This window comes from Oryx dammah, unplaced genomic scaffold (genome assembly GCF_014754425.2).
Source record: "Oryx dammah isolate SB20612 unplaced genomic scaffold, SCBI_Odam_1.1 HiC_scaffold_18, whole genome shotgun sequence".
Taxonomy (NCBI): Eukaryota; Metazoa; Chordata; class Mammalia; order Artiodactyla; family Bovidae; genus Oryx; species Oryx dammah.
The window spans coordinates 29,579,637-29,723,815 of record NW_024070202.1 but is presented as its reverse complement, the minus strand read 5'-3'; the positions used below and the strand labels follow the sequence as shown (position 1 = coordinate 29,723,815).

The window sequence follows — 144,179 nt, the reverse complement described above, 5'->3', positions numbered from 1 at the left end:
GGCTTCTTTAGTCTTGAGAAATTTGAATGGCAATAAGGTTGAATTAATTGGTATTTTATATTAGCAGGGAGTTTTTACTAACAGAAAGGTTATGGCACTAAACCACTAAAGAAAACTGAGATAAAACAGAAGACAAAGCAACAAAAACAAGATTAAAAAACCAATGACAAACACAATTCCATTATTTTGATTTTCCTTCCAAAAATTATGGATGGCTAGCACATTTCTATCTGGCTTATAAACAAAGGAAATATATTTTGACATATCATAGCACACACTTTTTTCCATTTCTGTATCCTCTGGTTAGAATGTCATTGTGATTTATGCTTTCATTCTTCCTTGTTATTCTTTACATTTTATTTGATTACCTAAAGCTATGCCTTCCATTATGGTGAAAGTAAATGTTCCAGAGAAGGAAACTAATCATCAGATGATGTGAAAGCAAAATGGAAAGAAGAAATGACATAGGTGGCCTCTTCAGCAAAGTAATGACTAAAATGTTCACATATTTAATCTCAAAAACAATTGGTTTAACATAAAACATTTTTCAAAAAATTAAAGGTAACTGTTTTAAGCACATTAGTGAAAATGTTTATTATATCTTGAATACATGTGTCTTCATCATAGTATAAACATCCACGGAATGTTTTCTTAGTAATTTGAGGGAATATTTATGAATCTAATTTTCTGTTAGCTGTTCCTGAGGAGAAGCCACTGTACTAAATGTGCTAATGTGATTTTGGTTTTAGAACTCAATTCTACTTTTACAGATCTCCTCTTTCCTTTTAGTTTTCTCTCCAATATTTACAATATTCCCCACTTTGTAGAGGCTATACTGTGACATGTAACAGGTCTAACATATGCACCTGGTACACTAAGGGATTCAATAAATTTTAATTTCTGAGAAGCAGTTTACAATTGGATTTGGAGTAAAATGATGTTGAGGGTTGATGTTGATGGTTCTTGTATGGATAAAATACATAAATTTCATGCATAGATCTTTTTTGGTACCTCTTTTCACCCTTTTATTGCTCACTTTTTCAGTTAGAAAATAGGTGAAAGATAGGGAGTATATTTCCATAGGGAAGTATAACAAAGTTTTCAGAGTAGGTTTTCCTGAATTGAGTAAGCTTCTATGACAGTGTTAGATTGTGCCCTTGCCAAGACTCTCACTACCACAGTGATCCTCAATTAATGCAAAAAGTGTGTAGTTCAAATGAAGGAACTTGGGATAAATTAGATATTAAGTGTACATGTTCAGTTCAGTCCATGTGGTTTGACGAAAAAGAACAAACTTATTGCCAATTAAGGAAAGACTTAGAATTGAGAGTCCAGGAATTAGATTTATGTAACTTTATGTTTTGGGTTACTTCTAATTGCAATTCCACTCGGCTTAATCATTTGTGGTAGAAGTTAAGCATCTTTCAGAAAATGAGAAATAGCCAAAATGTCCAACAGTAAGACAATGAGTAGAAAATTTATGATATATACCTACATTGGAATATTATTAAAAATAATTAGTTTTAGACTAACATTTAGTGATGTCATAGAAAGTGGAAAAAGTGAGATAAAAATGGTGTGTGAACTTGGATATCAATTTAAGAAAATAAACATATATATGCACAGAAGAGCAAAAAGCAAAACAAAATAGTGAATAAACCTTGATGATGGCATTAATGGAAATTTAATAGTTTATATTCATTTTCATTTCCCAAACTTTTAAAAATACAGATTGTATATTTATTATATCTATCTCATTTATCTATCCAATGTATATGTGTCAGTTCAGTTCAGTTGCTCAGTCGTGTCCGACTCTTTGTGACCCCAGGAACTGCAGCATGCCAGGCTTCCCTGTCCATCACCAACTCTCAGAGCTTGTTCAATTCATAACCATTGAGTCAGTGATGCCATCCAGCCATCTCATCCTCTGTCGTCCCCTTCTCCTCCTGCCCCCAATCCCTCCCAGCATCAGAGTCTTTTCCAATGAGTCAACTCTTCACATGAGGTGGCCAAAGTATTGGAGTTTCAGCTTTAGCATCAGTCCTTCCAAAGAACACCCAGGACTGATCTCCTTTAGAATGGACTGGTTGGATCGCCTTGCTGTCCAAGGGACTCTCAAGAGTCTTCTCCAACACCACAGTTCAAAAACATCAATTCTTTGATGCACAGCTTTCTTCACAGTCCAACTCTCGCATCCATACATGACCACTGGAAAAACCATAGCCTTGACTAGATGGACGTTTGTTGGCAAAGTAATGTCTCTGCTTTTCAATATGCTATCTAGGTTGGTCATAACTTTCCTTCCAGGGAGTAAGCATCTTTTGATTTCATGGCTGCAATCACCATCTGTAGTGATTTTGGAGCCCCCCAAAATAAAGTCTGACACTGTTTCCACTGTTTCCCCATCTATTTCCCAGGAAGTGATGGGACCAGATGCCATGATCTTCGTTTTCTGAATGTTGAGCTTTAAGCCAACTTTTTCACTCTCCTCTTTCACTTTCATCAAGAGGCTTTTTAGTTCCTCTTCACTTTCTGCCATCAGGGTGGTGTCATCTGCATATCTGAGGTTATTGATGTTTCTCCCAGCAATCCTGATTCCAGCTTGTGCTTCTTCCAGTACAGTGTTTCTCATGATGTACTCTGCATGTAAGTTAAATAAGCAGGGTGACAATATACAGCCTTGATGGACTCCTTTTCCTATTTGGAACCAGTCTATTGTTCCATGTCCAGTTCTAACTGTTGCTTCCTGACCTGCTTATAGGTTTCTCAAGAGGCAGGTCAGATGGTCTGATATTCCCATCTCTTGAATAACTTTCCACAGTTTATTGTGATCCACACAATCAAAGGCTTTGGCATAGTCAATAAAGCAGAAGTAGATGTTTTTCTGGAACTCTCTTCCTTTTTCCATGATTCAGTGGATGTTGGCAATGTGATCTCTGGTTCCTCTGCCTTTTCTAAAACCAACTTGAACATCTGGAAGTTCACGATTGACGTATTGCTGAAGCCTGGCTTGGAGAATTTTGAGCATTACTTTACTAGCGTGTGAGATGAGTGCAATTGTGCGGTAGTTTGAGCATTCTTTGGCATTGTCTTTCTTTGGGATTGGAATGAAAACTGACCTTTTCCAGTCTTGTGGCCACTGCTAAATTTTCCAAATTTGCTGGCATATTGAGTGCAGCACTTTCACAGCATCGTCTTTCAGGATTTCAAATAGCTCCACTGGAATTCCATCACCTCCACTAGCTTTGTTCGTAGTGATGCTTTTTAAGGCCCACTTGACTTCACATTCCAGGATGTCTGGCTCTAGGTGAGTGATCACACCATCGTGATTATCTGGGTGGTGACGATCTTTTTTGTACAGTTCTTCTGTATATTCTTGCCACCTCTTCTTAATATCTTCTTCTTCTGTTAGGTCCATGCCATTTCTGTCCTTTATCGAGCCTATCTTTGCATGAAATGTTCCCTTGGTATCTTTAATTTTCTTGAAGAGATCTCTAGTCTTTCCCATTCTGTTGTTTTCTTCTATTTCTTCGCATTGATCGCTGAGGAAGGCTTTCTTATCTCTCCTTGCTATTCTTTGGAACTCTGCATTCAGATGCTTATATCTTTCCTTTTCTCCTTTGCTTTTCACTTCTCTTCTTTTCACAGCTATTTGTAAGGCCTCCCCAGATAGCCATTTTGCTTTTTTTGCATTTCTTTTCCATGGGGATGGTCTTGATCCCTGTCTCCTGTACAATGTCATGAACTTCTGTCCATAGTTCATCAGGCACACTGTCTATCAGTGTATCTAATTATATTGCACAATAGATACATACATATATATGTACATGCATATATATATGTACATACATATATATGTACATATATACATTATTGAGGGGCTACTTTAAAGAAATAGACAGCTAACATCCTTATACTACTACTAGTATTCCTGAGCCACCAGGGAAGCCCCTACTACTAATACTACTAACACTTACACAGAGTTATTACTCATCATAACACGTTGCATGTGTTGACTCATTTAACTCTTCCATGAACCTGTTGGACACAGTCCTCCATGGGACTCTTGCAATGTTACACATCTTGCTAGGAATGCCAAGAATGCAAGGCCCTGAGAGCTTTTTACCTGAGTCACTTTTCAGGATTGTTTGTAATGCTTGAGAGATGAGGTAATATACAGCTTTGAGACAAAGAGTAGCCTTGCTTATAGGCTGCTGTGAAGCAGAGTCTCCCCAGGCCCAGAATTCCTCTTCTGTAGCACAGTTCTGTGTGTGTGCAGACATCCATCTGGGCAAACCTACAGTGCTACTGGAAATTTTGTTTTGGGAAACTGACACAGCAAGGTTGACACTCTGGCCTCTGCTTTTGCTGTGAGTAAAGTCCTGTCTCAGATCCAGGAGTCTTGTGTTTTCTGTCAGTATGTGAAACTAGTAAGTTAATTTGTTAGCTTGCAGATGTGGTAAAAATCTAAGACTTTTCATAGTTCTTGAAAAAATTCCGTTATCTGCATTATATAGATGAAGAAAGAGAGACCCAGGTTAAGTATCTGGCTTAAGTTTAAGTTTTTGCCATCACTTCATGGCAAATAGGTGGGGAAATAATGGAAACAGTGACAGACTTTATTTTCTTGGGCTCCAAAATCACTGCAGATGGTTTCTGCAGCTATGAAATTAAAAGATGCTTACTCCTTGAAAGAAAAGCTGTGACCAACCTAGACAGCATATTAAAAAGCAGAGACATTACTTTGCCAATAAAGGTCTGTCTAGTCAAAGCTATGATTTTTCCAGTAGTCATGTATTGATGTGAGAATTGGACCATAAAGAAAGCTGAGCACTGAAGAATTGATGCTTTTGAACTGTGGTGTTGGAGAAGACTCTTGAGAGTTCCTTGGACTGCAAGGAGATCCAACTAGTCCATTCTAAAGGAAATCAGTCCTGAATATTCTTTGGAAGGACTGATGCTGAAGCTGAAGCTCCAATACTTTGGCCACCTGATGGGTAGAACTGACTTATTGGAAAAGACCCTGATGCTGGGAAAGAATGAAGGCAGGAGGAGAAGGGGAAAACAGAGGATAAGATGGTTCGATGGCATCACTGACTCAATGGTTATGAATTGAACAAGCTCTGAGAGTTGGTGATGGACAGGGAAGCCTGGCATGCTGCAGTCCATGGGATCACAAAGAGTCACACATAACCGAGTGACTGAAGTAAGTTTATATAGCTAGTAAGTGGTAAAGTCAATGTGAACCTATAGGCCCCAATATCCAGGCTTTTAATTACTACCTTATGCTATCATTTATAGCAGCTGAAACTAGGTACTTTGATCGTATGTTTACCAACTGCCTATATAGTTGACACTCCTATAAAATAGGGCTGAGTGGTTTGTGCAAAGTGGAAGTTGCTCAATCGTGTCTGACTGTTTGCGACCCCATGGACTATACACTACATGGAATTCTCCAGGCCAGAATACTGGAGTGGGTAACTGTTCCATTCTCAAGGGGATCTTCCCCACCCAGGAATTGAACCCAGATTTCCTGAATTTCAGGTGGATTCTTTACCAGCTGAGCTACCAGGGAAGCCCAAGAATATTGGAGTCAGTAGCCTACCTCTTCTCCAGCAGATCTTCCCAACCCAAGAATCGAACTGGGATCTCTTGCATTGCAGGAGATTCTTTAACTGCTAAGCTACCAGGGAACCCCCTAAGAGTTGCCTTATGATGGTGCTTTCTTCATCTGCAGACATATGAATGTGGCAGATTATCAGTATAAAAGTCTGTAAAAGCAAGTCATAGGTCCCTCTATACCTATAAGATAAATTAAATGTAAAAACAAGGAGGCAAGATAAAAGCAGGTGCTTTCTATCATCTTAATATCTTATATTGTTTTATCATATGCTTGCTATAAATGTATCTGTTAGTGACTAGAAGAAGCCCTCTTCAAAGAGAAAGGAAGTTTTGTTTGAACATTGTCACTGTCAGTATCTCAGCTATCAAAAATGGAGGTGGGTCTCCTTATTACTTTGATGCAATCCCGAGGTTCATTTTTCAGAGTTTGACTCAGAAGGAATCTCTGGTTGCGCTTGGATCCAGGGCTGCTGCTGTATATAATTCTTGAGGGCATCATTCACATGCACACAACATTAATGGTCCTTTTTAGAGTTGTATGATGCCATTGTTGTTTAGTCGCTAAGTCATGTCTGACTCTTTTGTAACCCCATGGACTGTAGCCCACAGGGCTTCTCTGTCCATGGGATTTCCCAGGCAAGAATACTGAAGCAGGTTGCCATTTCCTTCTCCAGGGATCTTCCTGACCCAAGGATTGAACCCACATCTCCTTCATTGGCAGGTGAAATCTTTACCATTGAGCCACCAGGGAAGCCCCTTTGTGTGATATAGATAGTATTTAAGCTTTGATACAATTCACAAAGAGGGACATCACTGTAGTGGGCTTAGAACAAAAGCAGTGAAAGTAAAATCTCATGTTTATTAATATCATCTTGACTTTGAAATAAAAGGATTTTTTTAGAGAGTACTTCTGAGTGAGCTGTTTTAGACTTCTTTCTTCCTGTCTGATTATCAGATTAAATTTTTTCATATAATACAAGCTGTTCATAGTAAAGTATTAGAGGCAGATTCACTGGGTCTAAGCAGGGGACTGAGATACTACATTTTTTAACAAGTTCTCAGGTGATGTAGCCACCACTGGTCCAAGGAACCCACATTGAACAGAACCCACACTGAAAACCCACATTTCACAAAGCTTTTTGCTGGTAAGAAACTAATGCTGGGCAACTAATGTTTTAAAATGTTCTCAAGTTCCACCCTTAGAGATTCTAATTAGGTTGTTCTTGGGGGTGACCTAAGTCTTTTTTAATAGGCAAGACTGGTGATGAGTTATCATCAGGAAAGTTTGAATATGCTCTTCTAGATTCAGTTCAGTTCAGTTCAGTCGCTCAGTCGTGTCCGACTCTGCGACCCCATGAATTGCAGCATGCCAGGCCTCCCTGTCCATCATCAACTCCCGGAGTTCACTCAAACTCATGTCCATCGAGTCAGTGATGCCATCCGGCCATCTCATTCTCTGTCGTCCCCTTCTCCTCCTGCCCCCAATCCCTCCCAGCATGAGAGTCTTTTCCAATGAGTCAACTCTTCGCATGAGGTGGCCAAAGTATTGGAGTTTCAGCTTTAGCATCAGTCCTTCCAATGAACGCCCAGGACTGATCTCCTTTAGAATGGACTGGTTGGATCTCCTGGCAGTCCAAGGGACTCTCAAGAGTCTTCTCCAACACCACAGTTCAAAAGCATCAATTCTTCAGTGCTCAGCTTTCTTCACAGTCCAACTCTCACATCCATACATGACCATAGCCTTGACTAGATGGACCTTTGTTGGCAAAGTAATGTCTCTGCTTTTGAATATGCTATCTAGGTTGGTCATAACTTTCCTTCCAAGGAGTAAGTGTCTTTTAATTTCACGGCTGAAATCACCATCTGTAGTGATTTTCGAGCCCCCCAAAATAAAGTCTGACATTGTTTCCACTGTTTCCCCATCTATTTGCCAGGAAGTGATGGGACCAGATGCGATGATCTTAGTTTTCTGAATGTTGAGCTTTAAGCCAACTCTTTCACTTTCCTCTTCACTTTCATCAAGAGGCTCTTTAATTCTCTTCACTTTCTGCCATAAGGGTGGTGTCATCTGCATATCTGAAGTTAATTAATATTTCTTCTGGCAATCTTGATTCCAGCTTGTGCTTCTTCCAGCCCAGCATTTCTCATGATGTACTTTGCATGTAAGTTAAATAAGCAGGGTGATAATATACAGCCTTGACGTACTCCTTTTTGATTAGTGGTTGCCAAATCTATCTGAGCTTTACTGTCAAAATAGGGCTTAAAAAAAAACAAAAAAACAGATGTCTATAACCAGGAATAAGGTTCAGGGCTCAGGTATCTGTTAGGGACTTAAGAAATTGTTACCTCTGTGAAGGCAGGAACAAAAGTTGTTTTGTTCATCATAATGAAGGACTTAGCACTGTGTCTAACAAAGTGAATACTCATAAAAATATTTTTCAGTTGCCTTATTATAGGCTCCCCATAATCTAGACTTACATTATTCAGAGCTCTTATGATTTCAAGTGACAAAAACTCTTCTTAAACCAGCCTTTGCCAAACAAGGGATTTTGGAGTCTATAAAACAGAATAGTTCAAGGTTGTTCCCCTGGCATAGATGGATTCAGCTGTTTAAATATTCTTTTCGGCTATCAAGTTTTCCTCCTCCACTTTCTTCATTCCTTCTTTTCTCTCTTTCCCCATCTCCCTCTCTTTCCTTCTGCCTTTTTTTCTCCTCCCTCCCCTCCCCTCTTTATTCTTCCTTCCTCCCTTCTTCTTCTCTCTCTCTCCTTTTCCTTTCTTCCTTCCTTCTTTTCTCTTCCTTCTACCTACTCAATTTCCTTTTCCATTTCCACTCTTATTTATTCTGATTTTTCAATAGGATTCTCTGTGGGAAAAGATGTCTAGGTTCATCTACAGGTTGACATGATGTTTAAATTTTAAATGTCTAGGGAAGACAGAGTCTCTTTCCTGATAGCAGAAATGCAATATTAGTTGCTTGGTCATGTCTGACTCTTTGTGACCCTGTGGACTCCTCTGTCTATGGAATTCTCCAGGCAAGAATACTGGAGTGGATAACCATTCCCTACTCCAGGGCATCTTCCTGACCCAGGGGTCGAACCTGTGTCTCCTGTATTGCAGGCAGACTCTTTACTGCCTGAGCCACCAGGGAAGTCCCTCTTTCTTGATAGTTCCTACAGAATCCTAGAGAGGAATGTAAATGCTCCATTTCTGTATATTTATATATACATTTGAGGGAGGGGATACCCTTATTATTGAAATCTGAGGTTAAGTCTACCCAAACCATATGGATTGAGGAAGATTAAATGAAAGAGGGGGGCAAGTCATGCACAGGTGAGAGGTGGTATTGTGCAGACAAATAAATGTCCACCGTAGGCTCAAATCTTCATTTCCAGTTGCATCATTCAGCTTAGTAGTAAATGGAATATGACCCACCCTAAACTAGTTGCTGGTCTGTGACTATTCTGTATCTTCCCAATTCTATCCTTTCCCCAAGGTGTTCTCTTGGTTTAAGATTCCCTAGAATTGTCCCCCCTTCCACCAGCTTATTGTAATTACTCATGTTATTGTTTAATTCAAAACAATTAAACAATTGTTTCTTTCTGAAGACCTTTCTCTCTGAAGACTTCTTTCTTTGAAGTTGTGGTAAAAAAAAAAATCAGCCACATGCAGTGTATCATCTTAATCAAAATCAGCCACCTGCAGTGTATCATCTCAATCATATCTACATGTTCAGTTCAGGAATGATAAATTTATTTGCGTTGTTGTGAAGCACCAATCTCCAGAACTTTTATGTCTTGTAAATAGAAAATTCTGTATCTGTTAAACAACTCTCCATTTCACTCTGCTCCCAGCCCCTGGCAACCAGCAGTCTACTTTCTGTTTTTAAGATTTGACTATTCTAGATATCTCATAACAGTATTTGGGTTTTTGTGACCAGCTTGGTTTTCCTAGCCTAATGTCTTCAAGGTTCATTCATGTTGCAGCATGTGATAGAATTTCCTTCCTTTTTAAAATCACCTCAGATGGTGACTGCGGCCATGGAATTAGAAGATGCTTGCTCCTTGGAAGAAAAGCTGTGACAAACCTAGACAGCAAATTAAAAAGCAGAGGCATCACTTTGCCAACAAAGGTCCATATAGTCGAAGCTATGTTTTTTCCAATAGTCATGTATGGATTTGAGGCTTGGACTATAAGGAAGGCTGAGTGCCAAACAATTGATGCTTTCAAATTGTGTTGCTGCAGAAGACTCTTGAGATTCTTTTGGGCAGCAAGAAATCAAACCAGTCAATCCTAAAGGAAATCAACCCTGAATAATCATTGAAAGAACTGATGCTGAAGCTCCAATACTTTGGCCACTTGATGCTAAGAGCCTATGAAGAAGACCCTGATGCTGGAAAGGATTGAAGGTAAGAGGAGAAGGGGACAACAGAGGACAAGATGGCTGGATGGCATCGTCAACTCAATGGACATGAGTTTGAGCAAACTCCGTGAGATAGGGAAGGACAGGGAGACCTGGCATGCTAGAGTCCATAGGGTCGCAAGGAGTCAGACATGACTTAACAATTGAACAACAACAAATATTCCACTACATGTATTTGAAAGAAAGTGAAAGTGTTAGTCTCTCAGTCATGTCCGACTCTTTGTGATCCCATAGACTGTAGGCTTCTCTGTCCCTGGGATTTTCCAGACAAGAATACTGAAGTGGGTTGCCATTTCCTTCTCCAGGGGACCTTCCCAACTAAGGGATTGAACCCTGGTCTCCTGCATTGCAGGCAGATTCTTTACCATCTGAACCACCAGGGAAGCCCCAATATGTGTTTATCACATTTTGTTTATCCATTCAACTGTTGATGGTACTTGGGTTTCTTTCACCCCTTGGCTATTGTGAATAGTGCTGCTGTAACATGGGTGTACATGAAGCCTTCTTTAATTCCTTCTTCTTCTCTCTCCTCCAGAGAATGAATTTCTCCCATTTTTATAAGGATTCTGGTTCTTTTCATGCCATGTACCACATCCTGCCAATAGTACTCTGTCCTCTATGGTACAAAAATAATGTTTAAGGTGAGGCATGAACTCTGTATTGCTTTCTATTGATTTGAAATCTCTATTGCTCTTGATATATTCATTCACACTCATTATTATGTATGGTTAACTAGTTGTAAGATTCCACAAAAGAACAGTGCTCCAACTAGGTAAAAGTCAGTTTCATTATTTTCCATTTTGTTGTAAATTTAGACACCAGTTTTTTTGAAAAATAGAAATGAGAAATTGAAAACTGTGAGGTGAATGTTTAAGCCAGATGGTCATCTAAGGAAGAGAAATGTTTAGGACCATCTGCCAAAATTACTTCTCCATGTTGCATGTTTGAAGTAGAACATCTGATGTGTGAGATGTGTGTGTGTGTGTGTGAGTGTGTGTAGAAATTGTTTTACAAATTTCATGTTTCTGCCCAGATTAATTGTTATAACTAAAGAATAATCATTGTTTATGTATATCATTTATAGTTAACAAAGTAATTTTCAGAGATATATTACCAGAGAATTGCAAACCCCATGTGGGAGAAGACATAGTCATCTTCATGGAAGTTAATGTTTTTTGTTTTTTTAAATAATTTTAGTCCTAACAAGTCTTATTTGAAAGTTTTGGCAACTATCTGAAATTGCATGTAAGGGTAAGCCCTTAAGAGTAAGAGTCGTCTCTCCAATCTTGCTTGCTTTCAAAAGCTGATTTAAATTTTAAGATTTTCAAGGACTGCCCAGGCGGTTCTGTGGCTAAGTCTCTGCTTCCAATGCAGATGGCCCAGCTTCAATCCCTGCTCAGGGAACTAAATCCCACACGCCACAACTAAACATCTTGCATGTGGCAGCTAAGACCGGGTACAGCCAAACAAATTTAGACAATTTCCCATAAATATATATATATATATATTTTTTTTTTAAGGAGAGAAGCAAAATAATACTATTTGAATTAGGTTAGATACTTTTAGTTTGTAAAACTTGAATAAATGCAAGCATGAAACTTTATGTTATAAGCATATAGTGTTTATCTTAATTTGTAACAGAATTATTAAGTTAAAAGGAAAAGGATTAGTGATATGTAATGCCATATCTGCTTCAGTAGGTAGGAACTAAATCATGCAATATGAAATACAGGCATTATATAACCTAAAAGACATTCAGTACTGCAGAAGGCCTTTGCTTAGTGTTGCTTCATATATTTCAACAATAGATAATTTTTTCCTGCCTTTTACTCTTAATATCTGTGAGGGGTATTTGTATATTTCTTATGAAAAGACTCTGTATGAAAGTGGACAAGTTCTATAAGGTTCAAAATATCTCCTGAAGTCCGGTCCGATGTGGAGCCCCTTATTGAATATCAAAAGGCATCTCTTTTCTCTTAAGACTTTCATATACCATGTGATAATCAGAATTAAGAAGCAGGTTTATGGCAAATTTCCATCACTCTTGGAAGAATTCAGTTGTGACAAATTGAGGACAGTGCTTGAATCACACAATTGCTTATTTCCCAGGTGGCACTAGTGGTAAAGAACCTGCCTGCTAATGCAGGAGACAAAAGACACATGGATTCAACCCTTGGGTTGGGAAGATCCCCTGGAGAAGGGCATGGCAACCAGTATTCTTGCCTGGAGAATCCCATGAACAGAGGAGCCTGGAGGTTACAGTCCATAGGGTTGCAAAGAGTCAGACACAACTGAAGCAACTTAGCATGCACATAAGCTCGTATCAAAACTGTAATTCAAATTCAGATAGCCTGTGTCTGTAGCCAACAGAGAATGAGAATACAGCATAAAGCTTCAATCATGTCCTTGTCTGAAAAGAGTGACTATCTGGGGCCCATCAGATATCTGCTTAAAAAAAATATTTATAGACAATCATTCTTGGCATAAGCAGCTCATCTTGAAGGTAAGCTCTAAGAGGGCAGGGGCTGTTATGAATTACTCAGTGCTCCATCCCCAGAAAATAGCACAATATCTTTTTACAAAGTATCTGAACAAAAAGAAATATTGAGTAAATGAATACGTTCAAGTGTTGTGAATTATTACGTCACTCCTTGGAGATCTCACTCCCAGGACAATCATGATTTAGTCCTCTCAGTCTTAGTTCCTAAGTTACTCCTCAGTCTGTCCAGAGCTTTGCATATTGACCCTACCATGTCCAAAACCCTCTCCCTTTGTTCTCCTTGTCTCCACTCTGGTCCGTGCTATGGTAGGTAGACCCTCAAATGTCCACGTCCTAATCTCTGGAAACTATGACTGTGTTAGGTTATAAGGCAAAGAGGTATTAAGGCTGCAAATGGAATTAACTCTCTACAGCCCCATGGACTATAGCCCACCAGCCTCCTCTGTCTGTGAAATTCTCCAGGCAAGAATACTGGAGTAGGTAGCCATTCCCCTGTTGAGGGCATCATACCAACTCAGGGATCGAACCCAGGTTTCCTGCATTTCAGGCAGATTCTTTACCATCTGAGCCACCAAAGAAGCCCTAAATTTTCTAATTAGCTAATACTGAGATTGGGGAGATTATCCTGGGTAGTCTGAGTGAGCCCAGTGTGATCAAAAAGGTACTTATGTGTCGAAGAGGGATGCACATTAGTCTTTGGCAGAGCAGTGTGCTATGAGACTCTACTAGCCATTGCTAGCTTTGAAGATGGAAGAGAGCCGTAAGCCAAGGATTGTGGGTAGTCTCTAGAAGCTTGCAAAGGCAAGAAAACAGATTCTGTCCTAGAGCCCCCGGAGAGGAATGAACCCCTTTGGCAACTTGATTTTAGCACAGTGACACTCATTACAAACTTCAGAACAACAAAATTTAAAGTAATAAATTTGTATGCTTTAAGCACCAAATTTGTGCTAATTTATTATAGCAACCATAGAGAACTAATAATCTTCCAAATGAGTCTTACAAGCAGTTTCTCCTCACTCAGCACCTTCTTATGAGCACTACCTCCACACTCCAACACTTGAATGGTTTTCCTATTCCTCTCAAGATGAAGACCACATTCCATAATGTAACTTATAAGGTTCTGCCTGGGTTGCTTTTCCCTACTGCTGTCGTTTTATCTTCTTTCAAGTTTGCCCTCAGCATCTGCCTGTGCTTGTAGGCAAACCAGCCTTCTTGGTGCTCTGTGGTCCGTTCTAATGCTGAGTCTGTTGCCCTTTTCTGCTACAATTGGCTAGCTCCTACTCTGCCTTCACCTTTCAGAAAAATAACAGCTTCCTTGGTGAAGCATCTCTGACCTTCACAACCAGGTCAGTTTTCACTGTTAGAAGCTTTGATAACACTGGAGAGTGAGCATCTCTTGTGTATAATTTTAAGATGTGATTTCACATTTGTGCTCACTCCAGTACTCTTGCCTGGAAAATCCCATGGTGGGAGGAGCCTGAAAGGCTATAGTCCACGGGGTCGCTAAGAGTCAGAGAAGACTGAGCTACTTCACTTTCACTTTTCCCTTTCCTGCATTGGAGAAGGAAATGGCAACCCACTCCAGTGTTCTTGCCTGGAGAATCCCAGGGACGGGGGAGCCTGGTGGGCTGCCATCTCTGGGGTCGCACAGAGTTGGACACGACTGAAGCGACTTAGCAGCAGCAGCAGCAGCATTATGTGATTCTTTGATTAAAGTCTGCAATTTTGGATCTTTCTCCCATTTCATAATTTTTCTTGTGTCTAGCAAAGTGCTTTGTACACAGTAGGAACTCAGTAAATATTTCTTGAATAGAGGGACAAATGAATGAATGATGAAGCTAGATCACCAGCTGGTCCCAGGATTGTGATTCACCATTACAGAATCTCATGGAGAGGCATATTAGTGTCATTCCCTTATCAAGAAAACTGTGGAAAACAATCCCATGAAATCTGTTAACCATGTTTCCTGTAGGGCGATTGGTGAGAATTTTTTCTATCATATTACTCTGTTTTATGTATACCAAGTAATGAAAATAATTTATTTTTCATCCTGTTTTGGAATAACTTTGCTTTCCCAGAGAGAGTAATCTGTTTTCTTTCTTTTGTAAGTAAACAGTACGGTGCAACCAAAACCATGACCTTCAGGATTGAAGCGCACATAACAAATCTCCTGGGAGAATTGACAGCTGATGACTTGCAGCTAAGGCCCTTCCCATCTACCCTCATTGCACTCTGTTGAAGCAAGCCACCTGGCCTAACTTTACTCCACTTCCCAGAAACAGCTTGCATCAGTGACAGCCCAGTCTGAGGGGGTGGAGTGAGAGGTATAAAGCCTGTGTTATCCAATTGGAACTCTGAAGAGCCACCCCAGCTTCAGTGCTCCCCATAGGAGAGTCTATGTTTGTTGGCTTCACAGTCCAACTTCTCTCTTGGTCCACTGGCCTTCCCTCACTCCCCCGTAGGTGCTAATCCCAAGAGTGCCCACCTCTGTCATTAAACTTCCTAAATACAAATCTTAGCCTGGAAGTCTCCTTCCTAGAGAACCTGACTTGTGACCTTCTCTTACTCTGAGGTGAGCACTGAGTGATTATATTATTCTTTTATTTTACCTCGAAACTCAGAAGCCAACTAAGGGAACTAAGGTTGCTTATTGGTCTGGATTGTCTATTTGCATGCTTGTCTGTGTAGATTTTCTCTTTTCATTCATACTGTATAAGTATTCTTGTTGGGTGTACTCCGGCTTTAAAGTGTTCCAACTCCTTTGATGAACAAGGCAGGACTTCATGAGCAAATAAACCAAATAAATAGGAATAGTGTCTGTTGGGGAGGTGAAATAAACATGAAGAACAAAGATTTAGGTTTACCAAGGGCATGTTGAAATTTCTTACTCTAAAGGGAGGTAAGTATGCCCCAAAATTGATCATCTTGTTTGTTTTCCCTCCAGTATTCTGCCATTGAAAGTGAAAGTGAAATTTGCTCAGTTGTGTCTGACTCTTTGTGACCCCATGGACTACAGAGTCCATGAAATTTTCTAGGCCAGAATACTGGAGTGGGTATGCTTTTCCTTCTTCAGGGGATCTTCCCAACCCAGGGATTGAACCCCGGTCTCCCACATTGCAGGTGGATTCTTTACCAGCTGAGCAACAAGGGAAGCCCAAGAATACTGAAGTGGGTAGCTTATCCCTTCTCCAACAGTCTTCCTGACCCAGGAATTGAACCGGGGTCTCCTGCATTGCAGGCGGATTCTTTACCAACTGAGCTACAGTTATGACTATTTGAAGTAAAAGTTAGCTGGGCAGAAAAAGAAGGTGTGAGTGCACTTGTCTTTTCCTGAAAATTTACCTCTTGTCTAAGAAGCAAGCTGGGAAGAAAGAAAAGCTAGCTGTGAATGAGAAGACACATGGTCCATGCTTTAGTCAATCTTCCACATTCTCTTCCTCTTAGACAGTTATCCTTAAATAACTACTTCAAGCGATTCATCTCCTAAGAAATGAAGCAATATGCAATGTTAAATAGTTTCTATAAAGTTGGTATGACTCTGCTTCTCAGTTCCTCATTTTTCAAACCCTTGGTGTAAGTGAAGTTACTAGACACAAAAATGGAGTGAGAATTAAATGACAAACATTTCCTGACACAGTTGTTAAATTCATTTACATGAATCACATAGGTTCATCATTTTTAGATTCTTAGAAAACAAAACTTTTGACACTGGGTTTTGGCTTGGGTAAGTGAACTGTGTGGTCCTGCTAACATTCGTGATAGACTGCTCCTTGTGTCCATATCAAAGACATTTACATTCTCTGATCCTATTCTACATGGAAGGTTTTTTGGTCATTTACTTTTTTGAAATTTCATCTTAAAAAATAAAATCAGAAAAATGAACTTCCTTGATAATGGTAGGGGAAATGCCAGGATTTCTCTGTTTATTCTTGCAGTTAGAATCTTCCTTGAGAACACTATTTGATAAGGGAACCTTTTACATAGCCTAAAGAACTTCGAATCTCATGCATTTCCCATCAATGGCAAATTACTTCTTGTAGCCAGGAGTTCATATATGATATTTCATGTGGACCTCAGATGCTATTGTAACTTGAATACTTTCCTAAGTAATATCTGAGTGTCCTAGAAGAGAAAAGAGATGGAGTAATTCTAGAGGTTCATTATACTATTGCTATTTGTTTATTACTGTATATTATTGATACAAATTAAGATCCATTTATTAAAATAATAGTATAGTTAAACATTTCTTTTAGCTGTCAAGCAGAAGAATTTCTCCTTTGAAATAGAGCTGATCTAATAAATTAGCAAAAAATGCTAAATCATAGGAAAAAATTTTCTTTTAAATCAGTTTATTTGATAATCATCATAAGAAATCATGATTAGAAGCTTCTTTTAGAAGTACAGGTTTTCTCGGTGTGTATGCCCAGCAGTGGGATTGCTGGGTCATAAGGCAGTTCTATTTGTAGTTTTTAAAGGAATCTCCACACTGTTCTCCATAGTGGCTGTACTAGTTTGCATTCTCACCAACAGTGTAAGAGGGTTCCCTTTTCTCCACACCCTCTCCAGCATTTATTGCTTGTGGACTTTTGGATTGCAGCCATTCTGACTGGTGTGAAATGGTACCTCATTGTGGTCTTGATTTGCATTTCTCTGATAATGAGTGATGTTGAGCATCTTTTCATGTGTTTGTTAGCCATCTGTATGTCTTCTTTGGAGAAATGTCTGTTTAGTTCTTTGGCCCCTTTTTTGATTGGGTCATTTATTTTTCTGGAATTGAGCTGCATAGGTTGCTTGTATATTTTTGAGATTAGTTGTTGAAAGAGACACGTGTACCCCAGTGTTCATCACAGCACTGTTTATAATAGCCAGGACATGGAAGCAACCTAGATGTCCATCAGCAGATGAATGGATAAGAAAGCTGTGGTACATATACATAATGGAGTATTACTCAGTCATTAAAAAGAATACATTTGAATCAGTTCTAATGGGGTGGATGAAACTGGAGCCAATTATACAGAGTGAAGTAAGCCAGAAAGAAAAACACCAATACAGTATACTAACACATATATATGGAATTTAGAAAGATGGTAATGATAACCCTATATGCGAGACAGCAAAAGAGACACAGATGTAAAGAACAGACTTTTGGACTCTGTGGGAGAGGGAGAGGGTGGGATGATTTGGGAGAATGGCATTGAAACATGTATACTATCATGTAAGAAACAAATTGCTAGTCTAGGTTCGATACAGGATACAGGATGCTTGGGGCTGGTGCACTGGGATGACCCAGAGAGATGATATGGGGAGGGAGGTGGGAGGGGGCTTCAGGGTTGGGAACTCATGTACACCTGTGGTGGATTCATGTCAATGTATGGCAAAACCAATACAGTATTGTAAAGTAAAAAAAATAAAATTTAAATTAAAAAAATCAGAAAAAAAAAGAAGTAAAGGTTTTCTAAAAAATTAAGATTAAAAAGCTATCTTTAGGGGATTGAGATAGTTACTTAGTTAAGATGCTGTGTAGAAACATGGCTTAGATAAATTAATCTTGATGTAAGAATATCACCCCACCACCTAGGAAGAAAATAGACAAAGGTAACAGTACCATTTGTGACCTTCTTAACCCAATTATACTTTAAAAAAACCCCACTATCTTCAGTCTTACAGTTGGCTATTAAATCACTAATAGAAGAAAGAAAGCAAAGAAGAAAAGACATTAAGAATTTAGAATATAAGTAGAATGTGACATGATTTTAATTTAAAAAGGACTGCAATGGATTCTGATACCAACCAGGCCTAACTTCACAGATTAGGAGCATGCTGCTGCTGCTGCTAAGTCGCTTCAGTCGTGTCCGACTCTGTACGACCTCATAGACGGCAGCCCACCAGGCTCCCCGTCCCTGGGATCTCCAAGCAAGAACACTGGAGTGGGTTGCCATTTCCTTCTCCAATGCATGAAAGTGAAAAGTGAAAGTGAAGTCGCTCAGTCGTGTCTGACCCTTAGCGACCCCAAGGACAGCAGCCTACCAAGCTCTTCTGTCCATGGGATTTTCCAGGCAAGAGTACTGGAGTGGCGTGGGTCTCATGAAGTGAAGTGAAGTGAAGTCGCTTAGTCATGCCCAACTCTTTGTGACCCCATGGACAGTAGCCTGCACCAAGCTCCTCCATCCATGGGATAGTCCTCTTTAAAAACTACCCTAATCTCAGACATAGACTACAAAGGAATTCTAGACCACCTTCACTTCTGATCTGCTAGATATCAATTTAGGGATTCTCACTTCCTCTCTCCTCCCAGCATTTGATAATTTGCTAGAATGACTTATAGAACACAGGGAAAGTGCTATACTTATTATTATAGTTTTATTACAGCAAAGGATACATATCACATCCAACCAAAGGGAGACATCTTAAGGGTAAGGTCTGGGAGGTTTTCAAACACAATACTTCAGTTGTCCTTTCCCTGAGGAGTCAGGACATGTTACTTTAACAGCACAGTAGCGTATGACAATGTATGTATTGCCACCTAGCAAAGTTCACCCTAGTTTTGTCTAGTATTTTCATTTCAGTTTCAGTATATAGGAATGATTGACTGAACCACTGTTCACATGACTAAACTCAGTCTTTAGTCCCTCTCTTTTCTTCAGTGGCCGAGATGGTGTCACCTGGCTAAAAACCCTAACCCTCTAATCATATTGTTTGTCTTTCTGGCATGGCCAACCCAAGTCATCTTGTTGGCATAAACTATCAAAGGGTCTACCAAGAGTCACCTAGTTAGTGTAAACTTGAGTGTGGTTTTAAAGGCCCACCATGAATAGCAAAAATACCCCTATAACTGAAAAAATCCAAAGCTTTAGAGGATACCTCCTAGTAACCAGGGATGAAGGACAGACAATTCATTATTAAATGAAAGGAAACCAAAATATTATAGAATAGTAGCCTTATAAAGAAAAGGTTTTAAAATGTGATACTACACTTGAGTTTTTATTTTTTTTTAAATGATTTTTTATTATTTAATTTTTCATTGGAGTATAATTGCTTTACAATGCTGTGTTAGTTTCTACTGTAAAACAACATGACTTGAGTTTTTAGATTAATTGTGTAATCACAATTGTGAAAGTTATTCTGGAGCACTTAATGAGTTCAACCACAAGGTGAAGGTATTGCTAGGCATTTATTGCACTGACTGGTAGGGAAAAAAAATTAAATAGCTCTGTTATTTTTGAGAGTTTCCAGTATCCAAAGTCCATTTTCATTATACAAAGAGTGACTTGCATTACTAAAATAGCACAACATACTGAAAGTGTTAGATGCCTTTATGTGATTAGAGAATATGGCAAATTTTTTTCAGTAAAATATATTTAAAAGAGATTTTGATTTGAAATTGGCTTCATTGTGTAAGTTAATTTGAGTTTTTTGAAAGAAAGTCAGAATTCAAACTCTGACTTATTTTGTGTTCATCAACATTTTTCATAAGAACTCTGATCCATTGAAAGTTAAAAATGAATATATTTAAATTATGATTTAATGATATTTTTTCACTGAGTTTTATATTTAAATATTTGTAATTAAATATTTAAGACAATATTTCATATGCTGTGTCTAATAAACTATTCTTTAATATATGGGATTTTAAGGGCTTGACTTTGCTGAATAAAAACATACAGACAGTGTTAACTTGGTTCCAATTAAGAAATATGTGCTTCTACCTTTACATTTTAGGACTTTCTATTTTCTGTTTAGTGATTTCCAAAACATTAGACTGTTAATCTTATTTCATTTACCAAAAAGACAATAATTAAAGCTAGTCCTGAATAATTTTGGAAAATCTTAGTTTACTTGGTCTAAAAACAAGTTTTCCATGTCAGTCATTTCACACACAAAGGCTTTACATTTTCTAAAGGTGATAACTTTCTCAGACTTTTTTTAGCTTTCAGAATGGTACTTCCATCTGGAGAATCCCCAGAGTAATTTTTCCTCAGAGATATTCAGGAAGATGTCTTACAGAAAGGCATACTGATTAAAGGAAAATAAAATGCAAAAATGAGAATTATATCTAATTTTTTCATTGAAAAAAATCACTTGAATTACTGGTTATATAAGAATTTCTTCCATTTTTTTTCTTTCTTCCCTCCCTCCTTTCCTTCCATCGTTATTTTCAATCAAATAGTGCTTAGTAAGAGAAGTTTTGAATTTGCAAATAGAGACTTTCTTCCTTCTAGTCATTTACAGTTAGTTAAAATGCTGCTAAAATTCTACCTAAAGGTATCTCTTTGTAAGTTAAATTTCCGTACTTTTTGAAAAAAATACTCAATAGTTAGTATTCTTGAGTAAAAATAATGAAGCTGTTTTTTAATCTCTTTATTTTTTATGCCTAGCATACTTCCAGAAGCCTAGCAAAATGCTTTATAATCTAGCTGTGTAATAATCAAATCCAGAATTTTATACTCTTCATATCCCAAGCATGCAGCCCAAGGCAGTTCAGAGAATGTGTGGGTATTGAGCCAAGCTCCTTGTGAAAGCAATTCTTGCTCTGTTCTTTCTTGTCATCAAATGGAGTGAAAACAGTAGCTAGATGGAGACCTGGACAGGGGCCAGATTGAAAAGTGGGCCGGCCACTGGAGATCAGAGCCTTGCCTCATTATCATTGTAGAAGACAGAACAGATTTGTTTGGTATTTCCCCAGCCAACATTAATTAGGTTTGTTCATATCTACCTCCATGGGCTTAAAACAGCCCCAGCCTTTTTTTTTTTTTAATACTGGTATATTTTCTTCTTTTTCCTTTAATACATTATCTCAATTAAATATCCTCCTATAAAGGATCTGACTAGTAAATTAACACTAATAAACTGATACTGATTTTAATAAGACCCAAATAAGTTCTTACTATCCCAGAAGGATATTACTCCTTAGAGACACTGCTTTGATTCAAAGAAATAAACAATGATAGAATTTTTTGTAGGTGGAAGATGATAATTTTTACATATGATTTGGTTATAACCTAGTGAAGCACAAGAAAATAATAAAAAAATGCTTAGAATTAAAAAGATAGATTGGGTAAAATAAGAGGAAGTTTTAAAAATCAATGACTTTCTTATATGCAGCTTTATACCTAACTAAAAGATATAATAAAGAGAGGGTATGGGATATTCTTTACTGAATAGCAAAAAAGAAAGCCATATAGCATATCCAGAAATAATCCTCCAAAACATTTGTGTGTCCTGTGAATAAAGCTACAACAATATGTTGAGAGGCATAAAAAAAGAGCTGAATTTGCAGATTTGCACAGGAAGACTGATTTTGTCCCTTAAGAGGTTAATTCTTACTAAATTCATTTTTTAAAAAAAAAATCCTAATATATAATCCCTAACAGGATTTCTGTCTTTGATGGGTGTGGGACTTGAGGCAAAAAATCTGATTTTCATTTGGAAGAATGAAATTAACTAACAACATTCTGAAGAAAAATATAAAAAGGAAGGATTTGTCCTAAAATACCTAACAGTTGTAGTTAAAATATCAAAGTAGTACAAGAGTTGATTGACAGAGTGATAGAATAAGTAATCACCCTAGAATAGATATATTGGGTAAAGTAGATGGATAGATCATACAGAAAAGTAGTCATATTTCTGTCACTGCATTCACAAGGGACTAATTCCTAAAGGTTTCTCATAATTCAGTAACTCATTTAAGATGAACGCTGACTAATGGCATTTTTATTTAGCAGTGGAGCAGAAAGAAGCCCGAAGTCCCTATCCCAATTCCCCAAGCTTCCTATTGTAGTGCACCCTACATTCTCTCTGCAGTCATCTGGCTGCTGGAGCCACGTCTGCCTCCAGAGGCATCTGGACTTACTGAAGTGATACCACTGCCAGTAGATTTTAACTCCAGACTGGTGAGACCTGCTGCATAAAATGTCCAGGTCCCTCATCCTTAGGGTAGACATTTCCAAGGAGTGAGGTCTACCGTGACTTAGGCCGAAACTTTGCCCATAGCAATAGAGTTTTATAAGGCACTCTTCCTTGGTCATTTTCCATTTTTCTTTTAATTCCCCATTTGCCTACCAGTGATTTGTCAGGTTACCTCTCAAATAAACCACCTCCATTTGAATTTTGAGGAGAGAGGGTGGTGTCTTCTAGGGGAGCCCAAACTAACCAGTTGCTGTTTACAGGGCTTCACAGACCAGAGTTGCACAGGCCAGGGTCATCATTTACTAGAATACACAGCGCTGTGCTATAGGCACCCTGCAACATGGGGACATAGATGGTCTATCATTTTTTCCTACTTTTCTTTTTGCAATTAACCATATTCTTCTGAGATTTTAAAGTGTAGGTATTGAATTTTTTGCTCAAATGATGCTTTGCTAATGTTTTCATAGTAGAATATGTTTTCATAGTCCTGTAATTCAAATTTATAAAGAAAAATTTACCTTCAGTTTGTGTGATTACAGTGAATTCACATATTAGTAAAAGAAAGAATTATGTGATAAATGGTACTGGGAAAATTCGTTAATTATTTGGAGGTGAAGATCAAGTTATCCCTAACCTCATATTAAAAACATAAATACCAATTGATCAATGAATTAAATGTGGTTTATAAACACTCTAAAGCAACTAGAAAATATTGCAGAATATCTTATCTTGGGGTGGAAAGTGACTTTCTAATCATAAAAACAATGAAAGAAATGACAAAACATTGTTAGACCTTACTACATAAAATGAAACATTTGTGTGTCATAATTAAGGAAAGCTAAATAAATAAATAAGGAAAGCTAAAAGGACAGGGAAGCCTGGTGTGCTGCGATTCATGGGGTCGCAAAGAGTCGGATACGACTGAGTGACTGAACTGAACTGAACTGAACTGAAAAGGCAAATTATATAGAGTGTGAAATATTTAAGAAGTTTGATAGGGACCTCTCTGTTGGTTCAGTGGTTAAGTGTATTGCAGGGGACATGGGTCTGATCCCTGTTCAGGGAACTGAATTCCACATGCTATGCGGTGCCTCCACACACAGACATAAAAATGTTTTGACAAAGGGCACTAAACACAATATTAATACTATGAACTTTAGAGACAGAAGTTGATAAATTCATTGGTGTAAGACATCTTTATTTTCCAGTTTTGAGGCCTTGGGGAAACTAATTGAACATGATAAATCTCCATTTTCTTATCTGTTAAAGTGACATAATAACATATCTACTCATAAGGTGGTTTTGAGTTTTAAATAAGATTACCTATATAAAGTACTTTGCAAAATGCCTGGGAAATGGCAAGAGTTCAATAAAGTCTAATTCTAAGTATTATTATTTTTATAAAGTTTATATCTTTTATAAATGTTTAATGCTTAGCGTTATTTTAAAAAATAAACATGTCTAGAGAAATCATAAAAGGATAGGAACAATTTACAAAAGAAAAGATTCAAATGATTAAGTACTAAGCATTTATTCTAAGCACTTTATGTGTATTAGTTATTTTAATACTTATAACAACCTTATGAGATAGGTACTATCAGTATATTCATTTTTAAGAAATGAGGAAACTGAGGCACATAGGGGTTAAGGAACTTGATCACACATCTAGTATTACTATATTTCTATCTCAAGGAGTTTCAATGATTATCAAAACATAATTTGAAAATTCCTTTACATGATGCAAAGTACCAAAAAGCCACTTTTAACTATTTCTATAATAATAAAATGCTTTAAATGTTTTTTGGTATAAATTGGTTAAATTATTTCCTTTTTTCCTCTCTAGACTTTGGAATAATGTAAAAATTAAGTTTGGTTGAGTGATTTGGGTCGTTCTTTTTGGTCTACTTTCTCCTACTCAAAAAACTGAAAATATTTGGTGTTTGTGGAGGAGGAAACTGTGTGACTAGAAATAGGAGTGGGAGAAAGACTCTCAATAATTAATAAAAGTTTTTTTCAAATAATGATCTAAAATATTTAAAAAATATTTATGACAAAACTAATAAAATGGAAAACTGGCAACCTAAACCTCAGAAAGAAATGGGAGATTATGGAAGGAAAATTAATCTACTTACATAAAAAGTGCCTCAAGTATAGGAAAGTGCTTTGTTATTTAGGTGCAGATGACAGCAAGAGGGTCTAAGGCAAGAGCTCAACAGCATCAACAAGAACTTCCTGGACTCCTTAAATGCCTGTCGTATTCTACACCAAACATTGGAGGGGGTGGGGATGAGGTGTCATATGGGAAAATTACCTTGATTCAATGGAAGCCTGCAAGTATACAAGAGAAGCTTTCCCAGAGGTCACATAGCAGAAAGACTCGGAGAGTAAACTCAAATCATCAAAGCTTATGATTTGTTGAATCAGCTTAAAACGAAGAGTGAGAAATGAGAGAGAGAGATTGGGCAGGTTTATACATTAATGAAGGGGTAGAGAGCTGGAAGGACCACTTTATATGAATTCTGTGCTCTACATTTTTTTCTATGTCTTATCTTTCTCTCTGCCTTATCAGTCATACCCGCTGTTAGGGTAATTACAAGGACCAGAGTTGAGAGTGAACAAGGAACTCAGCCAATGAAAAGGGCCTGAAGTCAATAAATTCTTATGTTATAGTAGAGACACAGGGGCAAATATTTCTGGCCACAACTATAACTTGCCCAATAGCTGGCTGAGCAGTTGTAGATTTTATCTGCAGAGGTGTTGTGAGCCAGAATGAATGTCACCAGTGGGTGGGGAGCAATTTTAAATCCCATGAGCATTGAGTATCTCATAAATATTTGGTTTCTCTTTTGCCTCATAAATATTAGATAGAGTATTAAGTTTTATTGTTTCATGTGCCATATGAATATTTGGTATTTTGTTCTTTATATCTCTACCTGTATTTATCATTATGTCCTTCTTATTTTATCTGTGTCTAATGTATCTCACAGGTTACTAACTTACAATCTATGCTTAATCCTGTCTCTCACAGCTACTTTTATACTTACTGTCTATATTTAATAGTTCTCATGAGTTTCATTGATTCCATTTGCTTTCCTTGTCTTCCATAGAAGAATTGAATATTCTTAAACAATACACTAAACATACCTAACAAGCACACCTTGCAGGAATGAATCAAAGGTTATATTTAGGGAAGACAGCATTTGTGGAGATCATTTCCTCCTCAGCTTGGTATGGCTCTGCAGGAGCTGGCAAAGGGTGAATAAGGTATTCCTCTTTCTTGTGGGTGATTCCTCTATTCCCTCTCAGCTCAAATACTCTGAACTCTCTATACTGGTTTTCATGGATGACTTATAGATAGTCACTGAAGAGGACTCTACATAGCTTAGGCTTTTGAACCATTCCTTTTATAAACTGTTTTATGTTATTTCTTCTTTTGCCATATCTTAACTATAACTAATGAATTATTTACTTCAAGTTGATAAGTCTTAACTAGACAAACATGGCGGAAAATCAGAGTGTCAGGGGATAGAAGAAAGTATGTTCACACAGACTTTTCATGCAGATGATTCCTAAATTATTCAAGGTAGAATTAAGACTTCCACACAAAATTTGATAATGAGTAATGTGTAAAGCTGGGATTCATCCAGGATCCTGGTCGGTAACTAACTCAATGCAGTTGACTTCTGTTTGTAGTTCAAATCATGCGTTTGATTTTGACCATTGAGTACTGTAAATTCCAGCCGAACTTTAATTAGTGGAGCCTTAATATAAAGGAGAAAAATCCCCACTATCATTTACAGTATCAGACTTTCTTCTTTGTTTTTCATCTTGGATCATGGAAATCACCAAAGTTTTACTGTTGTGTCTTGAGATACTGATCTGAGGGGGTAGTGCTAATCCAGCATTTGGCAATATTTGTTTGCTCAGGCAGTTACTCTGTACTATGTTTGTCACACTAAGACAAATAAATTTTAAAAATAAATATTTAACAATTTGCAGTTCCTTATCCAGGTAATTTAATAATCATCTGGAGACTCTTATTAAGGCCAGAACTGCAAATGTCCAAAAGCTAAGTGGCAAAATACTTCCATGAAAACAGGTGCCAGTTTCATCACAGGGAATCCTGACAGAGCCAAAAGCTGCATTATCAGAGCTCCCATATGGTTTTAATTCTAAAAGCTGGCTTTAAACAAGGTTCTTTTTATTTTTAATTTTTATTAAAAACAGTTTGCTAAGTTTTAAGTGGATTTTCCATTCAAAGATTATGACAAAATATTCAAAATGATTTTTAAAGTTTAAGGATTATATCTCACAATTGTTTGATAATAAAACTGGCTTTGTAAACCTATGCAAAATAGATGTTAATAATGTGTTATGTGATAATACATTTTAGTATTTTTATACTAAATATATTAGGTGGGAGGAAGCTGTGTGTTTCTGGGGTGGTGAAACTACAGAGGAATAGATATTTCAACACAAGAAAGAATAAGTAAACATAAGTATACATAAATTGCATTATGTGTAATTTAAATTCAGAGATGTCAAACAGTTTTTATCTTTGTTTCCCCTACAAAATTTAACACAGTGTTTCACACGAGGTACTGCTGGACATTTATTGAATAAATAAATGCAGTATTTTATCTTTATTTTATCCATATTTTTACAGAAGATTTTCAGAGAAACAGGAGGTTTTCTTTGTCTTTACAGTTCTATCAAAAAAAAAAAAGCAAATGAGCACAATCTTTCAGAATTTCTCCAAGAACAGTGAGGGTGGGAGGAGGATTATCTATGAGCATAACATGACTGGAATCTCCCCAGAACTAGAACTAGAAATTCCCTGTATTATTGTACGAGGAGAAAAATGCCAATTGTGATACTCAGATATTATTCTACCCTACTCTCTTCTACTGACATTTATCTCCATTACTGACCCCCAGCAATTTTTCTTTCTTCTTGATATTGCTTCTTGCCAATAAAACATTTGGAGGAGTGCTCATGTTCAAATAATTAGCCCATGGAGAGAGAGCTTAGATAACTGGAGAAAGGCTCATGGAGAAGCTGGAATTGAACTGGACCTTGAAGGGAGACAGGGATCCAGATAGGTGAAGGAAAAAGAAGATTATGAGTCGGGGTGAGCAGCAGTTGATCAGGATAGGGAGGTCCCACAGCTTAGGATTTGTGATCGCAGCTTCTGCAAAATTTGGCTGAATATATACAGAGTAAGGCTATATTGTGGAGGGTCTTTACAAACAGCTGGGTTAGTTAACATTCAAAAAATCAGTAAATGTAAATAACCATATTGATAAGCTGGAAGAAAAAAAATCTGATCATGTCAATAGATGAGGTAGACATTTGAAAAAGTCAACAACCATCATGAGGGAACTCTTAGCAAATGTGGAACAGAAGGGAATTTCCTCAAGTTGATAAAGAGCATAAATATAAATGTCTACAGCTCATAACTTACTTAATAGTGAAAGACAAATGCCTTTGCCCAAAAGTTGGAAACAGCAAAGTGCATGTTCTCATTATTCAACATTGTTCTGAAGGTCCAAACCAGTACAGTTGGGTAGATAAATAAATTAAAGCCATACAAATTAGAAAGGAATAAATACTATCTTTATTTATAGGTGACATGATTGCCTAAATGGAAAATCACAAAAAATCTTAAAAAATGCAAAAACTAAGAAGTAAGCTTAGAAAAGTCACAGGATAAAAGGTGAATGTACAAAAATCAATTGCATTTTTCTAAACTGAGAATGGAAAATTAAAACCTAATTTTAAAAATCTTTAAAATTGAATTAAAATATAAAATGCATAGGGATAAAAAGTCTACAAGCAATAAATGCTGGAGAGGGTGTAGAGAAAAGGGAACCCTCTTACACTGTTGGTGGGAATGCAAACTAGTATAGCCATTATGGAGAACAGTGTGGAGATTCCTTTAAAAACTGGAAATAGAACTGCCTTATGACCCAGCAATCTCACTTCTGGGCATACACACTGAGGAAACCAGAATTGAAAGAGACATGTGTACCCCAGTGTTCATTGCAGCACTGTTTATAATAGCCAGGACATGGAAGCAACCTAGATGTCCATCAGCAGATGAATGGATAAGAAAGCTGTGGTACATATACACAATGGAGTATTACTCAGCCATTAAAAAATACATTTGAATCAGTTCTAATGAGGTGGGTGAAACTGGAGCCTATTATACAGAGTGAAGTAAGCCAGAAAGAAAAACACCAATACAGTATACTAACGCATATATATGGAATTTAAAAAGATGGTAACAATAACTCTGTATGTGAGACAGCAAAAGAGACACAGATATATAGATCAGTCTTTTGGACTCTGTGGGAGAGGAAGAGGGTGGGATGATTTGGGAGAATGGCATTAAAACATGTATAATATCATATATGAAACAAATTGCCAGTCCAGGTTCAATGCATGATACAGGATGCACTGGGATGACCCAGAGGGATGGTACGGGGAAGGATGTGGGAGGGGGGTTCAGGATGGGGAATATGTGTATACCCGTGGCAGATTCATGTTGATGTATGGCAAAACCAATAGAATATTGTAAAGTAATTAACCTCCAATTAAAATAAATAAATTTATAAAGAATTTGCAAACTTAAAAAAAAATAAATAAATTTATAATAAATTTAAAAAATGCATAGGGATAAATCTAATAAAATATGTGTAGGATTTTTATTTTGAAAAATAAAAATCATTGAGAAAAATCAAAGACCATCTAAATAAGTGGAGAGATGTATATTGTTCACGTACTAGAGGAATCAAGATTGTAAAGATTTCAATTCACCCCACATTGACCTATATATTTAATAGAGTCCTGATTAAAGCTTCATCGGGCTTTTTTACAGAAACTGAAAAATGTATGTTATAAAATTCACCTGGAAAACAAAGTACTAAAAATAGCTAAAGAACTTTTGATAAAGAAAAACAAAGTTGGAAAATCCATAGTGATTTCAAGATTTATACTCTAAAGCTAGAGTAATAAAATATTGGTAAAGGATATACAAATAGACCAACAAAATAGATTAGAGACTAGAAATAGAACCACATCCATGTATGGTTGACCCTAGAACAACATTTGGGTTTGAACTGCTCAGGTCCACTTACACATAGACTTTTTTCTGTAGTAAATACTGTAGTGTTTCATGATCCATGTTTGGTTGAATATGCAGATACCGAATCACAGACAAGGAGGAATCATGCACAATGAGGGCTGACTATAAATTATGCCCAAATTTTGGACTGTGCAACTGATCAGTTCCCATAACCCCTGCATTGTTTGAGAGTCTACTGCAGTCAATTGATTATTATTTTTTTTTACAAAGATACCAAATTTATTTAAGGGATAAAGAATAGTCTTTCTAAGAAATGTTGCTAGAATAATTAGATTGAAAAAAAATGAGCTCTGTATTTTTCTAGAATTTAAAAATGGATTGTATATCTAAAAGTAAGACCTAAATTTATGAAAATTCCAGAAAGAAATATGAGAAAACTGTTTTGACCTTTCATAGGGTGATTTCTTAGCTATGACACCAAAAACATGAACCACAAAATAAAAATGTAGACAAATTAGGCTTCATCAAAATATGAAATTTATTTTCTTGAAAGAGTCTCTTAAGAAAATGAAAGAAAGCAAGCCAAAATGCTGGGAGAAAACATTTGATAAACACCTGTCTTAAAAAGGATTTACACCCAAAGGATATATGTAAAGAAATCTTTTAACTCATTAACAAGAAGACAGCCCATTAAAAACAATAGACTGAAGGCACAAGCATGCATTTTAGCAAAGAAAAGATATAGGAATGGTGTGTTAATTATCTATTATCACATAATAATTTACTAAATAACTTGATTTCTTAAAATAATAATAAAAATTTGTCTCACAGCTTTTGTAGATCAAGGAGTTAATTTAACTGGTGGTGTTTAACTGGTGTTTCACTGGTGCAGTTTAACTGGTGGTGTTCTTTTTTTTTTTTTTGACTGGGGCTGCAGTTATCTGAATCCTTAACTGGGGTTTGAGGATCTGCCTTCAGAATGACTCACATGGCTGGCAAATTGGTGCTGGGTAATTTAGTTTCTACAGGCCTGAGTTCTTTATCAGGTGGGACTCTCCATAGGGTTTTCTCTTTAAGCTTTCTTTTTTTCTTTTTTTTTTAGCCTCTATGTCCACTGTGTGGGAACTTAGTTTCACCACCAGGGATTGAACCTTTGGCATCTGCAGTGGAAGTAAAGTCCCTCCATAGGGTTTTCTGAATGTCCTCATTATATGGCAGCTGGCTTACCTCAAAGTCTGTTAGCTAAGAGCAATCAAGGAGGAGGCAACAGTGGCATTTATGACTTAGCCTCAGAAGTCACCTTGAATCATTTTCATGATATCCTATTTGCTACAAAGCCCTATTGAATTTAGGAAAGTACATAGAGATGTGAATACCAGTATCTCAGGATCATGTGGTAGGGGGTCGACTTGGGTGCTGACCACTGCAGATAGCAAAGAAGCACTTGGAAAGAAGTTCTGCACCTTTAAAGATTAGGGAAGTACAAATTAAAACCACCAAGATAGAGCAGTACACAACTACTAGAAGGATTTTGAAAAACCTGACACTTTCCAACATTGTATAGTTTTGCCTCCTTTGTCATAGATTATTTAACCATAGGTGCATGGGCTTATTTCTGGGTTTTCTAGTTTTCTATCCTGTTCCTTTGGTCTATATTTCTATTTTTGTGCCAGTACCATAGTTTTGATGACTGCAGCTTTGTAGTATAGTTGGAAGTCAGGGAGCCTGATTCCTCTAGCTCCATTTTTCTTGCTAAAGAATGCTTTGACTCTTTGGGGTCTTTTGTGTCTCCATACAAACTTTGAGATTTTTTGTTATTCTAGTTCTGTGAAAAATGCCATCTGTAATTTGATAGGGATTGCATTGAATCTGTAGATTGCCTTGTGTAGTATAGTCATTTTGCTAATATTGATTCTTCCAGTTCACAAACATCGTATATCTTTCCATCTGTTTATGTCTTCTATATCTTTCATCAGCATCTTACAGTTTTCAAAGGACAGCTCTTTTGTCTCTTAGGTAGGCTTATTCCTCAGTATTGTATTTTCTCAATGTGTTATTAAATGGAATTGCTTCTTGAATTTCTTCTGATCTTTTGTTGTTTGTGTATAGAAATGCAATAGATTTCTGTGTATTAATTTTATAACCTGCAACTTTACCAAATTCATTGATGAGTTCTAGTAGTTTTCTGGTAGCATTGTTAGGATCTTCTACGTATAGTATCATGTCATATGCAAACAGTGACAGTTTAACTTCTTTTTTTTCCAATTTGAATTTCCTTTACTAATTTTTCTTCTCTGATTGCTGTAGCTAGAACTTCAAAAAATATGTTGATAAAAGTGGTGAGAGTGGAAATCCTTGTCTTGTTCCTAATCTTAGAGGGAATACTTTCAGCTTTTCACTATTGAGTATGATGCTAGCTGTATGTTTGTCTTTTATGGCCTTTATTATGTTGAGGTGTGTACCCTCTATGTCCATTTTGTGGAGAGTTTTTATTATCAGTAGGTGCTGAATTCTGTCAAAAGCTTTTTTAATGCATCTATTGAGATGATCATGTGGTTTTTATCCTTCAGTTTGTTGATATGGTATATCACATAGATTGAATTGGGGATGTCGAAAAATCCTTGCATCCCTGGGATGAATCCCACTTGATCACGGTATATTTTAATGTATTGTTGAATGCAGATTGCTAGTGTTTTGTTGAGGATTTTTGCTTCTATATTCATCAGTCGTACTGGCCTGTAGTTTTCTTTTTATGTGATATCTTTGTCTGGTTTTGGTAACAGGGTGATAGCGGCCTCATTAACATGAGTTTGGAAGTTTTCCTTCATCTGCATCTTTTTGGAATAGTTTCAGAAGGATAAACGTTAACTCTTCTTTAAATGTTTGATGAAATTCGCCTGTGAAGCCATCAGACCCTGGACTTTTATTTGTTGGGAGATTTTTAATCATGGTTTCAGTTTCAGTACTTGTGATTGATCTGTTCATATTTTCTATTTCTTTCCTATTCAGTCTAAGGAGACTATAAGAATTTTGCCTATTTCTTCCAGGTTGTCCATTTTATTGGGATACAGTTGTTCATAGTAGTCTCCTATGATCCTTGGTATTTGTATGGAATCAGTTGTAACTTCTCTTTTTTCGTTTCTAATTTTATTGATTTGAGTCCTCTCCCTTTTTTCCTTGATGAGTCTGGCTAAAGGTTTATCAATTTTGTTTATTTTTCCAAAGAACCAGCTTTTAGTTTCATTGATCTTTTTTTAAATTAATGAATTTTTTATTGAAGGATAATTGCTTCACAGAATTTTGTTGTTTTCTGTCAATAGTTTCATTGATCTTTGTGATTGATTTCTTTGTCTTTATTTTATTTATTTCTGTTCTAATATTTATGATTTTCTTCCTTCTAGTAACTTTAGGTTTTATTTGTTCTTCTTTTGCTAGTTGTTTTAAGTGTAAAGTTAAGTTGTTTATTTGAGGTTTTTCTTGTTTCTTGAGGTAAGATTATATTGCTACAAACTTCCCTCTTAGAACTGCTTTTTATGCATCCTGTAAGTTTTGGATCATTGTACTTTTGTTTCCATTTGTCTCTAGCTATTTTTTAATTTCCTCTTTGATTTCTTCAGTGATCCAGTGGCTGTTTAGTCGCATATTGTTTAGCTGCCACATGTTTGTGTTTCTTAGAGTTTTTTTTCTTATTTATTTTTAATCTCATAGTATTTATTTCTAATCTCATAGCCTTGTAATCAGAAAAGATGCTTGATATGATTTCAGTTTTCTTAAATTTACCATGGCTTGCCTTGTGGCCCAGAATGTGGTCAGTCCTGGAGAATGTTCTGTGTGCACTTGAGAAGGATAGGTATACAGTCTGCTGCTTTTGGATGTAATGCTCTATAAAATATCAGTTAAGTCCCACTCATCTAAAGTGTCGTTTAAGGCCTGTGTTACATGTAAAAAAATGAAATTAGATCATTCCTTAACTCCATGTGCAAAAATAAGGTCAAAGTGGATTAAAGGCTTAAATGTGACACCAATAATTAAAAACTCCTAGAGGAAAACACAGACAGAACACTCTCTGACATAAACCACAGCAACATCTTTTTTTGACCCATCTTCCAGAATAATGGAAATAAAAACAAAAATAAACAAATGGGTCCTATTTAAACTCAAAAGCTTTTGCATAGCAAAGGAAACAATAAACAAAATGAAAAGACAACCCAAAGATTGAGAGAAAATATTTGCAAATAATGTGATTGATAAAGGATTAGTCTCCAAAATTTACAAATAGCTTATGATGCTTAATAGCATCGAAACAAAGAACCCACTCACCAAATGAGCAGAAGACCTGAATAGACATTGCTCCAAAGAGGACATACAGATGGCAAATAGGCACATGAAAAGATGTTCAACCTCACTAGTTGTTAGAGAAATGCAAATCAAAGCTATGGTGAGGTATCACCTTACACTGATCAGCATCATTAAAAAGTCCATGGACAACAAATGCTGGAGAGGGTGTGGGCAAAAGGGAACCCTCCTACACTGTTGGTGGGAATGTAAATTGGTACAACCACTATCTAGGACAGTATGGAGGTTCCTTAGAAAACTAAAACTAGAGCTATGTATGACCCTGCAATCCCACTCCTGGGCATTTATCCAGGAAAAAACATGATCCAAAAGGATACGTGCGCCCCAGTGTTCATTACAGCACTGTGTGCAATAGCTAAGACATGGAAGCAACCTAAATGTCCACTGACAGAAAAATGGGTAAAGAAGGTGTGGTACATGTATACAATGGACTATTACTCAGACACTTAAAAGAATGAAATAATGCCGTTTGCAGCAACATGGGTGATCTAGAGTGTCATACCAAGTGAAGTAAGTCAGACAGAGAAGGAGAAATATTGTATGACATTCCTTTTATATGGAATCTTAAATGATACAAATGAGCTTATAAAACAGAAAGAGACAGATTTGGAAGACAAGTTTTTTTGGGGGGAAAGGATAGTTAGGGACTTTGGGAAGGTCATGTATGCACTGCAATATTTAAAATGGATAACCAACAAGGACCTATTATATAGCACATGGAACTCTGCTCAATGTTATATGCTGGCCTGGATGGAAGGAGGGTTTAGAGGAGAATGGATACATGGATACATGTACATGCAATGCTGAGTCCCTTTGCTGTTCAGCTGAAACTACCTCAGCATTATTAATAGGCTATACTCCAGTACAAAATGGAAAGTTTTAAGTTTTGAAAAAAAAAAAAAAGAGACACCTGACACTACAAACTCCTAAAATCACTGCAGAGCAACTGAAATACTCATCTATTGCAGCTGGGAATGTAAAGTGGTATAGTTAGTTAATTAAATCGCTCAGTCGTGTCTGACTCTTTGAGACCCCATGGACTGTAGCCTACAAGGCTCCTCCATCCATGGGATTTTCCACGCAAGAGTACTGGAGTGGGTTGCCATTTCCTTCTCCAGAGGATCTTCCTGACCCAGGGATCAGACCCGGGTCTCCTGCATTGTAAGTGGACGCTTTACTGTCTGAGCCACCAGGGAAGTTATAAAGTGGTATAACCACTTTGCAAACCAAATTGGTTGTTTCTGAAAACAACTGTACCACTTTGCAAACCAAATTGGTTGTTTATGAAAGCAACTGTACACTAACCATTTGACCTAACAGTTCTACTCCTAAGTGTGTGTGTGTGTGTGTAAGGGCTGGTAGGTAAGTGATGGAGATTTTTCCTGCTGTGATTTTTCTTCACCATTTGTCTCTCTTTTATTCTTGAACCACCTACACCCATCATAAAGATTCACTGATACCTTTACCCACCATCATTTTAAAGAATGCATTTACTTTCTCCTCATATCTTGGAAGTGTGTGGGTTTTTTCCTTCTATTGGCTTTTGGTTTCAAATGACTTACTGACTAATTAGGTCATTTTCTACTCATTACCAGAATAGAGAGTTAAGATATATGCTTATTATTACTAACTGACTAAAGAGCTAGGAAGAAGCTTAAATTGCATATATTTCTTTGATTAATAAAGGAAATTTAAAAGCTGACATAAATAGCTACCATTCTGGTTAAACAATTTTGACTTAAAGAGCCCTAAATATTTTTCTTTACCCAAATAGAGTCAGTGTCATTAAAGGACAAAATAATGAAGCTTAATAACTGGCCTGTTCACAAATTCTCCACAGACAAAAGAGAACTGTGGTCTCTAAATGTTGAATAATATTCTGTATTTGTAATTTTGAAAACAATAAAAACCTTAGTCAAACCAAAGGAAGTGAGAAAATTGCCAAGTGAAAAGTAACCAATATTTGCAAAATCAATTTTAGATTAAGGCGAATATTTTTTATGCACAGTAACCTCATACATATTAAATGTCCTAAAAATGAACTCAAATAGTTATAAAATATAATAAACATTATTGCAAATGTTTTCAATACATGTTTTTTTGTTGTTTTCAGATTCTCTGGTCAGGGGAGAGAGAGTTTAAGTTATATATAAAATCATTTTTGAGCAGAGTCTGATAGTATTGTTTTGATATTTGAAAGGAAAGAAAATGGCACTGTTTCAAATTATATATGAATGTATGCATGCATGCATATATATATAAGTATACACACACACACCTCTAGAGTGAGAATCACACTTTGTTTGAATTAAGACCAACATACCTCGTACTAGTCATTGGTCCCCTCTGATTTTCCTGGCAGCAGATAAGACTCAGGCCGTAGCCTTATGTGTTATGAGCACTAATCTATGATGAAGCCTGTTTCTGGCATAAGCCAGGCATTAGACTTCTGTGTCTCCCAGGTATAGGGACTACATTTAAAAGGTCCTGAGGGTTCTCTTGAAATCCCACTAGGCTGTTAGTTGGAGGGAGTATGCTATCCTAGCCCCCAAAGAGAGCTGAAGTGGAGATTCAAATACGGGTCTCTCAGAAATTATTTTTAACAATAACCATTTCTTCCTGTCTCTGCCTTCTTTTATATCCTAATTGGCCTGAGGGGTCCGGAGTCCCAGAATATGTTCTCAGTACCACGTTTTTTTATACTTGGGTCTATCTGACTCCTATATACATGTACATGTGTTTTCTTTCCTTTTTTCTATTCATTGGTACTGTACAGTTTGTTTTCCCTTGCCCAAGTCAACACTAAAGCAGAAGTACTACCGAACTAAGTTAAAAATTTAGAGGACTAGAGGTAAATTTGAACACATGACTATAAAGCTACTTTGTTTTTTTTTAAGATGAGATGAAACTAGATCTGGGGTAAGGGAGAAAGGAGTGACATAGATGTTTTTCCAGAGTATGCTGTGATTCCTCAAAGTAAGAGGGAGCAGAAGGGTTTTCTACTCCAGTGACCAGGGTTTGGAATGGAAAGGATGCTATGCCTAGTTGTCTTTGATAGACAGCCAACAGACCTGGATACTTGCAAATGTCTCTGGACAAAGAGAGAGAAGAGAAATTGTATACTTCGGTGGACATGAGAATGTGAGGAGAAGATTTAGTCCTCTGACCAAGATGCAACTCCACAGACCATGTTAGGAATCTTCCAATTAATTAGGGCTGTGGTAGAGATTCTCTGCTATCTCGTATACCCACACATATATCTACATGCATTTAACTTTTGAAGAGAATAGAGAGTGTTTGCTGTGCTTAGTCGCTCAGTTGTGTCCAACTCTTTGTGACCCCCGAGGAATATAGCCTGCCAGGCTCCTCTTTCCACAGGGATTCTCCAGGCAAGAAAACTGGAGTGGGTTGCCATGCCCTGCTCCAGGAGATCTTCCCAACCTAGGGATTGAACCCAGGTCTCCTGCATTGCAGGTGGAATCTTTACCATCTGATCCACCAGGGAAGCCCAAGAATACTGGAGTGGATAGCCTGTCCTTTCTCCAGGAGAACTTCCCAACCCAGGAATCAAACTAGGGTCTTCTGCATTGTAGGCAGGTTCTTTACCGGGCGAGGTACCAGGGAAGCCCAGCGAGTGTTTAAGTGACAGAAAAAAAAGAGAACTATAGATGGATAACAGGAACAGGTAATAACAATTTCTAATGTGAGCTTCTTCTACATATACTGAATATGTTAGACTTGTTTGAAAGAGTGATTGAGGTCAATTTTGTGTTTTAAACAATATGCCAGACAATATTACTTTGATTTTAACTATTAATGTAACAAATGACAGACAGATTTTAAGCACAGTCTTTTCAAAGGGGCATTTCTGAAGGGCTCAAAGAAAACAGAACATTACTGACTCACTCAGCACTTAATAAGTAAGTACTTGGACAGAGTTTTCAGTATTAGGTACTGACCGCTGTACAAGAGAAAGTATAATTTATAGCTTTTGGTTTCCTGATGCTTACTTACACTGTTTATGAAAATTGATTCTTAAATTTTGGCAGGTATCAGGATTACTTACAGAATTTGTTAAAACTGCTGGGCCATTTCAGATTCAGAAGATTTGGTGTAGAAACTAAAAATCTACATTTCTAACAAGTTTTCATGTGACATTGATGCTATTGGTCAAGGAACTACTCTTTGAAAATCCTGGGCTGATAAAGATTATCCTTAATTTAACTGAATGTTAAAAATATGATGTTAATGGCAAATTAAGATTTTCTTTAGTGGATAATTATTATTCATGACTTTAATGATGGTAAGAATGTATTTTGTAGTCATAACAATGGAAAATTAGCACGAAGTATGACAAAGCCCAATAAAGAAAGTGTTTTCCTCTCATTATTATGGACAGACTTTTTTCCTTTTCTTTTTTTTCCTTTAGCAAACTTTAAGCAATTCATTGGAAGAAGTCTAAACAACACTGTGCCCTAAACAATGCACCAGTCCAAATAAGTGCTAAAGGAGTGCAAAGTTGAAAGTCAAGGTGCCATTTGTTTTTCTTGTGCAGCCTGACACTGCTTCTAATTATGATAAAAATATTCATACATAAATAACAAGATTAGAAGGAAAAATGCCAATATTGCATTTGGGCTTATTTTGATAATACTGAAAGCATTACTACCATTGACATGGTTTAAAATTTTGCAGCTTTAGTTTTGTCTGGCCAAATATTTTGATAAAGTTGGAATTTAGTCTAAAAGTCATGGAATGGCAAAAACAATGTGGTTTGTGAGACCAGATTTGGGGTTTTTATCCAATTTTGGTGGACATCTGTAGTGACTTTTACACTATCCATCAGAATTCTCTTCAACTTAATTCTTTCCTTGTCAGCTGTATCTAGTCAGTCTCCATGTTCTCGCTAATCTTCCTTATAACGGTAGCTCTCGTTCCCTTTTGTCTACTTTTGTCTAAACCATTATTTCCTCATGAAAATTCTCCAAGCTCATTTCACTGATTCTTCTTTGTCATAATTTGAAATACTCCCCTATTGTACCTTCAGTTCAGTTCAGTCGCCCAGTCGTGTCCGACTCTTTGTGACCCCATGAATCGCAGCACGCCAGGCCTCCCTGTCCATCACCAACTCTCCTGGAGTTCACTCAGACTCGCGTCCATTGAGTCAGTGATGCCATCCAGCCATCTCATCTTTGGTCATCCCCTTCTTCTCCTGCCCCCAATCCCTCCCAACATCAAAGTCTTTTCCAATGAGTCAACTCTTCGCATGAGGTGGCCAAAGTACTGGAGTTTCAGCTTTAGCATCATTCCTTCCAAAGAAATCCCAGGGTTGATCTCCTTCAGAATGGACTGGTTGGATCTCCTCGCAGTCCAAGGGACTCTCAAGAGTCTTCTCCAACACCACAGTTCAAAAGCATCAATTCTTTGGCGTTCAGCCTTCTTCACAGTCCAACTCTCACATCCATACATGACCACAGGAAAAACCATAGCCTTGACTAGAGGGACCTTAATGCAAACCTTCCCAATATAAACGTTTCTTTTTGTTGGCCCCTTCTCATCTGCCATTATAAATGTGAAGATCTCTCACATTCAAAAATAGTTTACTTAACTGATCTCCTCCTATTGAACACTAAAGTTGTTGCCCATTGTTTCATGTTTGGTATCATTTCCTGGTCATTCATTTTCTCACTGAACATAAGAGCTATGATTGTGGCACATTCTTGGATGGGATAATATCCACCTATTAAAACTATAGTTTAAATCTTGACATGGAAAAATGTTTGAAATGTTTTTGAAGAAAAAGTATGTTTATACCATACTATTTATGACATAGTTCTTTCTTAATTACAAACACACACACATAATATATGTCAGTGGTCAACTCTGGGTGGTTGGATTGGAAAAATATTTTAATTTTAATGTCTAGGTATTTTTGGATATTTTACAACAAATATGTATTATCTGCATAATGAGTTATAAAGGGCATAGAAAAATAAAATGAAAATATGCCTATGTTTAAGAGTGATTGCTGTTAGGAAGTTGGATTTTCAATTTTTTCTCCTTTTGTATACTTCAGTTTTAGTACTAAATAGTATTTAAATTGATTATTAAATAGCATTTAAAAATTGAATAGCTTAAAAAATCAATATTTAATATTATTATGTAGTATTTATATTTAGTATTAGAAGGGATAAATTAATGTTTAATTAAAGATTATATTTAATTTATGTTAGTATATGCCAAACCATGTGTAATTCCAATAATACTACTTCTCTGTGCAAAAACTTTAGAGCTTGCTTTTTCCTTGTAACCGAATTTCAAATTGCTTAACCACAGAAGCAAGCTTTCCATAGACCATTACCTGCAGATCATTGTTTTTCATTATCCAATGCTGCATCTCAACAAGCTTTCAGTGTCCTTGGATAGAATCCCCAATCTTTTCTACTTTACCATTTCTTTATGGCTCCCTGACCTTGCTTTTCTGCATGTCTACACTCACCTTTTCTGCAAGGCCTAGGCCAAATGCTATCTCCATGGACCTACGTCAGTCTAATTACAACATCTGAGTGCACTTAACATTTTGTTTTTCATTTTTAGATTCCATTCAATTCTTTCTGTGCAGTTTTTCTGCACATATATTAGCTCTTCAACTTTATTTACTGTACATGTTTTTTCGTTCATAAGGACATAGTTAAACCAGTAAAACTAGTTAATTTAGTAAAATCTGTCCTTACAAAGCATATCATCAGTAGTTTATGGAGTGAAAAACAAATCTGTTTGTGAATCTGGCCTCGGCTGCCTATAGGCTGTGCACATTTAGGCATGATGCTTAACCTCTTGTGCCTTCATTTCCCTTGAAAAATTGACAGAAATGATATTTAGTATTGCTGAAGAATTAGTGAGATAGTTTTATAAATAGCACATTATTAGAGTACAGATTATCTGCTATAACATCAAATGCTATGGTTTAGCTGAAAAAGATTGTTTTCCCTACCAGGGTTCAGTTGAGGACAGCAATTGTTGGCTCAAGAGGAAGCTCTGAATATTTCAGCACAGGGTTTCCTTTGCCAAGATAGCTCCAGTTGTCCAGATAACAAACATGAAGTGAGATGAGGTGAAGTGAGATCCTAGGTTCCTCTCCCATCTGTCACACTGGCCAACATTTAGTCCTGTAACCACATTTAGCTGCAAAGGAGTCTGGATGGTTAAGTCTCAGCTGTATGCTCTATTCAGACTCAGGGGGTGGGTCCTTTTGCTAAGGAGGGAAGACAAGAATGAGGCCAAATAGCACTCCTAACAAAACCAGTATTCTGAGCCTAAAAGACTGTAGCCCAAACCCAAATGAGATGAATACTCAAAAACAAAGGCCTTGTTAAACCTGATGGCTTCCATTTGATCTTTCCAGTGAAACCTGTCTATCTATGCTACACATGCTTCCCTAGAAGCTCAGCTGGTAAAGACTCTGCCTGCAATGCAGGAGACCCTGTTTTGATTCTCGGGTTGGAAAGATGCGCTGGAGGAGGGATAGGCTACCCATGCCAGTATTCTTGGGCTTCCCTGATGGCTCAGCTGGTAAAGAATCTGCCTGCAATGCAGGAGACCTGGGTTTGATCCCTGAGTTGAGAAGATCCCCTGGAGAAGGGAAAGGCTAGGCACTTCAGTATTCTGGCTTGGAGAATTCCATGGACTGTATAGTCCATGGGGTCACAAAGAGCTAGACACGACTGAGCGACTTTCACTTTCACGCTACACATACCCTTTTCTTTAAACTCTTACAACTTTTTAAAGATAGGGAATTTGTGTACATAACTTATTTAGCTGTCAGTGTATTCCCTCATCTGCTTTACTTTCTTTTATTATTTTTTACTTAAAAGACTATTGGAATATAGTTGCTTTACAATGTTGTATTAGTTTTTAGTGTACAGCAAAGTGAATCAACCATACATATACCTATGTCATTTGGTTGCATCTGGCTTTTTGTGACCCACTGGAGTGCAGCATGCCACACTTCCCTGTCCTTCAGTATCTCCCAGAGCTTGCTCAAATTCATGTCCGTTGAGTCAATGGTACTGTCCAACCATCTCATCCTCTGTCACCAGCTTCTCCTCCTGCCCTCAATCTTTCCCAGCATCAGGGTCTTTTCCAGTGAGTCAGCTCTTCATATCAGGTGGCCAAAGTATTGGAGCTTCAGCATCAGTCTTTCCAATGAATAGTCAGGGTTTTCATTTCCTTTTAGGACTGACTGATTTGATCTCCTTGTAGTCCAACAGACTGTCAAGAGTCTTCTCCAGGAGCACAGTTCAAATGCAGCCCCTCTTTTCTGGATTTCTTTCTGATTTAGGGCTTCCCTGGTACTCAGACTTTAAAAAATCTGCCTACAATGTGGGAGATCTTGGTTCGATCCCTGGGTCAGTAAGAACCCCTGGAGAAGGGAATGGTACCCACTGTAGTATTCTTGTCTGGAGATTTCCATGGATAGAGGAGTCTGGCGAGCTACAGTCCATAGGGTTGCAAAGATCTGGACACGACTGAGTGACTAACACTTTTGCTTTCACTAGGTCACCACAGAGCATTGAGTAGAGTTTCCTGGGTTGTACAGTATCCTCTCTTTGGCTGTCTATCTTATATGTGTGCTTAGTCACTCAGTTGTGTCCAGCTGTTTGTGACCCCATGGACCGTAGCCTGCCAGGCTCCTCTGTCCATGGGGATTCTCCAGGCAAGAATACTGGAGTGGGTTGCCATGTCCTTCTCCAGAGGATATTCCCAACCCAGGGATCAGACCCAGTTCTCCCTCATTGTAGGTGGATTCTTTACCATCTGAGACCATCTGAGCCACCAGGAAAGCCCATCTATTTTATACATAGTATCAGTAATGTATACATGTCAGTCTCAGTCTCCCAATTCATCCCATTCCTCTTCCCCCAGTTGGTATCCATAGGTTTCTTCTCTACCTCTGTGACTGTATTTCTGCTTTGTAAGTAAGATCATCTGTAACATTTTTTTTTTCAGATTCTACATATATGTGTTAGTATCTGTTTTTTTTTTCTCTTTCTGACTTACTTCACTGTATATGACAGTCTCCAAGTCCATCTACGTGTCTATAAATGAGCCATTTCTTTCCTTTATATGACTGAGTAATATACCATTCTGGGGCTTCCTAGGTGGTACAGTGGTAAATAATCCACCTGCCAGTGCGGGAGATGCAAGAGATGCGGATTTGATCTCTGGGTTAGGAGGATCTCCTAGAGAAGGAAATGGCAACCTGTTTCAGTATTCTTGCCTGGGAAATCTCATAGACAGAGGAGACTCTCCATGGGGTTCCAAAGAGTTGGACATGACTGAGCAACCAAGCACACATACACCCCCACACAGTCAAATGTTCCATTGTGTATATACCACATCTTTTTTATTCATTCCTCTGCTGATGGACACTTAGGTTGTTTCCACGTCCTGGCTATTATAAATAGAGCCTTCTCCACCAGATTAAACAAAGAAAAGTCACAATACAAGGGTATCCCATAAATTTCACTTGTTTAAATGTGGCTCTGGAGCATGTGCAGTTAAAGATTATAAACATGTTATGTTTGTATCAAGGTGATGGTAGAAGCCTTTGGTTGCTAAAAAAAAAAAAAAGCCCAATTTGTCTTTTAGCTAATTTTTCAGTTCTTTGTAATTAGGATATTTCTTCTGCTTTCACCATTGGGCAGCTATGGAAGGAAAACAGATCAATGAGAATGACTTTACATCTTTATCATTGACTCTACAGTTTTCCAGTAATAGGAGCTTTTTGGAATTATATAATGTCCTCTACTGATGACAATATATGAATGTTACTACATTTCCTTGTGTAACAATGTGCTATTTCCTGGCAGTGCTGAGGGTCATGTAGCACACAATGATAAATAAAGAAACATCCTGTGCATTCTTAGATCTTCACATTTTTATTTTGAAACATAGAATTTCATATTGGTTAACACCTACTTTTAAACAAAATGATGCATTAATTAAATGCCTTGTCATAACTATTATAAGCTCTGTTAGAAAAATAAACATCTCACAACAAACTACAGTATCAGCTTTTTAATAAATACATAAACCAAAGTTAGTAGTCAATAGAATTATATGAACAGGCTCATAGTATCTAAGTGAAATTATTGTATTCCCAATTTTCTATGTCATTTAAGGCAATTTAAATTTCTGTATAATTCAGAGTCAGAAATAGAAATTTGTTTAATGAGAATTTGTTTCTTTCTTAGAACTATTTTGATTTCAAATACTTTAATTTAAAAATACACTCTATATAAAATGTTTTCTACAGAGGCAGGAGTTGTTAAATGAAACACATAGGTTATATTACTGATAATTTAAAAACATTACTAATTTTTTACAGATTTAAAAAACTTTAATGAAGTAACTGGTAAATGTAAAATAGTTTTAAACTTATGTTAAATATATACAAAAAGAATTTCTATATTAACATGTGCAAATTTATATTTAATTATAATTTAGAATTAAAATATTTTATATTCAGTATTTTAATGAAATTCTATGTGCCATATTTGTCATTGTATGGAATTGTTATAAAAATCACATTTATCTGTGGTACAGTGTAAAGTTAGTAAAGGCTTTTTACACAAATCATACATTTCCATCCTTGATGACGGCATTTTTTTTTTTTAATTGTTGGATAGATGATTTTAACTGAAATAGGTTATGGAGCTTAGAAGCCTGATTAGTAGAGTTAGTTTATGAAGGTAAGTTTCTGTGGAAAGAAATCCAGGCAGATAAAGGAGTAGTGTTGTTACTCTCAGGTATTTCATTGACAGCTGCCCAGATAGCTGAACAGTTGTTTCATGTAAGTCAAATAATTTAAATATGCAGTTTTATGAGTCATAACATGGGCTTAAGGTGAATTTATGAAAGCCAAAGGGAAAAATCAAACAAAAGAACAGAAAGGATATAGAAAAATAAAAATGGAGGAGGACTTTAAGGGAAAATTCCCTTACAACACTGCTTGGTTGTATGATACTTTTCTCCTGTCATTGACATAAGACACATAAAATGCTTCAAAATCTTAAAATTGCAAAAATCTAAATCTAAATGTGATGATTTTATGTAATATTTTTCCAGTTAATTCTGTTTAAGAGTGAGATGATCACATGAAAGTATTCTTTAGAGTAATAGAAAGAATAAACATTTGTTAACAAACCTGGGAGAAACTCACTCATTCTTGTCAGTTAGGTTAGGGTTTGTTGAAGCATAAAGTATAAACAGAGGTTGAAGGAGCTTTTATAACTTAAAGGTCTGCAGGATCTAAACTCATAATCAGATGGTTAGGCTCCATGTTAAGTGGTAATGTGATTCAGATGTACTGAAAACTGACTTCACATGTATCATACGTGTGTTCTTAAATATTTATATAGAAATGAATGTCTCTATACCCGTGAACATTTAGTTAAAGATGAATTCGTGTACTATTTATTTAAGTAAAATTATAAAACTGCATCTTACAGGCCAATAATCACAAGATATATTTCAGAGATGTTAAATTGAAAAGTAGATATCTTAGACTTAATGAAATATGAACATGTATAACCCATAATAAATTGGCCATTGAAGAATTATAAGAAAAAAAGGGAATGATCTGAAAAAATGCTAGTTTCATATTTATTTGAAAATATGTCTCAACTTGCAATGCATTAAGTGGAGTTCTTAAGGTCAGTATAAATAAGGATAGTTGTAAATTAAATGTTAAGAGTAAATAAAACAATATAATATGCACAAGATTGAACTCCCAAGTACCTGTATTTCATTAGATACTTTTATTAAAATATATGGATCTCAAATCCCTTAAAATTGAAATAAGCATGAACAGTTGTAAACATTTAAAATTCTCAGTTTTAATGGGTCTTTGTTTAGGTACATAGATTCAAATGACTTTTAAAATCATTAAGAGATGTTTGGAAATGAAGAACTTCATTATATTATTATAGGCAGTTATTTTTCACAATTAGGTTAATAAAACTTGAAGTTTTGGGGCAATCTCTTAGGAAAAGTGAGTAGAAAAAAGGAGTAAGAAAAGGAAGGAAAAGCCATTGAGTTTAACTTACTATAAGGGTATCATAGGAATATAGTTCTATGGAGAAAAATTTTCATAATCCATCATAATTTTCAACATTGTATGGGTCCATTGTCATGCATAAGAATATCTTTTAATAGAGATTAAGTCTATATTCGAAATTTTTGAAATTTATTCTTTAGTAGAGTATTGCATCTGATGCATCCACTAATTTTAATTTTGAGTTTTCACAAATTTTCCTCTAGAGAAATCTATTCTATGTAATCTTAGATTTTTGTATTTGTTTAAACCAAACTAAATTGAACATTTAGGACATAATCAGAGTTTTAGTGAATTTTTGAGTCTGTACATAAATGTTAATAAATTAAAAAAAGATGCTTATAAATCCACACATATTGCAGTTTAAAGATATCCTCAGAGAAGTAAAATTCATACAGTTATATTGTAGTGTATATATGGCCTATTTCTAAATCATGACATACTTTAGGGCACAGAAATGCTGTCGTACCAAAAGAGTTGTTCAAGTTCTTAACTTCATTAACCATTTAAAGTTTCATTACTTGTGTTTAATATCAGTGAATCTCAAAAGGCTCCTGTGATCATATTAGTTGAAATAGGCTTTGTTTACATAAATTATTTAATCTAAGAATACCCTGTTTTCCCTTAACTTTTCATTAATTCTAACTAATCAAATATTAATTATCTTCTCACAAGGAAAATATCAATTATTCAAGTAAATATAAGCTTAAAATCTTTAAGAATTAGATCTTTAAATAAAAAAGGAAAGGACAAGACATCACAAACATAACTGCAATCACCATCTAGCATCAAACTGCCTATCAGGAAGCTTGTCCCTTCCTATGAGAAGAGCCTTGTTTCATTATAAATTAGTGCAAACTAATGAGAGTGTCCAAATATCCATCCCTTTATTTTAAGGATTTCATTTTATTATCCTCTTTTGGATAATTCCGCCCACATAGACATTAGTTAATGAACGTATTGTTTAAAAAATTTTAAATGTGTCAAAGTTTTCAGTATTTCAATGAATGGATATTTTCCACTTTTTCCTTTGGAGGCTGACAGGTATTCATTTATTTCCTTTTTTAAAAGGATACAATGTGTGACAGGCAAGCTGCTAAAACAATTTTTATGTTATCCTTGGTGATCAAAGGTATTTTACATAAGTGAGTCACAATACTGAATTATGTCAATGCTGCCGATCACTCATTTGGGGAAGGAAATACTGCTCAACTTAGCATCGTAATTGCCTGGCTTCAGAGGACAGCTGATGGAACTACTGTGTTTTTTGGCTCTAGAACAACTTATTAAACATTTTTGAATCTTCTTTAGGGTGGATGGGATATAGTCTTCATCGAAATGTAGATATCTGGCACTTTGATTAACTCAAGTGCTGGAAGACAGAAAATCGGTGAAGCTGATTGTAAAAGGACATTTAAAAGGAATTTAAAATAACTTCCTTTGTGGTCATAGGCAAAGCTCTGTGCTGTACACAGGACTATTTGACTTCTAGCCAATAAAATCAGAGTGAATAAATCTGTAAGGATATGGTAGTTGTGATGAAGTTCCTGTTATGAAAGATAAAAGTTCACCTCTGTATCAAGCTCTTGGACTGAGCACTGCACGACCCCAGGGGAAATGCTGTCCACACAGCCTGTGTGAATGGACTTCCCTCTGCTGCTGCTAAGTCACTTCAGTCATGTCCAACTCTGTGCGACCCCATAGACGGCAGACCACCAGGCTCCCCCGTCCCTGGGATTCTCCAGGCAAGAACACTGGAGTGGGTTGCCATTTCCTTCTCCAATGCATGAAAGTGAAAAGTGAAAGTGAAGTCCCTCAGTCGTGTCTAACACTTAGCGACCCCATGGACTGCAGCCCACCAGGCTCTTCCGTCCATGGGATTTTCTAGGCAAGAGTACTGGAGTGGGGTGCCATTGCCTTCTCCACTAGTTAGGACATTTTGCAGTCTCTTAGAAGCTGATTAGCAGAAAGACTGTACTCCAACCATGGACAATTCGGTTTGAATTACTTTTTTCTGCTTTGTTTTAGAATTGTCTCATGCTCATTCACTTAAGACTTCAGTAAATCACATTTACAAATACTTGCCAATTGACTATTTTAAAGATTCAAGAGGTAGTATGACATTGTTCAGTGAGCACTGGCCTGGCAATAAAATAGTTCTCTTTAAGTGCTGCCACTTGGTCACTGAGGGGTCTTTGAAAAATCATTTGAACTTTCTGAGCCTCAGTTCCCCTTTACAACCACAAGGGTGAATTAGCTTATTTCTAAATATATTGTCTATTCTTCTCTAATTGTGTATTTTTAGAATTCTGGTGAGTTGGATTGAGGTGATTCAGGGAAAGAATGTCCTTAGACTGCTTCAAAGGGCAAAGGTAATACAGCTTAATTTAGTTTTAATTTGAAAAATATTACTATCTGCTTTGAATAAATATTGGAGAAAACACATTCAAAAGTGTGGCACTTTGCTTGAGGCAGAGTTTCTAAATATTTTGTGAATTTCAACCTGATGATTAGACAAATGAAGTGGTGAAATAATCCATCCAGTTTACCAGGTAAGAAGATCTAAAACTCTACATCAGCAAACAATGAAGCTGTTCAGATTTTGATGTTACTTGAAGTGTCCCTTATTAAACGTTGAACTTTGAAAAATATTCTAATAAAGTGACATTGTGTTATTATTTTTTTCATGGCAGTAGTAACTTAGCACTTATTAATCCAGTCATCTGTGACATATATAAACTTATCCTGTAAGAAAGAAAACCAAAATATAAAGGCAAAGAGGAAAGAATGTTAGAATTAGTATCCATTTTTTCAAAGAAAACAAACACACATGCATAAAACTACTATTTCAAAAGCAGTATCCCTCAAGATTAAGGTTTTATCTGTTTGTCTCTTGAACGAATGAAACACTAATCATTTATTCATCTGTCTGGTCTGGTCTGTTCACTGCTGCCAGTTGTTGAAGTGTTTGGCAACATTAGTATAACTACATTATTTGTTTGTCTGCGTGTTTGGTGCAGGGATTACTGTATCCTTGTAGTGACACAATGCCAAAACTATCTCACAGCATTGTCTCTCTGGGAAGTGTACAAATGGTGGGTACCTGTAAAGTGTAGTCAGTGCTCTTCAGATAATCTACATTCTATGCTGATCTAAATAAGTTATATATTACAGTAAAGTGCTACAATGACACTAGTATCAAACAGTAGTAAGACACATTTTTCTCTGAAAAATTCAGCAGCAGTGTGAGTCACATGATGATGAGGATGCTTGTCAGTCTTCATTTGAGTAGACAACCAGCAACTGGCATGATCTAGCACATTTGTCTCCTCCTGTGACTTCTAAAATAGTAAATTTTAGGAGCAATTATTTAAAATCCAGTTTCCCATAAGGTACTTTTAAAAAAATCATTTTAGAAGTTGCACCTGAAAGTCTCATGAGCATTTAATTTGCTAATGTCCATTTTTATCTCTTCAGGCTTTTCACGGCGGTAGGTTACTGCTCTCGTGCAAACGCTTTGCAGAATCAACTTGTCCTTGATAAGGAAGAAATGTTATCATTAATTAAGGGCCTAAATATTGAAAGTAGACAATAACACACTGATAGTAATTCATTTTTAGAATTCACTGACCTTTTTTGAGGCTGACACCCTGTAATCTGCCGAGGACTTAATTTTATTATTATTCCATTGTAGTATCACCTGTCTAATGATCAGGACTTTAAGCAACCCAATCAAGAATGTGACTATGAAAATGATGAAAAATATTCTCAAGTAGCTTGGACTAGAGAAGCATTCTGTAAAGAAGCAAATAAATACATGGTTTAAAAAACTGGAATGAGTAAATCAAAGGATTCTAACAGTAATATTAGAAATAAATAATGTTTATCATCTCAATTAAGAGAATGAGAGATATTTGCAAATCTACATCTTCAAAACAAAGGACTTCCATTGTTGTTGATTCAAAAGTAAACTAATTATTATTACACATTTATTATTCAAGTATTTTCACCAAAAAACTCTCCTTCAGAGAATAGCCACAATTGAGGTATTCAATAAGATTATTTCTTTTCAGCTTGATTCTTGTAGTAACTAGAATATTTCCAAATCCTTAACTAAATATGATTTCAACTATGACAGAGAGAAGGACAGTTTTTGTGGTATGATGTGGATCACTAAGTGGAAAATAGGATTTAAGAATTATTTAACAGCTCCATGCATTAACATATGTTTTTCTTGTTATGCTTACTCCTCATTTGTTACACATCAGTAATGGAAAATAAAGTAAACATCTGCAGAAGCTAAAATCAGTACTACTCTAATAGATGAATAAATATTTCCTTTGAAACTGTAGTGTAAGTTTTCATTATTATTACACATAGCTTCTCCAGGAAATGGGAGTGTACAATTTGGGACAATACTCAAATCTCTTTCCTCAATTTTTATTAATTTATTTTTTACTTGTCTGTTAACTAAATCTATCATATTCTGCTTCTAAAAATACCACTTTTTGTTTTTTCAAGAGCAGATAATTACTAGCTGGAAAAGGAAATGCTGTATTAAGAGGGGCATGCTAGGTCTCCGTTTTAGCACTAGACCTTTGGCAAGCTCTAGTTGGAAAGTCTACAGCCTCTGTGGCTGCCAGAGGTATTACCCTAATCTAAGAGGAACATGGTTGCATAATACACAAGTATTCCACAGAATTCATCAGCTGCCCCACACTCACAGAATTACCTCCCAGCCTAAAGTGCCATGTGTTTTTCTGCACATTCTCCAGACTTCGGGGACTTCATCTAACTGTCTGAAAGTCTCCTTGAGAAGGCCTTTCAGGAGGGGACCTGCCAAGACTTAGAAAAGCAGTCACCCAGTCATGAGTGATTTCTGTTTGAATTCCCCTGGATGACCAAGCATGCTCTTAAACAGCCAAGAATTCAGTAAAAAGGGCAAGGGCTCATCTCCAAGTGGGAAGACTTAGAGCCAGTTTTTTTTTTTGTTGTTGTTACAATGTTAAGGTTCCTTGAAAGAAACACTAAAAGGAGACTGGAGGACCACTAACTGGAGTAGAAGCACCAAATCCAATTGTATAGTCCCCCGTGTTATAGTCTCATAGATAGAGAGAATCCAAGATGCTCTGTTAAAAGGTGTTACCGTTGGTAGTGCCCGGGTTTGTGACATGCACGCCTTTCATCTCCCTTGGCCGACTTAGAATAGTAATCAGCTAAGGGGGCGCGTGGCTTGATCTCACTTTCTGGCTTCTTGCCTAGTAGGAGTTTAGCCAGGAAAAGCCAAATAACCCTTTAAGTGTGATCAAGTGGATAGATAATAGAGGTGGTTAACAAATGCCCTTTTTCCTCTCCTTGCACAAGAGTTGTGAAGGGGAGGGGAGCCCTCTAGCTATTAATACTAATACATTTTATAAATATTTCTAATGGTTTAGGATGGAAGACCTTTTCAGGATTCAAATCTGTATGCATTTAAAAAATTTTAATTTTGGAGAACCAAAAATTTAGCTCCAGCCATGCCTCTTTTCTTAGTTTACGTCAAGCAAGGGATTTTCCTAAGGAGCTTTAAGGGAATACATTTTGTTAGCCACACTTAGGTCAAAATAGGTTTATTTACTTAACATAATAAATTACATGTTGACAATCAGTGCTCTATTTATTAGAAAAGGCAATTGGTTTTGGGGTGTGATTGTTGCAGCCCCATCTGGCAGCACATGGGCTCTTTTCAAATCTAAATTTATTATGGGCTAAGGTTAGTATGGATATGAGGGGAGAGGAAACAAACTGGAGAAAGTTTATTCTTCTGTGCAATCTCTCTAAGACCTAGAATTATTCTTACAGGTTGGAAGAGAGACCAGAAATAACAGTAGCAGTAGGAATGTTCTCAATGAACACATAATTTCAGGCTTAATTTCAAATTCTTATATAGTTTAACATCTTAAAGCTAAACAAAAGGAGGGCGCTGGCATTTGGGTTCTAGTGAACTTTTGTCCAAAATGGTCTTTGAAGACAGAGTTCACATGCTTCTTTCATTCATATATCATCTTTTAATTTTTTTTAATGTTCCCTGACTTAATTCACACAACTGTTTGAGGTTGATATTAGAAATAATATTTTATAGATGAGAAAACTGAGGCTCAGGGAAATTTTGTAAGATGGTTAATACTGTTTAGCTACTATTAAGAGTATCAATAAACATGCTTAAGCTAAGGTCTTCAGACTAAAATTTCCATAGCATTTTCATTGTGCCATCTTTATATTTATTCACCCTGGAAAAAAGCTGTACTCTGCTTTGTTGTGTCTGACTCTCTGCAGCCCCATGGACTGTAGCCTACCAGGCTCCTCTGTCCATGGAATTTTCCAGGAAAGAATACTGGAGCAGGTTGCTATTTCTTACTCCAGGGGATCTTCCCAACCCAGGGATGGAACCCATATCTCTTGCATCTCCTGCATTGGCAGGAAGATTCTTTACCACTAGGGCCACCTAGGATGCCTGCATTCAACTCTAGATTATATCTGCATCAGAATGAAAATTATTGCCTTTTGAAGGAAGGAATTGCCTTTTGAAGTTATGTACTTCTCAAAAGCAGATCATAACTACCTAGAATTTTTTTTTTTTTTTTGCATCACCTGAAACATGAAAGTAAATGTTAGTTTCACATGAGGAAGCTTATGACTGGAAGCAGGTTTGGGTTGTGAAGGATAACTATGGCTCCATAGACCTTATCTTTAAAGGTGAAATGGACTCAACATAGGAAACGCCTATTCTTGGCTCATGAGGTCTTTCAAGAAAATCTCTTTGGTGTAATTCCATGGAGTTGCATAGCATGTGAATTTAGCTGGGTAGTTGAGATGAGAGATCTAACAGTTTAGTCATACCATGGCAAATATCCTCAGGTTTTATAGAGTACCATTTCTGGGAGACTGTAAACATTGAAGCAGTTATTTCTTTTTTTTAGCATTGAGCTTTTAGGGGAACATGGTTCTCTACAGATACTCTTCAGGACTTTGATTATTAAACTTTTGTCTACCTGATGTTTGGTCTGCATAATGCTGTTCCTTGAGAGCACATGAAGTTTTACACCGATCAAGTATAGCTTGAGACAGATTGTGAGAGTGAAGGCATTGCACACAATTCCTGTAAGGGGGGAACAGAAGTGAAAACATTTAATTCTTTAAAAGGTTGTAGCTTGTAGTATTTTCTGTAAACAATAAAATGACAAAATAGGGTACTTTTTCAGGACAGCAGACTTGTTAAACTGGGAAAGAAACCTGTGACATTTATTTGTAATCTTGGCTGAATTTAATACCAAGCAAAATTGCATTCTAGCCACTTAAAATATTGTAATGTATAAAATCAACATAATGATATTTTTTGTATTGAAAATAAAATTTCTAGGAAATGAATAAGATAGTCTTACTATAAAATCAAAAACAAAACCAGCTAGCACAGCTGTTTTAGAAGATGAATATTATGATACTACTAGAAAAACTTTGCAATGAATATACAGTTCAAATTTTGATTGAGTTGACTAGAAATACCTCCATCATTATCCTCCTAATGAGTTATATAACCTCTTATGCATAATTGTGAAAACTGGAGAATATCTTTTAAAGGAATAAAACAAATTGTAAGCCGTAGTGATATTTTGAGTAGTTGTCTTTGAGCAGTGAATTACTGGCACAAAACAACAATGCTGCCATTATTTAATGTAACCTTTTACTTATCCATCATTTCTTTCTAGAGTGCTTCATAGCTACTACTCTTTTATCTTTAAAAGAATAAAAATAAAACAATAATAACAGGTAACATTTATTCTATGATTACTGTGCGCCAAGTACAAAAGTTTACGGCTTTTTTACATGAACATCTAATTTAATTATTTCACAGAATTATAGCACAGCATTATTATTATCTGCATTTCTGATATCATGAAACTAAGGTGCAGATAATTTAAACAATTTTGTCCTAGATCAAAAAGCTAATTAATAGTAAGCTGGGAAGCAGCCAGCTCCTAAATCATAACATTGTACATCTTAAATTTACACAAGATTATACATCAATTACATCTCAAGAAAGCTGGGGGGACAGTCCCACTGAATCTTTATCAACACTGAATATTGTTCTTTTTTTTTAAAAAAAAAAAAACTGTTTCAAAAAGGCAGTGAATACCTAGATAAATTCTCATGCATGACCCAAGATTGGAGTCTAAGTCTTCTAATTCCTAAATTCCTCATTCGGTTCTTTTTTAGCATGATGATAATTTGTCTGGAGAAGATCCAGCAACTTTTTGGTTAAGATAGGCAAAATAGCAAAGATTAAACATGGCTAAATGAAGGACTGCTTTACAATAGGTTTGGAACCAGAAAACACATACCAGTTTTCACTGCAGCCTGTGTGACATGTGGGACAGTGTTCACAGAAACGGCCGATGCTCCTGGGATCAGTGCACTCACACCTGCCACATACACATGTGCCTCTCCCACTACACACTTGGCCCTTTGGACTGACACAGAGCTGAGCAGATGCAGATGGGCACTGGCAGCGATCCCCTTCCCAGCCCCTGAAGCACTGGCATCTGCCCGCCTCACACTCTCCATGCCCTGCAACAAAGATACTCCGAGATCTAAGTTACCGAGATCACTGACTTTGTGAAGCATTTCCAAACATGAATTTCCCTTCCATCCCATGGAAACACACTGACAGTCAAGTGAATGGAAACAGCATCATTTTCTATTTGTTTGACATAAACAATCCCAGGACTTAGGAGTGACTATTTTTAAAGCTGTCCTATTGTAGATAATCTCCCCATGCTAATCTATTGTGCTGACAACTGTGTATTCTGCCCTGCTGCAGTGGCTGCCCAGCTACTTGAAGGTCACTGGACATTCAGTTCTAAAGTCAAAAGACACAGATATAAAGAAGTAACAGAGGCTGAAGTAATGTTGTCTGATTTGGAATTTGAAAGAAAGGAGTCTTCTATGAATAGCTTCTATAATTTTCTCTCCTAGTCGTTCATTATTGCTAAGGGCCTGGGATAACTTTGAATGTCCATTGGGCAAAGTCTTCTAAGAGCTTCAGTTCTGCTAGTGCCTTGATTAAAGATGAGATCTCCAGGGAAGTTAAGTAGTCCTTTCACATCTTCAGCACATTATGTAGCAGGTTAGTGGTGCATGTCTTAATAAGGTATGTTGTGAAATGTTATTAGGTGGTAAATGAGAGAAAGCAAGAGAGAAATCAGGGTGGTATGTTTGTGCATGTTGGAGTTGGGGAAGAACACTGATTATACTTAGTTAAGTGAGTTTTAGCCTGTAGAAAGTAGCCAAAATTTAATATGATAATATGAACTAGAAATTTTCAAGAGAGGGTACATTTTCAGGGCTATATAATGTTTTTCAAGTTTATCTAACCAAAGACATTTCCTTTCTTTCTTCTTTCCTTCCTTTCTTCTCCCTCCCTCCTCCTCCTCTTCCTTTTCTTTGTTCCCTCAATTTCTGGCTTATGTCCTCTCTCCTTTTATTGTGGAGCACCTCACAGTGTAACTGTTCCATAGCTTCTACTGTTGGATCAGCTCAATTTGTTAACTGTAAAATTGATGATATCCAGGCCAAGCAAATGCCTGCCAGACTCGATTCTCTGTATATGGGCTACATGCCTAATACTAGCCTGCAGATCTGTGAACATGTGTTATTATTTTCAAAGGACCTTAGTGAAGAAAATACTTGTCAGCCTACAGTTTGTGGTTATAATTTATATACAAATAATTCAAAGCAGATTCTCAATTGCCTGTGGAACAGTAGTTATCATAGTCATGTAGAAGGACCAGTACATTGATTTTTAATATTTTACTGTTAACAGAGACTGGGATTCTGTGTCTCAATATTTCAGACTTCATTGGGAGCTTGACAGCTATAGGAAATGATGACCTCAGAATTCTTTCTCTTCCCTGTCCCAAGCAGTTTTAGCTCTAAAAAACTTAGACGATAATTGTGGGTTTATTCTAAAGTCATCTATAACCCTTTCTACCTAGATGCCAAGTACAGCTGAATAAATGTTCAGAATATAAAATATTATGTGCATGAGATATAAAGGAAATTTTCCATCCCATATTTAGGGCACATTTTTAATTTATACAAGAATAAAAACTTATTTTGTATATGTTTATTACTTTCCTAAAGCTTATTACAGTGAAATATTTCATGTTATCAATAATTTAACATTTAGTTACCAAAATGCAAACATTAAAAAGGTACTTTAACAATAAATGGATTTAGTTCACTACGATCGAAAAATTAATTTAAAAAGTATTTTGCATTAATTTTCAAATGTTGCATATATTTTCTAGAATTTAACCTCTAGGTGGCAGTAAACTGAATTAGCCAAAACATACTTTAGATATTTTTTTTTGAAATTATTTTATTTTAAATTTCGGTCTGTATGTGGCCTCTGGGACTAATCTTCATTTCTTATGAAACCTGTATTTTCTTGAAGAGTACTATCTTTTGACAATTCTATTGCTGGTGTTGTTCCAAAAATAAAGTAGACAGGTTTATATTACTATATATTTATAATGCCATCTCTAATAACACATTAAGAATTTTACAGTGAATTGAAAGTATATTTTAATAGCTAACTATCCTCTGAACAAGATGAAGGGAGTGACCATTTATGAGGATAAATTAGAGTCTTCTAGAAGAATACCCAGATTATAGAATATCTGTCAGACATTGTCAGTAATTTCCTTTTCTGGTATATGTCTTTACAAGGTCACAGCATACTTGTAAATAAGAATTAATTTTAGGTTTTAAATAAGTATTTCCTGTACAAAATAATTTAAACTATAAACACCAGAATCATGTGCAGTATATTTGTGGCTATGTCCTAATTTCACAGACTTTGAAAGTTTAAATATCAAATTCAGATTCAGGGTTGGTAATTATAAAGATGTGATTTAAAGATACTTTAACATATATGCTAGCTTAATATACAACTATATAAATAACTGTATGTACATATTTATACTCACCAGCACACAGATTTCCATGATGATATGGACAAGAGAAGTCATCCTTTTCACAGTATTTTCCATACACTTTTCCAAACTTAATTTTGTGACATAAACATTTCCCACAAATGCAAACTCCTCTACCGCTGCAAACAGGTTGATCCTTGTGTGACTTGCAACTTTCAGAAGGAAATGTATCCTCATCAATATGACATTTATTCTCATCACACTGGAAGCACTTGACATCTAGAAAAGTTTCTTCTACACACTTTCTTTTAGGTCCTGTGCTGTCATCACACTGACAGCTGCAGTTTCTGTGTATATGAATTTTAGTGGTTTCATTGAAACCAATAGGTTTGATGATTGCATAGCTCTTTCCTCCTGTGACATCACATTTTTCCATTGTAACTGTTACATTGAAAAGAACCTAAATTTGTGGGTGAGAGGGAAGAAAATACATTTATATACTTTGATTGTTTTTATTACTAATATTATATATGTTAATGATATTTTAAGTCAATACTATACCATCTATAAGAAATTAATATTTATAAATTACACATGCATTCTTTTTTCATATGTAGATATAACATTACCTTTTAATTTCATTTCCTTATTAAGGAACTGGAGAGTTAAAGGATACAATGACTGAGACTTGCCTATCATGCACCATTAAATGGACATGGATTCAAACCTATTTGAAAGGTATCTACTTCTAATCATTCATTTATATCCTCAGATGATTTCTTAGCAAACTTGAGAGAGAAAAGACCATTTTCTAGATCCAGTCCTTAACTTGCGGAGTTATGGCAAATATTTGGCACTAGAGATAGATCAAATAAACTAAAGTCAAGGGCTTCTGCTCTACTGGTTTAAAACCCTGAAATGAACAATTGTCAAATGAACAATTTTTATTTTGTTTCTGTTTTCCTAGAGCCCAAGTAAAGTTTTGGAGTTAAATTTTAGTTTATACATAATGTTAAGAGGAAAACATGGGGCTTTCCCTGATGTTACTCAAGGGAAAAAGATTTAGGACTCTCAACTTTAAAGTCCTAAGATCTCAAACAAGGTCATACATTTTTCTCAGTGGAGATGTTAGTCTGCAATAATGATCTGGCCTGGCAGGAATTGGTTTCCCCCATGAAACTACATAATTGCTTTCTCTTGCCAAATTCTTCTCAATTTTTTCTCCACAACACAATTGGCTTAGTGTGTGTATTTATATTTGTTAACTCATCTTATAATCTTCAGGTAACTTGGCAAACAAGGTTTATAGTTTTCTTCCATGTTAGACTGAGATATATTACAATTTAAAAATAATTTGTGCTAAGCTTTTTGGTTGGGATGGAGATAGATTAGGTAAATAGATATGGATGGATATATATATGTGTATATATATATGGATGGATATATATATATGAATATATAGAGATTTCCTCTTTCTTATGTATATAGATTATAGATATCCATCTCAACCAAAAAGCCTAACACAAATACATACACACACAAGCACAAACATAGACACACAAGCACAAACACACACACACAATAAGAAAGATCTAAATTTAGGTTTATATGTTATCTATATCCATGCAGAATTAGAATTAGTCTCATAATATTAAAATCAGTACAATTGATGTCAGACTTGAAATGTTTTTTTTTTCTCTTTAAAATATCAAGGAGTAACAGATTGTAAGATAATGTGGTCACTGCAAAAATTAAGTAGAGCAAAACTTGGGATTTCTATAATTAAGAGGTCAAATGACTCTTCTTGACAGTCAAACTGTTTATACCACTTGGTTGAAAGTGACGGGAAAAAAAAGGATGTAGACAAAGAAAAAGAAATAAGCTAAACCATTCTGCCAAAATTGATTTTGAAAGAAAGAGCTTCTTCTAAGAAGGTAATCCTTTCTCAAAAAGTAATAACTGCATTATTTTTTACAAGCACAAAAGAAAAAGTTTCTCTATATTCAGTGTAAATAAAATATATTTTTTGTAAACTGGTATAAAATGTCTTTTGGACAAAATTCAAGGAGTGATTATGGAGAAGCCAACAGAACTTGAATTTGAAATAATTAATTTCAAATATACACTTTGTTGGAGCAACTATACTGTCTGTAGATTCTAAACTTCCCAAGAGGGAAAAGTATCTTCTAATCAGAAAGAAAGGAAGATTCTCCTTTATTCAATCTTATTAACAGAATAGTAGGATTTTTAATCTTTCAATAGCTCTTTCTGTATAGCATGATATTAAAATAATAACATCATAGAACCTTAGAGATGGATGGAAGAGTGATTAGAAGTATTCTAGTTCAAGTTATTTATTTAAAAATGAAGCAACTTATGCCTCACTGAGGTAAATGACTCACTGAAAATCACTTTGTTCTACAAGAATTTCTTTTTAAAGTATATTTCTGTGTGTTTACTCTCTCTTGTGCCAATCCTGGGAGAATCCTTATCTCCCATGGTCCTATTTCCTCATGCTGCTATAATCTGAATCTCTTTTCCATATTTCATTCCTTTTTAGTTAAATGATGACACTTCTTTTTATTGTTGCTGTCCTTAACAAATTTCCCTACTTCCTAGATCATTTTATTGAGATAATATAAGTGTCCTGGGACAATCACAAAGTGAAAGATTCTGTCCATGGGATTTTCAAGGCAAGAGTACTGGAGTGGGTTGCCATTTCCTTCTCCAGGGAATCTTCCCAACCCAGGGATTGAACCCAGGTCTCTCACGTTGTAGACTGATGCTTTAGCATCTGAGCCACCAGAGAAGTTTATAATTCTTAATCCTTATCAACAGCTCCATCACTCGCATTCTTCTGTATTGCTTTTACCCTCAGCTTTCACATTTACTCTGAAAATTTTCAGATTTGAAACAAAAAGGTATTATCATCATCATAAGAACAGACACTTCTTGTTTGAGGAGATGTGATTTCCTAACATATACTGGCTGTGTCATCAATAATAAGTTATTATTAGTAAATAAGTATTTAATATGATACATATTTATTTTAAAATAATTACTAGAGAATTTGAGAGAACAGTCAATGGAGTTACAACTAGTAGGAATGTTAGGAATAGACAATGAAAGTTACTTTGAAGTGTAAATGAGATTCTTAAGGTCAGTAGTAAGCAAAGTTTTCAGAATGGTTTGAGTTTTCTGTGAGAAAGCATGCCAAACAAGTTAAATTACTTTAAATCGGAAAAATGCACACCCACATACTTCATCATTGCTTGTCACATTTCCGCATCCGTCTGTGCCTGGCTTTCTGGTCCCATCTGGACAAATGGCAGTAATGTTAAAGTAGATGCCTTTTACCTGGTTTTCCACCTGAACTTTCACTTCTGAAATGAGTTTCTGCAGAGATGACATTTTTTAGTTGTATACTATAGCAGTTTCAAATGTAAGCAACTAAACGAAGTCAAGTTTATCATGTCATTCTTAATTTAATTTTTTAACTAAATCAAAGAGTCTGTCTTTATAAAATCTTGATTAAAAACAGTATTTCCACATAATGACCTAGCTACATTTGAAATACATAAAAAATACTAAAGGATTAGATTATCTGTGTTTAAATTGCTCTATTTTTTTCACGTATTTCCATGACTGCATTTTGATCACTTCAGAGACACTTCTCACTCAGCCTGTGTTACAGAAATGATCATTTTAATCCAATAATATTTATATTTTGTGATAAAATTTGAAGAAAGCATTGAGAATACATACACAGTACGATACATCATAGCACTTAAATCTTAACAGCTTAAAATCTGGAACACGCTTCTGACATGTACTGCTACTGAAGAAACATTTCAGTTTCAGATACTTAAGACTATCATGGAAACTAAAATGTCTTTTGATACAGAATTGAAAGGTAAATTTTGTGGAGGCCATTTCTATACTGTAGGTATAAGAAATACCTGCTAGTTATGGCCTTGTAAATTCTCCAAGAATGGCCTAGAATTTTTGCCAAATCCCTGAAGCTTGCTTATTGTTTCAATTCTTAATACTGAAATAGGGCCTCTTACTGGGCAGAAAATAATTCACTCATTTATTCACTTATATATACACAGTCATTCAAAAAACATGTATGTATTGCCAATTATTCTGATTATGTGTATCAAGCACATCCTAATTTCTTCCCATCTCAGTTCCCAAAGTTACAGGTATATTAAATATATTCTGCAGATCTGTGTGAATTTCATCTGATAAAATTAAGAGTCTACCACATGCAAAAATCCTTATTTTTGTAAACAAAAGGAAAGGGAAAAGATGAAATATGTAAGAAAAGAGAGTGAGCAACATGGTATGAAGGAAAAAGATATCCCCATGGGTTCTAATTCTTTACTTGAGTAATTTTTCTTTTTCAACTGTATAGTCAACAAAGAAATTAATAACTGATCATGGAATTATGGTAATAAATCTTGAGTAAGATAACTTCCTCAAATTAGTAAATTCTATTTGAATTAGGTAAGACTATATCAGTCACATTTTTTATCAACCAGAGATTCTATACATTGTAATCACTTAATTAAACAGTTTCAGGAAAAAATAGAAACTTCTGCTCAGTCATATCTGACTCCTTGCTTGTCACCTGATGGACTGTAGCCCAGCAGGCTCCTCTGTCCATGGGGATTCTCTAGGCAAGAATACAGCAGTGGGCTGCCATTTCCTTCTCCAGAGGATCTTCCCAGCCCAGGGATTAACCTATATCTCTTGTGTTACAGGTGGAGTCTTTACCACTGAGCCACCTGGGGTTCCCAGGTGGATGGTATACTAATGGTGTTGATATGGTGATGATTTGACAAATCAGAAGGAAATACCAGAATACCATCAGTGTTCTTTTTGCCCTTTTGAAATTCTGTTTCCCTTAAAACGTTAAGCTAGTTATATCTGTTTTTTCAAGCATGATATGAAGACAAATACCTAAAATTTTACCCAGTTTTGAGATTAAGAAATTGTTTCAGACAGTCTTTTTTTTAAAATGAATTTATTTATTTTAGTTGGAGGCTAATTAATTTACAATATTGTGGTTGTTTTTGCCATACATTGGCATGAATCGGCCATGGGTATACATGTGTCCACCATCCCGAAACCCCTCTCCGCTCCCTCCCCAAGTTTCAGACAGTCTAAGCTTGCCTTTTAATATCTAACAGGTACAGAGAGAATTTACTTTTTATGAAGTATAATTCCTTTTATTCAATATAATTTATTTTTAATTTCAGTTAAATTAAGATTAATTATATACTTTATTATAGTTTTAATATAGTTTTAATTTATATAGTTTTTATTTTTATATAGTTTTAATTTTGATGGCAATGTAAATAAAAAATAAAATTCAATCATATTCACCATGTACTAAATTTGTATGTAATTTTACAAAAGTCTTAAAAATGAAATGCAAAGAATTACAAAGTAGAATAAAATATTAGTTTTTTCTTCAATGAATTATGAATTATGAATTTCTTGTAGACTGTGAAGACGAAATGAATTTTCAGAAAAAATTTTAAAGTACAGACATATAAAATTATAACAGAATCCCAGCTTAAGGATATTGGTTAGTCAGAGTTTTTGTTGATTTTGTTAGTATTTTCAAAATTGTTTAAGGTTCATCAGAACTACAATTAGATAATGCATCACAGACCTAACCTAGCAAATAAAGAACATAAAAATAAAGCTATTGTTTCCTTTTCCATGGGTGTAATTTGATACGTAGGAAAGTTTATCAACTTCTGTTTTTTCTAAGGGGTAATTTGTGGGTTCATGTTATGAAAACTAGGGTGACTTCTAATACTGTACGATCCTTTCTTGTTTTGAATATCCTTGGGAACAAACTCCTGTTGGAAATGAGTTACACACAGGTCTGATTTTCCTTGATGAGACGTCTCTCTAGTCCTATTAGTGCTTTCTTTTTGGTAACAGTGAGAAAGAAACTGTAATTAAAGATGCTTTTCCTATTTTATCCAACAGAGTCTTGAGACATAGAATACTTCCTTGGCAAAACAAACAAACAAACAAAAACCTTTGCAAGATTTGTTTTCCTTTTAAGGAAAGAAAGTTTAAACAAGTCCTTCACTTTCTCTCCTGTATCCCCTTCTGTCTTTTTCTTTTGTATCTGAGTTGAAAGCAGATGTTCCACGAAGAAAATGAGAAGCCTGAGATTTCTAACAATACTTGGGCTACTGTTAATACCGTTCAACTCTACTGTGTCAGGAAGGCAATAAGAGCATTTGAAGAAGTGAGAGTTTGTCAACGGCACATAAATTCAAGATAGAACCAAGCATATCTTTGAACACTATGGTAAAAAAAAAAAAAAAAAAAAAGAAAACAGACTGTATAATACAGAAGGAAGCACCTGAAAGCTAGAATTTAGGAAAACCTAGGTTCTGGTTCTTCTTCTTTTGCTTGTTAGCTGTTTGACCTTTGGTTAATTTGCTTAACTTCTTTGAAATTCTACAAATACACAAAAGGAGTACTAATACCTGCCTTATAGGTCAGTTGAATGGATTGAATGAGGTCATGTATGGAAAATAACTAGTTCATAGTGGTATTAAAATGACAGTTATTGTTTTTACAGTGTCCTAAAAGAGACTATTCTATCCAGGAATGACCTAGGTTGAGAGAGCAGATATTTCTTTAACTTTGTATTTAGCACCTACTCTTCACAACCTGGGAACAGCGTACAACTGTCATCTCAATAAAATAGTATATCTCTTAAAGTAATTAAGAGAATTACTTAAGGTAATTCTTTGAATCAAACAACTGAACAACCTAGTGATGATCTAGGAGACCCCAACAAAATTCTCCTAGTAGTCTCCATATCTCAGTTCATTTTTTTTCTGGAAAGTTGCTGTTTAAATTACACAGTGGATTCATTATCTTTATGGCACTGGAAATTATGATATTTCTTGGTAATAAAGTATATTCTATGGCTGTGACTTGGTGACTCTCTGAACATTTAATAAGGAAGGAAATTTAGTAGTCTCTAGCTCAACCTGAATTTAGTAAACTGTGTCAAAGGACATAGTGAAACACAGAAAGCTGAAATGACTTTACCAAGGTTCTGTAACTAGTTAGTGGTAGAGCCAGGGCTACATCAGGTTCCTAATTCCTAATCTGATGTTTTTCCATCACTCCTTTCAAGATGATAGAGCATTAGTTTGTACCTTGCTATAGAAATTGGGGTTAAAAGTTTATTTGAAAAAAAAAATGTGTACAATATATACATACCTGATAGGCTTCTACAACCAGATTATTGAGGTTTGCAGCCTTTGATTCTATTTCACCAGCAATGGTGCCAGGCAAGAGGGGTAGAAGGTCCTAGAAAACATACCAATAGCATTCAGTAAATTACAACTATGTACAGTGGCATCTTACTATGTACAGATGGCATCACCGACTCGATGGACGTGAGTCTGAGTGAACTCCGGGAGTTGGTGATGTACAGGGAGGCCTGGCGTGCTGCGATTCATGGGGTCGCAGAGTCGGACACGACTGAGTGACTGAACTGAACTGAACTGGACAGTGGCTTAGCAATCAAGAAATATTTGAAAATCTTATAGGTATCAATGGAAGATGAGTCATTACATGAATAAAAAAGTTAAAACACAAGAAAAAATATAAGCAACTAACTAAAGCAGCTAAAACATATATACCTAAAATGATATGTATTTCTGTGTGCATGAGTGTGTGTGAGTACCCAAGTTACATGCTGACTTAAACCTTAAAGTAGAGACCACAGAACCTGGTCCCAAGAGATTTTAAAATGAAAACGGTTCTGAGGGCAAATGAATTTGATAAGTTCTGCATATGGTTTCTTCCACATAGAGACTCAAAATGTATACCCCTGCAGTTCAGAAATAATTTAGCATTATTATAATAACTGCCACATTCTCTAACATTTACTTAATTACAAAACTGTTTTCTCATGTAACATAAATATTTTGCAGAACTGCTTTTCCATGGAGCGGTCTTTAGGACATGTTTGTCCAAACAGGAGAAAAAAAAAAAATCAAAGTCACAAATGGAAGTTTCATCGAACAGGTGTTCTGATGGTCCATTAAAAATGGACTCTAGGTATTCCTAGTGAGAAAATGAAAATTAGTAAAGGCTTAAAGGTTTACCAAAGTTGTAGATTAACTAAGAATAGAGAAGTAACTAGTTTTAATAGAGTGAATGGTGCATATTTATATGGAATCAGATTATGAAAAGTCTTGAAATGCATTTATATATTCATTTTATCATTCACAAGTATCACTGAGTTCTTGCTGTATGCCAGCTACTACTTGAACAAGAAGCTACTACAAATAATTTAGTACCTCAGGTAAAAGGGAAATATATTTGTCAGACATTTTAAAAATTCATTTATATAACTTTTATTAAGTAGCATCATATGCCACTTTGAAAATGCTAAATTATTAAGCCACATAGTTTCTACCCTTAAGGATCTCATAGGAATGTAAATGACAGTTTCAAAAAATGATGTTCCCATGAAGCAATAGTCATATATGCTTACTCCTTGGAAGAAAAGTTATGACCAACCTAGATAGCATATTCAAAAGCAGAGATATTACTTTGCTGACTAAGGTCCGTCTAGTCAAGGCTATGGTTTTTCCAGTAGTCATGTATGGATGTGAGAGTTGGACTGTGAAGAAGGCTGAGTGCCGAAGAATTGATGCTTTTGAACTGTGGTGTTGGAGAAGACTCTTGAGAGTCCCTTGGACTGCAAGGATATCCAACCAGTCCATTCTGAAGGAGATCAACCCTGGGATTTCTTTGGAAGGAATGATGCTAAAGCTGAAACTCCAGTACCTTTGGCCACCTCATGCGAAGAGTTGATTGATTGGAAAAGACTCTGATGCTGGGAGGGATTGGGGGCAGGAGGAAAAGGGGACGACCAAGGATGAGATGGCTGGATGGCATCACTGACTCGATGGACGTGAGTCTGAGTGAACTCTGGGAGTTGGTGATGGACAGGGAGGCCTGGTGTGCTGTGATTCATGGGGTCGCAAATAGTCGGACACGACTGAGCGACTGAACTGAACTGAACTGAATGCAAGGGATACTGAGCAGGCATTTGAGAGATGGGGAAGTCTGTCAGGGACTGTTTCCTGGAGGAGGTGATTCATGAGTTGTGTCTTCAAGGATGAGTAAGAGTTAATCAACTAATAATGGAGAAACGCTTCCAGGGATGGGAGATAAATAGCAAGAACAGAGTTACAAAGGAAAGAAAGAGCCTGGTGAGTGTGTTCACAGGAGAATTAGAAGCATGACTGGAGGGACAAGTTTAAGGCAGACAGCTTTGGGGGATGAGGTCAGAGAGGCAAGCAGGGACCCACTAGCCTCATGTGCCATAATAATCAGAGGAAACCACTGGAGCACTTTACTCAAAGTGTGATTCAAATAGCTCATCCTGCAGCCAGGTGAAAGGTGGATTTGGGAGATGGGTTAGGAAGCTGTTACAACTCAGACAAAGGTGATTAATAAAAATGTCTGTGAGCAACCAAATTGGGTGACTGGATGGCATACACAGGACTCAGCAGAGCTTGTTACGCTTTTAGAACCTGTTGATTTTCACTTTGCATGCAATTCAATTAATAATAAACCTGGTTTTATGGTTTAATAGTCAGTGGAAATTCTCTTAAAGGAGTAGGAAGAAACTGCTAGAGCCAATATCACCATCAAGAAGTAATAAATAGCAGAGAAAAAGGAGCCAAACAATAAAAAGCTGCTCAGTGAGTTGAAATTCAATTTGAAATTTGAGCTTAGAGGTTAAGAACACAGGACTTAGGCTGTTAGGAAAGTATATAACCTCCCTAAATGCATTTGTTTCCTTCATCTTTAAAGTGGGCATATTAGTAATATTATCCTTCTTGTTATGAGTTTAAAGAATATCAAATGAATTAATGTTAATAAACTCAGTGCTTGACAACAGTAAGTACTCAAAAAGTGGAAGCTGTTACTATTGTTAATAAAGTGATTTGGGCATTTAATTTGAGTCCGAGCTCTACTTCTGTGGATATAACAGCTGTTTCCTTAAAATGAATTCCATGGTATGTAAATTTTGGAAAAGAGGGAATTACATCTTCACTGTATGGAAAAAATGATACAATTGCTCAGGGATTAAATGATATAATTAAAGTAGCACTTTCAGATGATAAATGTAGTAGTCAGATATTAGGGAAACTGGTGACAGGAACACCAGCTTTGAGGCAGATGCAAATGAATTCAAGTAGCTGTTGAAACCAAAAGAAAAAATAGTTTCTCTGAAATAGTAAAAAAAAAAAAAAAAAAAGGAGTAAAGGACATTGTGGGTACAAGGTAAAAGCAAAGACAAAAAGGGAGATGAAGATCCAGTGAACAGACATGTATAAAGAAAATTAGGGTATCACACCATTGTAGAAATGAAGAAAAGAGAGTTTCCTGGAAAAAATAATCTAAAAGACTGTGCAAAGAAAGCTATAGCAGGATCACAGAAGTTCTATATTGAGGGTGACAGGAGGAATCCCATGGGGTGCTGCCAGAGTGACACAGGTGTCAAATGTCTATTCTGCTTGTAGGACTCACCTGGCTGAAAAGATTCTGACAAAACCAAAAGCATTCTTATGTAGGAAGGCTTTGACTGAATCAGCCGCTTCCATGGCTCCTCTTATTCTTTTATTAGATGACCTAGAGAAAATCTAGGTATGTTGGTGCTAGATTTGTTGAAAAATACTGATGCTCCCCAATCTAATCTATTATAAAGATATGCCCAAGGACTAGAATAAGCAGAAATGTGGACATGGTATAGTTGGGGTGTGCACTACGTTTCACCTGATAAAAGTCTTCTCCAATATTGTCACAGTCAGTACCAAGTCTGTCTACAATGCAGGAGACCCAGGTTCGATCCCTGGGTCAGCAAGATCCTCTGGAGAAGGCAATGGCACCCCACTCCAGTACTCTTGCCTGGAAAATCCCATGGACGGAGGAGCCCGGTAGGCTACAGTCCATGGGGTCGCAAAGAGTTGGACACGACTGAGCGACTTCACTTCACTTCCCTTCAGTACCAAGTACTATCAGTGCCCTCACTTGATTCTAATTTTAGGTTTGCAAACATAGAATTTGCATTTATTTATACTTAAATGTTAACTTAGGACACTGTGTAGTATACATTAGTTAATATAGTATTAAAAATACATTGTACAAAGTATAAGAACCCTAGAATCCTTACCTGGGGTTCTGAGAAGTATTCTAATTTTAAATATAGATGCAAACATTTTAATTTTTACATTTTGGGAGTTAACATACCTTATACCAATGAAACTGTTTTCCTTGAACTGCAAAGATAACATTAATATTGTTGTCTATTAACTTTTCTGAAAGTTGGCCTAGTGAGGGATGTTCCTGTAATGAGAAATGAGAAAATGAGACAAAGAAGGGAGTGAAATTTAGTGCATCAGTTCCATACACTTCCAAACATCTGTTATAAGTAGAACTGTATGATTAACATAAAAATGTATTGGGTTGGGAAGGATTATTGTTTTACTAGAGGCATTTAAATTACTAAAAAAAAAATAAGGTTAACATCAAAGTATTAAGGATATTTTAAAGACAAAAGTGCCATAAAAATATCAGAAGCTCTGAAAAATGAAGAGGGTTGCATTCAACATAGAACAAAGTCTTTAGCATCTTTTAGGTTAACAATGGACTCCAAGTGACATAATTAAAAGATTACCTAATATTCAGAAACAGAGACATATTAGTGACAATCACATTCTAAGGTGAAATTCAGTAACAAGTTTTGAAATGCAAATATATTAATGTATATATGCATATATATTTGATGGGCTTCCCAGGTGGCGCTAGTGGTAAAGAACCTGCCTGCCAATGCAGGAGACACAAGAGACCCAGGTTCAGTCTCTGGGTGGGAAAGATCCCCTGGAGGAGGGCCCAGCAACCCACTCCAGTATTCTTGCCTGGAGAATTCCAGGGACAGAGGAGCCTGGTGGGCTACAGTCCACAAGGTTGCAAAGAGTCGGACACAACTGAAGCATCTTAGCATGCATGCATGCAACAGAATTTGCTATGTCACATGGTGTAGTACAAAGTCTATTTAAAAGAAGAAAATCCTATATTCAAGTCCTGGGTTGTCAGTTTATGATAAAAATGTATCTAGCTGTACTGGGAATATTTTCTAATGGCAACAACTGCTTTTCAAATATTTTTGCTTTGACAAAAAATAATCAGAGTTTGCCAAGCATTCCCCCTTCTTAATTTTTAAAACCATTCATATTTTATGGAAAAATTAATCCACATGTTTTTGACCAGCTTATACTTAACACACATAAAACCAATATTTAAAAAGCCGTCCAAAATGTAAGCAGTTTTTGGAGCCTTCTTAATCTCTTTCTCCTTCTCAAAAACAGGAAGTAACACTGACTGAAAATATACAAAATTTAAATCCAGAAAATTATTTTTTCTCAGAAGATCATTAAGAAGGTCAGTATAGTTTTAAGCTTAAAAGAACACATTTTTTAACCCTAGAAAGAACTGTTTTAAAAGAAAATTCTAAGTACCTCGAGGCCAATTTGTTAAAGTTACAAATGCTTTACAGATGTTTAAATAAACCATTGTTAAGAGGAGAGTTGTGGATTAATGGCCATTGTTGAACCCTTTCCCCTTTCCCCCATGAAGCACAGTATCTTTTAAGTATTAAGTATTTTACCTTTTATGTCTTGTATTTCACTAGTAGAAATACTCCCTCTCAGCCAGCTGTCCTGGTTTGGTGACGTCGCTACTCCTCAGCCTTAACTCCCCCTCTATCTAACCTATTACATATTGTTTCTCTAAACATTGAAAATAATTAATAGAGATAACAAAAATTTCATGGCCAAAGGGGAGAAGAGAAAGCAATGTGCCAAAGCAGCACCTAAGTAGTTAAGGGCAAAAGGATTCCTTTTACATTTTTCTTCTTCACCAACACCTTCACTGTGATTTGTGAGAAATAACTTAAAATGTCAGAAGGAAAGAGGAGGTGAGAAAGATTAAATGGAAACAGTTTTGGTTAAAGAAATAACTGTGTAGAGATGTATGAATTTTAATAATGTACCTATGTAGTGATAAAAAATAAGCATTTAAGATTCTCTGTAAAAGAGATTCATTATAAAAAGTTATATGTTAATATAGAATTTGAAGTATTGCATATCATACTAAGATATGAAAAAAATGTCTTGGTTAAGTGAAAGCACTCAATTATCTGGATTATTTTTCCATTATTTTTTATAAATCAATTTTTAGATGACAGAGCATGAAAAAATCTGATAGCACAGATTTATTTAAAGATGAAGACTTATGTGTTGTCAGTCTCCATCTCTCCCATTGGCCTATTTTTCTATCTATATGGCTGCACAGTAATAATATCATAGGCCTGTGTTTCTCATCAGTGGCACTATTTACATTTTGTGTTGTGGTGTGGGACTGTCCTGTGTGTTGTAAGATACTCAGCGATGTCCCTAGTCTCTACCTATTAGATGCCAATATGTCCCTCCTCCCCTAGTTGTAACAACCAAAATATCTCTGGACATTGAAATATCTTCATGGAGGCAGGATACAAAATTGTTCTGGCTGAGAGCCATACCATGAGCAGGGGCCCTGGAAACAGACCACCTGGGGCTTTAACTCTTGGTTCTGCAATTATTAGCTCCATGACACTGGGAATCTGTCTTTACCTCTCTGTGATATAGTTTTTCTATATGTAAAATAGGTATAAATACTAGTATCTAGTATCTACTTCTCAGAGTTACGATGGGGATTAAATGGGTTAACACATGTTTAAGTTACCATTTTCTAATTATTAAACCCAAATTAATGATTAGTAGGGGCTCGTGAGTTTGGGTAGACTCTGAGAGTTGGTGATGGACAGGGAGGCCTGGCGTGCTGTGGTTCATGGGGTCGCAAAGAGTCAGACATGCCTGAGCGACTGAGCTGAACTGAACTGAGGGGCTCATGTCCTGATGTCACATCGCTTGTCATTTACCTAGACTCTGCTATGTTGGGCTGTGTGACCACAGACACGTTCCTGATTCTTTTAGTGCTTCCATCTTCTCACTTATAAAATGGAGGTAATAGCAATATCTATACTTCACTGGGATATTGGATGGTGCTCCCTAAGTGTAAAGGAGCAAATACCATAGCTGCTTAATAAAAGACAGCTTTCAGTAAAAGACATTTGGAGACCATTACTAAAGGCTAGATGCTGGGCTGTTGGATATGCTTTGACTTGCCTCATGTATTTACCATTTCCACCTGGCTCCTGAAGTGTTTGAATTTGTGGCTCCTGTCAACATGGTGTCCGCTGCATTCTTGATATCCTTAGTTAGTGAATAAGGGGCATGGACTAATCATTTTTTGTAAGCTGTTTAATGAGAATGGTAATAAAAAATTTTCTGCTTAAACATGATTTAACCAAACATAATTTATTTAGAACATTCTATTTCATAAATATTTTCATCAGTTTTTGTTTTTGTTGAGTTACTTTGGAAAATCATTATTTTTTCTCATTTTTAGGGGCATTAGAAGCAGTGTGAGTCTACTTTGAGCCTAGCCCAGGTGATTCTATGTGCAACTTTGCTTTCACTTTTTAGGAAAAAACAAACAAACACCTAAATACTGTTCGCAGAAATAATTTCCTGGATAGTTTTCTGCAAGCATGAGAAGCATTCAAATTAGGTCTACTCTAAAGTTATTATTGACGTCCTTATTGTTCACGTGGCATTTGCAGTTCTAAACAGATCATAGAGTAGCAAGCTAAAATCAGGCATTTCAATAATTTTAAAATCTGTTATATATATATATATATACATATATATACATACACATGTACATATTATTTTAACTGAAGTGTAGTTGCTTTACAATATTATATTAGTTTCAGGTGTACAACATAGTGATTCACTGTTTCTATAGATTATAAGCAATTAGCTATAATAGCCTAGCCTACAAAATATTAGCTATATTCCCTGTGTTGTATGTTACATCTTTGTATCTTATTTTATACCTAATAATCTGTACCTCTTAATCCTTTTATCTTATCTTGCCCCTCCCTCATCCCTCTCCCTGTTAGTAACTACCAGTTTGTATCTGTGAGTCTCTTTCTGATTTGTTATAGTCATTCATTTGTACTTTTTTCAGATTCAACATATATGTGAATATGTTCAGTATTTGTCTTTCTCTATCTGACTCATTTTACTCAACAAAACACCCTCTAGATCCATCCATGTTATTGCAAATGGCAATAGTTAATTCAAGAGTTGAGTAACACTCCATTGCTATATATATATATATATATACACCACAAACTTCATTTATCTCTTGACGGACAGCTTGCTTTCCTATCTTGACTTTTGTACACAGTGCTCCTATGAACACTGAGGTACATAGGTCTTTCTGATTTTCATTTTCTTCAGATATATATGCCTAGGAGTGGAATTGTTGGATCGTATCTTAGTTCTATTTTTAATTTTTTGAGTAATCTCAGTACTGTTTCCATAGTGGCTGTACCAGTTTAAATTCCCACCAACAATGCACTATGATTCCCTTTTCTTTACATTACTCTTCTATATTTGTTATTTGTGCTCTTTTTGATGATAGCCATTCTGAAAGGTATGAGATGATATCTCACTGTGGTTTTAATTTGCACTTCCCTAATGATTAGTGATGTTGAACATCTTTTCAGATGCCTGTTGGCCATCTGTATTTCTTCTTTGGAAGAATGCCTATTGAGGTCTTTTGCCCATTTTTAAAATACATGTGTTTGTTTTACGATATTGAGTTGTATTAACTGTTAATATATTTTGGATATTCACCCTTTATTAGACATATCATTTGCAAACATCTCACATTTAATAGGATGCATTTTCATTTTGTTGATGGTTTCTTTTGCTGTGTAAAAGCTTTTCAGTTTGATTAGGTTCCATTTGTTTATATTGCTTTTGTTTCCCTTGCCTGAGGAGACAGGTCTGAAAAATAGTACTAAGATCTTTGTCAAAGACCATACTGCCTATGTTTCCTTCTAAGAGTTTTGTGGTTTCTGGTCTTACATTTAGGTCTTTAATCCATTTGAGTTTATTTTCGAATATGATGTGAAAAAAAGAATGTTCTAGTTTTATTCTTTTGAATGTAGCTGTCAGTTTTCCCAGCACCATTTGTTGAACAGTCTGTCTTTTCTGCACTGTATATTCTTGCTTCATTTGTCATAGATTAATTGACAGTATGTGCATGGGTTTATTTTTGGACTGTCTATGTATCTTATCTATATGTCTGTTTTTGTGTCAGTACGTACTGTTTTGATTGCTATAGCTTTGTAGTATAGTCTGAAGTCAGAAAGAATGATACTTCCAGCTTTGTTTTTTTCTCTCAATATTTCTTTGGCAAGTTGGGGTCTTCTGTGATTGTATATAAATTTTAGAATAATTTGTTTAATAGTTATGTGAAAAATGCCATTGGTAATGAGAATTTGCATTACATCTTTGGGTAGATGGCTTTGGGTAGTATGGCCATTTTAACAATACTAATTCTTCCAGCTCAAGAGCATGGGATATCTTTCCATTTCTTTTTATCATTTTCAGTTTGCTTCATCATGTTTTATAGTTTCGGAGCATAGGTCTTTCACCTTCTTGGTTAAGTTTATTCCTAGGTATTTTTATTCCTTTTGATGCAAATTTAAATGAAGTTGTTTTCTTGCTTTCTGTCCCCGACAAAATATATACTAATATATTATTAGTGTAGAGAAAAATAACAGATTTTGTATATTAATCTTGTATCCTGAAATTTTACTGAATTAATTCATTAGTTTTAATAGTTTCTTGATGGACACTTTATGGTTCTCTATATATAGTGTCATGTTATCTGCATATAGTGATATAATCATTTATGTTGATCAGAGATATTGACCTTTTTTTTTTTTTTTGGTATTGTTTTTGTCTGATTTTGGTTTCAGGGTAAAGGTGGCCCCATAGAATCAGTTTGGAAGTGTTTGAAAGTGAAAAAAAATGAAAGTGAAAGTTGCTCAGGAAGTCGTATTTTCTTTTCAATTCTTGGAAATAGTTTAAGAAAGACAGATATTAACTCTTCTTTGTATGTTTGGTGGCATTCTCCTGAAGCTCTTTGGTCCTGGACTTTTGTTTGGGAGGTTTTGATTATTGATTCAGTATCAATACTAGTTTGTGATCTGTTCAAATTATCTATTTCTTCCCAATTCAGTCTTGGAATATTGTATGTTTGTAGGAAATTACCTATTTCTTCTATTTTGTCCAATTTGTTGGTATTAACTGTTCTTAGTATTCTCTTATGATCATTTGTATTTCTGTGATTACAGCAGAACTTCTCTTTCATGTCTTATTTTGTGTATTTCGGTACTCTCTTTTTTTTCTTAATTATCTTGGTCAACAGCTTATTAATTTTATCTTTTAAAAAAACAGCTTTTGGTTTTGTTGATCTTTTCTATTGTAGTTTAAGAAATTAAATAAACTTCAATTTATTTATTTCTGCTTTAATCTTTATTATACCCTTCCTTTTGCTGCCTTGGGACTTTGTGTTTGTTTTCCTTTAGATGGTAAGTTAGGCTGTTTCTTTAAATTTTTCCTAATTTCTTGATATAGGCCTGTACTATAAAACTCCCTCTTAGAACTGCTTTTGGTATATCCCATAGATTTTAGAGTATTGTGTTTCCATTTTTATTTGTCTCAGTTTATTTTCTGATTTCCTCATCAATTTCTTCATTGACCACTGATTTCTTACTAGCATATTGTTTAGTCTCCATGTCTTTGTTCTTTTCCCACTTTTCTGTCTATAAGTGATTTCTAGGTTCATGCCATTGTGGTCAGAAAAGATGCTTGATATAATTTCTATCTTCTTAAATTTGTCAAGACAATTGGCATGTGGTCTCTGGAAAATGTTTCATGTATACGTGAGAAGATTGTGCATTCTGCTATTTTTGGATGGAATGTCCTGTAGATATCTATTAAGTGCAACTGGTCTAATGGTTCATTTAAGGCCACTGTTCCCTTATTCATTTTCTGTCTGGATGATCTCCTCAGTGATGTCATTGGGATGTTAAAGTGTCCTACTATTATTGTATTACCATCCGTTTGTTCCTTTATTTCTCTGTGTGTGTGTATTCCTGTATTGGGCATGTAAATGTTAATAAGTGTAATCTCCTCTTGTATGGATCCCTTTATCATTATATAATATTTAATGCCCTTATTTGTCTTATGTTACAGACTTTCTTTTAAAGTCTACTTTGTCTGATACAGGTCTGCTGCCTCAGCTTTCCTTGTTTCCATTTGTATAGAGTATCTTTTTTCAACCCCTTACTTCCAGTCTGTGTATCTGTAGCTCTCAAGTGAGTGTCTATAGCAGCATATTGATGGTTTTTCGATGGTTTTTTTTTTTTAATCCAATGAGCCACCTTATGCCCTTTGATTGGAGCATTTCACCCACTGATATGAAAAATGATTATTGGTAGGACGGGAGCATACTGTGGCTCAGATCATGAACTGCTTATTGCCAAATTCAGACTTAAATTGAAGAAAGTAGGGAAAACCGCTAGACCATTTAGGTATGACCTAAATCAAATCCCTTATGATTATACAATGGAAGTGAGAAATAGATTTAAGGGCCTAGATCTGATAGATAGAGTGCCTGATGAACTATGGAATGAGGTTCGTGACACTGTACAGGAGACAGGAATCAAGACCATCCCCATGGAAAAGAAATGCAAAAAAGCAAAATGGCTGTCTGGGGAGGCCTTACAAATAGCTTTGAAAAGAAGAGAAGTGAAAAGCAAAGGAGAAAAGGAAAGATATACGCATCTGAATGCAGAGTTCCAAAGAATAGCAAGAAGAGATAAGAAAGCTTTCTTCAGTGATCAATGCAAATAAATAGAGGAAAACAACAGAATGGGAAAGACTAGAGATCTCTTCAAGAAAATTAGAGATCCCAAGGGAACATTTCATGCAAAGATGGGCTCGATAAAGGACAGGAATGGTATGGACCTAACAGAAGCAGAAGATATTAAGAAGAGGTGGCAAGAATACACAGAAGAACTGTACAAAAAAGATCTTTACGACCTGGATAATCACGATGGTGTGATCACTCATCTAGAGCCAGACATCCTGGAATATGAAATCAAGTGGGCCTTAGAAAGCATCACTACGAACAAAGCTCATGGAGGTGATGGAATTCCCGTGGAGCTATTTCAAATCCTGAAAGATGATGCTGTGAAAGTGCTGCACTCAATATGCCAGCAAATTTGGAAAACTCAGCAGTGGCCACAGGACTGGAAAAGGTCAGTTTTCATTCCAATTCCAAAGAAAGGCAATGCCAAAGAATGCTCAAACTACCGCACAATTGTACTCATCTCACAGCTAGTAAAGTAAAGCTCAAAATTCTCCAAGCCAGGCTTCAAAAATATGTGAACTGTGAACTTCCTGATGTTCAAGCTGGTTTTAGAAAAGGCAGAGGAACCAGAGATCAAATTGCCAACATCCGCTGGATCATTGAAAAAGCAAGAAGAGTTCCAGAAAAACATCTATTTCTGCTTTATTGACTATGCCAAAGCCTTTGGCTGTGTGGATCACAATAAACTGTGGAAAATTCTGAGAGATGGGAATACTAGACCACCTGACCTGCCTCTTGAGTAATCTGTATGCAGGTCAGGAAGCAACAGTTAGAACTGGACATGGAACAACAGACTGGTTTCAAATAGGAAAAGGAGTACATCAAGGCTGTATATTGTCACACTGTTTATTTAACTTATATGCAGAGTACATCATGAGAAACACTGGACTGGAAGAAACAAGCTGGAATCAAGATTGCCGGGAGAAATATCAATAATCTCAGATATGCAGATGACACCACCCTTATGGCAGAAAGTGAAGAGGAACTCAAAAGCCTCTTGATGAAAGTGAAAGAGGAGAGTGAAAAAGCTGGCTTAAAGCTCAACATTCAGAAAACGAAGATCATGGCATCCGGTCCCATCACTTCATGGGAAATAGATGGGGAAACAGTGAAAACAGTGTCAGACTTTATTTTTTTGGGCTCCAAAATCAGTGCAGATGGTGACTGCAGCCATGAAATTAAAAGACGCTTACTCCTTGGAAGAAAAGTTATGACCAACCTAGATAGCATATTCAAAAGCAGAGACATTACTTTGCCGATTAAGGTCCGTCTAGTCAAGGCTATGGTTTTTCCAGTGGTCTTGTATGGATGTGAGAATTGGACTATGAAGACGGCTGAGGGCCAAAGAATTGATGCTTTTGAACTGTGGTGTTGGAGAAGACTCTTGAGAGTCCCTTGGACTGCAAGGAGATCCAACCAGTCCATTCTGAAGGAGATCAGCCCTGGGATTTCTTTGGAGGGAATGATGCTAAAGCTGAAGCTCCAGTACTTTGGCCACCTCATGTGAACAGTTGACTCATTGGAAAAGACTCTGATGCTGGGAGGGATTGGGGGCAGGAGGAGAAGGGGACAACAGAGGATGAGATGGCTGGATGGCATTACTGACTCGATGGACATGAGTCTGAGTGAACTCTGGGAGTTGGTGATGGACAGGGAGGCCTGGCGAGCTGCAATTCATGGGGTCGCAAAGAGTCAGACACGGCTGAGCAACTGAACTGAACTTATGTGCTTATTGCCATTTTGTTACTTTTTTCTGGTTGTTTCTCTGTTTTGTCTTATTTCAATCTGTTCCTTTGTAGTTTGATGATTTGCTTTAGTAGTATGCTTGTATTTATCTCTTTTTAGTTTTAGTCTCTTTTTAGTTTAGTAGTAGACTTTAGTTCATCTGTTTTCATTTTAGCTTTTGTATACCTATTATAGGTTTTTGATTTGTGATTACCATGGAGTTCATGTATGTTTATGTATAACTATGTCTGCTTTTTTAAAGCTGATAGTCATTTAAGTTTAAACATATTGTAGAAGAGCTAAATTTTTTACTATCCCCTTTCCACCTTTTGTGTTTTTGATATCATGTTTTACATTTTCATTCCTATCCCTTAACTATTTATTATAGTTTTAGTTGATTCTATAATTTTGTCTTGTAACCTTTTCACTGGCTTATTTATGTAGTTGAACTACCATGTTACCATATATCTGCCTTTACCAGTGGTGTTTCCCCCTTCCTATAATTTATTTCTTTGTTACAGCCTTTTCTTTTTCATTTAACATTTAAGTTTGGATAATATTGATTAACTCTCTTAGTTTTTGCTTGTCTGAGATGCTCTTTATATATCTTTCAATTCTGAATGATAACTTGCTGTACAGCGTATCTATCCTATGTTGTAGGGTTTTTTTCTTTCAGCACTTTTAAGTGTGTCATGTCACTCCCTTGCAAAACTTGCTGTAAAATCAGCCTTATGGGTGTTCCCTGTGTGTCACTCTGTTTTTCTCTTGTGGAAAGTTTTCTCTTACCTTAAACTAAAAGTCGTAACAATATTTTTTAGAAATTGCATATAAACTTAAAACTTTCTAGGTGCTTTTTGCCTGGGTGAAATTCCCTTTACTTTGCTGATGGTGCATGTTCATAAAACCCAGAGGTGCTAATACTCTAAACTAATCTTATCTGTTTAATTTTGAAAGTTTTTTATACAGTGTTAAGCAGAGAAAAAGTATGAATCAGGAAATAGGGTGAAAGTTTTGATTATATGCTTTATTTTTTTTAAATTAATTTATTTTTATTTTACTTTACAATTCTGTATTGGTTTTGCCATACATTGACATGAATCCACCATGGGTGTACATGCGTAGTTTAGCTATGTTAAAATTAACTTTATTATTCTTATGACATATTAGTAATTTCTATGAGACTATATAAATTAAAGGACTTCTGGGGAGTTAAATAAGAGGAGGAGTGAAGAATCACTGACCTTAAAATGATGAGGCACAAAAAGAAAAAAAGGTTCAGAGAAAGAAACACCAAATCTAAGCTACTAAATGCAATTAGCAGTGTGGTAGGATCTTGCCTTTTTGCATCTCTCCATGAGGACTGAGAGTCACAGCAATATTTAAAAATCTCATTAATAATGGTTCATTGCGTGACCTGTTTGCCTCTTCCAAATACTTGCTCCCTGGGCCCGTTTCATTGTTATTGGCGACTCTGGCGTTACTTGTGGTTGAGGGTGGGGGTCAATGGTTGTGAAGAGGGCTCTGAATGAGGTTGGGAATCACCCTGGAGGAGCTGGGTAGGGAAACAGGATGAAATTCTAAAGCCTCAGTATCAACAACTTGTCTTCTACACCATTAATAAATGGCAACCCACTCCAGTGTTCTTGCCTGGAGAATCCCAGGGACCGGGGAGCCTCGTGGGCTGCCGTCTATGGGGTCGCACAGAGTCGGACATGACTGAAGCGACTTAGCAGCAGCAGCAGCAGCTACCATTTTAGAATTAATTTTTAAATTTTAGACTGTTATAAATTATAACTGCTAAATTATAAAACTATATTACTCAAGTTTTTCATTCTGGCACTTGGAGAAAAAGCAGTGGAAAATGTAATTTAGTTAATACTATAACATTATTTGCCAATGGTCATATATAAAATATAACAAAGTTTAAATATAAATTATTTAAAAATTTATCTTATCATGTAATATATATAAGAAAAATTATATACTTTATTTTATTTATTCTATAAGTAAGATTGCAACTAGAAAGTAGAGCAAAATTTACACCAAGAACTTCACCACTCTATTTCTTCTAGGTATCCCTTAAGACAGTATGGCAAAATAGTTAAGAATACGTATTTATTAAAAGATTGAACTGGATTGAACCCTGATTCTGCTACTGATTAACTTTTTAGCTGTGTGTCCTCAGTCAAGTTTCTTAATTTCTTATACCCTCAGTTTTTCTATGTATAAAAGAAAGATAATTATGACTACCTTACCGAGTTGTTATAAAGATAAATTTCATATAGTGTGCACTGTACTGTGTGCAGTATACTGATACTGTATGTAGCAACAGCGATTTCAGTTAATAAAACCTCAAAACATGGTAGATGTTACTATTCTGAAATTCACATTGATCCTCATGAAATAGCTATGTGAATAAGCAGTAGAACTCTGGACGATGTAAATTAGACATATGAAATGCCTTTTATCAATTATTACCTTTTACAAATGAAAGAACCAGAGTCTTGGACCAAGAGGCCCAGATACTATTCAACATTACTGGTATTGGCTGCTGGAGATAAAACTAAGAAGCAAACTATTTTATTGCTTGTCTAAACTTTATCCATTCAAATTCCTCTATAATGGCTGAATAGGAGAGAATAGAAGTCATTTTAATATGAGCAGATAAATATGCTTAAGAGTTAGGCTCAGGGTAGCTTTGGATAGAGGAGGTTTCAGAGCAGTAGTACATCTTGTGTATATAAATGCACAGTCAAAGGATCAATCAAAATGCTTGAATTTCTTTTGTTTTAGGGCAATGTCCCTGGAAATGAAGGGAATAAGACTTCTTAAGAAAGGACTCCTTAAAACACAGGCCTGGGATAAATGAGGTAAAATACTCTTCTAAGGTAGTAGCAATATTGGTTTATTCAGTACCTATTGGTGACATGTGGAAGGTATCAGTGATATGTTCATTCTTTTAAATAGGTAAAAGTGTTCAAGAAGACAAATATATTTCATCATAGTTTGTCCAAATTCCTGAATATGAGTCCAAACACTGTGTAAAATTCCACCAGAATTATACTTTGTTTCTGTAAGGTTATATGGCATGGAATATGTCTAAAAGTATGAGAACATTTCTTTGCCTTAAGGAATCCTTCCTAGATGAGCAGCAGCACCATCTAAAGTACAATGTGGAGAGCTGACTTCAGTGACTTGGCAAAACTTTAAAAGGATAATTGCAATGCAGTTTGAGAATAATGTAATTATTATTTTTCCTTAAAAAAAGCTTCTACTTTTCTCACAATAGAATGGTTCCTCTTGTCTTCTCTCAACTCCCAGTAAATGAATTAGAACTCTATCTCAGATTAAAAGAGATTGAACAGAAGGAAAGATAAGTAATGACTAAAATGGATGAATCCACTGAAGTGAAATGTGACTTAGTAAGAGAGAATCAACATTGAGAAAGACACTAAGGGAATAACTCCAAATCCTAGATTTTAAAATTCAAATTCCAGCTACTTTAAAAAAATCTTTAAATGTTAAGGTTGCTTTCAAGAATCTAAACCAACCAAGGGTTGATCTTGTTTTATGTGATAATGCAGTTGTTCCTTTAGACTTTCAAAAAGTCTGGTAGGGCATTTCAGATTAACTAACTAAAACTATTTAAATTTCACTTGTAGGAACCACACACATTTCAGCATAATTTATATGCTTCTGATATTACATTTCCCAAACAGTGCATGAGGTATCTTCAAGCACTGTGGTACACTCACCAGGGGCCGCAAAATATCTTAAATATTTAAGGGAAGCATAGCCATACTTGACATCTGTCAGGTATCCATGAACTACCAGCTGGAAGTGGTTCTCAGCTTGATGATTACATTTGGCTCTGTTCTTTTACATGATGTCATATCTTAGCAAAACTAAGCAGCATGAAAATCAGTATGTAGCAGAAAATGCGGGTGGCTATGTCCTGTTTGATTCCAAGGCTTGGGAGGCTCCCATTATAACATATTTACTAAGAATGACACAAATTTTATATATACACACATATGTATGATTCATCTGTATTATTGTTTTAACTGGCTACTAGGTTTTTAGAACATAAATAGTTATGTTATTTGGCCCTAATTACTTAATAAACAGAACTGTCAGGCGGTCTGTTTGTTTTGCCCTTGTGTACCAGCGTAAAGATTACTAAGACCTAGGTGCCACAATATAAGAAAGTTTGGAAGCTTTTGTTCTAACATTTGCATGCATGTGTAAACAGGGATCACATCACAAATAAATGATGCTTTATGCAATTGATTTTCTACATGTAGAATAGCTAATGCTGGGAAATATGGCTCTAGGAGATTGTATTTAAATATATGATTCAGAGGTGAAACTAACTAACCCTCAGGAAGCTCCTTTCTCCAGGGAATCTTCACAACCCAGGGATCAAACCCAGGTCTCCAGCACTGCGGGTAGATTATTTACCATTTGAGCCACCCAGGGAAGTCCAAATACCGATAAACTTCAGAAGGAAGGAGTGACGTATAAAATATTAAAAGCCAACCTTGTTTTACTCCTTTTTTCCCCTAGTCTCTACTTAGATTTTGTTTTTCTCTGAGGATTCCTCAGGCCAAATACACTTTTCTTCATCTCTAATATGTTTTTCAATACTAACCCTGTAGAACTAGCTACAAGTAGTCAGGCAAACATATATGTATATGCTCTTTCCTTTGAAGGTTCTTCAGTTGCATAAAATGTAAGCTTTTCTATCACTTTTATTTTCATAAATTATACATTGCTTTGTAGGACATTAGAGAGTCAGCTACTAGATGTTATCCATGTATTTCAGCCTTACATTTTATTGATCAAAATTTATAGATTGCATTGTTCTGTAACTTGTCTCTCATAACTTGTCCTGACTCTGCATCATGACCCTTTAGGTAATTTCTTGGTACAGGGACAGCTGAATTTGCCAATTTAAACTTATACTAACCCAAAGAGTCATAATTACTAATAGGCTATTGTTACATTACCATGCTCGTTGATCTGACGTAGACGTTGTTTTTCAGATGGCAGTTTCCGTCATTTGGCACCACTATGCCTGCCAATTTGCTGTCGAGAGCAAGATGAGATGTCTGATCTGTCATCACCAGCAGCAATCTTTTAGCTTCTTTTCGCCATCCAATATGACTCTTAAGATAAACATGTAATTAGATCTTGTACAATAACATAGATTTTACTGTGGTCTGTATCTGAAGTAAACATTAAATATAAGTTAACAAACATTAAGTCAGGCTAGAATTATGTGCATAAATTCAATGCTGTTTCACAAATAGCATTAACTTTTATTTGTATATCCTCTTCCACAGCCATTAAACCACACGAGTTCCTGGCAAGAGACTTCTGGTGTTCCCACAGAGGAAGAAAAGGCCAGGTTTACAAAGTTTAGACTGCCGAATGTGATGTGAGTAGGCCAACAAGCTATTTCTGGTTCTTCCTTGCAGAGTAGTGAGTGAAAAGAGCAGCCCTTTTGGAAATGATTTTCCAAGAACATAAATTTTTCTTTCCCTTATATCTTTTCCTATTTATAAACTTCTCCTAATTTAGTCCCTCTGTCCTGAACACATACCAAAATGAGTATCATTGGTGACAAATAAGTGATAGGAGAAGAATGTATTCTTTTCTGTAATGTTTCACTTCATAAATCAAAGAGAAATCAAAAATTCTTGGGGAATTTTATATCTGAGCAAACACTCAATAATATGAAACTTCTTACCTCACAGACAGCTGCCTGAAGCATAGCATCAAAACCCCCTTCAGGTGTATCTATATTTCCAGAGATCTTCTGTCTGTGAACTGCTTTTTCAAACTCAGTGATGTTCTCTGTCAAAGACAGCACATGGATATACCCATGGGGAGGCATACAGTCTAAGTTGTAGTCACTGTATGGGTAAAGAAGAAATGCAAATTGTTTTGCTATGTGTCCTTCAAAGATCCAAAATATTACTCATGTAAAAGTGTGTGGTTGATGTGAGAAGGGAATGCATTTTTTTTTGCCAATAAAACTTTATGAGAGAAAAATCTATATTTTACAAAATCAGAGAAAAGCTCAATATTGCTGAATATTTCTTTGCAGGTAGGAATATAATAGCTTGGCTTCAAAACATAAAGAAGATTAAGCATGTTCCTTTAATATAGGACACCTAAGGGCTTTTATTATGCTAATATACACTATTAGTTTTTAAGAGGAGATGAGAATTTTCAGTGATTTCCTATCACATTTGTTCATGGAACAACTGAAAAACACTTTTGGGGAAATATTTTTCGGAATTTAGTTAAAATAGTGTACTTTCGTTAGATATTTTAAAATATTTTGCTAATTTTAAAGTGATTCTTGTGGAATCACTGATGAATGGTCAAAATTCATTAAAATTGTTTTGAGAATTCCATGATGTCCTCAAAGGTAAGGATTGTTTCTCAAGTGCATCTGTGCTTGGGGGAAGGTGTATGAAGCTCCATGTAGAGATGCATCAGTCTTTTCCCACTACAACAGACAGCAGTGCTGTTTTGGTAAATTAGACTATACACTGTAAAGTGATCTGGGCAATGTATGGAAGTCAGAAAGAAGATAATAAAATTAAATGTTTTGTTAAGAGAGAACTGGACACATTTATATTTGCTCTCCAAAAATTCAACAGGCTAAATGTTGTGTGAGAAATTCGTATTTTAAAGGTCGGTTTTCCTTTCACAGTAGGGCACACACTATTTATAATCAGCCTTCCAAAATGATAAGAAAAAGAACTCTTTCTAGCAAACATAATCCTCATCTTTTGACCTACCTACCCTCCATGTGCTTGCTTAGTTTTCTTTGAAATAACGTTATAAGCAAAGTAATTATAAACACAGTCACAATACAGTAATGGAAATGTAGGTGCAATACTGGCAGAATAAGTGCTTTAAAATTGATAAGCCTTGCTTCAGCAAATTTGGAACAATAAAAAAGAGAAATTCAGAACATTCAAAGGGGTGTTTATATATAGGGTAGCCTGATTATTGAATGTTTGTAATAAAAACTAAGTGAAAAAATATAAAAAATAAAAGCCCCTTTTAATCTTAGAAGTTTCAGATAGGAATGTCCTTCCTCTATAAATATTTTTATTTCTCATTTAATTAAAACAAAAATAGATAATTTAGTAAGTCCTTGATATAAGACCAAAATGAGATTTTACAAGGTTTTAAACTTGTTTAGCATTAGGAAGTCCATGTCTAGTATTAGATACCTGCATTGATTATGAATTCTTTCTGGATGGATACTAATGTATGGTGAAACTGTTTTATCAACGTATGAGCCAAATCCAAGGCGAAAGTCACGGGAGAAAAATGCCATTTTTCTAGATAAATCATTTCCAACTGAATTTAATTTTTCAATATTATTGTGCATTGATGCTGAGACATCAACCAGATAATAAAGATCCACAGGATATTTCTTCAGAGGATGAATTTTCAGCATAAAATTAGCTTCAGCTCCTAGTTCAAAGAAAGACAAACATAGTGTAGTATTCATTTTTAACATCTCAGGTTAAGCTATCAATAAATCAGTCACATTTTAGATATAGAACAGTGATCACTAATTTGTGCATAATGAAGGAAATTGGGAATATTCTGGAATAATTTTAAGGCAGTTAGAAGAACATACCAATGTTTTAGTCTCCAAGTTCTACAAAGCATTTCTCATAATTCTATGGGGCAAAGATAACAGCAAACAGACCAACTCAATATAAATGTAATAGGGAATATATTTATCACCATATGAACCTACATTTCTAGTGTCTAGTAAAGCACAGCCCAGACATCAAACAGCATTCTGTTATGAGTGACTAGAAGACTGTGTTTGTTTGCAGGTGACTTTCAGGTTTGAAGACATCCAGAAAGGCATTCTAAGAAAATTTACCCCTTATTGGGTGCAGGTGTAAATTAATTCTTCTGGGTTAAGGCATATTTATATATGAGATGCAGAAACTATGGTACTAAGAAGTACATTAAGCTATTCAGAATACTTACTACCTCATCATGAGTTGTTTGATAAGATTCTTCCCAACCATTAGTTGTAAGAAAAAATGAGACAGTGGTCTAAAGAATGATATGCAGCAGCCACACTGAGAACCTAAGCTATGTAGGGGACTGTCTTTGTACAATGCATAATTAGTGCTTAAGAAACGTATATGCTGAAGAGGGATCACAGAGGCAAAGGAACTGGATGAGAAGAGAAACTCACCGTAAGGAGAATTGTTGGAGCCTCCAAAGGACAACTGTCTTTGCAATACAGTTTTATTTAGCTCTCTGTCCATTATCATGTGATACAAAGATCTGGTACCTTTCAGAATGAGTACTTCTGTATTTAACTTTTTAAAGTACGTGGTAAAAAGTTATCAATTTAAATACAGACAATTTGTGAATTTTACTTTTTTAAACAATAAAGCAAATTCTTTGTAAGTCATTAATTATTTGTATATGGGGAGTATTTTGAATGGAAAAAAAATGAATAAATACCAACTTGAGTACATAATTAGTAGCCTGATCTACTTATGAAAAGGAATCCTATAATTTATCAAATCATTTTCAGTCTTAATATGCTTAAACATATAGCATATTTTAAGCATAATAATAGCATAATATAGCATAAGAATAGCAACATTATAAACTTATTTAATAGTTCAGATGTTTTTCAGCCAGATTATGGAATGTATTCAAAATAGTAAGCTTTTTGGTTTTATTAATATTAATTATGGGAGAAAGTGGCTATTTACTTATTCCTAAATTTGCCTTTACATGCAGGAAAATTCTTTATTATAACATCTCTGTTTCATCTGCCTGAGTTTGGGAGGAGAAATTGGGTTTGCATAGCCCAGCCCAGTCAACTTTCTCACTCCCTTTTTTTAGGAGCTGGGCTGCCTACAGAGAGCATATATTCAGTTCTGCTTTCTAAGTATATGGTGAAAAAGCCTATCCATGGAAGTGACCTGAAGTTTGGGTAGAGAAGTTTAATTCAGGAGAATGATAGAATCAGGTAGACAGAGCTGAATTGATGAAAAATAGAAATGGAGTATGTTGGAAAGTGTAGTTCATATGGAGGAGCTCGTGTTTTAATATGTGGGTCAGCATTTAATTTTTTTTTTTAATTTGTGTAGTTGTTTTTTAACTGTTGACTTAAGCAAATGGCTCGAGGCATTAGGCACTGGCCACATGGTATTTTCACCTTGATGGATCATTGTAGTTTATGTTGGCTCTGCCTAAAGATGAATGGTTGCCTATTTTGACAGAGTCACTGAAAAATACATCAGGTATTCAGTGTATTGTGTGAGTTGTTATACTGTTGGTTGGTTATCTCAGCCACAGGCAGTCTGTACAGAATCAACAAAAGCACAGTCCTTGGAGGCCTGAGCTATTGGGAGAGCTCCAGCCATTCAGGGGCCTTGGCTTCCCTGGTAGCTCAGACGGTAAAAGCACCTGTTTGCAATTCAGGAGACCCAGGTTTGATCCCTGGGTCGGGATCCTCTAGAGAAGGAAATGGCAACCCACTCCAGTACTCTTAGAGCCTGGAAAATTCCTTGGACGGAAGAACCTCATAGACTACAGTCGGACACGACTGAGAGACTTCACTTTCACTTTTCAGCACATATCAACTGCTCACAGCTGAGCAAGCAAATCCTAGGCTCACTAGCCTCAGCAAAGAAGACGGCTTTTAGGAACCCTTGCCAAGTGACCGGGGTTAGAGGGTGCAGTCTGCTGTGGCTTGATTTTGGATTACATAGATGCTGACATTAGCGCATGTACCTGGGTCAGTTGAAGACCGCAGCATGGACTGACACCTCAGTAAGACAAATTTTCACCATAGGAGAAAGGAAAATCTTTCTGTACACAGGCCTTTTACTCATTGCTGGAGAGAACAATAATCACTACTTTAAAACTGCAAGGCACTTGAGTTTCCTAAAAGGTTTTAGCTTTAAGCAGTGAGCTTAAGGTAGGCAGCCCTAAATAGGCTGACCCCAGACCACTCTGCTTGTTAAGGAAGAAGCTGAAGGGGCCACGTTTAGATTACCACATTTTGCTGATGAGCAAATGACACTCCATGACACTCTCTTGTTATGCTCTCAAGTTGGCTTTGGATTGGATAATTGGATATGAAACAGAAACCTTCTCTTCATATAGGCAGTAGATATAAATACCTTTTCATGGGAATATGGATACTATGTCCCTTGATAAAATCCTCATTCAGTTCATAGTGGGGTTCCACCAACACTGGGCTCAAAGGGAAAATGACATTAAAAAGGTTTTGAATATACTGAATGAGAAAGAATCAAATCTAAAAATAAAACAATATCTGTGGGTATCACCATTGTAATATAAAGTCCAGCAGAAAAGTCTTAAATGTTACTCTGAGAGAGGAGTTACGTGGGGGTGGAGTATTTTAGTGAGTAAGAGCTACTAACTGAAGTGATCTATCGAAAATATTTACCACAATATTTGGTATCTAGTAAATTCCCAGATGGCATTAGTGGTAAAGAACCCGCTTGCCAATGCAGGAGACATAAGAGATGCCAGTTTGATTCATCGGTCTGGAAGATCTGCTGTAGGAGGGCATGGCAACCCACTCCAGTATTTTTGCCTGAGAATCCCATGGACAGAGGAGCCTCGAGGGTTACAGTCCACAGGGTCGCAAAAAGTCAGACGTGACTGAAGTGACTTACCAGGCACACACAAATATATAGACATTAGTAATTATTACCATTATTGTTACTACTAGATTCTAAGCAACATCAGGATAAGAACTGTTTATTCATCTCTGAAGCCTCTGATTTGGTACATGCATAGCCACTCATAAATGTTCTTTAAACTATAATTGAAGAATATTTTCATACAGCATTTGAAAAGGCCCACATGTATACCATAGTAAGAAGCTGATATTTATAATTTCTTTCACATAGTTCAGGAGATCTTAAATATTAATAGTTTCTCTCTGTAAGAGGAAAAGAGTATCATCTGGCCCCCAAATATTTATGTTACCACTTATGTCAGCTACAGGAAAGCTTCATCTTCATATTTTGAGATTTTAAAGGTTCTAATCCTATTCCTTTGATTAACATCAAAGGCAAAAAAATAGTTTGTGACATAGAATAAGAAAGGGGACTTGGAGGAAAGTTGAGACCTACTTACAGCTAATGCCAATGTTGGTTTGAATAGACCAAAGAACTAAAGTTGTTAGAATGAGTTTTAAATCACTCAACTAATGGTGTGAGCATCTCTGAAGAACTAGTTGCAACAAACATGTCTGGACACTAAGAAAAGATAACTTAAAAATATTCATAAATGAAACTAATAAGTCATAGGAAAATATGGAGACATGTAGAAGGAAAAAAGAGCTGCCAGTTTCTATTCATTGTCTTTGGGCAGGGGAAGGAGAAGGGCCAAGAATGAGACCAGTTTGAAACAGCACCGTACAGACTCTGGCACATTTCTGGATTTCTGTAGGGCTAAAATAAGGGATATGGGCCAGGCGTTGACAAAAAATGCATGACTCTGTATGTTTTTTGTTTTTAAGTTTTGAATTCAAGAATACCTGAAGAATCTTACATTTTAAATTAAGCTACGCTAAATCAGTTTTTTCTTTACATTATTAAAATGAATCAACTTTGAAACATTTTCTTCAGTTAGTGAAGTATAAATTATATGAATCCCTGTCATATATTACTTCTGAAGCAGAAATCGAGAATTCTCTTCTCTTTCCTACCCTCCTAAAGATTTCATCTCATTTCACTGTTCTTAGGGAATATCAACTAGGATCAGTGGCCTATTTCTGTTATTATTTCTCTATAAGATTGATAGGTAAAAATAAGAAAAAGAGGTATAGTTTAAGAAGTAGAAAGTAAAAGAAAGTGTACTTTAAAAATCTCATTTAAAATATTTGATTTTGTGTATTTTGTACATATTCTTAATATTCTTTTAAAAGCTTAGTCAGTATATGATATAATAGAAATATTCATAAAAGCTTTTAAAATTCTTAATAGGTGCTACATAGAAGGTCATGAGTTTTTATCAGACAAAAATAAAGTGATTATCTATAAATAAATCTAACAAATAAATATAAGATTAGGGAATAAACATATTTTACACATAGTATGCATTATAACAGACCTTCAACTCTTATCTCTGTGTTAGAGTATAAAGGAGTTTTACATCATAAGGAATGAGGTCTATATATATATATATATGGAATTGGTAAAATTCCAGATACAGCTTTATATATTATGCCCCAAAGCTAGCATGTCTTTGATGTCACAGTACACTTTTAGATGAATTTATTATACCTATTTTAATAATTATTTGCTATATATGCAGATTATAAAAATATAGTTTTTCATAGCTATAGGAAGGATAACTTATACACACTAGACAATTTTAGTATTTTCATACACAAATTCATTAGTATTGACTGAAATCAAGCCCCATAATGATTTCACCAATCTCTGGGGACAAAACCTCCACATTCTCTCTCAAGTCTGGCCATTTTCCTCCTGCATTGTTACCACCACTGCCATTGCTTATCTACAGCACTGAAACAATTTCTCAAGTTTTGAACTATTATTTTATAGTTTCAGGAGGATTCAGCCACCATTATGTCTACAAAAGAGAACAAACTAAATTCATGTAAGTGTATAAATTTAAATGTAACATATAAGTAGAAAAAATTCACCTTGTAATTTTCAAATCTTAAGTATTTAAAAAAGAGCAAGACATTTTTAAAGGCTATTAGTCATATTTTTAGAGGCAAATAATATATGATAAGCCTCATCTGTAAGCTGTTGAAAATTAACATTCAGTGAGAAAAATAAGCAAATTTGTATGGATGGGGCAAATCACACACAAAATAGAGAGGTAAAGATAGTTAATAAACTTAAGAAAAAGGTTCAAGCTTTCTAGTGCTAGGAAAAAAAACAAAAGAAAATAGCTAATGGGCGAGTTACACTTAAACTGAAGAGATTAAAAAGAATGAGGAATAGGCGAAGTTGATTCTGGAAAGCCTAACTGGATATGATTTTTTTTGTGTGAATAATCTAATAATATATGTAACCTAGTAAATCTATGACTAGAAATGTATTCTAAATAAATAGGTTGTTATAAATACATGGAGAGATCGACAGATACAGATACGTACATGTATGAGTATCATTGAATATTTGTTCCAACAAAGTGCATTCAGGTTTCATTGGAATTGTCTTACATTTATTGATTCACTTAGATTTTGTTATATTACTGGAATATATATATATATATATATATAACTGTAATTGTTATAATATTGTTTTCCTTTTCAGGAACATAGAATTCTTCTGCATTTATTCATACTGGCTTTTAGGTAGCACAATGGACTCTACATACTTTTTTAGAAAGTTTCTTGCCAGACAGTTTATGTTTTAGGTTGCTGCTTTGAAATGATCTCTTTTAGATTACATTTAATATTTAAAAATTTTCCTTTCACAGCCTTTTAACTTTAGTGTTAGTTTTGTTTGATTTGCTTGGATTTCTGTGTAGACATAAAAAATTAATTTTGCTTTATCTTTTCAATATGTTTATAACTTATATTTGGTTTTCTTGTCGATTGCTTTTATATAAAACTTTCAGAAGGATTTTAATATGTATTAACAAAGTATTCTTCAATTTTATTTGTGCAGGAATGGACACTAAATTTTATTGTATGATTTCTGGCATCTTGAGATAACAATAAATATTTTTCTTCTTTTGGCAAACTAAGATGACAAAAAATACATTGATTTTAAGATAATCAACTACTGCAGGTTAAATCTACTTGTATGGTGACATTCTTCTTATTGTTCTTATTATCACATGAAATTTAATTTGATTCTTTAAAATGTTATTAGGGATTTGATCCTAAAGTTATGATAACTTGTAAAAATTGAGTAGCTTCTATGCCTTCTCAAAACACCATGGGAGAATTTATGTAGCTTAGGGATAAATGTGTTCCTTGAATGTTTAGGTGAACATTAAAGTGTATTTCCCATGAAAATATTTAGACCTAGTGTTTTTGGGGAGAGTTTCTTTTAGAATTTTCTTAACTTCTTATATCTTTATTAGATTTCTTAGGGTTCTACTTCTTCTTGAGTCAATTTTAGTCATCTATATTCTCCTAGGAAATTATTTTTATCATAATTTATATATTTTACCATTTTAAATGTATTTTACCATTTTTAATATTTTGAAGTTTTTTCCCCCAATATTTTTTTCTCTGGTCATAGTCTGTGTAATCAGGTCATTTGCTTTGGGTCTTCTTTTTCTAATTAGCTTTGCCAACAATTTAGCTATTAGATTTATACATTCATTTCCTTTTTAATTTATATTTTTTATTTCATTTCATTTTGTTTTTTCTTAACTAATTAATTTATTTGTTTTTGTTGTTCCTATATATTTATCTGTATGCTTCATTTTTTTTCAATGATAAGAGCGTTTAAAGTTCTGAGTTTTCCTGAGAGCAACTTTGAACACATCCCATTATGTTCTGATGTGTGCCGTTGTTATTATCATTATTATTAAATTGTCTGTGAGTAGAATATTGATTTATTCTTGGAGATAGAATTTATTTAGGAGAAGCTTTCCTTAGTTTCTCTATTATTTAATATTTGTTAATCATCTTATATTGGTTTCAAATTTTATTGCAAGGTGTTCAGAGATGTTGGCCTATAAAAACAGTTTCACTTGGAGTTTAGTTTTTTTGTATAAAATAAAATTAATTTCTAAAACTATTTCATGGACTTTGAAAATATTATTTTATATATCAAGGACTATGGACTGAATTTTGTTCCCCCCCACCAAAATTTATATATTAAAGCCCTAACTTACAATATGGTCATGGAGATGGAGCCTTTGGGAGGTGATTAGGTTTAGATGATGTTCTGAGGGTCGGGTCCTCATGATGGAATCAGTGCATTTATATGTAGATGCAGCAGAGTGCTCCTTTTCTATCTGTCACTCTCTCCCCCTTCAGAAACTGAATCTGGCAGTGCCTTGATGGCAGACTTTCTAGGTCCTAGAACTGTGAGAAAATAAATTTCTTTTGTTCAAGCTACTTACTATATGGTATTTCGTTATGGTAGCAATAGAAGGTGACAAGTGTCATAATACCAACCTAGTTACTTTCATTTTTGTGTATCCCTTTGCAGCTGGCATTCATATGTCCATACTAGTCTGTATAATTGTTTGATATGGTGACGTGCACAGTTTTAATTGGAAGCTGGGAGTATGCCTAAGGCCAAGAAAGAAATGGACTTTGTTATTCTGGTAATCAAAGAGTCTGAGAAAAATAGCTTGGAATTAGGAGGGCATTTGTCGATAATGGTTATTCAAAAATTTAGTAATAGGACAAGACCACCCAAAATGAAATAATGAAGGCTTCAAGGCAACTGCATACCACTTAAAACTAAATGTATCTAATTTAGTGATGAATATTTTTGTACTTGAAGTTATCTTGCCATATGCAGTTTGTTCGTTGAGATTCTCTGGCACTAAAGAAAATGAATAATTTCCCAGTGGCTTACTACACCCACCAAACTGTGGAATACAAATGTATGGAAGGACAAGTAATAGAGAAGTATAGGAGGAAAAGTGTGTGTTACTCTCAGGGACTAAAGCAGCTCAAGTCAATTATGATAATTATGAATTATAGTTTTGTTTTTAAAAGCTTATCACAAAGGCTAATCTCTTACTAATTAATCAACTAACAAATTCAGCAAACACTTATGGAATGCTTACTACATGCCAGCACTCTGATAGGCACTGGAAAAACAGATTGGAATAAAACATGTTCTTCTTCCTATACAGAGCTGGCAGTGTCCTTGGAACACAATTATAGTATAATGTGATCAAGACTAGAAACACATAATTATAATAAAGTGTGGTCAGGTTTGCAGAGAATGTCCGAGGCCACACAGCTAGCTAGCTATAGGCACAAGAAAGACTAGAATTCTGATTTCTTGATTCTGAGCCTACTGTTATTTCTACAGCAACAATACTGCCTGTCATAAAATGTTAAATATGAACAAATAAGGCTAGATTGGGGCTTCACAGGTGACTCAGTGGTAAAAAATCTGCTTCCCAATGCATGAGACACAGGAGATATGAGTTTGATCCCTTGGTCAGGAAGATCCTTTGGTGAAGGAAATGGCAACCCACTCCAGTATTCTTGCCTGGGAAAATCCCATGGACAGAGGAGCCTGGTGGGCTACAGTCCATGGTGTTGCAAAGAGTCAGACAGGACTGAGCACACATACGGCAACAAAGGCTAGATATAATTCTAACTTGAGAATAAACATTGATATATTTGAAAATAACCGTACCTTGATGCAGCTGGATCAGCACTTCTCCTGGTGTCACCTGGGTATTAATTTCATTTTCACTTGGTATTACACGCACAGAAGGGTATTCTATTAAATCAATTGAGCAGCCTTTGTGTATTAAATTGGAAACAGTGTCACAACGTTCATTCTTTGATTCACCTGAAATGAAATCCTGTTTAAAAGAAGGAAAATCACTGATGTTTTAGTGCATATCATCCCAGTTATAACCAAAGAAAACCACATAATAAGTACTACCAAGAAACCATCTTCTGATATTGTACAAATTATACGATTATTAAGAATAGCTGCACGTTTCCAATAAGAATACTGGCAAATTTGTCTTAAAGAAGTTAATTTCTAAATCTTATTTTGAAAGAAAAAATGAATATTAAAAAGGAGATTTAAACCAAGTACTTTAAATATCATTAACTGATCACTGTAAAATTATACCAATTTAATTCTAAACATTTTACTTTGGAAATACTGCTCCAAAAGAAAATTTAGGCAAAATAGACCATTCAGTGTGGTTCTGCATGTAAGCTTTAATTCTCAAAGAACCCAAATGATATGTTTACTATATTCTATTATGTTCAGAATGTGGGAACAAGTCCTCAGAAAATACGTGCCTAATTAGGTACCAAATTCATAAAAGAATGAACTGGAAATCTATATTTCCTGGACTGAAAATTCCTTCACTTCTTATACACATAATAGCATGTAAGTAATTCAGTAAACCAAGGAAGATGATACAGTGAGTCTGGGAGATATGAAATTACAGCTCAGATTCTCCTGATTTTGCAACTGAATCTTGAACTTTCATTACAATTCAGCATTGGTTAGTTCATGCTAATTCCATAGCTATCCAATAAACTAGGAATTAGTTGAGCAAGCTTAAAATTTATCTTGACTGAGAAAAATTTAATATTTTTATTTTTCATGTAACCAGTTTTTCTCCCTAAGAACAGGAAATGTATTGAAAAGTATAGAAATATAGTTTATTATATAAATGTTGGCCTGAATTATTTGGGGTATTTGCTTACATATTAGCTGAATATTTGCTTAGTGATCTTCCTGGGAGTGGTTATTTTGATCTGGCATTCAGTCATTCCTTCTCCAGTTCAACTGATTCAAAAAATTGTACTTCCAATCAATTATTCATTCAATCAAAAGAGTATTGAATACTAACTCAGGGACAGTAGTTTTATTAGGTACTGAGGATGCAGAACAGAAAAGGATGGATAGAGTCCCTGTTTAAGTCAGCAGACCATCAGAGAATTCAGCCATTAAGTGAGTTAATGTAATCATCATAGGCATTAAATTTAGAGGAAGCAAAGAATGTCATAGAGTTATGGAGAAAGGAGATTATCAAGTTTAATATTGCTTGAATGTGAGTTCACTAATTGTGAATACAGAGATCCCTAGCACTGATGAAGAATTAGATGGAATGGAGGTAGGCAGTATAAAAACATTCATATAAGGATTTTAATTTAAGTCTTCTCTCAATTTAGAACAAGGGTTGGAAAACTGGAGACAGTAAGACAAACACAACCATAGCTTGTTGATGTATGGCTTGAGTGTTAAAAAATACTTTTTACATTTTTAAAATGCTGTAAAACAATCATAAAGAAGAAGGATGCACAACAGAGACAGTATGTGGCACAAAAATGTTTAGTATGTTACCCTTCACAGTACTGATCCTGAATTAGAGTGTGGTGCACAGTTATAAATATAATTAAAAGAGAAGAAAGAATATGTTCTTTTTAATCAAAATCTCCAGGTCTCATTGGTGAATGACTTCATGGGAATAAAAACAATTGCCTTGCTGATGGCCACACACCTAGATTTTAGTCTGAAATTTAAAATGTTTAAAGCCTTAATTTCTCATTTCCAAATTTATGCTATCTGTTGATAAAACTTAGGGGTACAAAATGTAAGATTTAGTTCTTAAACAACTTGGAGCTACTCAAAGAAAGGTGGCATATACTGCTAGATTTATGGGGCTAGATGAGGCGATCTCATCTGTCCTTAGAGCCTGGGGAATACTGAGGGCATATAGGGCTTGGTACATGTATGCTCATTAATGCCTCCCATGACAGGCCACAGACCAAAGGCCACATGTGTTTTACAAAAGTAAAAACTGCAGGACTTCAAATTAGGAAAGTAAATATGGTACAAATGACTCTGATTTTTCGTTTTGGCCAGAATTTTGTGATTTATATATAGAGAATGAAAGAGAAGGGAGGGTGGTTAATTCACTGCAACTATACATCAAGCTGTATCACTTGACCTTTAAATGTCAAATCATTTTGCTGAAACAGGCAAAAAAGTCTCAATTGTTTTGCAGTGTGTGAATCAGCATGGCTGTTTTTACTTTAGTATAAAAACTAAGTTAGAAGTACGTTGCCAGTTTGACAGTTAGATTTGAAAAGAGAAGAAGCAATCGTGGCATCAAAACAAAGAATGGGATGCTGCCCCTACGCACTGTGGCCCACTCTCCACCTTGTATAAAAGAAAAGAATTTGAAACCACACCCTTTTAACTTTTGGTGATTTGAGTCATTTTAAGGTGATTTGAGCCTTGAAAACTTTTAATTCTTATATTTTACTTTTTTTTTTTTACAAGAAATACTCAAGCAAAATCATCCTCCCAACTGTCTGCATCTAAAACCTACTTGAGAATGAAACACCCAGGTTGAAGTTATTACCCTAGTTGACTTTTCATCAGTTGTTACTTTCATCCATTTAATGTAATAATCTGGAGATATAAATAGGAAAAGGTTTTTCTTGTACTCATTTCTGAGTCTTTTCTATGCTCCAGTTATGGAAATCTGCATAGAAATGACAAGATTCTATCATTTTCCTTTTTAACAGTGAAAGCTCTTTGTATTGGGTTGGCCAAAGAGTTTGTTTGAGTGTTTCAGTAAGCTGACATGAAAAATCTGAGTGAACTTTTTGGCCAGCTCAATATTATAGTTCAGTTTAATTATGTTCCAAGACTGACCTGGAAACTTCTGGCTATGTAGTCACAACCTGTGTCTGACACATCAGGCAGAAGAGGAAGAGAAGCCTTTAAAACTTTCAAATATGTTTGTCTCTTTTTCCCGACATTGATATGTCAAGTCTTTCACATATGTTAAAAGGAATATGAAACATTGAACTAGATAATACTAATACAGTCTTATCTGTTCTAAGTATTTTCCAGATACTTTTATGTAACATGGAGAGAAAGAGAAGTCAAAATATATAAAATCACAGATTAACTTGCTACACAAGAATGCAGACAAATTGATTATACCCTGTATAAATTTTCTAGTGAATTTTTACTTTTGTCCAGCTTTGGGAGTTATAAAAACCAGGCTTAAGTTATTTTTGCTTATCTTTTCTGATCATGAACAGAGAAAATATTGCATCTTCCTTTCTTGTCCCTCTACGCTTGCTGGCTGAGAAATAAAACCATCAGTTGTGCATATGTACCTAAATGGTGGGTGAGCTTTCAAAAATAACAGCATTTTTCCTGTCAGTGATATCAGGTCAGCATGTGGGGAGTGGACAGCTCCTTCTGTTAATGATATGGCCAGTGACTTTTAAAAATTTTATTTATTTATTTATTGAAGGATAATTGCTTTACAGACTTTTGTTGTTTTCTGTCAAACCTCAACATGAATCAGCCATAGGTAAACATATATCCCCTCCCTTCTGAACTTCGCTCCTATCTCCCTCCTCATCCCACCACTCTAGGTTGATACAGAGCCCCTATTTGAGTTTCCCAAGCCATTCAGCAAATTCCCGTTGGCTATCTATTTTATATATGGTAATGTAAGTTTCCATGTTATTATTTCCATACATCTCCCCCTCTCCTCCCCTATCCCCATGTCCATAAGTCTGTTCTCTATGTCTGTTTCTCCACTGCTGCCCTGTAAATAAATTCTTTAGTACCATTTTTCTAGATTCCATATATATCCTTTAGCATACGATATTTACCTTTCTCTTTCTGACTTACTTCACTCTGCATAATAGGTTCTAGGTTCATCCACCTCATCAGCACTGACTCAAATGCATTCCTTCTTATGGCTGAGTAATATTCCATTGTGTATATGGACCACAACTTCTTTATCCATTCATCTAGGTTGCTTCCATGTTCTAGCTATTGTAAGTAGTGCTGCAGTGAACAATGAGATACATGTGTCTTTTTCAATTTTGGTTTCCTCAGGGTATATGCTTAGGAATGGGATTGCTGGGTCATATGGTGGTTTATTCCTAGTTTTTTTAAGGAATCTCCATACTGTCTTCCATACTGGCTGTACCAATTTACATTCCCACCAACAGTGCAAGAGCATTCCCTTTTCTCCACACTCTCTCCAGCATTTATTGTTTGTAGACTTTCTGATGATGACCATTCTGACTGGTGTGAGGTGATAGATCATTGTAGTTTTGATTTGGATTTCTCTATTAATGAGTGATGTTGAGCATCTTTTCATGTGTTTGTTAGTCATCTGTATGTCTTCTTTGGAGAAATGTCTTTTTGGGTCTTTTTCCCACTTTTTGATTGGGTTGTTTGTTTTTCTGGCATTGAGTTATATGAGTTGCTTGTATATTTTGGAAATTAATCCTTTGTCAGTTGTTTCATTGCTATTATTTTCTCGCATTCTGAGGGTTATCTTTTCACCTTGTTTGTAGTTTCCTTTGCTATGCAAAAGCTTTTAAATTTAAATAGGTCCCACTTGTTTACTTTGGTTTTTATATCCGTTAATATAGGAGGTGGGTCATAGAGGATCTTGCTTTGATTTATGTCATCGAGTGTTCTGCCTATTTTTCCTCTAACAGTTTTATAGTTTCTGGTCTTATATTTAGGTCTTTAATCCATTCTGAGTTTATCTTTGTATATGGTGTTAGGAAGTGTTCTAATTTCATTCTTTTACATGCAGCTGTCCAATTTTCCCAGCACCGTTTATTGAAGAGGCTGTCTTTGCCCCATTGTACAGTCTTGCCTCCTTTGTCAAAAATAAGGTACCCAAAAGTGCATGGGTTTATTTCTGGGCTTTCTATCTGTTCCATTGGTCTATATTTCTGTTTTATGCTAGTACCATACTGTCTTGATGACTTTAGCTTTGTAGCATAATCTGAAGTCAGGAAGGTTGATTCCTCTAGCTCTATTCTTCTTTCTCAAGACTGCTTTGGCTATTCAGGTTCTTTTGTGTTTCCATCTGAATTGTGAAGCTTTTTGTTCTGGTTCTGTGAAAAATGCCATTGATAATTTGATAGAGATAGCAAGAATCTGTAGACTGCATTTGGTAATATAGTCATTTTTACAATATTGATTCTTCCTAGCCAGGAACATGGAATATCTCTCCATCTGTTTATGTCATCTTTGATTTCTTTCATTAGTGTCTTATAATTTTCTGTGTACAGTTCTCTTGTCTCCTTAGTAGATTTTTTCCTAGATATGTAATTCTTTTTGTTGCAGTGGTGAATGGGATTGACTCTTTGATTTCTTGTTCTGACTTTTAATTGTTAGTATATAGAAATGCAAATGATTTCTGTGTATTGATTTTATATCCAGCAGCTGTGCTAAATTCATGGATTAGCTCCAGTAATTTTCTGATACTACATTTAGGGTTTTCTATCTACAGTATCATGTCATCTGCAAACTTCTCCTTTTTTATTTCCAATTTTGTTGATTTGATTCTCCTCTCTTTTTATCTTGATGAATCTGGCTCAAGGTTTGTCAATTTTATCTTCTCAATGAACCAGCTTTTAGTTTTATTAATCTTTACCATTGTTTCCTTCATTTTGTTTTCCTTTATTTCTGCTCGGATCTTTGTGATTTCTTCCTCCTCCAAATTTTGGGGTATTTTTGTTCTTCTTTTTCCAATTGTTTTAGGTGTAAATTTAGGCTGTCTATTCCATGTTTTTCTTGTTTCTTGAAGTAGGATTGTATTGCTATAAACTTCCCTCTTAGAACTGCTTTTGCTGCATCCCATAGGTTTTGAGTTGTGTTTTCATTGTCATTTGTTTCTAGAAATTTTATTTCCCTTTTGATTTTTTCAGTAACCTGTTGGTTATTTAGAAATTTGTTGTTTAATCACTATGTGTTTGTGTTTCTTACAGATTTTTCTTATAATTGATATCTAGTCTCACTCAGTGTTGTGGTCAGAGAAGATGCTTGATATGATTTCAGTTTTCTTAAATTTACTGAAGTTTAATTTGTGACCCAAGATGTGGTCTATCCTGGAGAATGTTCCATGTGTACTTGAGAAGTGTATTCTTTTGCATTTAGATGGAATGTCCTGAAGATATCAGTAAGATCCATCTCATCTAATGTATCATTTAAGACTTGGATTCCCTTATTAGTTTTCTGTTTTGATGATATGTCCATTGGTGTGAGTGAGGTGTTAAAGTCTACTATTATTATTATTATGTTACTATCATTTTCTTCTTTTATGTCTGTTAGTGTCTGTCTTATGTCCTGAGGTGCTCCTTTTTTTGGTACATAAGTCTTTACAATTGTTATGTCTTCCTCTTGGATTGATCCCTTGATCATTACATGGTGTCTTTCCTTATCTCTTGTAATCTTCTTTATTTTAAGGTCGATTTTGTCTGACAGGATTGCTACCCCTGATTTCTTTTGCTTCCCATTTGCATGGAATATATTTTTCCATTCTCTCACTTTCAGTCTATATGTATCTTGAGGTCTGAAGTGAGTTTCTTGTAGATGGCATATATATGGGTCTTATTTTTATATCCATACAGCCAGTCTATGTCTTTTGGTTGGAGCATTTAATCCATTTACATTTAAAGTAATTATTATATATATATATATGTTCCTATTGCCATTTTCTTAATTGTTTGAGATTGGTTTTGTAGATCTTTTTTCTTCTCTTGTATTTCTTGACTATGTAGTCCCTTTAACATTTGTAGTAAAGCTGGCTTGGTGGTACTGAATTCTCTTAACTTTTGCTTGTCTGAAAAGCTTTTTATTTCTGCATCAATTTTGAATGAGATCCTTGCCAGGTACAGTAATCTCAGTTGTAGATTTTTCCCCTTCAGTACTTTAAATATATCCTGCCATTTCCTTCTGGCCTGCAGAGGTTCTTCTGAAAGATCAGCTGTTAAGCATATAGTGTTTCCCTTGTATGTTACTTGTTGCTGTTCCCTTGCTGCTTTTCATATTCTTTCTTTGTGTTTAGTCTTTGTTAGTTTGATTAATATTGTGTTTTGGCGTGTTTCTCCTGGGTTTATCCTGTATGGGACTCTTTGTGCCTCTTAGACTTGATTATTTCCTTCTCCATGTTGGGGAAACTTTCAACTATAATCTCTTCAAAAATTTTCTCATACCCTTTCATTTTCTCCTCTTCTTCTGGACCCCTATAATGCAAATGCTGATGCATTTGATTTTGTCCCAGAGGTCTCTGAAACTGTCCTCAGTTCTTTTAATTCTTTTTACTTTATTCTGCTCTTCAGAAGTTATTTCCACCTTTTTATCTTCCAGCTCACTAATTCGTGCTTCTGCTTCAGACAGTCTGCTATTGATTCCTTCTAGAGTATTTTTAATTTCAGTAATTGTGTTGTTTGTTTCTGTGTGTTTATTCTTTAATTCTTCTAGGTCTTTGTTAATTGATTCTTGCATTTTCTCCATTTTGTTTTCAAGGTTTTTGATCATCTTTACTCTCATTATTCTGAATTCTTTTTCAGGTAATTTGCCTATTTCCTCTTTATTTATTTGGATTTCTGTATTTCTAGTTTGTTCCTTCATTTGTGTAGTATTTCTCTGCCTTTTCTTCCTTTTTTTTTTTTTAACTAATTGTGTTTGAGGTCTCCTTTTCTCAAGCTTCAAGGTTGAATTCTTTCTTCCTTTTGGTTTCTGTCCTCTTAAAGTTGGTCCAGTGGTTTGTGTCAGCTTCATATAGGCTGAGATTTGTGCTGAGTTTTGTTTGTTTTTCCTCTGATGAGCAAGGCTGAGTGAGGTGGTACTCCTATCTGCTGATGATTGGGTTTGTATTTTTGTTTTGTTTGTTGTTTAGATGAGGTGTCTTGCACAGGGTGCTACTGGTGGTTGGGTGACGCCTAGTCTTATATTTAAATGATTTCCTTTGTGTGAGTTCTCACTATTTGATACTCCTAGAGTTAGTTCTCTGGTAGTCTAGGGTCTTGGAGTCAGTGCTCCCACTCCAAAGGCTCAGGGCTTGATTTCTGATCAGGAACTAAGATTCCACAAGTGGTTTGTTATGGCATTAAGTGAGATTAAAACAAATACTCAAAACCAAATAACCAAAGTTGAATCCCACATAAACTGCAGTTACAAAATCAGGCAAATAAAAATTAAAATAATGGAATATATACATATACACCCAAAGTGAAGTAAAAACAGTTGAACAAAATAAAGTACAGTAGATTGACTCAGTAAACATAGGAAATAAAAAATTATATTTACCAGTTAAGAACAAAACTAACTAAAGCACAAACTGGAAAACAAAACTAAAGCAAGGTGCCAAGTGGGAAATAAAGCAATGAAAACAAAACTAACAAATATGTTGAGAGGAAGGAAAGAAAGAAAAGAAAGAAAGAATAGATATGCAAAGCTAAATAGAGGTAGATGATTTATATACATCAAAGATTAACTGCAAGGGGAAAAGTACAGTAGGAAAGGCAAAGAAAGGAATAAATGAAGAAAAAATATAATAGGTTTAAAGAAATTAAAATTATAAAAAAGAGAAAAGAAAAAAAAAAAGAAGAAGAAAGAGGAAAAAAAAAGGAAAACTGCACAGAACTGCAAAAGCCCAATGTAGAGTCTGAGGTTTATGACAACAATAAAAACTGTGACTGAATATAAACATGTGACTGAATATACACACTTGTGACTGAATGTACACACATAAGCAACATCAAAACAGTCCAACAAAAATAAAGTACGATAGACTGACCCAGAAAACAAAGGAAGCCAAATATCTTGTCTTCCAGTGTGACTGAGTCTTAACATAGGTTGCTTCCTCTAATGTGTTCTTAATTCAGGCTATTTTCTTAAGTCTGAATGAATTGCTTGGGTCTCACTGTAGCTCTTATAGTAACTTAAGCAAAGCCTGTGTGCCAAATGCTTCCCACATACAGTTTCATTTAAACTCCACCACTTGTCATAGTTTCAGTTATTATTTCCATTTCAGAATTAGGGAAAACTGAGGTTCACAGTGCATAGATTAACATGGCCAAGTATACATAGTTGGAAACTGATGGAACTGGGATTTGAATCCCAGCTGATCTCATTTCAGAGCCTGGTTTTTCAATACAAATATTAGGCTACCTTGTACCACACAGAAGAATATTTTGGGACATGAATAGCCAAGTCATTTCTGGATGTTTTCTGAGATCCCCTTCTGAGGATTGGACCAATAGCAAACACCGCTGGAAGCCACTCCACCTTTTCTTCTTGGCTTACCTCCTTCCATATGACCACCTATTCCTCCTCTGAATATACAAAATCCCTCCCTTGTGGCAGGACTGACATTGCTGCTCCCGTAACTGTGACTCTTCCAATTTTTCCTGCCAGTAGAGGTGTGAAATGGAGAAGGGTGCTCTCTGGAAGCTGACTGATTCTGTATGGCTGGCATGTTGCACTTAGCTGACAACTGGGTTTCTGAATCATGTTTTGAAAACTCCTCTAAACTATAATCACTAAAGTTCTAAGGAACTGAAGTTACGTTGGCACAGTCTTCACAACTACAATAATCTTTCTTTGTGTATTCTCAGCATGTGCCTTGTGTTCAGTCGTGTCAGATTCTTTGTGACCCCATAGACTGTAACATGCCAAGCTTCTCTGTCCATGGAATTCTCCAGGCAAAAATACTGGAGTGGGGTTGCCATTTCCTTCTCCAGGGTGATCTTCCTTAGTGCTGCAGTAAAACTCTAAAATGGAATGTTGGGTGAGGGTTAGGAAATATCAACATATCAATGAATATCAAGCATACCTGACAAGGAAAACCTGGAAGGAAACTCCAAACTCTAAGCTGTAGAGATGAGGAAAAGGAGGCTCAGACAAAAGAGTGAATTCTGCCTGGTCATTTGGATCATAGGAGGAATGAAATTGATCCTGGAAACTCTGGAATTGTCCTATTACATTGCGTGGCTCCATGAGTTCTGGCAAAGCACTGCCTAGTTTTGAGTGGCATCTGTTTTTCTGACTGATAAAGCCAATAGGACATCTAGGAATCTTTCAGGCTGTCAGTAGGGGGACTGCTTACTTATAGATATGGTTACTATTCATGAGCCCTTCCCCTGCCTTTTCCCTGACTTGCTGCATAGAAGAAAGTATTGACCATCATCCTTTGCTACTTTTCATATTTCTCTTTCCTCCTGGGGGATGCATAAGGGTAAGCAGTAACAGGAAAGATTGTAAAGATAATGATAGGTACAGTTTTTTCAACTAAATCAACAAATTGCAAAAGCTAGAGATTTCTCTTCATGCCAAGCAAAAGGCTATTAAAAGTCCATTAGTTTCAATTTCTAGGAACTACATAAATAATTGTAAGTTACCCAGGAAATCTCATTAAAAACCCCAAATTAGCAGATGGCTTCTTCATTGAAACTTAATATATAAGATAGTTTTGATTGAAAATTACCAACAAAAGAAATAACTGAAAACAACTTTAGAGCCCAACAAGGAAGGAAAACACTATAATTGTTTTCCTAAAAAGTTTGTTATTGGGATATGTTTCTCTTTATTTGACTACAAAAATACTAATTTTGAATAATAAACATTTTCTGATTATTTTGTATGCCACAGAATTTAAATGTACACAATATTGCATGAATAGGGTCACATGTGAAAGAAAAGCATCAAATTTTCCATAAGTAGCCAATGAATTGATGTTCAGTGTTATGAAAGGGAGCAAATCACTTATCTCCAGGTATTTCAAATAAAAACAAATGAGATGGAATAATGAATTAGCTTGCTTTTCTTTAATAAGCAAGCACAAAACAATGATCCAACTTGGACATATAACCTAATGCCCCAAGCTGCAGGAAGAATTTCACACAAAGCCTCTGACCCATCAAAAGTTACTATCTGTGTTTGCCAATTCTCTCTATAGAACAGATGGAAAACATAAAATGGTTTGCACTTCATTTTAAAATTACCATAATTTTCCTAATAAAAAAGGTTATACTTATAGTCAGCCAAACATTCTGTTTCCAAGCATAAAACCAAAGAACATTTTCCTGATGCTCAACAATATATTTCTTTTTTCTTGATGCATCTTCAAGGCACAGAATATTAGGTCAATGAAATCATGCTAGCAAGGTCACTTTCAGGAAAAGACAAAGGATCAAAAAGGGAAAGAAAGGAAAAAGGCACACCTCTTGAGCACACCATCCACAATCCGGACCCAGCGCAAGGCACTTGGTGCAGGACACTGCATTCGAAGATGCACATCTATTGTCTTCTGTAATAGAGGATAAAATGAGGCATTATGGTTTACTCTCACATTGGGAATTATGTGCAATTCTAGACCAAAGTGTATTTTGAAAACTGAAATAAGCTTACCCATAGTTATAAATATGTGACAACAAAAATATATAATTTCTTTGAGAAGAGTTAACCTGATCACTGCAATTAATATGTGACATATTTTCTAGATAGTTAATTATCTAGCTTTATAAGATTAGGGAGAAGGAGGTGATAAAAATATGACTTTAGTCAGTCTTGGGGGTTTGGTAAGAAATTCTGTTGCAATGGTAGAGGATCCTCCAAATTTTTTAGTGTGCTAAAGTTTCACCATAGTTCATATTATCTGAACCAATGAGGTGGTTTTGGATTTAGAATTCTTCCTATAAAAATAATCATGTACAGACCTCAACATGTAAATATGTGTTGAGTCATAGTGAATGAAGTTTCTGTGAAACAATCTTAATGGACATACAGAGTAGTTCACTTGGTAATTCTGACTGCATTAATATTGATTATCTTGACTTGTAGGACATCAGAACCAGATAAAATGGCATGATTCATCATTTTAGAAGTAAAATGGCTAAAATGAATGAGTTGTTTTAGTTAACCTAATTTAATTTCTGTGACTGAACCACTTTAATATCATGACCAATTCACTTTTGCATAGATACCCACACTTTTCTATTGTGTGTTAATAATATAGTTGAGCTGGGATACTGTTTACCTTTATCCTTCTAGCCACCTACTAGTTAGATCATTAAAAAGAGACTCATCACTATAAACTTAAATACCTAAAATATAATAAAGAATGAGCCATAAATTATTTTATCATAAGGTTTTATTGGAACAATTACATGCTTCCTATATTTCATCCTTTACTATGAAATGTGGGAAATCACAGCATTCTACCCATTACTTCAGACACACAGTGCATATCATAGATATCTTGGTTCTAAGTAGTTTGCAATCCAGGTGGGGTAAAAACCATATAAGCAAACAATAAAATACAGAGTGATAGCCATAACCAAATATCACCAATGCACTATGGGAATATAGTGAGGAACTTCTCTCTCTGCTTAGAGGGGAGGGCAGGGGTCGGAGAAGAGGGCAAGTTTAAGGATGGCTCCCCAGAGGCAGTGATACATAGCATGGCTCTTTGCCATCTCATTTTGTTTCTTCTCATTTGTGTTTATCTCTGTTTTAAACATGTAATAGGCATGAAAAAAGACTGTGTGTGCCCCATCACACATGGAAGTGGAGAGAACCTACAAAATCTCTAGCTGTCCCCATCTAATTGGTTTCTTCTTTTCTTCTCTCTCAATTTGCCCCAACATTCTAGAATCTTCTGACTTGGAGGTGGCATGGGATGGGCATTGGCAGTGAAGAGAGAGAGGAATATAGGAGAGTAAACATAGCAGAGAGGTGCTAACCTGGGGTGGTAGTGAGCATTCTTCCCTGTATTTTTCCAGACATTCATGAGTTAAGCTAAAAACATTTTCCACCAGCATCTCATTGTTCTATTATCCCTCTCTATGTCCCCTTCATCCTTTGTCCTTGACTTTACATCAGCTTTTAAAATACATTATCCAAAACATCTTCCCTGATTTAGATGCACTGGCCTAGAATTTTCTTTACTAGTCTAGAATTCCAGATACTAAAAAAAACTAATATTTGGGCTCTCTTTACTATGAGTGTGGTTTCCAACTATGAAGACTCCATAACCTAAAAACTTTCCATTTGGCTTATCCTCCAAAACTGTAAAGCCTGCTTATTTACAAAGTATTTAAGAGAGGAGTGACCTTTTTAGTTTTGTCCCCAGAATGGAAGTCAGTTTAGGTTTATAAATCAAGCACATTTGGAGAGCTAACTTGACCTTTACCAACTCTTAAGCTTGACCCTTGGAAGAAAAGCTGTGACCAACCTAGACAGCATATTAGAAGCAGAGACATTCCATAACCAACAAAGGTCTGTCTAGTCAAAGCTATGGTTTTTCCAGTGGTCATGTATGGATGAGAGAGTGAGACTATAAAGAAAGCTGAGAACTGAAGAATTGATGCTTTTGAACTGTGGTGTTGGAGAAGACTCTTGAGGGTCCCTTGGACAGCAAGGAGGTCCAACATGTCAATCCTAAAGGAAATCAGTCCTGAATATTCACTGGAAGGACTGATACTAAAAGCTGAAACTCCAGTACTTTGGCCACCTGATGTGAAGAACTGACTGATTGGAAAAGACCCTGATGGTGGAAAAGATTGAAGGCAGGAGGAGAAGGGGACGACAGAGGATGAGATGGTTGGACGGCATCACCAACGCGATAGACATGAGTTTGAGTGAACTCTGGGAGTTGGTGATGGACAGGGAGGCCTGGTGTGCTGCAGTCCATGGGGTCGCAAATTGTAGGACTGAGCAACTGAACTGAAGTAAAGCTTGACCCAACTGGAAGATGGAATTAAGCCTATTTCAGATCAGATTTGACCATGCATTTCATTTAATAGGTGAGACTTTTGCTCTGGCTTCCCTGGTGGCTCAGATGGTAAAGCTTTTGTCTACAATGTGAGAGACCTGGGTTCGAAAGATTCCCTGGAGAAGGAAATGGCAACCCACTCCAGTACTCTTGTCTTCAAAATCCCATGGACAGAGGAGCTTGGTGCAGGCTACTATCCATGGGGTCGCAAAGAGTTGGACACGACTGAGCGACTTCACTTTCACTTTCTTTGCTCTGGCAGTGAAGACTGCAGTCTCCTAGAAGGGAAACTGCAGATTCTTTGACTCTGGTCTTTGTTTCTCATAGTTGTCTGACTCTGTCTTAAGTTAACACAGTTCAAGTTCAAGTCAGGCTCTTACTTCTATAGCACATGTAGTAAATAATGAATTTATAAGCAAACATCTGTTCTCTCTGAAATTTGCTTTCTGACTGTTTTGTTCCAAAAGTTGAACTCCGGGATTTGGTGATGGACAGGGAGGCCTGGAATGCTGTGATTCATGGAGTTGCAAAGAGTCGGACACGACTGAGCGACTGAACTGAGTTGAATGCCAACTTCTGTTATCAAACTTCGTCACCTAAGAGACGAAGAGAGATAGAGACTTTGGTTGTATTAATATTTCCTAGGTTCCAAGGCTAATATTTCTCAGAGTCTGCTTAACTACAGGAAAAATGATCCCATATATGGATATAAAGGAGGTAGGCCTTCTGGTTCTGCAGAACTGGAGTAAGGCCATAAATTGAACTCCACAGGAATAGTGTCAAATATTACTGCTAGAGAGTGTCATGGTTAGACTTCAGAGAAGATGAGTAAGATACACTTTGGTGAGCATAATTTTACAGATTTCCTTTTTAATTTTAAAGTATGCAAGTAAGTTAATACCTAACATAAAATATCATACTAGTCAGCAGTTGTTTATACCGAATGGTCATGCTGCTATGTAGGCTGTTAGACACCGAGTGTTAGGAGTGTGTGTGTGTGTGTGTGTGTGTGTGTGATCAGTCTCCACATCTTCTCAGTTTATTCCCATCCCTGATTCAGCATTACAGGAAGGCAACAGTCTCCTAGCAGCCTTCAGAGCTGACACCTCATTAGAGGGTGTGCTTGAGCAGTTCTTCCCCCTCCTCTATGGCAGTGGTGGGTACTTGTCCAGGTATTTGTCCAGTTATATGGCTTTAATCACCTTGTTCTTTATGTTCCAACACTGTGTTCCAATTAAGGATTTTTAATGGATTCTAATTAAATTCTTCAGCCAGTGGAAACAGAATAATAATATTATAAACCACATATCCTCAGAACTGTCTTTTGTGTCCATTTGTTTTAGGCTTAAGTGCCTCACAAACCCTATTTTATTAGAAAGTGTGCTGAAGAAAGAAATCAATAAAGAAATCAATAAAGGATTTAACATCATACTGTCAGTAACTGCATACATTCTGAATAAGTCAAATTCCTTGATCTTTGAGCATGAGTGGAAAGTCTTACTTTTTCTCATCATGTTACACCTGAAGATAACAGATGTGATGAGGTAGCATTGTTAATTGGTTACTGGGAACAAAGTACCAAATTTCCATAGCACTACCATTTAGCAGCTATGTGCCCTTAAGCTAGTTACCTAAATTCTCTGAGGCTCCATTTCTTCCACTGTAACATGGGGCTAACTTTACCTGTATCAAAATACTTATATGAGATGCATCACAAGTACAAGCATGCCAGGAACAGTGCTTGACATATATTAGGCACTCAATAAAGGGATTACTGTTATGTTATTATAATAAGTTATATGTGTGTATATATATATGCAAATGTATATATTTATACATATATATTTATATGTTTGCATACACACATCTGTGTAGGGTTTCCCTGGTATCTTAGGTGGTAAAGAATCTGCCTGCAACGCAGGAGAGCCAGGTTCGATCTCTGGGTCAGGAAGATCCCCAGAGAAGGAAATGGCAATCCAGTCCAGTATTCTTGCCTGGAAAATTCCATGGACAGAGGAGCCTGGTGGGCTATAATACATGGGGTTACAAAGAGTCAGACATGACTGAGTGACTAATGAATACACATACATCTGTGTATATATGTTTAGTTCTACTTTCAAAAAAAAAATAAAGGCATTGTGTGTCTTTAAGTTTGTTTAAAATGTAACTGGTTTTCTTTAAAATGAAAGTCCTGGATTTCCCTGGTGGCCCAGTGGTTAAGAATCCACCTGCGAGTGCAGAGGATATGGGTTCAATCCCTGGCCCAGGAAGATTCCACATGCCACAGGGCAACTAAACCCAAGTGCCTAAACTACTGAAGCCCGTGCACTCTGGAGCCCATGCTCCCCAATAAGCCACCTTGGTGAGAAGCCCACGCAGTGCAACTAGAGAGTAACCTCTGCTTGCCACAACTACAGGAAAACCGAACAATTTAGTCAAATATGTGCATGTAAGTCCAGTCTATTACAATACAATTTGGCATGACTCTAATTGGATTTCTGAAAATCTCTTAGAACACCTTCATTTTGTTCAAATTTTACAAAGTGAACATTGACTTAATCTGAATAATTTTTGAATCATTTCCCAGAATTAAGTGTTTATGATACATGTGAAGAAAACCTCTGTAACTGTCTGTCATGAAGTGTAATAAATAGTAATCATCAATAGAATAAAGTACACAAAATCAAGAAATTACATGCTCATGACACTCATTTATGTATTTTGTTTTAAATGATATGTTTATTACTATTATTTTGAGAATGTTTAATTTATAGAAGCAAAAAAGAGGAGGAAATTGGACCAGGAAAAAATAACCTAAAGACAGTAGAAATTTCAGTGTTTAACTTGAGATATTTCCATAAATCAAAGGATCAGATCAAGAGGAAGTTTAGGAAACATTTTTGTGCTCTAAAGTCTAGACCACAGAATTTCAACAAAATTCAAAGGATATCCATAGTTATCTGAAATAATGAACAATGAAACTAATAAAGTTTATTGTACTTGTTATCTAGAATTAATCATGTTAGATTCTCCTGTTACTTCTAGACAGAATAATTTGTAAAAAAATGCAGAAATGCATTTTTTCCATTTTTTCTTGATTGCATTTACTATACAAATTAAATTAAACTTGGATAATTATATAAAACTACTTCCTTTAAAAAAACAAATCATATTATAATGGATATGTATTCTATTTTGATAACAGTCAAAACTAGGCAAACTGAGCACACACAGAATAAAGTTTGGAATATAACTTCAGAGTTTCTTTGTTCTCAATGTATATCATAGTCATGTAACTGTTAGATATTTTGACATATATTACCTGATTACTGAAAGCTCTCACGTACATGAAATTTAATGTACTATCATTTGATATAAAAATGAAAACAAAGAAATAGATTTGTGCTCTAGTCACTTGCAATTATATCTGGTTATTCCAAGTTTTGATTGAGAACTGTTTACTAAAGGCCCCTCAAAAAATAGTGAGAGGGAGGAGGTGATTTATGGCTCTTCCTTAGAAAATCAGGCACAGCAAACAAAACCACCAAAGTCACAGTTAATTTTTTTTCACTGCTAAATTTTAATAAGGATTAAGTAAAGAGGCAACAGAGAAAAGATGAAAATGTGGGAAGCTCTTTGGAAAAGATGGATCTGGGTAGGGAAGCTGAGTAAAGCTTAGAAATACATTACAAGGAAGTTAGTGCCTGGGGCAGTATCTCAAAAAACAGAGAGCAAGGAAGTAATACAGCCATTGGTATTTCTCTTTTTCTTCATTTGTTCCTTGGGAGTTCACATATATAATACAAAATTGAATTGCTCATTTGCTTAGCAAATATGTTGGTACAAAGTCTGATCTCAGCCTAATCCCACCCAGAAGTCATAGCAAATTGATGTCACAGTGTTTTTCCACCTTGAGGCAAAGGTGGTCTGACTTTTATGCCCTCATACCAGTCATTCATTGGTTTTAGGCAGCCTGGAGGGCATAGGAAGGGGACAGGTTGGATTAAAGTCCCATTTATCTTTGAGCCATGTGGGTCACTTCAGTGGAAGCCAATTCTAAGAAGGTGGCATTTGGAGGCATCAACAGCCAAAACTCAAAGTAGCTGGGGATGGTGTGCTAGCCTATAAAAGGACTCTGGATGGGGTGCCATCAATATCTCCTATAATGATGTACCCTAAATAGCGATCACTGCAGATGGTGACTGCAGCCATGAAATTAAGACGCTTACTCCTTGGAAGAAAAGTTATGACCAACCTAGATAACATATTCAAAAGCAGAGATATTACTTTGCCAACTAAGGTCTGTCTAGTCAAGGCTATGGTTTTTCCAGAAGTCATGTATGGATGTGAGTTGGACTGTGAAGAAGGCTGGGTGCCAAAGAATTGATGCTTTTGAACTGTGGTGTTGGAGAAGACTCTTGAGAGTCCCTTGGACTGCAAGGAGATCCAACCAGTCCATTCTGAAGATCAGCCCTGGGATTTCTTTGGAAGGAATGATGCTAAAGCTGAAACTCCAGTACTTTGGCCACCTCATGCGAAGAGTTGACTCATTGGAAAAGACTGATGCTGGGAGGGATTGCGGGCAGGAGGAGAAGGGGACGACAGAGGATGAGATGGCTGGATGGCATCACTGACTCAATGGACGTGAGTCTGAGTGAACTCCGGGAGTTGGTGATGGACAGGGAGGCCTAGCGTGCTGCAATTCATGGGGTCGCAAAGAGTTGGACACGACTGAGCGACTGAACTGACTGACTGACTGAAATAGCGATAAATAATTAGAATAGCAGGCAGGGGACAGCTATTTGCCTGCCTGGTTCTTTACTAACAGTATCCTAGTTTTGCTGAATATGGCATTGAGAACATCTGGATCACCACCTTTTCCAGCCTCTCTTCTGTGGTCATATGATTAGTTCTAATGACTAGGATGAGGAGGCAGAAGTTGCTGAATGGGGGTTCTGTCAGAGTTCCTCAAAAAAGAGGGCTGATTCAGCTGGAAGGCCCCTTTTGCCCTACGCCTGTCTTCCTTCTTCCTGCCTAGAACATAGATGTGATGTCCCGAGCAGCAGCAGCAATCTTCAGATTTGAGGTAACCTTTCTCATGACAGCCACAGTCTGTCTGTCCCATGACAGACAGACAGATGGTAAAGACTGCAAAAGTAAAGGAGCCCAAGCTGCTCATCTCTGTGGAGTCGCTCCCCTCTTTCTGGGTTGTCTCTCAGAACTGTTTCTGACATTAAGAAGAAAATTCACACCAATCTTACTTAAGTCACTGTTTTTAAAGGCCCTTTTACTAGCAGATGGACACAGTGCCTAAGATAATTTTTATCTGTTTCAAAGGATAAATTAATAAGATATTCATAGCAGCATCATTTACAGTGGCCTAGATATGGAAGCAGTGTAAGTGTCCATCAATGGATGAATGTATTTAGAAAATGTGTTAGTTGTTAAGTCGTGTCCAACTTTTGCAGCCCCATGGACTGTATAGCCTCCCAGCCATTTTCCAGACAAGAATACTGGAATGGTTGTCATTTCCTTCTCCAGGGGATTTTTCTGACCCCAGGATTGAACCTGAGTCTCCTGCACTGCAGGCAGATTCTTTACCAACTGAGCTACCAGGGAAACCTATATATATGTATAAATATTCCATTTATATATTCATATATGTTATATATATTTATATATGTTATACACATATATGTTTATATATGTAACACATCTTCTATGTCTTCTATTATATACAATGGAATATTACTCAGCCATAAAGAAGAGTAAAATTTTGCTATTTGCAACAACATGGATGAATTGAAGAGTATTATGCTAAGTGAAATAAGTCAGAGAAACATAAATACTGTATGATATAATTTATATGTGGAATATATAAAATAAAACAAACCAGTGAATATAACAGAAAGGAAACAGACTCAGAGATATAGAGAAAAAAACTAGTAGTTACCAGTGGGGAGAAAGAAGCGAGGAAAGAGCAAGATATAGTTAGGGGATTAAGAGGTACAAATTATTATGTTTAAAAAAAAAAACTACAAAGATATATTGTATCACATAGGGAATATAGCCAATATTTTACAGTACCTATAAATGGAATGTAACATTTAAAATTGTAAATCACTATGTTGTCTATCAATAAATTACAATATTATACATCACTATATATCAATGAAAAAAATAAGAGAAAGATGAGCAGAATTAATGTAAACACTTTTTTAGAAATGTTAAGCGTAGCATTAAAAAAACAGATCATCTATCGTAAAGAGACTGATTATTCATGTTTTGCTTTACCTTGGAAAAGTAAACCTCCTAGACTGTCAGTTCCTAGAAAACAGGTGATTATATCTGTTTTCTTTCTTTCCTCAGTGTGTGAGCCTAGCACCTGGTATGCACTTAATAAATGTGTGATGAGGCATTGCAGGCAGAATCTTTACCAGCTGAGCTACCAGGGACGCCCGAATAATTGATATTCTAAATTGAGTTTATCTATTTAATTTCTGAAGTCTTTCTAGCTCTGATTATTTGCATTTTTAAATAATCTTTCTTTCTCAAACATATTTTTGCAAAAGGCAATATAACTATATTTATGTAATATTTCACATCTTATTAATGATGAACTTATTTTGATGTTTCCAAATGTGAAAAAAAACACAAATATACCTATAGTGACAAATTTCTTTTCTTCTGGTAATATTTCTGCTGATTTCTTTAAAAGCAAAGTTAGTTTCTTTCTAAAGAACTTTGAAAATGTGTTATTGTTGTTATTTAGTCACTAAGTCCTGTTTGACTCTTTGACTCTTTGTGACCCCATGGACTGCAGCCCACCAGGCTCTTCAGTCCATGATTTCCCAGACTAGAATACTGGAGTAGATTGCCATTTCTTCCTCTGGGGATCTTCCCAATGGAATGATACTGAACTGAAATAGCACTTTTGAATGCTACCATCATCAGATGCAAAACTACCAAATTCACTTGCCTTCTTTCTCTTTTTAAAAAATTATTTATTTTTGGCTGTGCTGGTTCTTCATTGCTGTCTGGGCTTTCTCTAGTTGCAGAGAACAGAGGCTGCCCTCTAGGTGCTGTGAGCAGGCTTCTCATTGTGGCAACTTCTCTTATTGCAGAGAAGCTCTAGGGCGCATGGGCTTCAGTTTGCAGCACATGGGCTCAGTGTTGGGGCTCCTGGTCTCTAGAAAGTGAAAGTGAAAGCAAAAGTCACTCAGTCTGCCGCTTTGTGATCCCATGGACTATATAGTCCATGGCATTCTCTAGGCCAGAATACTGCAGTGGGTAGCCTTTCCTTTCTCTGAGGATCTTCCCAACCTAGGGATTGAACCCAGGTCTTCTGCATTGCAGGTGGATTCTTTACCTGCTGAGCCACATGGGAAGCCCAAGAATACTGGATTGGGTAGCCTATCCCTTCTCCAGTGAATCTTCCCGACCCAGGAATCAAACTGGGATCTCCTGCATTGCAGGTGGATTCTTTACCAACTGAGCTATCAGGGTCTCTAGAGCGCAGGATAAGTAGTTGCTCCAAGGCATGTGGAATCTTCCTGGATCAGGGACCGAACCTGTGTGCCCTGCACTGGCAGGTGGATTTTGTTTTTATCACTGAACACCAGGGATGCCCTTATTTTTCTTATTGTTCAGATCTAAATCAAATTCCATTTCAGCAAATGTTCTTTGCCCCTGTGAGATTGAGTAACTTCTTACTGAGCAGAACTTCCTTATAATGCAAATGTTAGGAAATAGCACTAGTATGTTTTCTTCTCATTAACTAGGTTTATTAGGCTTTATTATATGTGGCTTTTTATTATATGTAATCCTTGTTTCAGGGACAAATTTCAACCCTCCTTGTTACAAAGCAAAAAATATGTGAATACAATATAATTTTTATGCTAGCACAAAAATTTTTGGAGCATAAATGGAGAAAATAAAGCCACTTTAAACATTGGGCAGGTTAAGAAATGTTAGGGCAATACTTCACATTCCATTAGTTTGCCCTGCCCTGTTTGGGGCAATCCCAACATGAGTCAGTATTATTGTGGCTCATTTATATACATTTTAACCACCTTTGCTTTGAAAAAGTTCTGATTGCAGACCACCTTGGGTGACTGTATATCTTATGCTCTACACCAGAATGCCTTTTAACTTGAAAGGGGGAACTGTTAATTACACTGGTGAAACAGGTGTAAACTGAAACTCCTTAGGCAAGCTGAGGCCTCAGGTCATCTTAAATGCACAGTTGTTTCGTGCATAGAACAAGAAATAATAACAAAACACAAGGCAATTCATACTCAGGTGACAGAAAATGTAAAAGAAGAAATAAAACACCATGAATTATTATTGAAAGAATCTCTTCACATTGAGGAAGATCCATCAGGTTTGAAGGATAGGTAACATACAGAAATCTGGCTGAAAATTTGTTTGTTTTTTTAGATATCTTCTTTGAAATGGCAAGAAGATGAAAGACTATAAAAATATTTGTCATTTGCATTTGAAAATGACTTGGCAGTTCATATTATTTCCTAAACAGTGAATATTCTTTTGGTGGGCTATGCAGGTATCCAACATAAAACAAGACAGTTCCTGAAGAAGCTCAAATCGTTTTGCATTTGCTTCTTTGCCTGTGTATATCAGTTTGTCTTCTGACATTCACTCACCTGGTGAGAATTTGTGACAAAGTCAGGGAAACTCAGAAAGAAAGGTGAGGGACAAAAACACAGTCTATCTCAGTATGGCTTTCCTATTTCAGACTTGGAACTTGAAAAAAGATGAAAATTTCAAGATTCAAGGAGGGCTCCAGAGGCCCCTCTGAAGCAAATTCTGGTTAAAGCTGCATTTGTCTAACTTGGAAAAGCAATATTAGTCATGTGCTTTGTGTCTTGTTTTAACTGGAACTTCTCCATACATTCCAACTGTCCTATTTATGAGGCACACTCCCTTTTTATAAAAGCCAAAATATTCACCGGTTTCCCACTCTGTTCATCTAAATGTTTTTTAATCTAGCACACTAGAGTTCTAGGGGTTTTTCCTCTCCAGCTCCTGGCATGCATGAATTTCCTTTCTCCTACCTAAAAAAAAAAAAAATCAAGTACTGTTCATTTCTTAGTTAAGGAGGTAAAGAAAAATGCCCAAGGATAGTACGAATACATTTTTTTCATTATATCTTTTAATCTTGAAGTCATGTTGCAGGTGTGCATTTGATTAGAGCAGCAGAGAAACACTTTGTATTGTAAAGAATTTTGTTCTAAATAAAAAAAATAAATTAAAACTCAAAGAGTGAGCTTTAGCTCATTCAGCATTTGGTTTTCCTGTAATTACATTTCGGAGACCAAAAAGGTATCTATAGTTGACTCTGCCACTTGAAAATCCACTCTTGTATATACAATAGGATAAAATAAGGGGGGAAACTCCAGATATTTATTCAGTGATTATTCTCTCTTGGGCCCTGTACCAAGCACTTCATATGTATTATCTCACTGAAAATTTATAAAAGTCTTATGGAGAAAGCACTGTTATACCCATTTTAAAGAAGAGGAACTAAGGTAAAGTCTCATTTCAAAGTCACATAACTAGAAAGCCAGAGAACAAGTGTGAATCCAATTCTGACTACAGAATCTTTTCTCTTAAACGTTGTCCTATACAGAATAGAAGAAAACATAAAGACAGTTATACCAAAGTATGATTTTAAAACCCTTGTTAATTAGTACTATTATTAATTCTTAAGTGATGACTCAATAATAATCCCCATGTAGCTGAAGACAATTCTTTCATATGTAGCATGTCATTACTTTTCCTATCATCAGTCCAGCTCTGGAGATGAGGACGTTAGATTCTCCCCAGTAGAATTATTTTCTGTCCTCAGTGCCAAAGACTTCCCTGAGTACTTCGGTGCCCTTTTCAAAATTCATTTTATTTCTATGCACAAGGAAACTTTGAGTTTTAACACCAGAGCCTCAGCTTGAATGTCTTACCATGTGCCTGACTCAGATTGGTTGGCACTTTTTCAGCAAGGGGGAGAGCTTCTCCTTTTACAACTGTGTTTCCCCAATCTCTTGCCAGGGGACAGTTCTGGGCTGCATGCTAATTAGGCAGAAGCACTTGAAATGGTGTTTGCAGTTGCAGTTTCCATTTGTGAATTTCCATTTCTGCCCTGGAAGCCAAATCTGGAACAGGGAAGCAGGCAACTTGTTCTTGCCCTAATTGGCTATTCTCAGACCTTAGCTTCATAATTTAACTTTGCTGAGGTTTTGCTTCCTTGCTGATGAAGTAGGGAAAATGCTCCTCCTCTTAAATGCTGTATTCATCCACTATATTGTGAAAACACTTTAAAAAGTGGAGTATGAATTTAAATGATATGATTAGCAGAAAACTCTCACTTTATAGCATGTACATTCCTGTTAGTTTGTGGGGACATTTTAAGATCAATTTATAATATGAAAGGTGTATTTTTAAAGGTCATCCAAAACCCTATATGTTGGATACATTAGTTACTCATCAGTTGGCTGTAACACAGAATCACTCATAGTTTTATATTTTAACTTTGTCAGCAAAAGAAGCACAAACAAATTTTTGCTGGGATGAAGCTGTTCTGTATGTTGTTTCCAGTGTTAGCTTGGCTGGTCTATACAGAACTCAAAAACTGTTCAGCTGGCACTTTAAATGATGTAAATTTTATCAGTAAGGTTGACTTATTGATGTAAATTTTGTCAATAAGTTTAAGATTAATACTGTAAATTAAATTTGATGGAGTATTAGTTGTTAGATAAAGGACAATCATAGCACAATGGGGAAATAGATTCCTTTCTTGAGAATACATATAAAAATACTAAATTATTTGATGTGATTTTTAAAAAGTATGCCAGTGGCACATTATATAAATCTTCTGGCTTAAAGATCAATTTAATCAATCAATTAACTAAAGTCATTTATCCCTATACTATATTTACCTGGCTTATATAACTTCTGTTCAGATCAAGGGGTGAATTATTGTAATGCTCCTTCAAATGGATTGAGCTCAGCTGTGAGATGATAAAATATTTTTCAAATTCAAAAATTATTTTTTATATTTTAATTAGAATTTCTTGCAAGCCTTCAGCAGCATGAAAAACTGAAAGGAGTAGATACTAACACCAAGTGTAAGATTAAGTATCTTAGTAATTAGTACTAATATTATTGCTTAGTATTAGTAATTAGTATTAGTTTCTACTATAGTTTGACATACACATTAATAATATGTTTTATATTCTGTTCTCTACAGTAAAATCTCTTTTATGTTTTAGCTAAAGATGATTCTAAATACTTCAGTGTCTCTTATAATATTCATTTTACTTTTCAACTGAGGCAAAGAAAATTCTGATTTATGATTTAAAATTTTCACCTAGCTCTATCTTGTAGGAATGAAATTTAATATTTTATAGTATTTAAATTACCAAAATGATTTCAGTTAATTGCCCAATTTACTTCTATGGGCTGGACTTTGCCTAACTACTTCTTTATACATGTATATCGATGATCAGTGCTTCACCTCATAATCTTCAAGGTGTACTTTCCAAGGACGAGGATATTTTCTTTAAAAACCACCAAGAGTTGGGGAATTCAGGACATTTTATATTGATAGTCTAACATGAACTGTAGTACGTATTGTGCTTTGATATTCTCACTCCATAGTCTCCGTATTTCCCCAAATGGCCCAGCTATTGCTTCCGCTTTGTAAATACTCAGCTTTGTTAGAATTTATCATTCTTCAGGGGGCTTTCCTGGTGGCTCAGATGATAAAGAATATGCCTGCAAAGCAGGAGACCCAGGTTTGAGTCAGGAAGATCCCCTGGAGAAGGAAATGGCAACTCACTCCAGTATTCTTGCCTGGAGAATTCCATGATTCTTTAGGTAAATCTTCAACCAACACCTTAATCTTGCTCTTACTATTTGTAGGGTTCTTCCCGGATGCCTCACCTCCCTGCCTCCCAAGATGTATCAACTTCTATTCTTTCCAAGCTCACAGCTCTTATTTGAACTCCTCCCACTCTTTGTTATCATCACCAGGCACTGTTCTAAAGTTTACAATGTGTTCATTATCTTGCTCATGATTTTCATAAAATCCATAAAATCACCCATATCATTCTTACTACCTCCACCTTAGACAGAATTGTTGGGAATCCCTGAGGTCCAGGACTGCAGCAGGGAATTCTCATGAGCTATTGAGGCCAATGGATCATGAAATCATGAGTAAGTTATTAGACCCAGAGACCAAAAGAAGTAAGATAAAGGACAAATTCAGGAGGAGCCAGAGGATGAGACAGAAGGCAGGCTCCTGAACCAAGAATTCTAAACATAAAGTTGAAAATACACAGAAGTAGTGTTTATGTGGAGAAGGCAATGGCAACCTACTCCAGTACTCTTGCCTGGCAAATCCCATGGACGGAAGAGCCTGGTAGGCTGCAGTCCATGGGGTCGCTAGGAGACGGACACGACTGAAGTTACTTAGCAGCAGCAGCAGCAGCAACAGCAGCAGCAGCAGCAGTGTTTATGCATCCCCTAAGCAACAACTTATATCAGCATCTGAAGCTGTTTTTGTGGGGCACTGTTTCTTCCAAATTTCTTTCTCACCTATCTAACCCCTAGTCCTTGCTGATTCATCTCTTGTTGACTTTCCATCATAGTTTTTCACGTTCATTATTCTAAGTCTTTCTCTTCAAATCTGCAAATGCTTCTGCCAAGTCCTCATATTTAAGATATGATCCAACCTTACCTTTATATTACCTAGAATACCTAAATTACATTAACTCAATTTTTCTTTGTTCTCTTAAACAAAGACTGACTTACAGTCTTAGACAAAGACTGAAATATACACTGACTTAGCAATTTCTGCTAATAACTAAAGACAGTGCAAGTAAATCACATATACCTTTAGAATAAGGGATACACAGCCTGAATTTGCTTTATGTTGATGCACTTTATGATGGTTTCTAGGAATACATTGTGCCTGAAAAGGTGAACCATATGTACAGTAAAACCTAAGTAGTTGAAACCTTCAGTTAATCAAGGCTCTCCACTTTAATTCTCTGCTGAAGCACAGGAAATTTTAAAATTAAGTATTAATATTTAGAAGGGACTTCAAGGTTCTTTCTTGCCATCAGGATACACTTAACCTATATCTTGTCTAATTCAGGAGAAGTCCGAAGCCCTGCAACACTAATGATCCTAGATCACCCACGTCAGCCCCACATCACTATTTTGTGTTATGTACTCACACAGTTTCTAAGCTCAGCTAAACCACCTGCATGGTTCTCCTCCATTCCCACAGCAGCTAGTACAAATGCTACTAGTTTGTATGTATACTAGTATGAGTAGGTGATCAAACAGTACCTTTTGTTTTGATTTATCGATTGAATGGTAACTGTGAGGCTTCCTCAGATCTCTAAGTCTGAATGATGTACTTATCAAAACAGAAAAGTTTATAAATATATCTTTAAAAGATTTTCAAAAGAAATCATCAAAATATGAATGACCATGGATTTAATAAAGATACCACCTTTCATATGCACTGTAGGTAACCAGGGTTTTACTATAACTGTTTCTCACCTTCTCGTGGGCAGAACTGTTGGTATTATTAAAAGATTTTTTGAGTAGAAGCAAGAGAATGGACAAAGATTTGGTCAAAAGAGGAAAAGACATTATCATCTGGGAACAGAGAGCAGAAAATTCTACTTCTCAAGGAATTTGAAACTGTAAGGATTTGGATGGCATTTGTCCATTCATGAATTATTTGCTTATTGTTTAATATCTGTCTAATTGTTTAATCATAGCATTTAATCTTCTGCCTTAGAAAGTTTATAGAGTAATGGCAAAAACTAACATATCACACAAGTGTGCTATGAAAAGAACAGGCTGGGTGCAATGGTGGCAAATGACGGGAGGCTATCACCTAAAAGGGAGGCTGGGAAGATTAGTAAACACTTCCTTGAGGAATTTGCTAGATCCTTTTATTACATGATTTCATCTCTATTCTGTCTGGCTCCCAAATATATGTTATCTGTTAGAGATTACACAGTATTGTTAAATTGCTACAGAAAGTCAGTCCATTCAGCTGGATCAATCAATGCTGGCAAAACAGCAGCATGCCATTCAGAAAAATTAAATCATCCTGCAACACCCCAGGTCTAATCTCTGAACCCATCTGTTTTTCACTCAGTTTCCCCATGGACCTCACGTCTCACTCCTTTCACGTTCAACATTTGTGCTTCTGCTAAAGACTCCCAAGCTACCTTTTAAAATACATGTGCTTGTACTTAGTCGCTCAGTCGTTTGTCTGACTCTTTCTGACCCCATGAACTGTAGCCGGCCAGGCTTCTGTCTGGAGTGGGTTGCCATGCCCTCCACCAGGGGATCTTCCCAACCCAGGGATCAAACCCAGGTCTCCCGCAATGCAAGTGTATTCTTTACCATCTGAGCCACCAGGGGAGCCCTTTTAAATATATAATCAAGTACGATTATTTTTGAATGGTAAATAGGAGCTGCTTCTTCAGCATGACCCAGGCTCCTGAGTGCCTCTCCACCCTGTCAGATCCATTTTTCAGATCCACTGAGTGTGCAGAGATAGGTCAGTTTATCTGCCCCTTCTTCCCTGGGAGGTTCTGCTCTGTTCCCAAACAAACAACAAGCCAACTCCAAACTCTGTTCCTAGGTTTCTTTTTCACATGCCAGTGCACCTGTGGCCGTTGTTTCCTTGCCTCCTAAAAATACTTGAAACACCGTTTTCCACCATACTTCACCTTTGCACACCAACAGTTAAAAAGGGAGATGAATGAAAGGCCTTTTTTTTTTTTTACCAAATATGCCATTTTTAATATATAAAGTTATATATGTTGTTGATAATGCCCTCTCAGATTCTAGAATTCCTTGCTAGTCTCCCAGTGTTCATGTAGCATCTCCTGTGATCTTTTAAATAGAGGGGGTCACTATAGACCTCAGCAACATCCAATAGCCTTCTTTGTATGACCAGCTAATTCAGACTGTTCTCAGGCCACTTATTGTACAGCATCCCCCAAACCTTGGAAAGGTGAATTTATTCTATTAAGTGTAAAGTTCTTGGGGACCCAAATTCCTTGTAGGTAAGTCATATATAGGAGGGCTGCTATGCTGGAGAGATACTACCAAAGTTTAGGTAATCCCATATTTCTTGGGATTTTTCTGGGTGTTCTGTGCTTGTCAATAAGGGCCTCTAACAAATAGCTTAAATTGGATTGACCAGTCAGTAGGTCCTCTACCACTGTGGCAGCTCCATAGGACTCAAAGGCCCAATTCTGGAGTACTCTGAACCTTGAATTCTTTAACGTGGAGCTAAAAGCATCTAAGGCTCACCCGTCTTGTTGCACTTCACTTTATTGCGCTCTGTAGTTGCTGTGTTTTTGCAGACTGCACATTTGTGAAACCGTGCATTAAGGCAAGTCTGTCAGTACCACTTCACCAACATTTGTTCACTTTATGTCTCTGTGCAGCATTTGGCAATTCTTAAAGTATTTATTTCTTCATTATTATTATATTTGCTATGATGATCTGTGACCAGTGATCTTTGATGTTACTATTTTAATTGTTTTGGTGCACCATGAACCATGCCCATATAAGACAATAAAATTGGTAAATATTAAGTGTGTTCTGACTGCTCCACCAACATGCCATTCTCCTCTCTCTCTCCCTCATCTCAGGCCTCTCTATTCCTTTAGACACTACAGAAATAAAATTAGGCCAGTTAATAACTATGCAGTGGCCTCTAAGCAGTCAAGTGAAGGAAGAATCTCATGCCTCTCAATTAAAAATCAAAAGCTAAAAATGACTAAGCTGAGTAAGGAAAGGCAGGTTGAAAGCCGAGACAGGCTGGAAGCTAGGTCTTTTGTGCCAAACAGTTAGCCAAGTTTTGAATAGAAGGAAAAAGTTCTTGAAGGAAATCAAATGTGCTACTCCAGTGAAGACATAAATGATAGGAAAGGGAAGCAGCCTTACTGCTGATATGAAGAGAGTTGTAATGGTCTGGATAAAAGATTAAACCAGCCACTACATTCCCTTAAGCCTAAGCCCAGTCCAGAGCAAGGCCCTAATTCTCTTCAGTTCTTTGGAGGCAGAGAGAAGTGAGGAGGCCACAGAAAAGAAAGGTCTGAAGCTAGCAGAGGTTGGTTCATGAAGTTTAAGGAAAGACAGTCTCCATACAATAAAAGTACAGGGTGAAGCAGCAAGTGCTCATATAGAAGCTGCAGCAAATTATCCAGAAGATTTAGCTAAGACATTTAATAACTGATAAAAAGAGGCTGCACCAAACAACAAATTTTCATTGTAAACAAAACAACCTTATATTGAGAGACAATGTCATCTAGGACTTTCATAGCTAGAGAGGATAAGTCAATGCCTGGCTCTAAAGCCTCAAAGGACAGGCTGACTCTCCTGTTATGGGCTAATACAACTGGTAACTTCAAGTTGAAGCTGATACTCATTTACTATTTGAAAAATCCTAGGGCCCTTAAAAATTTTGATATATCTTCTCCACTTATTCCATTTTATAAGTGGAAGAACAAAGCCTGGAATAAGAGCATATTTGCTTATGACATGGTTTACTAAGTATTTTTAGCTCACTTTTGTGACTGAGTGCTCAAAAAAAAATTTTGTTCAAATATTACTGCTTATTGACAATGTACTTAGTCACCTAAGCAGTTTGATGGAGATATTCAAGATTAATTCATCTTCATGCCTCCTAACACAAGATCATTGTGCAGCCATGGATTAAGGGAGTAAATTAAACTTTCAAGTTTTCTTTAAGGAATACATTTCTTAAATATATTTCAATAAGGCTATTGCTGACATAGATAACAATTCTTCCAAAGGAGCTGGGCAAAGTCAATAGAAAACTTCTGAAAAGGATTAACCATTCTAGATACTATCAAAAACATTTGTGATTTATGGGAAGAGGTCAAAATATCACTAACAGGAGTTTGGAAGCAGTTAATTCTAACACTCATGAATCACTTTGAGGGATTGAAGACTTCAGTGGAGGAATAACAGCAGAAATGGTGGAAATAACAAGAGAACTAGAATTAAAAGTGGAACCTGAAGGTGTAACTGAATCGCTATAATCTCATGATAAAAAACTTTAACGTATGAAGAGTTGCTTCTTATGGATGACCAAAGAAGGTGGTTTCTTGAGATGAAATCTACTCCTGGTGAGGATGCCATGAAGATTTTTGAAATGACAACAAAGGACATAGAATATTACATAAGCTTAGTTGTTAAACTAGCGGCAGGATTTGACAGGATTGATTCCAGTTTTGAAAGAAAAACTGCTGTATCTATTATCAAACAGCATAGCATGCTACAGAGAAATCCTTCATGAAATGAAGAGTCAGTTGATGCAGCAAACTTCACTGCTGTCTTATTTTAAGAAACTGATAAAACCACTCCAACCTTTAGTGACCACCACCCTGATCATCAGCAGACATCAGCATCCAGGCAAGACCCCATTCAGCAAAAAGATGATGATTCACTGAAGGCTCAGATAATACTTAGCATTTTTTAGCAATAAAGTATTTTAAATTAATGTATGTACATTATTTTTTGACAATGCTTTTGCATACTCAATGGTCTATAGAATAGTGTAATTATAACTTTTATATGCACTCGGAAAGCCAAAAATTTGTGACTTGCTTTTGCAGTATTTGCTTTATTGAAGTGGTCTGAAATTAAACTCAAAATATCTCCAAGGTATATCTGTGTATAATTTAGTTAAAGGGCCAAGAAAATCCAAGTTCTGTACATGGTCTTTTCTGTTTAAAAAATTAAACCCAAAGGAATTTATAGGTGCCCAATGTAAGAAAAAAAAAAACAAACCATGTCATCTGGGTAGTATTTGAGAAGTCTGCCCTGTGGGAAAGCAGGGTATGATATCCAATTATAGGTCTAACTGACCTAACATTTCTGTACCACCAAATAATTCAGTCATAAACAGCATTTGTCTTTTTTTAACTTCAAAATCAAACACATTTCTAAGAGGGAAGATTTGTCCGCAAATCCCTAACATGTGATTTCTGAAAATGCCTATAAGTTGGTTTCTATCCCAACAAGTCTACCACCAGATAATCTATCCAGCAGCCTCTCCAAAAACAATTATCTCAGGCATCAATGCTCTGCTGACCTCCAAGTAGCCAAGGGTCAGCAACATGTGCTCCCTATCAGGGGGCCCTGGGCTTTATTTTGCATCTGTGCTATGCTGTCTTCAGTGGGGCACAGGTACATACTCAGGATGCCTAACCCCTTCTAACACCCCATCTTAGTTCCATTAGATGACACCAAGCATCTGGTGGCTAGTGTGGTCTTCAAGTCTTCAAGAGGCATCAAACAAGCTCTATCCTCTGAACTAAATACTGGTACCAATAATATTTAGACCTCGTGTTTCCATTACCAGCCTCAGGGGTTGGGCACTGTAATTATATATATTAAGCTTCACCTTAGGGCTCTGGTTCTAGATAGCGGTGGATGAAACACTCATCAAAAGGGACATTTTAAACCAAAGTTCAGGATGCCTGAAACTGACTCCCTTCTTGAGTGTATTTTTCAGTGTTATCATCTTCCAGATAAATTCTCTTGGAACTTGAGCCTCATGTATCATTTCTAGAGGGTTTTCTTTTGCAAATTATGGTTCACTTGTCCTCAGTTCACCATATAAATCAAAACCAAATGCATGAAAGACAATAACAGAGTGATACCTTGGGAGGTATGCCTTATATTAAGAAAGAGACCAGCTAGGTCTCTTTTCTGCCAATAATTCAGTTCTGCTACAATGAGTTCTTTGTTTTCAACTAGAACAGCCAATTCTACAGCAATTTCTGCACACCCCAAAACTTTCCTGTATTCTTTGTTCTGCTGCAATCAGTGAATACCTTACACCATTAGGTGTAGCCAGCCTGACCTCCAAGGCTGACTTGAGTAGGTGAGTAAAAAAGACATTCTCTAGTCTGGTACTTTTTAAGGACCTTCTTAAGATCCTGTAGAATTTTGAATTTTTAATATTTTCTTTGTTCAAACTCATAATATTCTGAAGCTCCTTCAGAGGATGATGAACATCCCTCATTGTGTAAGAATGAAGCTCTTTTCCCTACCTAGTACCTGCAACAGTTACTAGGAAATTATACTGAATATATGGCCCCCGCATTGAAATCAGGAAAAATGCTTCTGCCTTGGAAAATGTTTGTGGTTCCATTCTAAGGATAGAACTCTGTTACCATATGTATATTTGGAAACATTACCTTGACTATGGGTATATTTTACTATCACTATATTAACTCTTTCAATCCTATAAAGAGGCTGAATCCAAAATATCAAAACATTCCTGACCAAAAGCCACTGCATACCTCACATATCTAATAAGTATTTGGCACATTTCTTCAGGGCTAGGGCAGGAGGAAAAGGGGACGACAGAGGATGAGATGGCTGGATGGCATCACCGACTCGATGGACGTGAGTTTGAGTGAACTCTGGGAGTTGGTGATGGCCTGGCGTGCTGTGATTCATGGGGTAGCAAAGAGTCGGACACGACTGAGCAACTGAACTGAACTGAACTGAACATGTTTCTAGTCTTCTGTTCTTCTGTCTTCATTGCCAGCCTTTCCCATTTCAGCCCTTCCAAATTCAGTGTCTCCCATGGACTATAGCTTGAAATAGCCTTTGGTCACTGTTCTGTTCCTCATTCTATACCACGTGGAGGCTGTGATTATTGGGGCAGTTCTCTAGAATAATCAAAATGTACCACTGCTGATCTGGAATGGCAACCGACTCTGACAAATGTAACAGTATATGTAGATTAAAATGAAGCATCAACGAAAACACCTAGGAAAGAGAGTAACAACTCTCTTCAGAACAACATAAGTAATGATATTTGGCTTATTGATAAGGTCAGCATGAAAGACCACTTTTTTGACTTTGTGTGCTGTTTTAAAACATGAACTGCTAATACTTTGAATAATAGTATTCAAAATAAAAGTGTCTTTTAGAATCATCTTAAGAGTATATATCCAATAAGACCATTATACTTTAACACTGCAATTTTAGTTTAATGAGATTATTCTTATTTCCTGAACTAATTTCAGTTGGGAATCTTTTAAAATGTCAGAGAAGATCATTTTAATACGTTTTTGTTTAATGTTAGTAGTTTCCTTACAAGAATTTGGGCTTCCTGGTGGCTCAGTGGTAAAGAATCTGCCTGCAATGCAGGAAACCGGGGTTCAATCCCTGGGTCGGGAAGATCTGGAGGAGGGCATGGCAACCCACTCGAGTACTCTTTTCTGGAGAATCCCATGGACAGAGGAGCCTGGCAGGCTGCAGTCCATGGGTTCTTAAAGAGTTGAACATGACTGAAGTGACTAAGCAGCAGCAGCAGTACCAGGATTGATCTTCGTCCTTACGTTGAAAGGTAGAACACCATTTAATTAAATTATAAAATCCCAGTGGAAACCATTTTGACTTTTAATACATTTTCCTTTGATATGTAAATTATACTAACTTACTTTCTATAAAAACAGAAAGTCACATTAAAACTGATTTTTAAATTGAAAACTAGCACTTTTAGTCCATAAAGGCAACATGGCAGTATTTTTTATATACATTAATTCACTTATAGATATTAAATATATGCCAACTGAATAATTAAACCAAATTGGCTAATTCATGTCAATAAAATGTTATTTTCTATAATATGTTTTAAATTAATAAGAGGAAATTAAAAAGTAAAACTAAATTAAAAATATACATACACTAGACTCTATGATACTAATTACAAGAAAATAAAATTCAGGGTAATCTGTACACATTTTAAGAATTTTACCAAAACTACCTTGACATAAAGTAGTTCTCTTTATTCAGTGATATATGGTGTATTCATTGTCCATCATCCTCACCCCAGTAATATTTCATATACTAGACAGACCTGTCCCTAACTTATTTTAAGGCCAGGAACCAGAGTACAAATGATGGCAGGCATAACAGGATTAAATATTTAACAGTTTAAACCCAGGCTAAGAAACTGTTAAGTAAAATAAGTTCTGTTTTCCTACATTGATAAGCATGCATTGATAATGACCTAGAAGGGTAGGTCTCAATTTAGAATTTTAAACTCTTTCAGATTTCTGGTTGGGAACTTGGCAGTGTGTTATTTCTCCAGCCCTCAATCTGCCCCTCTTTTCTCTCACTTCTAGCTTTATTCTGCATTACAAATAGCCTATAACTTACCTGCATGGATACTCTAGCCTGCGTGTCTAAGTTCTATTTATTTCCCCTCTCCTAGGGATTAGCATATGGGTGGCACAGTCTAAAGAAAGTAGTTTGGGGCTGTTTGGGCAGAGAATTCTAAAGATGATCTAGAAGGGAACTGAAGACTTTGGATAGGCATGCCCCACGGATTCCTTGGATGTGGAGAGGGCCAGAGCAGGGCCCCAAAGGCCCATGATACAGATTCTTCTTACTCCTGGAAAATAGTCTGTAGTTATGATTTTGAGTGCAGAGTCAAATGCATGCAGGTCTGAATTCTGGCTCTATTACTTATTAAGTGAGAGATTTTGAACAAGTTATTCAGCAACTCTTTAGTTTGCTTACCTATAAAATGGCAGTTATCAGAATATATACCTCAGAGGGTTGTGGGCACTAAAGAATATATTTTCATACCATATATATAGCAGTGTATCTTGCATAAAGAATATACCTTGCAAATATTAACTATAAGCTATAGATGCTTTAAGAAAATCTGGATGAATAATGATTAAAGTTATTAGAATAGCTAGTCTTTTTCTTACATTTTTTTTTTAGTATTTGGTTAAAATGACTACAAATTTCAGTTTCTATCATCTAAACAGTTATCAATTTAAAAATATATATTGAGGATAAAGGATGAGGGTTACTTTTCATATTTAATTAAAAACAATGAAAATAATCACAGAAATTTGAAAAACAAAACAGATTTGTTAAAAGTAGATTAAAAAGTACCAAGTCTCTGTTTTGATCTTTGCTAAAGATTTGCCTATCAAGTCAAGAGACTGCTTTTCAGAGTGGACTGGGAATGCAGAAACAAACATCTTTTATGGTGTTAAACCTTTCATAGTAGAACTCACTTTTAAAAGAAAAGTGTATTTCTTAAAAATCAAATTCTAGTGAGAATTAGAGCAAATATGGCTTATTTGCTTACCTACCCAATTTAAAACTGATCACTATTATCCTCACCTCATTCATTGAGTCATTTACTTAAAATAATTTATTAGGGCCTGTTGCGTGCCAGGCATTGAAAACACAGAATCAACAGGAACAATTTCTCCTCTCAAGGAGGTCACAGGTTGATCAGGAGACAGAGTATGAAGAAGGAGCCACAATGTTAGGCATGGGATGTTCCGGAAGAGCTTTGCATACCATACAGAGGAGCCTGAAGGCAATGGAAGCTATGGAAGGTTCTGAGTAGGGAGATAAAATGTGGACAAAAGTTTGTAATAATGGAGACTGGTTAGGACACGCATAGAATTTGCCAAAAGATTTGCCTCCTGGAATGAAGGCTATTTCAGGCTTTCCCTACCCTGGTGGCATTGTATTAAAAGGAGGGGATAGATTTGATAAGCCATTATGAACAAAGAATTGATGCTAAAAACCAAAACCTTCCATTTTCCTTTAGTCATCTTAAAATCACCCACTTATTTATCATCTTGTCACTCCCTCGTGACTTTTGAACTCTTTCCTTCCTAGCCATAAGTGAAAAATTGATCCCCTTTAATAGCAAAAGAGAAAAAATTCCTGTTACTGTTAACAGCTTAGAAATCCTAGCATATCTTTTTGCCTCCCATTTTCCGTAAGGAGCTAAACTATAAGAAAGATTGTAAAATATATTAAGTTTACCATAGAAAGAAAAACATTTAAAAAATGTAATGTTACAGTATTAGAATGGCCTACTCTGTCTTGTATATAATAGTCTGTCCAGTCATTCTCAGAACACTTTCTTCACTCTGCTTTATTTTTTCTTCATTTTACCATACACACACACACACACACACACACACACATACAGATATACATGCACATATATATACACACATATACATGTATGTATGATATATATCCTATATTATAAATTGTAATTATATATGCATGAAATATAATATGTATTTGTCCTCTTCAATTAGAATGTAAGCATCATTGTAATCTTAGTGCTCAGATAGAGCTTTCGACATCTCAGCATTAAACTTCTGCCTGAAGAGTCATAATATCTTGCTCTTTTTGGATGACTCCCATGGAAAAGACTGGTGAGCAAGAGGGCAGTTCTGCCATCAGTGGGGTGGTGACCAGAAAATAAGCCATCAGCATCCTGTGCATATATGGAGTAGGCTTTAAAAGAAGCATGACCTTTGGACATTCAAAGATATCTGGAAATTTGCCATGAAGAAGGTGGGAACTCTAGACATCTTCATTGATACCAGATTTAACAAAGCTGACTGAACCAAAAAAATAAGGAGTGTCCCATACCATATCCCTTGTGGTTGTCCAGGAAACAAGGGTGAAGTTTCACTAAACAAGCTCTACATGTTGACTACCTATATACCTGTCACCACTTTCAGAAATCTGTAGGCAGTCAACTTAGATGTGAACTAGCTGCTGATTGTCAAATAGTTATAAAACTGAAAATACTCAAATACATAAACACACAAAAGCAGCAAAAACTTCTGCCTGAAGAAAGTATAGCAGTAGATGCCTTGAGCCTGGCATACACCAGAAATGCTATGATCTAAATGACCAATACTGTTAGACTATTGGCTCTGACTAATCAGTGCAAATATTTAACAGCTGAAGGGACACTTCCTTTGTAAAAATGCAGGGAGGAAAAACTAATATGAGTATTTTAAACAATATAGAGTATCAAGCTCTATAATAGAGTGGCTCCAAGTGGCTAGGAATGTGATAAGCCCTATGTTGGTCAATTATGTGATGCCTTGCATCATGATTTTGTTTCTTTGAACTCTTTGACTGAACTTTCCCTTTTCCTTTCTGTCTCATAACAAGTCATAAACATCTTTAACACATTGGAAATCCTTCGGGAGGCAGAGTTTCATTCCAGATTACTCTCATAAGGTCACTTGTGTTTCCCTTTCTTACTCGCATGTGAAAACAACCTTAGTGAGAAGTATTTAGGGTTGAGTTGGGAGTATTCGAGGGCTGCCACTGAAAGTATATTTTGGTCACACCCCGATTCACCAGCCTTTATCCCCCTCTCTTCAGTTATTTTGTGAGCACCTCAGCGTTATAGGGCATCCAGCAGTCTCCAGGGAAGGAGCCCCAGTCTCTGTTTCTAGGCTTCTGGGCTCTCACATGTGCCCTCAACTGTGGCCGTCACTTCCTTGCCTCCTGGACACGCTAAAACACCCAGACTTCCACCACAATTCCCTTTGCACACCAATAGTTGAGAAGGGATGAATGAAAGACCTTTTTCCAAATATGCCATGGGCCTCCTTACAAAGCCCTCTATCTGATAGTCACACTGAAGGTATAACTTCAAGCAACATCTAGAAGCTTTTTTAAAATGAATTATGAGGCAGCATCAGTTCAGTTCAGTCGCTCAGTCGTGTCCGACTCCTTGCGACCCCATGAATTGCAGCACGCCAGGCCTCCCTGTCCATCACCAACTCCCGAGTTCACTCAGACTCAAGTCCATCAAGTCAGTGATGCCATCCAGCCATCTCATCCTCTGTCGTCCCCTTCTCCTTCTGCCCCCAATCCCTCCCAGCATCAGAGTCTTTTCCAATGAGTCAACTCTTTGCATGAGGTGGCCAAAGTACTGGAGTTTCATCCCATCTTCTTACTAGCTACGTGATTTTGAATGAGTTACTTATCTCTTCTATGTTTCAGCAGTTTTCTCATTTCTTTAACAGGAATAACAAATCTACCTCTCTCACAGTGTTATTATGAAGATTAAATTAATGTCATTTAAATTGTTTATATCAGTGCATGGTACAGAGAGAGAGTACCCAGTTGTTTGTGAAATTACATAAGCATTGCACTTTCTTTCCACTACATATAGAAGCCATACTTAACAAGACATCTTTTGGATACAAATGGGAAAGTTACATTTTTAGAGGTTAACAATTAGATCACCTACTTATTAAGCTCACTAATTGTTCAATTTAATAAAATGCAATATGCATAAGCATAAAATATTATTTTTTTCTATAGCTTCTTTTATAATCAATAAATAGCTTACAGAATATATTTCATATAGAACTGGAGAAGATACTTAAGGCCTCACAGTCCTCATGCTGGCAAAACTTCTCTAAATGTATAGACTTGGGCTGCATCAGGGACTAGAGTTTTGAGGACAAAGGAAGACTGAGCATAAACAATACAGAATTGGTTATGACTGTTTTCAGGTCATTCAATGAACATATTAAAAAGACTATTTCCTTGTGTCAGTTTGGTAACGTAAGACTCAATAATATAAAAAAAAATTTTTTATGTAAGTTCCGCACTGAGACTTATCAAACCTGTGAAAAGATGTCATGTAAATAATGGAGACTGCTATACAACAGGCACTTTCAAGGAGGATGCTTTGAGCATCTTTGCTTAATAAGTACAAACAAGAGAAAGACTTATCAAAGGCAAATAGTTTATTACTTTTTTAAAGAAAACTGGATTGTCTCTGCATATCAGGCCCCATTTATTAAAGTTTAAAGAACTTTAGATAAAAACTGTACCCTCTGACATCCATCTAGTGGTCAACAGAATGGCCCTGGGTAAGGGCATGGTGGACAAAGTAAGAAATTTAACATAAACTATACCTGGATAAATGAAATTTAACAGGTGGGACAGAAAAGGCTCTAAACTGTTAAACACAAACCAGATTATCTCAAATACTTTGTTTGCTTCAAGGAAGGATCATTCAAAATGGAGCACGGGAAAACTGAAAATGCAATATAGTATTGCGATATCATATATACTTTCACATCTCATAAAAATATCAAATTGGAATGGAAACGAATTATCTTATTAATTGTCTACATTAAATCCTATTTAACAATGTCCCTTTCTCTTCTAAACTATATCATCTTACTTCCCTTGTTTTATTGTTATTAACTAATTATGTTTTCAGTCCAATCAAGATTTAATTAGCCTAGTACATATATATATTCATGAATAAATAATATATCTTTAAGACTTAAACATATTTTTAAAAATACATTTTAAAAAATTATCAGCTGGTAATATTCTAAGGACTTTTTCTACCTAGTCAGTCCTCTTATTCTTTATAGAGTGTTATATATGGTTCTACCATTTGAAGATATCCTATATTAAAAAAAAAAAGTTTACACTATTAATTCAATTTTCATCAACTCTGAATGGACCAAAAAAAAAAAAAAAAAATGACTGCAAAGTCAGCTTTTTAGGCAGCTGAAGTGGTGAATGTGGGAGAAACAGAGACATTAACCCAACCCAGGGATCGACAGTGAAGGTGTTAGAGAAATCAAGGGCACTGCCAAAGTATTATCCTGAACTACTGGGAGACTGACATCACTTACTGAGATGAAGAAGAGTGTGAAAGGAGCAAGCTTGAAGGAGAACATGGGAAGTTTAGTTTTGAATATCTTAAGGTTATCTTTAGACCTACAGTGAAGTGAAGTGAAAGTCGCTCAGTCATGTCCAGCTCTTTGGGACCCCATGCACTACATAGTCCTTGGGATTCTCCAGACCAGAGTACTGGAGTGGATAGCCATTCCCTTCTCCAGGGGATCTTGCCAATCCAGGGATCAAACCCGGGTCTTCCACATTGCAGGCAGATTCTTTACCAGCTGATCTACAAGGGAAGCCCTAGACCTACAGTGGAGGTCTTGAATAGGCAGTTTGCTAGACCCTTTGGAGATTAGATAAGAGGGCAGGACTGGAGCTGTCAGCATAGAAATGATATTTAAGACCCAAGACTGGATCGCTCCACCTGAGACCCAGTATATATCTAGAAAAGAATATTTGAGGGCTGAATCCTGGGCCACTCCTGTATTTGGAGGCTGGAACATGAGAAAGAACCAACATCAAGAATGGATAAGGAGCTTAAACCAAGAGAATGTGGGTTCAGGAAGTCAAGGAGAGTGCCTCAAAGGTGGGAGTGATCAACAGTATCAACTCGCTGACCGATGACAGGTCAAGAAAAATGAAAACGATGAACTGATCATCAGATCTGACAACAGGAAGGTCACTGTAATCATAACAGAGTGGCATAACGTCAGAGAAGATAAAGAAAGCCTAAATGCAGTGAGTGGTTTAAAAGAGAAGGTGAGGGGAATTGGAGACAGCAAGTATGCGACAACTCTCTGAAGAACTTTTGCTATGAAGGAGACTGAGAATAAAAGATGAGAGTTATTACAGCATGTGTGGATATGCACATGCTATAAACGATCTAGAGGAGAAAAATGACAATTCAAGAGACGGGAACAATCTTTAAAACTGAAACTCACACAAGGCATACCTGCTGTGATTCAATTAGAATACATTAATTACAGTTTTTTTCACATACATGGATACTTTAACAAATATTTTTAGTGGAGCTATATAATAGAACCACTGCAAAATAAATGCTTAAAACTGTCTTTGTTTGCCTCCCTCACTTCTACATTCTTCCCTTTGAAGATAGTGGATGTACCTGTGGCCCTAAATTTCAGCCAGAAAACTTCATGTTGTGGTGATTAAATGTGTGCTTCTCCTCTAGTAGTATTTTGATTTACTGAAATATTTTAGAACAAAATGATATGAGATATTTGCTTCCAAAGAGTCTTGTTGGGAAGAGAAAATGAGTGGGAGGAAGACATGAAAGAAGTTTGGGTTGAGTTGATAGTTGATGAAGCTGGGTTATGGACCTATGGTGATTCCTTACACCTTTCTTTCTTCTTGTGCTTGTTTGAAAATTTCCGTAATATAAAGTTAAAAATTAGAAGAAACAGACGTCAATACCATGCTTAATCCAAAGAAATCCATTAAATGGTGAAATTTCTGATAATTTGATAATAGGTGAACAAAGTTTGAGGGCTCAGAAATTGTATGGCATTATCCAAATCGTAACAGCTACTTATATGATTTGAAAATATACAGCACAAACATTGCCTTTTTGTATATGTGTGTTTGTACATGCTCAGTCACTTCAGTTGTGTCTGACTCTTTGCAACCCTATGGACTGCAGCCCACCAGGTTCCTCTGTCCATAGGATTCTCCAGGCAAGAATACTGGAGTGGGTTGCCATGCCGTCCTCCAGGTCTTCCTGACCCGGGGATAGAATTCATGTCTGCCTATATCTCCTGCATTGCGGGTGGATTCTTTACCCACTGAGCCACCTGGGAAGCCCTTTTCATAACAGCATAAGCTTTTTTTTTATCAAAAAGTATCTCAGTTACTTTAAGACAGAAGCACTTTGCATGCTTATTGTGTAAATAATCTGGAAAACTGGAGTTTTAAAACTTAAGCATCGGTTCTTTTAAATATCCTTTCACTTTAGGTAAGCACAAAGAATTCTGAAAAGGCTTATTTTATAAAATATGTTCTGAGGAAAAATAATACTACATTTACAAAACAATGGTAATCCAGTTGATTTTTATGTTAAAAGAATAGTTGATTATGCACAGAAGATGAAATTTCATTGTAATAGCTACCAGTTTTTAAAAAGAAATGGTAATTTCTGAAATTTTTCACTCATATTGTTAAATGAAAATTTAGGTTAAAATGATGTTTAGCCATTCAAAACTAACAAATGTAGAAATGGAAGTGTTCCTACATTAACTCTTCAAATATTAACCATTAGGTATTCTTTAGTGTTTTCCAGTTACTCATTAACCATTTTATGGTGTTATTGTTTCTCTGATTGTCGGTAATTTCCACCAACGAAAGTTGAAAAACAAACTCCAATAATTTTTTTTTCTAGATCAGAATAATGTTCAGATTTTACTAATAACATCCCCCTTGCTCACTATATATTCATTATATTTGGGACTTGTAAGTTCTTTGAAAATTAAACCCAGAGTTGTGCAGTTGATGGTTTTTTGCTTGTTGTTGTTTAACTTTATTGCCCTCAACATTTCCTTGGTGTAAACTACCAAGCAGGGGAACAAGATTTCCTTTGTAACTGATACCTAAATTTCTATTCTGCTTTAAGCATCTAATTTGTACTGTGAAGACATATAATTTGAGACTTGTAGCTATATCACAAAAGTACAACAGTTTATGCTGATCTCTAATTTTCTGACTTGTCCTGGCTATAATTTAAATTTTTTGCATGTTTTTAACTGTAGTGCAAACCAGTATACATCAGAAACCTTTGTATATTGACAGAGACTGGGAAAAGGATGCCTTGTTCTGATTTCAGATAAGCATTCCCTTTTTACAACTGCAGGTGCAAGGGAGCCCATTCATAATATTTGCTTCAAATCAGCTACAGTCACTGGATAGAAATACAGCTATTAGAGGAGAACCTGACTAATCAACAAACACAATGAATATTTTTTTTAAAAACTCACTATTATTAGCAGAATCTGGGGGCAAGTATGGCTTTTCCTTTTGTCTACCTACTGGGGACAAAATATACTTTGTTGACACAAGTTTTGATCGTTTTACTAATGCAAATGTGTGTGCCTATTTACAAAATCCAGAAAATACTTTGTTACTTATTAACATAGGATGGAGTTATAGTCAGTGGAAAATTTGTAACAAATGAGTATTTCACTTGAGACAATTAATGATGTTACATTTCCCTTTGCCTTAAGTTTCACTTATTTAAAATTAATTTACAAGCCAAAAAAACAACCACAAGTTAAAAATTAATTCTAATTGCTCTCATTTCATATAGCTGGGTAAATTTTTTGAAACAAATGTCAGACAGCTATATATGTGACCAATTGATAGCATTTTTCCGTTATAGACTCTTATTTATATGGTTATGACTTGATGGTTTTAATTTCTATTTAATCATATAGAAATTTGACTACTCAAAGCACAGAGGAACAGTTTAGTCTACAAAACAATTACAAGTCTCCTTTAACAGGAGAGATGAGAGAAAGGCTCTAATAAAATTTAAAAGTTCAATGACCAAACACAGATAAAGTAACATTTTCTAAAAAGTATGGCAATAATCACTGCATTGGTAAAAATAAATATTTGCCTTATATTTAATGCCAATAAGAACTCATCCTAAATTCATGATTATTACTGTTACTAACTTTGTCTTACTGTTTGTTAACAATCCAGTACTACCACCTTAAATTTGCATATAATTCAGAAGTGCCAAAACACCTTTTCATACACTATTTGACTTGAGCTTTTCTTTGTGACTCATAAAATGAAGATGATATCGTTTATAAAGAAGTATCCTCTCCAAATCAGGTCGTTCTGACAAAAGTGGCTTGCCTGGAATGAAAGCCGGCAATCTTGCGCTAGGCTTCTGTCTCAGAGTCTCAGGCTCAGGCATTGATCTCACTGAGGGATCACTTAGCTGGGAATTGGTTTTTGAGCTGAAAAAACAGGAATATTCTTCATATGTGTTCAGTTCATTCAGGCTAAGCACTATGGTAGAATAAACGTGTGCTGCTATCCTTTTCCTTCAGGGACTCAAAAACCGGATCATCACTCTCATTATACCAGTTGATTCTCAGGCTTGAATCAAATGCAAGCTAGTGGGTAATGGATCCAAAATGCTAGAAACATGGGGGAGCATCTTCAAGGATGCCTTCAAGGAGGACACCTTCAAAGATGAAGCGGAACAGCTAAACTGGCTTCTATAAATATCCACCACCTTTCCAAACTTTCATTCTGTTACTGCCTCCTTGAGCAACACATAGTGTCTCCTGATACAAGTAGTTACTGCCGTCACACCAGGGAGGAAATGCTTGGTTGACACCTGGCCTCCCTTGGGCTGCCTGCGATGGAGAATGATGCCACACACCAGCCCTTCTTAAGTTCTCCGCAGTTGGAGGCTGTTACCCGGCCACTTACCTGGCTGGGATGCTCTTCTTGACAGCCCAAGACCTTTGAGAAAAGGAAGAAAACAAAAGAAAACAAAACAACTTACCACTTTGGCCCAGTCCAAGAACAACTGAAAACATCCAGGCCGCCCGAAGGAATGGGGCAGGACCTGGCCTGCACTTTTGCAGGCAGACAAATGTGGCAGTAAAAAAAACCAGGGCCGAGCGGCACATAATGCAAAGCAGCCCGCACCACACCGCGCCCGCCGCCTGGCTGCTAACCGGATGCGCGCTCGCGCTCCGCGGCGGCGCGAAGTGCCAAGTGTTGCTAGGACGTTTCCAGCAGGCCCAGCAGGCGGACCCCGCGGCTTGGAGCAAACGTTGCAGGTACGCCGGCCTGGTCACAGCTCGGCATCTCAGGGCCCCGGCGGCCCTCCCAGCTCGGCAATCTTGCGGGTCCCAAGAGCTCCGCGAGAAGCAGCTCCTCTGACGGCCAATGGCCCGAGGCGGCGACGCGAGCAAAGGCTCCGCAGCCCGCTCTGGGACAAAGAAAAGAGCTTTTGTCTCTCCCCAGCCGATGGGGCTTCTGCTGCATAAATCAGCTTAGCGAAGAGCCAAACACAATCAAACCCAAACAAAGCCCGAAGCTGGGGGAAAAACCAGCCTAATGTACATTCAGTGGGTGATGCTGCATCTGTGGGAGGGGACGTTGGCGAGGCCGAAGGGGAAAAAAGTCGATGGCGCATCAATCAGCTCGAGCTTCTTCCACAGGTGGGTAGGGAGGCCAACTTCAGTTAGTTGCAGCTTTGCAGCCTCGTCAGCTGAGCAGCGGGCAAAGTCGAAACGACAGCGTCCTTGTTAGCGAGGGAGGAAGCTTGAGGTGCCAGCAACCAGGGGAGGCGGCCCCCGAGGGCTCTACAAGCCCCCACCGGCGTCGGCGGACACAGTGCGAGGCATCGCAGCTCCCTGCTTGACCCGAAGTGAAGCGCACGACCGACGGAGAGCTCAGGAGGGGAGGTTCCGCGGGGGCGCAGGAGCCTGGTTTCACGGGGCGGGAGCTTAGTGAACTGGTTCTCTTGGCCCCAGTGTGCGGCTCAGGCGTGCCGCCGTCCGGAGCCCGGACAGCTGTCGCGCTCTGGGGTGCACTCCGGAGAGGCGAAGCTGGCGAGGGGAGGGGAGGAATGGTCCTGTCCCGGCCCCCGTCTGGGGTGAGGGGGGTTGGGGCTCCCAAAGTGTGGATAGCTAGGAGCGTTAGGGCGGCGAGTTGCTAGGAAACCGCCCCACGCTACAGAGCTCCTAGCCCCCGCCGCCCGCAGGCGCAGCGGCAGCGGCTCCGGCGGCAGCAACAGCTCGGAGCAGCGTGGGCGGGACATTGGTGAGGCATGAAGTCACCACGGCCCACACTCGCTCTTTGTTTTGCTCACTCCAGCTCTTTTTCTCTCCCTTGGCTCTGATAGTTGCCATTCCCATCGTTCACAAGAGCTCCTGATGCGTAGCCGCGCAGCAGGAATCGCACAGCCGGTTCTCTTTCCCCCTCCTCCCGGAATCCTTGCACCCCAGTGCTCGCCTAGCAAGCGCGGAGACACGCTCAGCAAGAGTGGCAGCTGCGCGAAAGTCCCAGCCTCTGACCCCGACGCTGCGCGCCCCTTTGTTGGGAGATACTCACTGCTCGGCCGCTACCACAGACTAAGTGGAGTCTAGAGGCCTCTCCCTGCCCCCAACACCCTCTGTTCCGATGGTGCGCGCTGCCCATTTTGCTTGCAGAATTAGTAGCTCACCCTTTGCCCCACCGCAAGATTGTCGAGCGTCTTCCCAACCCTTGGAGAGTTGGGCCGGTCCGCAGGGGCTGTACCCGGAGTTGCGGCTGATATTTCTCACGGCTCCTTCTCTACTTGGAACCTCAGCCCTGAGCTGGACAGCCCTGTTCTTCCCAGAGTCTCGTGGTGGCCCTGGGCTTTTGCTAGTCACAATGGATCTTTTGACCTTAAGCGTCACCTTCCGAATAAACGGAACAAAGAAGTTACAAAGGGCGGCGAAGCAGAAGAGTGAGGCTAAGGAGAGGAGGTGGGAGGACCTTTCTGCCAGTTTACAGCTCAGAAATTTAGGTACAAGCCGGGAGGCGGTGTTATGCCCGGCAGCTGTCGAGAAAGCCGCGCGCCTCTTTGGGTCGCATTACTACGACGTTAGGCCGAGGGAGGGAACCCAGTCCCCCTGATTGAAAACAAGGCGCTGTTTCCAATCTGAGACAGTCTGATGGTTCTCTTTTTCCTCTAGGGGCAGGAGAGGTTCCCTGTGGTAAAGTTGACCTCTCTTATTTTTCCATTAGCAGCCCGATCTTTTATATAGAGCACCACCTCTTACAGCCATCAGAGCATTCCAGCCAGGTCAAGGTGAAATATGCGGGAGTTTCCCTCCTTCTTATTTGTTTAATAGTTTCCATCTCCATATTTGGAGTAAAAAAACAAGTAGGAGGGTTTCTCGCTCTTTCTCTCTTTTTTTTTTCTTTCTCTTTTCTAATTGTTAACTGAGTGAATGGAAAGTACCTGGTTAATAAACCACGACGTTAAAAACTCCCCCTTTTCAGGTGTGGACTGAACACTGGGGCCCACAGTATTAGTTAGCTAAGCAAGCCAGGAACCTAGTTGGAAAATTACAAGTGCTCTGGATCTACAAAGCAAGTCCTTTTGAGAGACTGAATGACCCAAATTTGAAAGAAAAATGATACTTGTAAATATAATTCCACTATTGGAAATGTACTCTAAATAGATAAAATTAAATTCAGCCCAGCTTCATTTTTTCTTTCCTCACTTCCAAGTTTGAACAGCTATAGTTTTGCTTTTGGTGGTCCTAAAGGACAGATCCTGAGAAACAGCTGGAATGGGGATGGAGATTTGAAATTGGAACACAAAAGGAACATACTCAAGCTCTGATTAGTGACTCTTCGGTGAGGCAGCAAGTGTATTTTCCAGAGATTAGTTCTTTGGAATTCTAAGGAATGCTGCCACCTTTGAGACAGTTCAGTGCTACAGTGAAGCAAAAAGGTCAATCCATAAACTCTGTAAGGATGTGTTAATATAAGTACACTCTGTGTTGTTGAGTGACTATCACACCAAAGTTTCATAACATTTTAAAGTCTAACTCTGAGTGCTGGAAATGTAAATGGAAGTTACATATTAAATAAGATATAAATTTATGCAAATAATGAGAATGTGAAATTGAGAAGGTATGTACAAAATTTTAAACTCTGTATTGTTAGATGTCACTGCTGTATATACTAAGTCAACACAACTGTGTAGCAAGAGGAATAAAACAAACATATAAATCTGTAACGTTGTAAATTTGAAGCCCTTTGGAAAGAGTCTCATATTATGTTATATGGAGCTCATGCAAATATATGTCAGGATGCCAGTTTTATGGAGACATGGAAGAATAAGCACAACTCCATATATCATCACTCACCAATTGCGAAGAGGTGGTAATTCTGGTTATCAAAATAAGTGAATATTCCAGCTGCAAGACTGTGATCCTTGCAAGCTATTTACTAACAAATTACATTTGGGGCTATAAAGACAAAAGTGAATTCTCCTAAATCTTGCAAATCAACTGCAAGTTTTTCTAAGACCAAGTATAGCTAGTCGCTTGGGGCAAAGTTTGCTTTTTACAACAAAAAACTGTCACCACAACTCACCTTTTTCCTGTAAGAAAAATGTACAGTATTTATTGTGAATAAATGTAGTATTGTTCTCTTCATATATTACTTGAAGAATTCTAACAAAGAAAAAAATATTTCAGAAGATAGTGACCTGAGTAATTTTTGTTTCTATCATGTTCTGGTGTCTTTGAAATTTCTGACAGCTGATATTTCATTATTTATGTTAATGAAAGCAAATGAAATTCACATATAGTCTAAAAATAACATTTTAGCTATTCATTTTGGGCTTCCTATAATCAGAATCCTTTAGTAGTAATAAGTCATAAGATTGGATGAATTAAGTTTCTAATCTACTCCTTTAACCTTGATATCTCAGTTTATGGTGAGAAATGAATAAGCTGCAGACAGTTAATAGGAGTGAGAGAAACATCTGAGAGACTGCTCCTTTTAGTGTGTGTTCAGCCTTTAACTGGATATTGCTGCTTCTGCCAAGTCGCTTCAGTCATGTCTGACTCTGCAACCTTACGGACTGTAACCCACCAGGCTCCTCTGTCCTTAAGATTCTCCAGGCAGGAATACTGCAGTGGGTTGCCATGCCCTCCTCCAGGGATCTTCCTAACCCAGGGATCTAACTCGTGTCTCCTCTGGCTCCTGCATTGCAGGTGGGTTCTTTACCTCTGAGCCAGTGGGGAAGCCCATTGACCCCATGGTTACAGCCAAAGCCATATTCACATTTTAATATTGTATCTTTCTGAAGTCGAGATCAAAGATATTCAAAGTTTTATTCAGAGGTTTTAAGTTCATGTTCACAAGTTGTCTGTGAACTTGTTTCATCTACAACTTTTCGGAATGATGAATGATTGAGCCAGTGGGATATATTATTGTGACTATGATTTCTAGATTCTTCCAATAATAAAGAATAGAAGCCATCAAGAAGTACTTTTCACTGAAATGTTACAGAAAGTAGTGTTCCTCATGCTGTGAACTGAAGATTGCCTATAACATAATCACCTGTAGAGTGATTCTTTACTATTTCAGGAGATACTGAATTCGTAGATGTGGTGTGATGCCCAGCAATATGCATTGTTACTAACTTCTCAAATAGTGCTTTATATACTGTGGTTTAAGAGCCCCTAATGGATGTGAGAATTGGACTGTAAAGAAGGCTAAGCGCCGAAGAATTGATGCTTTTGAACTGTGGTGTTGGAGAAGACTCTTGAGAGTCCCTTGGACTGCAAGGAGATCCAACCAGTCCATTCTGAAGGAGATCAGCCCTGGGATTTCTTTGGAAGGAATGATGCTAAAGCTGAAACTCCAGTACTTTGGCCACCTCATGCGAAGAGCTGACTCATTGGAAAAGACTGATGCTGGGAGGGATTGGAGGCAGGAGGAGAAGGGGACGACCAAGGATGAGATGGCTGGATGGCATCACTGACTCGATAGACATGAATCTGAGTGAACTCCGGGAGTTGGTGATGGACAGGGAGGCCTGGCGTGCTGCGATTCATGGGGTCATAAAGAGTCAGACATGACTGAGCGACTGAACTGAACTGAACGTGATAGATGAA

General features: G+C 36.4%; 1 protein-coding gene across 2 annotated transcripts; it reads right to left on the bottom strand.

The window, feature by feature from the left end:
- Positions 1 to 43,812: 43,812 nt before the first annotated feature.
- On the bottom strand, positions 43,813 to 139,295 carry ITGB8 (integrin subunit beta 8). Of its 2 annotated transcripts, XM_040260632.1 has the most exons (15): positions 139,067 to 139,295; positions 105,413 to 105,498; positions 94,068 to 94,239; positions 84,942 to 85,188; positions 83,438 to 83,603; positions 82,695 to 82,853; positions 68,311 to 68,406; positions 64,255 to 64,344; positions 60,247 to 60,381; positions 57,040 to 57,445; positions 54,391 to 54,616; positions 53,044 to 53,150; positions 49,644 to 49,807; positions 49,438 to 49,547; positions 43,813 to 49,353 (listed from the first exon to the last, which is right to left on the bottom strand). In XM_040260632.1, exons 1-15 carry the CDS (start codon positions 139,191 to 139,193, stop codon positions 49,326 to 49,328), a joined length of 2,319 nt encoding a protein of 772 aa, XP_040116566.1. In that variant the 5' UTR covers positions 139,194 to 139,295; the 3' UTR covers positions 43,813 to 49,325. The 2 variants fall into 2 exon arrangements, with proteins under 2 accessions (XP_040116566.1, XP_040116567.1); XM_040260633.1 differs by having other exon boundaries at positions 43,813 to 49,547; positions 139,067 to 139,193.
- Positions 139,296 to 144,179: the final 4,884 nt, after the last annotated feature.

What these genes read in the sequence shown, in the direction of transcription:
- ITGB8 (XM_040260632.1), bottom strand. Translation starts at nt 139,193, where the DNA reads ATGTGCCGCTCGGCCCTGGTTTTTTTTACTGCCACATTTGTCTGCCTG. An exon ending in AGAATTCATAATCAATGCAG is followed by an intron (nt 83,604 to 84,941) that starts GTATCTAATACT and finishes TTACCCATACAG; the next exon opens with TGACTACAACTTAGACTGTA. An exon ending in ATGTGACAAGCAATGATGAA is followed by an intron (nt 57,446 to 60,246) that starts GTATGTGGGTGT and finishes CCACAAATTTAG; the next exon opens with GTTCTTTTCAATGTAACAGT.